The 136,456-nt window shown below is 39.9% G+C and overlaps 2 protein-coding genes and 1 non-coding gene across 5 annotated transcripts; 1 reads left to right on the top strand and 2 right to left on the bottom strand.

Annotated features, from left to right (window-relative positions):
• Positions 1-38,677: 38,677 nt before the first annotated feature.
• Positions 38,678-38,748, bottom strand: TRNAE-UUC (transfer RNA glutamic acid (anticodon UUC)). Its single transcript has one exon. It is a non-coding gene; the product is annotated as a tRNA-Glu (tRNA).
• Positions 38,749-79,374: 40,626 nt separating this feature from the next.
• Positions 79,375-99,079, bottom strand: TRA2B (transformer 2 beta homolog). Of its 3 annotated transcripts, none has more exons than XM_061413539.1 (9): positions 98,871-99,079; positions 87,470-87,603; positions 86,254-86,416; positions 84,742-84,930; positions 82,746-82,861; positions 82,356-82,439; positions 81,087-81,146; positions 80,238-80,311; positions 79,375-79,784 (listed from the first exon to the last, which is right to left on the bottom strand). In XM_061413539.1, the coding sequence occupies exons 1-9, from the start codon at positions 98,904-98,906 to the stop codon at positions 79,774-79,776; spliced, it is 867 nt and encodes a 288-aa protein (XP_061269523.1). In that variant the 5' UTR covers positions 98,907-99,079; the 3' UTR covers positions 79,375-79,773. The 3 variants fall into 3 exon arrangements, with proteins under 3 accessions (XP_061269523.1, XP_061269531.1, XP_061269540.1); XM_061413547.1 differs by lacking the exon at positions 98,871-99,079 and adding an exon at positions 92,467-92,742; XM_061413556.1 differs by lacking the exon at positions 87,470-87,603.
• Positions 99,080-112,254: 13,175 nt separating this feature from the next.
• Positions 112,255-133,637, top strand: LOC133245864 (nmrA-like family domain-containing protein 1). The gene is given in 5 exon segments (XM_061413525.1): positions 112,255-113,518; positions 117,901-118,139; positions 120,116-120,365; positions 128,469-128,659; positions 132,827-133,637. Coding segments are annotated over 5 exon segments (900 nt in total). The 5' UTR covers positions 112,255-113,478; the 3' UTR covers positions 133,007-133,637.
• The last annotated feature ends 2,819 nt before the right edge of the window (positions 133,638-136,456 follow it).

The following is a 136,456-nucleotide window of genomic DNA, read 5'->3' as shown; positions in this document are numbered from 1 at the left end:
ACATCTTCTTTATCCATTCTTCTGTTGATGGACATTTAAGTTCCTTATGTGTCCTGGCTACTGCGAATAGTACTGCTGTGAACATAGGGATGCATGAATCTTTCTGGGTTATGGTTTTCTCCAGATATGTGCCCAAGAGTGGGATTGCTGGATTATATGGTAATTCTATTTTGAGTTTATTTGGGCACCTCCATACTGTTCTCCATAGTGGTTGTACCAATATAGATTTAATTTTTTTTCTACCAAATACACAAAAAATAAGGGGAGAATGGAGATAGGGGAAGTGTCAAAAATACAGGTTATCCCCAAACTAGAGTTGTTAATTAGCTGCTTTGCCCAAATAAAGTATTAATCACATGACTTTCAAATAAACCTAAGCAGAATTTCTCGAAATCCAGCATTATTGGTATTTTCTGGTAATGTTGATAGAGAAGGCACAATAGAGAACTGCCTAGTACACAGTAAGTAAAACTGGTGAGTCCTTTTGTTCAAAGCCAGAGAAATTACCCCTGGTTCTTCAGCATTTCTAAAAGAGGAAGGAGGAAGCATGGCTGAAAACATTACTGTATTGTCCAACTGAATAATCCTCAGAGAAGTTCTGTGTATTTATGAAATTGCTGTAGTCACCACCATATAGAACATGATGCCATTTGCCTCAGCAATTTACTTTAAGATCAGTACCACATCTGGCCATTGGTTTTTGAGATTTTCTTTTCTAAATCTTAAAAAACCAGTGACCACTGATATTAGAATGGGTAGGATAAATTCTAGTTTTAATGGGAGATAGCTATTTTTATATACCTCAGGCACTTCTTTTTTTTTTTTTTTTAATTCACCTATATAATCTTTTCTCTGTTTTAGACAAATTGGATATATACCCTCCTGGATAATTAAAAAAAAAAAAATTACCCTCCTGGGACTTCCCTGGTGGACCAATAATAACTGTACTGCGAATGCAAGGGGCATGGGTTTGATCCCTGATTGAAAAACTAAGATTCCCACATGCCAGAGAGTGCTACCAAAAGAGTAAAAAAAATCACCCTCCTTTATGTGAAAGACGTCTTTAGCAAGATCAGAAGTGGTCTTTGGAAGCAGCTGATTTGATTAGCTAATTACTGTCAAAAAGAACAGCTACATAAGTACCACACCAAAACAAAAATTGTTGTTTTTGTCAGAAGTTTGCCATTATTCAGATGGACAGTTTTAAATAACATACATGCAGTCGCTAGGAGTTGGACATGACTGAGCGACTTCATTTTCACTTTTCACTTTCATGCATTGGAGAAGGAAATGGCAACCTATTCCAGTGTTCTTGCCTGGAGAATCCCAGGGATGGGGGAGCCTGGTGGGCTGCCATCTATGGGATCGCACAGAGTTGGACACAACTGAAGTGACTTAGCAGCAGCAGCTGCTTATAAGAATTTTTTTATGTTTGTTGCTATTTTTAAAAGAATGATTAACAGCTATTAGCAGCCTTCACCAGGTCAGTGAAATAAACAAATAGCTAATTCCTGCCACACTCTCTAAGGTAATTTGTCCAGGACTCATGCTGGATTCAAGTGACTGAATGTGACAGGCAGGGCATCAAGGAGCATCTTTTCACTGTGCTCCAGCCCGAGGAGGGGGATTTTTGTGCATTTCTGTAAAATACCAATTTTGCTTTGGTTCAGTAAAGTAACTGTACTTTGTGGCTTAGTTTGAATTGTTTCTTAAAAGACTAGTTTATAAAATCTTATTGCTATCATATATATTATTTATCTTAACAGCATAACTTTTTTCTGTGATAAGACATCCTCAAGTTAATCATGGAAGTCAGTGGGAAATATGATTCAGTTTTAAAATTAGCATTATGCCCAATTCTATATAAGCTTTTCATCTGGTCTGACAATCTCTTCTGAAAGAAGGGAAGAGGGTGAGGTTGAGGGGGTAGTTACTGTATCTGTGAGGTTAATGATACTATTCACTTTAACAGTTCTCTGACGTTCTGAATCCAGCAGTAAAGAATTCTGAATTGTCCAACTCAGTTATTCCTAAAAACTATTGCCAAAAACAAAAGGTGCAATGAATGGTGACCAAGATGCTGCTTTTGATGAGTGACGAAAGCAAGTTTTCAGAAGTAAGTTATTAACTTATATCAGAAACAAAAGAATAGCCACCATTACAGGGTAAACATTAATTTGATGTGGAAAAGGCATAGCTTTAGAAATAGAAAACCTGGAGTCTAGTCCTCACCTCTTCTTCATTTTAATGAATTTGGGGCAATTCACTTAATCTCTGATTCTCAATTACATGCTGAAGGCAGAATGTTGAATCTAATCACCTTGTAAGGGTGTCTTTCAGCAGTAAGATCTATTAGCAGAATTCTTGAGAAAGTAGCTGTCTTTGTTTCAGGAAATACCATCATAAGCCCCTAGGGTATAAGGGCTGGCTAGGGCTCAGGCAACCAAAAAGAACCAAAAGTCTACACTTACAGAAGCAGGAAATTAATTTTTCTTGGTGGCTGAGTTGGGAAGAAGGTGCTCCTTTATCGGTTGGAGTTGTGAGAAGAAGAGGGGGTTAGGAGATGGATGGAGTAAGGGCCCTGCATGGGATAAAAGCCAGTGAGAAACTTCCAGTAGGGAATGATCAAAAGGACAGTTATGAACCAGGAAGCCTAAAATGTCGTTTTAAGTGCTTTGTGGCATAATGAGCAATGTGACCCTTCCTTGAGAACCCCACATCTTAGCAAACTTGAACACACTAATGATTTGTGTGAGTGCGGGCTTGTTGAAAGCAGAGTAAGGAACCATATAGACACATTGGGAAACAGAAATGGTCTCGGAAAAGCCAGAGCTGGGAGGCAGAAAGGCCCTCCAAAACACATACCCTCATGGTTCAGCAGAAGGCTTGGTAGAACTATAGCCCTGTGCTAGGCACAGTGGGGCTCAAGCCCATCTGATCTAGAAACAACGGGGTAGCAGAGCCCCCCACTTTGGGGTCTCCCTAGTGATAGGGAGGCTTTGTACACTACCCTCTGAGTTCCACTGCTAGTTTATCGTCAGTGTTTTCACCCTCTTAAAGTCTCATTGGATCACCTCTTTGTGTCTCCAGTATTTAGTTAGAACACAGGCATTTTGTCCTAATATTTTCCCCATCAATACGTTTCTTAAACCCTGTTATATTATTCTTATGTTACTTTCTAGCTTGAACTCATTTCATCATTTTGTTTCTTTTCCTCTCTTTCTTAGAAATGAATTGGCAGAAATTCTGGTTTATTTCCTATTCCTCTCTTCTATTTGTCATTTGATTTTTCTTTACCTGAATATCTTTGAAGATCATTTGCAAGCCTTCCTTAGCTTTGCAGATGGGTTTCTATAAGTGCTATTCTATAGGACATCAACTTTAGCATGTTGATCTAATTTTCATTAAAATTAGATCATCTTTCATATCCAAAAATTTTATTGCTTCCTCCAGCTTCACTTTTTAAAAGAAATTTATTTTTAAGTGTTCCACATTTGTTCTGTGACACTTCCACATTCTCACTCTAAGTGAAAACAATCACTTTGGAGTTTCATCTAAAAGCATTAACTCCTAAAGACTATGCTAGTGCGAGAATAAATTAGTATAACCTTTCTGTCAAGCAGTTTGGCAATGTACCACTTGTCAAGAGCCTTCAAAATGTTTATACCCTTTGCTTCAGGGATCATATTTCTAGGAATCTTTCCACTGGAAATAATCATAAATGTGGTCAAAGATTTATGCATGTTTATTGCAACATTCTTTATTTGAGATAGTGACAGATGGAAAACAACCTGAATGCCCAGCAAAAGGGAAATAGAAACACCCATATGATAAAAATTATGCAGCAATTTAAAAATTATGCTTTTCCTTGAACTGGCAGTCAGTTTCAAACATTTGGATAACCACTCTGAGTGTCCATGATTTCCAAGATGGAAAGCCAGAATGGCTTGAGGCCCTTTAGAAATTTAACTCTCTCCATTGCCTGTGAAAATCAGCCCATTCTGAATGAGGAAGATTTCTACCCAGAATCCCAGCTCCAAGGGCTTGGTCTTTGAAAGCCTGGGGGCCTTCAGAATCCATGTTTTTACTAATGTTTCCATGTGTTTTTTTTTTTTTTTGGCTCTCCTGGGTCTTCGTTGCTTTGCGTGGGCTTTCTCTAGTTGTGGTAAAAGGGGCTACTCTATTGTGATGTGCAGGCTTCTCATTGAGGTGGCTTCTCTTATGGAGCATGGGCTGTTGGTGCACAGGCTCAGTAGTGTGGCTCTCGGGTTCTAGACTGTGGGCTCAGTAGCTGTGGCATACTGGCTTTATTGCTCCCCTGTGTGTGGGATCTTCCAGAGAGATGGAACCTGTGTCCCCTGCATTAGTAGGCAGATTCCTGTTGACTGTGCCACCAGGGGGTCCTCAATGTGATCCTGACATGAGCAGTCTAAGACACCTCCTCTTCTGCCACCATAAGGGCCTGAACTCTGAAAGGGATTGAGGAGGAGAAGAGAAAGAATTGTTCTTTCAAAAAAACTTTATGATCTGGCAAAACATTTTTGAAGTAGAATTTTTTTAAACATTGTTATTCCAAATTTGTGGGGAAAATTAGTATATACTTAGAAAAAAACACACCAAAATATTTATAGAGTTTAAATCTGGGTGATGGAATTGTGGATAATTTGTGGGGAATCATGATTCAGAGAGATGAGGTCATTTTCTCAGGTTCTCATAGCCAGTAAAGTGCTGGGGTAAAGATTCAAACCCAAGTCTACTTGCCGTGAAGTCTACTCTAATAGCTGATTACTGCTACTTAGATTGGAAAACCATGTGTAAAAAAGCACACATACAAATATGGTACCCTAAGTGTGGTGGATTCAATTATTTGTCCCAATTATTCACTGTCCTGTAGGAGTATTTTACATTTACACTCTTGCTGTATGGCCTTATGATGGATAGAATGTATTCTGCACACCTTGATTTTGGGCTTAAACATGTGACTTGCTTTGGCCAATGGATTGATGGTGAAGACCTTGAAAAGGAAGGCTTAAAATGTGCCAGTACAATTGGGCCTTTCTCATATGCTCCAGTCTGTTGCTTTGTGAATAGTATGTTTCAGGTAAGCTGTGGTCCAAGGAGAATGAGAAAGAGTAGACAAACACAGTAGACAAATAGTAGAACCAACCTTTCCTTAAAGCTTTGCTTTTTCACTGTGTGTCTTCAGTTAATCTGAAGACACACAGTGAAAAATAAATGATTATGGTTTTAGGTTGTTGGATTGTGGACTTTTATTATTTTATGTAGAATTATTATGGCTGATGGATATGAAATATGCAGATGTTTGTATTAAGTCACAAAGCTGAATCCCTTGATATGTCAGTTTAAGTCCAAATTTGGTTATGTAAATATACGGTCTACAGGCTCTCACCATCTGGGAAAAGGGTATAACAAGACCTTTTATTTAATGCAAACTCCATCATCATTTGATATGAGAACTAGTCTCTAATAAGGAGGGAGAAGTTCATATAGAAATGCATGACATTCTGAGGAAAAAATGAACACAAACCCCAAACTTCTCAAGTCTAGGATTGGGAAAAGCAATCAATATGAGCCAGGACAGAGTAGGAATGAGCAAGGTGGAAAAGAGAAGAAATAGAATTCAGAAGGAAATTCTTTTCTTTTGGAACATATAAACACATTCTGCATGTCACAAGGCCACAGCAAAGGTATGGATATAAAGGGTAGAAGGTTCTAGGCTCAACAACCTTTGAGGTCAGAGCTGGAAGGCTCTGAGACTGAGTCACTGTGGACACCTTGTATGAGCCTTAGAGAACTACAGCTTAGTCTGTGAACTGTAGCTGTGGAGTCCAGCCACTGATCCCACATTTATGCCCGCCCCACTTAAAAAAAAAAAAATAAGATCATACTTCTTTTAGTCAATTGTGTTTTTAGTATATAGTGAACTATTTTTCAAATCACTAAATTTGTTGTCGTTCTTCAGTCGCTATGTCACGTCCAGCTCTTTACGATCCCATGGACTACAGCCTGCCAGGCTCCTCTGTCCATCAGATTTCCCAAGCAACAATACCGGAGTGGGTTGCCTTGTCCTCCTACAGGGGATCTTCCCAGATCAAGGATCGAACCCACGTCTCCTGAATTGGCAGGTGGATTCTTTACCACTGAGCCACCTGGGAAGCTCCAAATCACTAACTGTTATTCTATGAGTTAGTTCTTAATAGGTATAAAATATTCTTTTATGACACAGCATCCTACGGTGTACTTAGGATAAGAATTAAGACAGATAGAAATACCATCTCCCATAGTCTGTCCTCTACAATTAAAAAAAAATGTTAACACTATTTCTTTTTTAAAATATGAATTTTTATTTAAAGCAAACAGATGCTAAATGAAATTTCCAGAAAGTAAATTTATTGTAGGAGAGAAAAATCAAAGAAAATAAACTTATTTCCATCAAAGCAATGAAATAAATAAAAAAGTTAAAGAAGACTCTCTATTAATAAGAAATATTTATGAACAAAAAATATGAAGCATGAAAATTTTACACATTGTTTATGTCAATCCTGAAAATTATCCTAAGCTTATGATTCAAAATAAGAATAGTTAATATATATACAATGGAATATTATTGAGCCATAAAAAACAATGAGTAAGTTTTGGTTAGGTAGATGAACCTAGAACTTGTTATACAGAATGAAGTAAGTCAAAAAGAAAGACAAATATTGTATATTAATGCATATATATGGACTCTAGGGGGCTTCCCTTGTAGCTCAGCTGGTAAAGAATCCGCCTGCAATGCGGGAGACCTGGGTTTGGTCCCTGGGTTGGGAAGATCCCCTGGAGAAGGGAAAGGCTACCTACTCCAGTATTCTGGCCTGCAGAATTCCGTGGACTATAGTCCATAAGGTCGCAAAGAGTCGGACACAACTGAGCGAACTTCGCTTCACTTCATGGAATCTAGAAAAATGGTACTGATGAACCTATTTGTAGGGCAACAATAGAGATGCAGACATAGAGAACAGACTTGTGGACCCAGTGGGGAAAGGGGAGGAAGGGACAATTTTGGAGAGTAGTTGAAACATATATTACTGTATGTGAAATAGATAGCCAGTGGGAATTTGCTGTATGATGCAGAGAACTCAACACGGTGCTCTGTGACAACCTAGAGGGGTGGGATGGGGTGGGGAGTGGGAGGGAGGTTCAAGAGGGAGCAGACATGTATACCTGTGGCTGATTCATGTTGATGTATTGCAGAAGACAACACAACATTGTAAAGCAATTATTCTCCAATAAAAAAAGAATGGTCCATAAGTGTGTGGCTGAGTAACTCCTAACAGACTCAGTCTTCCACAGATCACTATAAACTGGACAAAATACAAAAGCACAATGATTTTGGAGACGAGTCAACACTCAGGGAAAAGGAACATCAGGATAAGTTATCCATTTTCAAAGCTTTTTGCCGTAAGAGAAGCTACAGTCAGCACCGCATGGGGTAACTAAAACAAAGAGAACATTTGCTGTCTTTCTAGTCTAAAGCACCACAGGATGAAGCTTAAGGAAATCCCAGGTGCTGCAGAGGCGGGAGTGGAATCTCAGGAAAGGGAGAGTCACAGAGGGAGTACTCTTAATTCTGTGTATAAACTCTGGCCAAATCTCTGGTTGACTCCTGAACCACATGCATATGCATTGGACAGACTTGAGCTCAGAACAAAAGAAAAAGAATTGAATTGACATTTGAGCGACCATTCAAGAGATAGAGTTTACAGTTCAAATTCAATCAAATTAGCTGCTGGCTAAAATACACACGCATACATTCTCTTTCTCTCTCAAAATACAACAAAATCCAGAAACTTTACAACGTAAAATTTGCAAAGTTCAGGATACAGTCTGAAGATTCATTCTCAAGAGAAAAGGCAATCAACAGAGACCAATGGTGAGAAGACTCAGATGTTGAAATAAGCATGTGTGTGTGTGTGTGTGTGCTTAGTCGCCCAGTTGTGTCTGACTCTTTGCACCCCCATGGACTGTAGCCCTCCAGGCTCCTTTGTCCATGGAGTTTCTCCAGGCAAGAATATTGGAATGGGTTGTCATGCCCTCCTCCAGGGGATCTTCCCAACCCAGAGGGCGAACCCAGGTCTCCCACATTATGGGCAGATTCTTTACCCACTGAGCCACCAGGGAAGCACAAGAAAACTGAAGAGGGTAGCCTAGCCTTTCCCCAGGGGAATTTCCTGACTTAGAAATCGAACTGGGGTCTCCTGCATTGCAGGCAGATTCTTTACCAGCTGAGCTACCAAGGAAGCCCTGAAATTAGCACTGTTGTTGATAAGTCACTCAATTGTGTCCGACTCTTTGCGGCCCCATGGACTGCAGCACGCCAGGCTTCCCCGTCCTTCACCATCTCCCGGGACTTGCTCAAACTCTTGTCGATGAGTCAGTGATGCCAACCAACCATCTCGTCCTCTGTCATCCCCTTCTCCTCCTGCTTTCAGTCTTTCCCAGCATCAGGGTCTTTTCCAGTGAGTCAACTCTTCTTAACAGGTGGCCAAAGGATTGGAGCTTCAGCTTCAGCATCAGTCCTTCTAATGAATATTCAGCTTAAAAAGTATTCAAATACCTAGAAGAAAAGGAGAAACAGAGAAACATCAAATTGAAAGAATTAACAAAATGTAGATCCCTCCTTGGTTTCCCTTTGCCATGATACCTCCATGGCCTAGATGTGCCAACTTGGCTAGATTAATTTTTCCAGCCCACTGTGTGTACTGTGTGCTAAGTCACTTTAGTCGTGTCCAACTCTTTGCAACTTCATGGGCTGTAGCCCGCCAGGCTCTTCTGTCCAAGGGATTCTCCAGGCAAGAATACTAGACTGGGTTGCCATGACCTTCTCCAGGGGGTCTTCCCGAACCAGGGATTGAATCTATGTCTCATACGTCTCCTGCATTGGCAGGCAAGATCTTTACCACTAGAACCACCTGAGAAGCCCTCTCCAGCCCACTAGCATTCTCCATATTTAGTTTTCTCCTCCTTCCTCCCTGGAGAAGGAAATGGCAACCCACTCCAGTACTCTTGGCTGGAAAATCCCATGGACAGAGGATCTTGGTAGGCTACAACCCATGGGGTCGCAAAGAGTTGGACATGACTGAGCGACGACTTCACTTTCCTTCCTCCTGGCTCCCTCTCTTGCTGTCTCCCTCTCTTCTCATCTGCCAGGGACACCTTTCCCAGAGTCCTTCACCAGGCTAAGTCCTAATTTTTCAGGTCTCAGCAAGGTGACACTTCCTTCAGAAAGCCTTTCTGGGCCAAGTTCTCCCTCCTGTGTGTTGGTCCCTTGCACCACAAACATCCTTTATTAATTCACTTACCTAGCTTCTCTGAAATTTCTGGTCCAGTACTTCTATTTCCCGAGGCTGAACTCCATGGGGGCAGGGGCATGACCTATTTTACTTACTGTTCTATCCATGGCCTGGCTTAGTGCCCACCATAGAGTAAATGCTCAGTAAATATTTAGCAAGTGACTGAAAGAGTGACTATAGGAATGAGTAGAGAAGGAAGATACTGATTTTTCTGCTGGGGAAAGAGTCCTTATACTGGAGAGATGCGGTCACAAAAAAATAGGAACAAGGGGAGCTGAGGGAACAAACCCATCAGAAGCACTTAAGCAGTGCATGCTGGCATGAAGAAGACCAAGGTGTATTATTGAATGGAAGAAGCACAAGACGGTGTGGGGAGGATGCTGCCCTTAGTGTCGTGTTAGCATAGTGTCCTTCTTGAAGGAAGTACAAGAAGTTTGCAACAGTGACTTTCGTTGTGGAGGAAGGAAAATCTTTTCAGTTTATACAATGTTCATGTGTTGCTCATAAAATAAAAAAACAAAAATAGATTATGGCATGAAGACTTTGTATGTAGTACTAGCCACATTTGGAAAAAATAAAAAAGAATCTACATGCTTCTGTTGGAATTCTCCAGAGAAACAGAACTGAGTGGGGAGAAAGGGAGAGGGAGAGTGTGTGTGTATGTATGTAGAGATTTATTATAAGGAATTGGCTCATGCAATTATGGAAGCTGACAAGTCCCCAAATCTGCAGAGTGAGTTGGCAAGCTGGAGGCCCAGGAAAAGCTGAAGTTTCAGTTGGAGTCTGAAGGCAGGAAAAAGGCAATGTCTTAGTTCAAAGGCAGTCAGGCAGATGGAATTCACTCTTACTTAGAGTAGGGTCTGTTTTTTTTATCCTATTCAGGTCTTCAGCAGATTGGATGAGGCCCACCCACATTAGAGAGGACAATCTGTTTTTGTCAGTTGATCAGTTGATATATTAATCACATTTAAGTGCATTAAGACTCAAAATAATGTTTGAGCAAATATCTGGGCACCCCATGGCCCTGTGAAGCTGACACATAAAATTAACCACCGCAATGTCCTACAATAGGTAATGGAGTATAATGCAAGAATTAAAGTGTCAATTTTGAAGGCTAGTGAATGAGAGTATGGTAGGAAGCTAAGTGGAAGAATAAGGCAAAGAATACTAGATTGTACTTAAAACTGCAACTGTAATGTGCACACGTATTAAAATAGCAAACAGGAAGAAACAAAAGTAGCTTTTGTACTCTGGTGAGATTATGGGAAACTGTTTCCCTTAAATTTTTCCTTTAATTTTTTAGTAATTGTTAAAATTCAGGAAACCAGAAATCCTAGGTGTAGCAGTTTACAGGAGAATAGAGTAGTAATAAGAAACAGTGCCTGACACATTGTCGGTACTCAGTAACGAATGAATGAATAATAGTGACCATTGTCTTCAGTTTGGTTCCCCAGAAGTAGTTCATGAGACAAGGATTTGAGTGCCAAGTAGTTTACTTGGGAAGTAATCACTGGAAGGGTATAGAGAAGTGCGGCTGAGAAGGGAAAGAAACCAGTACCAGATGCTTTGATGAGAAGGTACCACTGACAACAGCCAAGCCACAATCCACTGGGGACCTCTAGGAGAATATGTAAAATAGGCTTCAGTTTGTTTAGAGAGCAAGAAAGAAGTTTTAATACATCAGCTTACATTGATCATTGGTTGAAAGGCCTGCATCTAGGGGCATGAACTTCTTGGCATTTCCAGCCTGCCCCAAGCAGGAGTTGCAAGAGAAAGAACCCAGGTAGAGAGTCACAGGTGCTTGCCGTTGATTGAATGGGAACAATTAGTACTAAGGGCACTCAGGTGCAGCAACTGCAAAGTTGGCTATTATTGAATACTTAGTATAATTTGGCAGAGAAGGCAATGGCACACCACTCCAGTACTCTTGCCTGGAGAATCGCATGGACGAAGGAGCCTGGTGGGCCACAGTCCATGGGGTCGCGAAGAGTGGGACACAACTGAGTGACTTCATTTTCACTTTTCACTTCCATGCATTGGAGAAGGAAATGGCAACCCCCTCCAGTGTTTTTGCCTGGAGAATCCCAAGGACGGGGGAGCCTGGTGGACTGCCGTCTATGGGGTTACACAGAGTCAGACACGACTGAAGTGACTTAGCAGCAGCAGCAGTATAATTCGGGCACTTAGGGAACATTTTCTCTAATCTTCACAACAATTTTACATGGGGATTATTATTAGTTCCATGTTTCAGGTGAAGAAACAAGGTCAGAGAGATTGTGGCTTAAAATCATGCAGGCCTTTATGCTCTTGAATCTGGGGAGGGCTTGTGAGTTCTTTAGTCACAGAGTCTGACAGAAGTGAGACTGTGTAACTTCTAAGGCTAGGTCATGAAACTGACAGAGGTCATTCTAGAATGCTCACTCTCAAGGCACCCTCTCTCAGAGCCCAGTCACTCACTGTGAGGATTCCATGCTACATGGAGAGGCCACAAATGATCACTCTAGCTGACAGACCCCACAGAGCCCAGACTCAAGTCATGCACTGGCACCAGATATACCAGTGCAGAAACCCACAGAAGATCCATCTCCCAACCATACGAGTCTCTGCTCACTGAGGCCCCAGGCCTTGTGGAGCAGAGACAAGCCATCTCTGCTGGGCTGCCTCTGGATTCCTGACCCACAGAATCCATAAGCAATAGTAAAATGATAGCAGTTTCATACAGCAATTGAATAATAATAACAATACCTATCCACACCTTTTCAAAAATCTCTTTGGCAGGTGTTTAAATTAAAAAAAAAAAAAGGTAGGATTTTATGAGCTACAAATAGAAAAGGAGAAATAACTTTTAGAGACCCAATGAGAAGAATGACTTTAAGACCTGTCCCTGAGATGCTGAATAAGAAGAAATCTAACAGACCTGAATTGTTGGCTATTCATGTTGACTTTTCTCTTTGAAGGAAGAAAACCATGTCATGATCTACAAAATCACCCACACTCAAGAGTTTCCATCTTATCCCTAAACTGTAAAGATCACTGTAAGAGCAGTGGCCATCAAAGACCACATACTGGAGAAGAAAGGCAGAGATGTAGAGACACAAGAGTTAACTGAATTTAAACATTAAGAAGTGGAGTGAGGGGACTTTAATATTGTAAATATAACCCAGCCTAGGGCAGTGTTTTTCAAATCGCAGGCCACAGTCCATTAGTAGGTCATGAAATCAAGTTAGTGACTCTCAACCAGTTTTTTTTTTTTTTAATGAAATAGAGTATGCTGCTGCTGCTGCTAAGTCGCTCCAGTCGTGTCCGACTCTGTGTGACCCCATAGACGGCAGCCCACCAGGCTTCCCCGCCCCTGGGACTCTCCAGGCAAGAACACTGGAGGGGGTTGCCATTTCCTTCTCCAATGCATGAAAGTGAAAAGTGAAAGTGAAATCACTCAGTCGGGTCCGACTCTTAGCGATCCCATGGACTGCAGCCTACCAGGCTCCTCCACCCATGGGACCTTCCAGGCAAGAGTACTGGAGTGGGGTGTCATTGCCTTCTCCGTATAATGAGAAAATGCCAGAGTTCCTCATAAGGGGGCTTAGCAAAAAATATGCTTACTGTACCAGTCTTCTGCCCAATTTCAATGAGTGGGCATAGAGAGAGGGGTGTGATAATGTGCTTTTTTGTTCCATGCTATATGATGGTCAATTTGACTGTCATCATAAAGGGAAGATTATCATATAGTTGCAGGTAAAGTTGAAGCAAAGTTTAGTGTAGTTTTATTTATACTGTTGGCAAAATTGTTGATACTTCCTAGTGAATTTTAGATAAAAATTTTGTCTTTTTCAGAAACATTTCAATGCAACATATTTTATTCATGATAATTGTAAAATTTTAACTGAACTTGTATAAAATGCTTTAAAATTGATTATTTAATAGTTTAAAAAAAGATGAAATGGAAAATACAGAGGCAAGTTCAGACATAATGCTAGGTATAATGGTTAATGGATCAGAATTATTTGGACTAATTTTTCCATAGCTTATCCACATCATCAAAGTTGGAGGCTTGGAGTTGGTGAGAGACCTACAGGGGTTCCCTTGAGACATAGACATGGGTTCCAGCTTGTTTTTGCTCTTCCTAATTGTCAGCCTCCCCAACTTCAGGCCCAGCACCAGATGCAGGGGCAATAGACTTACACAGAGTGCTTAACCAGCCCTTCCAGTTCTGTCCAGTCCAAGTCCTATCACAAGTCCCTTATATCACACAATGTGGTTTTGATTTCCTGACTGTACCCTAACAGATACCCCTCCCTTATTTCTTTTCTGTTCTTTTCTCCCCTAGCAGTTCAGTTATCCTACAGAGTTTTCCACAGTCAGGATTTTGGATTTTGTTCCTTGGGATCCTTAGTGGTGTTTGCCATGTTTCTCTGTCCCCTTTGGAAGCAAAAAAGTGTTGGTCACTCAGTCGTGTCTGACTCTTTGTGACCCTAGGGACTGTAGCCCTCTAGGCTCCTCTGTCCATGGAATTCTCCAGGCAATAATATTAAGAGTGGGTAACCCTTCCCTTCTCCAGGCGATCTTCTTGACCCAGGGATCAAATGCTTTATTTCCCATAAGCTAGTTGTTAGATCAGAAGGTCTGATCAGATTAAGGTTCTTTTTTTTTTTTAAAGGGAGAGTCAAGATGTAAATATCAGTTGTATATTCTATCAGAAGGTATATAATATCTGGTTATCTCTCTTCATGCAATGTTAGCAGTCATTGATCAACATCAAGATCTATTATATTGTTGTTTGCAAAATAGCAATATTTTATCAATCTTACTTATTAGCTGGAGTATATCCATAAATAAATTTGTTGACTATTTATTTACACTGAGGTACAATTTTTATAGGAAATGGAGGGATAAATGGTTTTCTGTTTTTCCCCTTTTATTTACCAGATTTTAAAATGGCATGGTTCCCTAGCATCGTCCAAAGGTGACCAACTAGTTTTGTTTTGTTTTTTAAGGATTATTATGAACTCATGAACATATTTGAGGAATTTCAAATAATTGCACATACTATTCTCCTGGACATTTTTGAGCAGTTGGAAAACTTGAGACAGTGGTGCCTTTGATGGCTTTCTAATTTCCTGACATGTTTTGAGCTCAATTTGCATATTTCCTGTTCCAGATGTAGAATCAATCATTTCTCCAAAAAGTTCTGGTTTCTTAAGTGCAAAATGGGTTTTGGATATCACAGTCTGGGTAGGGTGCTCACTGATGCTTGATTGGGACTTTTTTTTTTTTTAATTAGTTGTTTTTAGGCCTTGATCTTATGGCATTTGAGTTCTCAGTTCCTTGAGCAGGGGTCAAACCTGTGCCCCCTGCACTGGGAGCACAGAGTCGTAACCACTGGTTAATTAGTTAGTGTTAGTCATTCGGTTGTGTCCAACTCTTTGTGACGCCATGGACTATAGCCCTCCAGGTTCCTCTATCCAAGGGACTTCCCAGGCAAGAATACTGGAGTGGGTAGCCATTTCCTTCTCCAGGGGATCTTCCCAACCAGGGATCAAACCCAGGCACCCTGCATTTCAGGCAGATTCTTTACCATTTGAGCCACCAGGAAAGCCCCTTATACACTGGACTACCAGGGAAGTCTTTATTGGGTCCTGTTTTAGGTGGGCTTTTCCAATGGATATAGCTCGGAGGTACTTTTTTTTGTCTGCACTACCAGGGAATTCCTTAGCACTGTTTTTTTTTTTTTTTTTTTTTAATGATAAAATATATCATGAGTTCATAGTGATATTTCTAATTCAAATTTAGGACTACAGGAGTTTTATATAATCTCAACTACCTTAATCTATTTCTCCTTTTTTTCTCACATTGAAAAACCAACATAATCACTTCTTTACTTTACCCCACAACTTTACCCCACACACTACTGTCTTAGAATAACAGTACTGACACTAACACAAACATTATGATTACTGAAAACAGTTTGAGATTTTTTTCTTTTTTCTCTTTTCTTTTTGTCCTAAGGGTATAGCCCACTAAGAATATACACTCAAATTTTATCATCTTAAACTCATTTGAAATAATTCATATTTGTGTGGTTGTACCACCAGCTCAATATACAGTTAGGTTTATGTATTTCATTTTGCTTTTGACTTTTAGGGTTTGCTTTTTGAAATTACGTATTTTCTAATTATGTAAAATGTATACATGATCTCACAGTCACATGTATCAAACAAGATATTCAGAAGAGTTTAGCTTCTATCCCTGTTTCCTCTGTCCTTCCCTTCCCTCTAGAATACCATGCACCCTTTTTTTTTTTTTAATTTTATTTTAGGAGAAGGAAATGGCAACCCACTCCAGTATTCTTGCCTGGAGAATCCCATAGACAGAGGAGCCTGGCAGGCTACAGTCCATGGGGTCGCAAGAGTCGGACACGACTTAGTGCACTGTCTCACCCCAGAGATCCTGCCATATACCACAAAACCAAACATCCCCAATGACCTTGGCCCCACTGTTCCAATCACTCCAGGTGGGAATTCAGCACATGTCCACAGAGGTCACAGACAACATACATACGGTTCTGTTATGTCCCATATATTACCCTTTCATGTCCCAAGGAAGACATTTTCTTAGAGATTTTCATTTAGTGTATCTTTAAAAAAATCTTGTGTTAAACTTGCTCATCTTTTTCTTGGGTAAGGACAACCCAGAAATGGCCCTTTTGTGTCTGTGATGTTGCCATTCACAGCTTTCTTGATAGGCCTAGTACAATCTTGAGAACAGGGTTGCTGTATGCTGAATGTCAGACGGTAGCTCTTAGCTTTGCCTATCTTAGGTAGTTACGCTGTGCATTTTTTATTGGTGTACCATGTTTGATTTGTCCCTAATACCTTTGAAGTTTTTCTGAGAAATGAATAATGCAACATGAACTTATTAAAATACATTTTAAGCCTTTTAAAAAAATAAATAAATAAATTTTATTTTATTTAACTTTACAATATTGTATTTGTTTTTCCATATATCAAAATGAATCTGCCACAGGTATACATGTGTTCCCCATCCTGAACCCTCCTCCCTCCTCCCTTCCCATACCATCCCTCTGGGTCGTCCCAGTGCACCAGCCCCAAGCATCCAGTATCGCCATGCACACTTTTAGAAAACTTTTTATTTTATATTGGAGTAGAGTTGATTCACAATGTTATGATAGTTTTAGGGGTATAGCAAAGTGATCTAATTATACATATACACATATGTATTCTTTTTAAAATTCTCTTCCCATCTAGGTTGTTACAGATTATCGAGCACAGTTCCCTATGCTGTAGAGTAGGTCCTTGTTGGTTATCCATTTTAAATATAGCAATGTATACAGGTCAGTCTCAAACTCCAAAACTATCTCTTCCCCCTGGTAACCATAAGTTAGTTCTCTAAAGTCTGTAAGTCTTTCTGTTTCATAAATAAGTTCACTTGTATCATTTCTTTTTAGATTCCAAATTCTCTTTCTCTGTCTTACTTCACTCAGTATGACAATCTCTAGGTCCATCTGTGTTGCTGCAGATGGCATTATTTCATCCTTTTTAATGGCTGAGTAATATTCCATTGTATATGTGTAGCACATCTTATTTATCCATTCCTCTATTGTATACATTTAGACATAGACATGCAACCCATGTCTATGTCTATGGGTTGCATGTCTATGTCTAAATGTTGTGTGTTGGCTATTGTAAGCAGACATGCAGACTATTTTTTATTGCTTTTTTGCTTACTAATATGTCTTGGTTGTTACTCTGTAGCAGTATGTAAATACAGTCCTCTTTTTTTTTTTTTTTGTACATTTGCATGGTGTTCCATTATATGTATATACTCTAGATAATCCCACCAGTTCCCTCTTAATGGATATCTGGGTTATCTCTAAGTTTTTTGTTGTTGTTGTTATTATAAGTAATTAAATAACTAACTTTTAAAATACTCCCTAGCTTGTTGGTTGTCATCAGGGAAAGTACTGAACAGATTATACAAACCTATAAATGAGATTTACATTTTTCAAGTCCTACTCTTTCCCAATTTTTGTTTTCATATTATTTATTTGGCACATCTCTATATTTTATGTATTACATTAATAACATTATTATTTTAATATTATTACTGGTACTAATAATTAGTATTAGTAATTAATAATCATTAGCAAATAATATTAATGGTTAATATTGGGTTATTAATGATTAATACATCAATATGTTGTATATTAATAACAATTTATATAAACTTTGTTATACTTTTTTCTTTATCATCCATAGCAAGAATATGTGAAAATTTTCTTTCTTGCATATATTTGTCCTAGGTCACAGTGTAAAAATGTATTTCTTACTGTGGTGATGGGGTTGCTCAGTCACTAAGTCATGTCCGATTCTTTGCAACCCCATGGACTGCAGCTTGCTCATCTGTCCTTTACTATCTGTCAGAGTTTGCTCAGATCATGTCCATTGAGTCAGTGATGCCATCTAACCATCTCATCCTCTGTCACTCCCTTCTCCTTTTGCCTTCAATCTTTCCCAGCAACAGGATCTTTTCCAATGAGTCAGCTCTTCGTGTCAGTGACCAAAGTATCAGAACTTCTTCAGCAACAGTCCTTCCAATGAATATTCAGGGTTGATTTCCTCTAGGATTGACTGGTTTGATCTCCTTGCAGTCCAAGGGACTCTCAAGAGTCTTCTCCAGCACCACAATTTGAAAACATCAGTTCTTCAGCACTCAGCCTTCTTTATGGTCCAGCACTCACACTCATATATGACTACTGGACTATATGGACCTTTGTCTACAAAGTGATGTCTCTGCTTTTTAATACACTGTCTAGGTTACTCATAGCTTTCCTTCCAGTGAGCAAATGTCTTTTAATTTCATAGCTGCAGTCACCATCTGTGATGATTTTGGAACCCAAGAAAATAAAATCTGTCACTGCTTCCATTTTTTCTTCTTTTTGACATGAAGTGATGGGACTGGATGACATGTTCTTAGTTTTTTGAATGTTGAGTTTTAAGCTAGCTTTTTTACTCTCCTCTTTCACCATCATCAAGAGGCTCTTTAGTTCCTCTTCATTTTCTGCCATTAAGATGGTATCATCTTCATATCTGAGGTTGTTGATATTTCTCCCAGCAATCTTGATTCCAGCTTGTTATTCATCCAGCCGGGCATTTGACATGATGTACTCTGTATATAAATTAAATAAGCAGGATAACAGTATACAGCCTTGTCATACTCCTTCCCCAATTTTTAACCAGTCCACTGTTGCATGTCTGGTTCTAACTATTGCCTCTTGACCTACATACAGGTTTCTCAGGAGACAGGTAAGGTGGTCTGGTATTCCCTTCTCTAAGAATTTTCCACAGTTTGTTGTGATTGACACAGTCAAAGACTTTAGCATAGTCAGTGAAGCAGAAGTAGATGTCTTTTTAGAATTCCTTTGCTTTCTCCTTGATCCAATGAATGTTGACAATTTGATCTCTGAATCAGTCAAAAGGCACATAATCAAAAGAGGATGGAATATCCATAAGTATGAAGTATTGATAATTGAGGATTTTTTAAAAAAGAAAGTCTCAGCCCTAGCTTTTCTGAAGCTAGAGATGCCAACCTTACTACTGTAAGAGATCTTGTCCTCTGTTCTGGCTCCAGGCCGGGTATGCTGATATCAGCCCTTCCAGGTTCATGCCCTTCTCCCCGCCTTGGGCTCTGATAGCCTAGCAGTTACACCTTCTTAACATGATTGTTCTTGTCACCCATGTCATCTTGTCATCTGGGTAGCTAATGAAATAGAGAAAGGCCTGTCCCACAAGGTTTAAAACCTTTTGAAGGGACTGGTAAGACCCCACAGCCTCACACCTTTGCTTCTGATGGTAACAACTCTTTATTAAACCATTCACTCCTACCCTTTAAAATGTTCTCTGAGAGATGTTCTCCACTAGCTATCATCGAATCTTTTTTTTTGCCCTTCACAGCCAAATGTTATTATCTCCAGCTCTTCATGCTCCATGCATTTGACAGCCTATTGCAATTGCTTGTGCTTCTACCATTCCGCCCAAATGAACACTTGCCATGGTCACCAAAGACTTAATAGCTGGCAGATCCTATGTTGCTTTCCCATTGTCATCCAACTTGAATGCTTTCTGCAGCATTTGGCATTATTAATTTTAAATTTTTATTTATGTTTATTTTACCTACGTTCTTAAAAAAGTTTTTTCTTCTGGTTTTATTGAGCTATAATTGACATATAGCACTGTATAAGTTTAAGTGATACAGCATAATGATTTGACTTACATCATGAAATGATTATCACAATAAGTTTAGTGAACATCCATCATCTCATATAGAAACAAAAATGTAAAAATATATGGTGAGGTGTTACTATAGGATTTTTGCTTCAGACTTAACATACTCTAGGTCCTACCTGCTAGTATAAGGAGCATGAGAGATAGGCAGAAGACCTGTCAACCTAAAGTAGGAACCAAACCCAACTGAGTCCAGACTAGATCAGTCAACTCCCAGCCACAGAAAAAAAGAAAAAATAAGTTTTTTCCTTGTAATGAGAATGCTTAGGATTTACTCTCTTAAATTCATACATAACATACAGCAGTGTTCCTTATATTCATCATGCTGTAAAATATATCCCAAGTACTTAAACTGGAAATTTGTATCTTTTGACCACCTTCATCCAAATCCCCCTCCCCTTACAACTCACCTCCAGTAACCAAAAATCTGATCTCTTTTTTTGAGTTTGTTAGTTCTTGAAGTATAATGGACCTACAACAGTATGTTAGTTTCTGTTACACAACATTGATTCAGCATTTCTGTACATTTAAAAATGATCGTCTTGGTAAGTCTAGTTATGATATGTCACCATACAAAGATTTGCATAGTTATTAATTATATTCCTCACACTATACTTAGTACTGGAGTGGGTTGCCATTTCCTTCTCCAGAGGATCTTCCCGACTTGGGGATCAAACCCAGGTCTCCTGCATTGTAGGCAGACGCTTTAGCCACAAGGGAAGCCCTCTCTCTCTCTCTCTCTCTCTCTATATATATATATATATATATATATATATATATGCTTATTTTAAGATAGTGATTTCTTCTTTTTTAAGATACTGATCTCTTAAGTGCACACAAATTTTAACAACCTTGCAGTTTTACTCCTTGCCCATATTTACTGTTGTTGACATCATAGTTTACATCTTTTTGTTTTGTTTATCCCTTAACTACTTATTGCAAATATAAATGATTGTACTACTTTTTAAAAAAGATGGGTGCTTTTATTCATACCTTTCCTCCAGTCTACTTACTGGATTATTATTCACCTTTTTTAAAAATGGAAGTATAGTTGATTTACAATGTTTTGGTAGTTTCAGGTGTACAGCAAAGTGATTTATATATATATATATATATATATATATTCTTTCTCAGGTTCTTTTTCAATATAGGTTATTATAAAATATTGTGTATAAGTCCCTGTATGCATTAGGTCCTTGTTATTTATCTATTTTATATATAGCAGTGTATATATATTACTCCCAAATTCCTAGTTTACCCCTCCTCCCTGATGTTACTACTTTTGTCTTTTAATCTTCCTACTAGCTTTGTGTTCTTGTTTAGTTGCTAAGTCATGTCTGACTCTTTGCAACCCCATGGACGGCAGCATGCCAGGTTTCCCTGTCCTTCACCATCTCCCAGAGTTTGCTCAAACTCATGTCCATTGACTCAGTGATGCCTTCCAACCATCTCATCCTCTGTCATCCCCTTCTCCTCCTGCTTTCAATCTTTCTCAGCATCAGGGTCTTTTCCAGTGAGTCAGCTCTTCGCATCAGGTGGCCAAAGTATTGGAGCCTCAGCTTCAACGTTAGTCCTTCCAGTGAATATTCAGGGTTGATTTCCTTTATATCTAGCTCATTTACTGCCTTTACAGTATATTTGCCTTAACTAATAAGATTTTTCACTGGTTCTACCTAAGTTTCTTTTTGTAATTTTCCTGTTTCTAGTTGTGGCATTTTCTTTTTCACTGAGAGCAATCCTTTTACTATTTCTTGTAAAATAGGTTTGTTGGTGCTGAACCCTTTTGCTTGTCTGCAAAACTTTGAATCTCTCCATCAAATCTGAATGAAAGTCTTGCTGGATTGTGTATTCTCGGTTGTAGGTTTCTCCTTTTTGTCTCTGGCCTGCAGAGTTTCTGCTGAGAAGTCAATTTATAGCCTTCTGGGCATTCCCTTGGATGTAAGTTTTTGCTTTTCATTTGCTGTTTTTTGATATTCTTTCTTTTGCCATTTTAATGACAATGTGTCTTGGTGTGGTCCTCTTTGAACTGATCTTGTTTGGGACGCTCTGTGCTTCTTGGACTAGGATGTCTGTTTCCTTTCCCAGGATAGGAAAGTTTTAGCTGTTATGTCTTCAAATATGTTCTCTGCCTGTTTCTTACTCTTCCCCTTCTAAGTCCCCTATAATGCAAATGTTAACTTGATGTTGTCTCTTAAACTGTTCTCACTTCTTTTTATTGTTTTTTTCTTTCTCCCTAAAGTAAGCCCCACTGACCTTCAAAGCCAAGCATTTTGGGGATTCATCCTCTCAGTCCTAGACCCCTGTGTTAAGGAGCCTAATGTGTGGCTCAGACCCCTTGCTCCTTGGGGAAAACTTCTGCAATTGTAATTATCCTCCCATTTGTGAGTTGCCTACCCAGGGGTATAGGTCTTGATTATAGCAGAACTCCATCCCTCCTACCCATTTTGTTGTGCTTCCTTCTTTATATCTTTAGTTGCAGATCTTTTCTTCTAGTCTGATTTTTCCCATCAATAGTTGCGGTGTGTTGCTGTTTTTAGTCCCTCAGTCGTGTCCAACTCTTTGCGACCTCATGAACTGTAGCCCACCAGGCTCATCTGTCCATGAAATTTTCCAGGCAAGAATACTGGAATGGGTTGCCATTCCCTTCTCCATGGGAAGGTCCCAACCCAGGGATCGAACCTGGATTGCCTGCATTGCAGGCAGATTCTTTACTGGCTGAGCCACCAGGGAAGTGTCAAAACCTTTGAAATGTTTTTAGTCACTCAGTCATGTCTGACTCAGAGCAGGAGTTAATCTGTAAATAGGTGTAATTTTGCTGTGCCTATGGGAGGACGATCTTCCCACTCCACCATCTTGGCCACCTCTTGGCATTGTTAACCACCCCTCATCTTTGAACCTCTCTCTTGCATTGGCTCCCATAACATTCTCCTTTTCTCTGGCAACTCTTCTGTAGTCTCTGATCTCCATTTAATATACCTTATTGGATTTTCCATTCAAATTACCATAGGAATTTATGCTCATTATGCATGTGTGCTAAGTCATTTGAGTTGTATCTGACTCTTTGCTACCCTAGGGATTGTACCTTACCAGGCTTCTCTGTCCATGGGATTATCCAGGCAAGAATACTGGAATGGGTTACCATTCCGTTCTCCAAGGGATCATCTCAATCCAGGAATTGAACCTGCTTCTCTCATGTCTCCTGCAGTGCGGGTGGGTTCTTTACCATTAGTGTGCCACCTGGGAAGCCCATATGCTCATGAAACCACTCAATTAATATAGAAGTGTACAAACAAAAAGCCAACTATAATATTTTCTGTATTTAGAGCTAATATAGGATACTAAAACTACAAAAACTTGTAATGTTTTTAAATTTAAAGATTGATCTGTAAATGGCAATAAACAAATACTCTGGACAGAAAACAAAAAAAGATTGATCTATGTTGAAATAAGTAAGCCCTAATTCTATGACCCAAATGAAACTGTGTCTATATTGCAAAGAAGACTGAAGGCAATGAAACCAATTAAGAGATCTGTTACTTTATATCAAGGTAAGCAATGTAAAGAAATAGAGGAAAACAATAGAATGGGAAAGACTAGAGATCTCTTCAAGAAAATTAGAGATACCAAGGCAACATTTCATGCAAAGATGGGCACAATAAAGGACAGAAACAGTATGGACCTAACAGAAGCAGAAGATATTAAGAAGAGCTGGCAAGAATATACAGAAGAACTATACGAAAAAGATCTTCATGACCCAGATAACCACAATGGTGTGATCACTCACCTAAAGCCAGACATCCTGGTTTGTGAAGTCACGTGGGCCTTAGAAAGCATCACTACGAACAAAACTAGTGGAGGTGATGGAATTCCAGCTGAGCTATTTTGAACCCTAAAAGATGATACTATTAAAGCATTGCACTCAATATGCCAACAAATTTGGAAAACTCAGCAGTGGTCACAGGACTGGAAAAGGTCAGTTTTCATTCCAATCCCAAAGAAAGACCATGCCAAAGAATGTTCAAACTACTGCACAATTACACTCATCTCACATGCTAGCAAAGTAATGCTCAAAATTCTCCAAGCCAGGCTTGAACAGTATGTGAACCGAGAACTTCCAGATGTTCAAGCTGGATTTAGAAAAGGCAGAGGAACCAGAGATCAAATTGCCAACATCCTCTGGATCATTGAAAAAGCAAGAGAATTCTATAAAAACATCTACTTCTGCTTCATTGACTACACTAAAGCCTTTGACTGTGTGGATCACAACAAACTGTGGAAAATTCTGAAAGAGATGGGAATACCAGACCACCTGACCTGCCTCCTGAGAAATCTATATGCAGGTCAAGAAACAACAGTTACAACCGAACATGGAACAACGGACTGGTTCCAAATCGGGAAAGGAGTATGTCAAGGCTGTGTGTTGTCACCTTGCTTATTTAACTTAATGCAGAGTACATCATATGAAATGCCAGGCTGGATGAAGCACAAGCTGGAATCGAGTTTTTGCAGGGAGAATTACCAATAACCTCAGATACGGAGATGACACCACCCTTATGGCAGAAAGTGAGGAGGATCCAAAGAGCCTCTTGATGAAAGTGAAAGAGGAGAGTGAAAAAGCTGGTTTAAAGCTCAACATTCAAAGAACTAAGGTCGTGGCATCTGGTCTCATCACTTCATGGCAAATAGATGGGGAAATAATGGAAACAGTGACAGACTTTATTTTCTTGGGCTCCAAAATCACTGCAGATTGTGACTGCAGCCATGAAATTGAAAGACACTTGCTCCCTGGAAGAAAAGCTATGACCAACCTAGACAGCATATTAAAAAGCAGAGACATTACTTTGCTGACAAGTTCTGTCTAGTCAAAGGTATGGTTTTTCCAGTAGTCATGTATGGATGGGAGAGTTGGACCATAAAGAAAGCTGAGCACCGAAGAATTGATGCTTTTGAACTGTGGTGTTGGAGAAGACTCTTGAGAGTCCCTTGGACTGCAAGGAGATCCAACCAGTCCATCCAAAAGGCAATCAGTCCTGAGTATTCATTGGAAGGACTGATGCTGAAGCTGAAGCTCCAATACTTTGGCCACCTGATGCAAAGAGCTGACTCAATGGAAGAGACCCTGATGCTGGGAAAGATTGAAAGCAGGAGAAGTGGATGCCAGAGGATGAGATGGTTGGATGGCATCACCGAGTCAATGGACATGAGTTTGAGCAAGCTCTGGAAGATGGTGAAGGAGAGGGAAGCCTGGTGTGCTGCCGTCCATGGGGTCATAAAGAGTTGGACACAACTGAGTGACTGAACTAAACTGAATTGACCCAGGTAAGAGGGGATAATGGTTTGCACAGGGGATTGGCAGCAGAACTGATAAAACAGACCCATTCAGTGGATATTTAGAAGATAACGTCATATAGCTGAATGACTGATGGGACAGGCGGGTGAGGGAGAGAAGGAATCAACGATGTCCTCCAGGTTTCTGGGTGAAACATGAGGGAGGATGATGGTGACACAAACTGAACCAGAATGTGGGAGGAAAAGCCAATTTGGGGAAGAAATTAGTATTTCAGTTTGAGCACGTCGAGTTTTAAATGCCAGGGAGACATCCAGGAATATATGTCCTGTGATCACATGGACCTGGAATAGGGGATACAGAGAAGGGATTTATCTGCTTATTATGACAATGGGAGCTCTGGTCACACACACCAGAAAGAGTGTACAGTGTCAAGAAAGAGTGTACAGTGAGAAGGGAAAATGGCCCCAGATAGAACCCCAAGGGGCCTCGCACATATGAGTGAACAGAAGCAGAATCCTGATGGAGCATCCATCATTGCTCCCTCTTGTCACTATCTGTTAATTTCCATCCCAGCTGCCTGGTTCTGACTGTTTATAATGAACTAGAATGACTGTGCTAAGTGTTGAAGATAGTAAGACAAACTAATTATCATTAAAATGTTTTTCCCCTGCAGACCAGCAGAGGAAAATGAAATGTCAGTAAACAAATGCATGCTTAGGTAGAGTTCTGAAACTTGGCCTGTAGGGTGTATTGATCATGCCTTTTTCTTTGTCGTATTTCTGGCTGTTTGACATTAGGGTCTTGTTGACCCTGGTGAGACTGCTCTTTCCAGGGCTAGTCAGGTTCCTAGAGATAAGAAAGGGCTTGAGGCAGTAGACCAGGTCCCATGGCTGTCTGCCAGCTTGTGCCCCCTACAAGGAACCAGGTATTAGAATTTGCATCACAAGGAATGTAGGGTCTAACTCATGTAATACTTGGAGCCACCGTTTAGGGTCAGTGGAGTTGCTTTCTGAGTGTGGAGAGGAGGTGGTATTTTCAATGGCTGGGCAGAGAAGGAACTGGAACAAATTAGGAGCAGACATGCTCAGAGGAACAGTAGGCATCTGAAAGTTTATGTGATTTCGTATCATGGGGTGAAGGGCTGGAATCCAGGAAGTAATCCTGTAGGCAATCTAGGATTTCTGACTTATTTATAGTGCAGTCCTTGAGGTCCTCCAGGAACTAAGGCCACATGGTTAGGTTTCTTTCCATTCCAACTCCCAGCAAGAAGCAAAAAGTGTGTAGTGGGCTGAGGCTGACCCCCATTCCCCACCACACCCACACACAGAGGCTGCAGGGGTCACCCAAGACTGCTACTTGGCAGGCAGAACCACTAAACAGGTAGGAACCAAAGTAGTTCCTACACCCAGTGTCCCTTATCCCCCTCACCATCCACCAAGAAACCAAAAACGTAATTTCTTACATTTCTCCAGAAATCTTCTTATATTTCTACAAACAGCCAAATCTTCAGAGGAAAAAAAAACACAAAACCCAGCCATCTAGAAGAACCTCCAGTTAGCTGTCTGGCAGGGGTAGATGGACCATTTGCAAGAAGAGTATCTCTAGCTACACTTCCATTGCCACCAGTCATACATAAGATGCTGACAGCTGACTCCCTACCTATCCTTGCTGGCAGGAAATCCTGACTGGTCCTAAGAATTTCGCCAGATTCTTCTCCCAATTAGGTCCTCATTCTTTGTAAGGGAATCTAAGGTGGATTATGGATGTGGTTTTCCTGAATCCAAAAAAAAAAAGAAAGAAAGGGAGAGAGCAAATAAAATGGATCTCACAGTGAAAACTACTTATGAAAAAGAACTGTTTATATTTTTTAACATATGGAAGGATAAGCCATAACATGTTTTGAAAGGTTATCTGTAGAAGGAGGGAGGAATAGAGTGGAGAGGAGAGGAGTAGAAGGTAGTGTTTGTAGATATGATTTAGCAACTGTGTAAGTATTTTACATAATTATAAAACAGAATTCAGATTTAAAAACAATCTCTTAAAAATTGAAAGAAAAGTAAAACAAATGAACCTAACTGTAAATCAAGTAGTGGGGAAGACACACAGAGGGGACCTATTTCTAGCAAGTTTAAAACAGTGATCTGATTGCTTATACCAGTGAGATATACCCTTAGGGCAAAAAGAACTGCTTAAAGAGATTTAAACTGTTTATGGCAATCATATTGTTGGTAGTAGTGTTGGTACTGTCATTCTGAGACTCTTGGATGTCTATTGTGGGGTGAAGAAAATGAGTAATTATGTGATATTCTAGTATCATTCCCAGTGTTGCTGAGAACTGGGATTTTTAGCATGGGAAAAAGAAAATACAGATTAAGATCAAATTTAAGTATAAATCCTGAATTTGAATTGGAAATATCACTAAACATTCACAGTGAATTTATCTTAGAAAAAGAAATATGTTCTGGGGAGTTCTGGAGCAGTCAAATAGTTAGGATTTCACACTTTTACTGCTGAGGATGCCGGTTTAATCCCTGTAGGGGAACCAGGATCCCACAAGTTGCAGGGAGTGGCCAAAAAAAAAGAGCATTTTCTATTTCAAAGGCCTAAAAACAATGACCAAGAAGTAAAAATGAGCAGATTGTGATTTACCCAGATTGTGATTTAAAAAAATTATTTCCAAATAGAAAATAATAGTTATCAAAGACAGCTAAGGTCTTGTCAAAAGGGCTTAGAAATCAAGGTAAGGGGCCTCCCACTGACCAAAGATGTGGTAATTTGGACATCCCATCAGTATGTTTCTCAACCCCAGTTCAGGATAATACTAAAAATTAATTAGTCACCATGGGAAGATTTAAGTGCACAGTTTATTATTTTGAGAACTGCTAAATAAAGGGAAACACTTACTATTTTCATTGTTTTTCCTTTATGAACTATACCACTGGGTAGCCAAGTAATACAGAAAATGTCCAGCTAGTGAATGAAAAAGGCATGCTAGAGTTTGGATATCACCAACTGGAAGTCTTAATGAATTAATGGAGGACTTCCCTGGTGGTGAAGTGGCTAAGAATCTGCCTTCCAATGCAGGGGACACCAGTTCAATCCCTGGCTGGGGAACTAAAATCCCACATGCTGCTAGCATCAAAAATGGAGGCATGCAGACATCTTATGCTTCCTAATGGAAGATCACAATACCACCCATGAAGTTGTCATGCCGAAGAAATTTAACTTGAACATGATCAGGGCTCTACATCCAATTACTAACTTACAGGGGAAAGAGAAAAAAAATTCAGAGGCTAGAGAAACATGTTCAGTGGCACCATGGGAATAAGTCCGCAAAATACAGATAGTGGACAAATGAGTGATTTCCTTTCTCTTTTTTTTTGGCCCTGCTGCAGAACTTGAGGGATCTTGGTCCCCCGACCAGGGACCCAACCCATGCCCCCTGCCGTGAAAGTGTGCAATCATACACAGTGGACCGTCAGGGAAGTTCCTAGCCATTCTCCTTTTTAAAATACATATTTATTTTTATTTTTGCTTGCAGTTGGTCTTCGTTGCTGAGGTCCGGCTTTCTCTAGTCCTGGAGAGCAAGGTCTACTCTTCATTGCAGTGCATGGGTTTCTCATTGCAATGGCTTCTCTTGTTATGGTGCACGGGCTTCAGTAGTTGGAGCTCAGGAATCGAAAGTTGTGGCAAATGGGCTTAGTTGCTTCGCCCATGTGGAATCTTCCTGGACCAGGGTTTTAACCTGCACTGGCAGGTGGATTCTTATCCATTGTGCCACAAGGGAAATCCCCCAGCCATTTTCTTAATTAAAATTCCAAGAGAAAAAAGAAATAGAGGAAGAACTCCTAGGGTAAAAGAAAATTAAGAGATAAATCAACAAAACACAAATAGATCTCTCTGTCTTTTTTTTTTTTTTTTTAATGATTTGTTTGACTCCTCCGGGTCTTAGGTACAGCATTCAGGATCTTTGTTGAGGCATGTGGGACCTAGTTCCCTGGCCAGGGATTGAACCCAAGTCCCCTGATTTGGAATCACGGAGTCCCAGCCACTGGATCATCAGGAAAGTTCCATATAGGTCTTTTTTTGATCATCACTTCAGTTTAATTCAGTCAATCAGTCGTGTCCGACTCTTTGTGATCTCATGGACTGCAGCACACCAGGCTTCCCTGTCCTTCACCATCTTCTGGAGCTTGCTCAAACTCATGTTCATTGAGTCAGTGATGCCATCCAACCATCTCATCCTCTGGCATCCACTTCTCCTGCTTTCAATCTTTCCCAGCATCAGGGTCTCTTCCATTGAGTCAGCTCTTTGCATCAGGTGGCCAAAGTATTGGAGCTTCAGCTTCAGCATCAGTCCTTCCAATGAGTATTCAGGACTGGTTTCCTTTAGGATGGACTGGTTGGATCTCCTTGCAGTCCAAGGGACTCTCAACAGTCTTCTCCAACATTACAGTTCGAAAGCATCAATTCTTCAGTGTTCAGCATTCTTTATGGTCCAACTCTCACATCCATACATGACTACTGGAAAAACCATACCTTTGACTAGATGGACCTTTGTTGGCAAAGTAATGTTTCTGCTTTTAATATGCTGTCTAGGTTGGTCATCGGAGAAGGCAATGGCAAGCCACTCCTCCAAGGAGCAAGCGTCTTTTAATTTCATGGCTGCAGTCACAATCTGCAGTGATTTTGGAGCCCAAGAAAATAAAGTCTGTCACTGTTTCCATTATTTCCCCATCTATTTGCCATGAAGTGATGAGACCGGATGCCACGACCTTAGTTCTTTGAATGCTGAATTTTATTTTATTTTATTTATTTATTTTTTTTTAATTTTAAAAATAAAACAGATATACACATGCTCCCCATCCTGAACCCTCCTCCCTCCTTTTCACTCTCCTCTTTCACTTTCATCAAGAGGCTCTTTGGATTCTCCTCATTTTCTGCCATAAGGGTGGTGTCATCTGCATATCTGATATTATTGATATTTCTCCCTGCAAAAACTTGATTCTAGCTTGTGCTTCATCCAGCCTGGCATTTCATATGATGTACTCTGCATTAAGTTAAATAAGCAAGGTGACAACACACAGCCTTGACATACTCCTTTCCCGATTTGGAACCAGTCCGTGGTTCCATGTTCGGTTGTAACTGTTGTTTCTTGACCTGCATATAGATTTCTCAGGAGGCAGGTCAGGTGGTCTGGTATTCCCATCTCTTTCAGAATTTTCCACAGTTTGTTGTGATCCACACAGTCAAAGGCTTTAGTGTAGTCAATGAAGCAGAAGTAGATGTTTTTATAGAATTCTCTTGCTTTTTCAATGATCCAGAGGATGTTGGCAATTTGATCTCTGGTTCCTCTGCCTTTTCTAAATCCAGCTTGAACATCTGGAAGTTCTCGGTTCACATACTGTTCAAGCCTGGCTTGGAGAATTTTGAGCATTACTTTGCTAGCATGTGAGATGAGTGTAATTGTGCAGTAGTTTGAACATTCTTTGGCATGGTCTTTCTTTGGGATTGGAATGAAAACTGACCTTTTCCAGTCCTGTGACCACTGCTGAGTTTTCCAAATTTGTTGGCATATTGAGTGCAATGCTTTAACAGCATCATCTTTTAGGGTTCGAAATAGCTCAGCTGGAATTCCATCACCTCTACTAGCTTTGTTCTTAGTGATGCTTCCTAAGGCCCACATGACTTCACACACCAGGATGTCTGGCTCTAGGTGAGTGATCACACCATTGTGGTTATCTGGGTCTTGAAGATCTTTTTTGTATAGTTCTTCTGTGTATTCTTGCCACCTCTTAATATCTTCTGCTTCTGTTAGGTTCATACCGTTTCTATCCTTATTGTGCCCATCTTTGCATGAAATGTGCCTTGGTATCTCTAATTTTCTTGAAGAGATCTCTAGTCTTTCCCATTCTATTGTTTTCCTCCATTTGTTTGCATTGATCACTTCAGAAGCCTTCTCTATTCTTGCTATTCTTTGGAACTCTGCATTCAAATGGATATATCTTTACTTTTCTCTTTTGCCTTTTGCTTCTCTTCTTTTGTCAGGTATTCGTAAGACCTCCTCAGACAACCATTTTGCCTTTTTGCACTTCTTCTTCTTAGGAATGATTTTAATCACCACCTCCTGTACAATGTTACAGACCTCCATCTGCAGTTCTTCAGGCAGTCACTCTATCAGATCTAATCCCTTGAATCTATTTGTCACTTCCACTGTATAATCGCAAGGGATTTAATTTAGATCATACATGAATGGTCTAGTGGTTTTCTCTACTTTCTTCAATTTAAGTCTGAGTTTTGCAATAAGGAGTTCATGATCTGAGCCATGGTCAGCTCCTTGTCTTTTTTTTGCTGACTGTATAGAGCTTCTCCATCTTCAGCTGCAAAGAATATAATCAGTTTGATTTCAATATTGACCATCTGGTGATATCCATGTTTAGAGTTGTGTTATTGGAAGAGGGTGTTTGCTATGACCAGTGCATTCTCTTGGCAAAACTCTGGTAGACTTTGCCCTGCTTCATTTTGTACTCCAAGGACAAACTTGCCTGTTACTCCAGGTATCTCTTGACTTCCTACTTTTGCATTTCAGTCCCCTGTGGTAATAAGGACATCTTTTTTTGGTCTTAGTTCTAGAAGGTCTTGTAAGTCTTCATAGAACCATTCAACTTCAGTTTCTTCAGCATTATTGGTTGGTGCATAGGCTTGGATTACTGTGATATTGAATAGTTTGCCTTGGAAACAAACAGAGATCATTCTGTCATTTTTGAGATTGCACCCAAGTACTGCATTTCAGACTCTTGTTGATTATGAGGGCTACTCCATTTCTTCTAAGGGATTCTTGCCCACAGTAGTAGATACAATGGTAATCTGATTTAAATTCGCCCATTTAGTTCACTGACTCCTAAATTGTTGATGTTTTCTCTTGCCATCTCCTGTTTAACCACTTCCAATTTACCTTGATTCATGGACCTAACATTCCAGGTTCCTATGCAATAATTGTTCTTCACAGCATCAGGCATTTTTGATCATGGTTGAAGCAAATTCTAAAGTATACACATACACAAGACATAACATTTGAGATGACTGCAAATGAACACTGATTGAATATTTGATAGAATTAAGGAATTATTGTTTATATTCCTAGCTATTTTGCTTTTTACTTTAAAAACACATAGCATTGTTCACAGCCTGAATGGGAGGGGGTTTGGGGGAGAATAGATACATGTATATGTATGGCTGAGTCCCCTCCCTATTCACCTGAAACTGTCACAACATTATTAACCAACTATGTTGTTGCTGTTGCTTAGTAACTTAATTGTGTCCAACTCTTTTGTGACCTCATGGATTGTAGCCCTCCAGGTTCCTTCATATCTGAAATTTTCCAGGCTAAGATACTGGAGAGCATTCCCTTTTCCTTCTCCAGGGAATCTTCTTCACCCAGGGATTGAACCTGTACCTTCTGCATTGTAGGCAGATTCTTTACCACTGAGCCACCAGAGAAGCCCTAATTGACTATTAGTTCAGTTCAGTTGCTCAGTCATGTCTGACTCTTTGTGACCCCATGGACTGCAGTACGCCAGGCTTCCCTGTCTATCACCAACTCCTGGAGCTTGCTCAAATTCATGTCCATCAAGTCGGTGATGCCATCCAACCATGTCCAATACAAAATAAGAAGTTTAAGAAAAAAAAAACATAGTATAGTTTAAAAATATTTTAAAACAAATCCTCAAAATTTAGTAACGTATACTAAATAGTTATAAATGTTTTGGATTTTCTTTAAAATAATATGTGAAAAGAGCAAGTACCTGGAAGAACAGATGACATAAGCATGGCTGTGCCTGCGTGCTGCCGCTTCAGTCAGACTGTTTGTGACGCTATGGACCCTAGCCTGCCAGACTCCTCTGTCCACGATTCTCCAGGCAAGAATACTGGAATGAATTACATGTCCTCCTCCAGGGAACTGAACCTGCATCTCTTGCAAAAATTATTTCACTTGCACATAATACAGGGTTCATTTTCTACTTGGTAAGGACATTTTTCTAAGTAAAATAAAACCATTAGCATACCTAACAAAATTAAAAATAATTTAAGGAAGCAAGATATAAAAAGTACAAATCACAAAGAGTAAGTTTTTTATTTTCTTAATATTTAAGATTTTAAAAATTCTGCTTAACAAAGATCATCACAAAAAAGGGAAAAAAATAGACTGAAAAAAAGATAAACACATAATAGACAAAGATTAAAGAACCACAACAAATCAATAAGAAAAAGGCAAACAATCCAATAGGAAAATGGTCAAGGAATAACATAACTTACAGAGGAGGAAATTTAACGTACCATCAGACATACAAGAAATTGTTCACTTCCCCGCTAATCAAGAACAAGCAAATTAAAACTAAATGAGATACCATTTTATATCTTCCGTATAGACAAAATTTAATTTGATAACACCATATGTTGAGAAAGATATAGACAAATGAGAATTCTCAGATACTGCTAGTGGGAGTGTAAATCAGTTGTTGAAGAGAAATTTAAGATATATCTACCAAAGCTGACCAACCTCAGATACGCAGATATACCACTTTAATGGCAGAAAGCAAAGAGAAACTAAAGAGCCTCTTGATGAAGGTGAAAGAGGGGAGTGAAAAAGCTAGCTTAAAACTCAGCATTCAGAAAACTAAGATCATGTCATCTGGTCCCATCAATGCATGGCAAATAGTTTGGGAAAAAGTAGAAATTTCATTTTCTTGGGCTCCAAAATCACTGCAGGTGGTGACTGCAGCCACAAAATTAAAAGACACTTGCTCCTTGGAAAAAAAGCTATGACAACTCTAGACAGAGTTCAGGAGTTGGTGGTAGACAGGGAAGCCTGGCATGTTTCAGTCCACGGCGTTGCAAAGAATTGGATACAACTGAGTGACTGAACTCAACTGAACAGAGACAACATATTAAAAAGCAGAGACAGCACTTTGCTGACAAAAGTCCTTTTAGTCAAAGCTATGGTTTTTCCAGTAGTTATGTATGGACATGAGAGTTGGACCATAAAAAAGGCTGAGTGCCGAAGAATTGATGCTTTTGAACTGTGGTGCTGGAGAAGACTCTTAAGAGTACCTTGAACAGCAAGGAGGTCAAACCAGTCAATCCTAAAGGAAATCAACCCTGAATATTCATTGGAAGGACTGATGCTGAAGCTGAAGCTCCAATACTTTGGCCACCTGAAACGAAGAACTGACTCACCGGAAAAGACCCTGGTGCTGGGAAAGATTGAGGGCAGGAAGAGAAGTGAGTGACAGAGGATGAGATGGTTGGATGGCATCACTGACTCAACTGACATGAGTTTGAGCAAGCTCCAGGAGATGGTGAAGGACAGGGAAGCCTGGTGTGCTGCAGACCGTAGGACTGCAAAGAGTCAGACGTGACTTAGTGACTGAACAACAACAACCAAAGCTGAAAATTAGTACATATTCCATGGCCTAGTAATTCCCCCTCTAGGTGTATATGTGTTTGTCTCTCAGTCATGTCCAACTCTTTGTGACCCCCATGGACTGTAACCCGGGAGCCTCCTCTTTCCATGGGATTTGCCAGGCAAGATTACTGGAGTGGGTTGCTATTTCCTTCTCCAGGGGATTCTCCCAACCCATGGATCAAACCCCAGTCTCCCACATTGCAGGCAGATTCTTTACCATATGAGCCACCAGGAAAGCCCATAAAAACCTTGTATATTTGCGTAAAGAAAGATGTATAAGAGTGGTTTTCAACACTTTTTACAATAGAAAAAAAAATAGGAACAACCTCAAAGTCCAAAATAGGAGGATAGATAAATAAATTGTTCTTTCTTCATATAATGACTTCCTTGGTGGCTCAAATGGTAAAGAATCCTCCGGCAATGCAGGAGACCTGGGTTCAATCCCTGGATTGGAAAGATCCCCTGGCAAAGGATTTGGCAACCAACTCCAGTATTCTTGCCTGGAAGACCCCCATGGACAGAGGAGCCTGGTAGGCTACAGTCCATGGGGTGGCAAAGAGTTGCACATGACTGAGTGACTAAGCACAGCACATATCAATTCAGTTCAGTTAAGTTGTTCAGTCATGTCTGACTCTTTGCGACCCCATGAATTACAGCACGCCAGGCCTCCCTGTCCATCACCAACTACCAGAATTCACTCAAACTCATGTCCATCGAGTCGGTGAAGCCATCTAGCCATCTCATCCTCTGTCATCCCCTTCTCCTCCTGCCCCCAGTCCCTCCCAGCATCAGAGTCTTTTCCAATGAGTCAACTCTTCACATGAGGTGGCCAAAGTATTGGAGTTTCAGCTTTAGCATCATTGCTTCCAAAGAACACCCAGGACTGATCTCCTTTAGAATGGACTAGTTGGATCTCCTTGCAGTCCAAGGGACTCTCAAGAGTCTTCTCCAACACCACAGTTCAAAAGCATCAATTCTTTGGGGTTCAGCTTTCTTCACAGTCCAACTCTCACATCCATACATGACCACTGGAAAAACCAAAAGCCTTACCCAGACAGACCTTTTTTGGCAAAGTAATGTCTCTGCTTTTCAATATGCTATCTAGGTTGGTCATAACTTTCCTTCCAAGGAGTAAGCATCTTTTAATTTCATGGCTGCAATCACCATCTGCAGTGATTTTGGAGCCCCAAAAAATAAAGTCTGACACTGTTTCCACATCTATTTCCCATGAAGTGATGGGACCAGATGCCATGATCTTCGTTTTCTGAATGTTGAGCTTTAAGCCAAGTTTTTCACTCTCCTCTTTCAGTTCCATCAAGAGGCTTTTTAGTTCCTCTTCATTTTCTGCCATGAGGGTGGTATCATCTGCATATCTGAGGTTATTGATATTTCTCCCGGCAGTCTTGATTCCAGCTTGTGCTTCTTCCAGCCCCGCATTTCTCATGATGTACTCTGCATATAAGTTCAATAAGCAGGTTGACAATATACAGCCTTGACGTACTCCTTTTCCTATTTGGAACTAGTATGTTGTTCCATGTCCAGTTCCAACTGTTGCTTCCTGACCGGCATACAGGTTTCTCAAGAGGCAGGTCCGGTGATCTGCTATTCACATCTCTTTCAGAATTTTCCACAGTTTATTGTGATCCACACAGTCAAAGGCTTTGGCATAGTCAATAAAGCAGAAGTAGATGTTTTTCTGGAACTCTCTTCCTTTTCCCATGATCCAGCAGATGTTGGCAATTTGATCTCTGGTTCCTCTGCCTTTTCTCAAACCAGCTTGAACTTCTGGAAGTTCACGCTTCACATATTGCTGAAGCCTGGCTTGGAGAATTTTGAGCATTACTTTACTAGCGTGTGAGATGAGTGTAATTGTGCAGTAGTTTGAGCATTCTTTGGCATTGCCTTTCTTTGGGATTGGAATGAAAACTGACCTTTTCCAGTCCTGTGGCCACTGCTGAGTTTTCCAAATTTGCTGGCATATTGAGTGCAGTACTTTCACAGCATCATCTTTCAGGATTTGAAAGAGCTCAACTGGAATTCCATCAGCTCCGCTAGCTTTGTTCGTACTGATGCTTTCTAAGGCCCACTTGACTTCACATTCCAGGATATCTGGCTCTAGGTGAGTGATCACACCATCGTGATTATCTGGGTCGTGAAGATCTTTTTTGTACAGTTCTTCTGTGTATTCTTGCCACCTCTTCTTAATATGTTCTGTTTCTGTTAGGTCCATATTACTTCTGTCCTTTATCGAGCCCAGCTTTGCATGAAATATACTCTTGGTATCTCTAATTTTCTTGAAGAGATCTCTAGTCTTTCCCATTCTGTTCTTTTCCTCTATTTCTTTGCATTGATCGCTGAGGAAGGCTTTGTTATCTCTCCTTGCTATTTTTTGGAACTCTGCATTCAGATGCTTATATCTTTCCTTTTCTCCTTTGGTTTTCTCTTCTCTTCTCTTCTCTTCACAGCTATTTGTAAGGCCCCCTCCTCCAACAGCCATTTTGCTTTTTTGCATTTCTTTTCCATGGGTATGGTCTTGATCCCTGTCTCCTGTACAATGTCACGAACCTCCGTCCATAGTTCATCAGGCACTCTATCTATCAGATCTAGTCCCTTTATTTCTCACTTCCACTGTATAATCATAAGGGATTTGATTTAGGTCATACCTGAATGGTCTAGTGGTTTTCCCTACTTTCTTCAATTTAAGTCTGAATTTGGCAATAAGGGATTCATGATCTGAGCCACAGTCAGCTCCTGGTCTTGTTTTTGCTGACTGTATAGAGCTTCTCCATCTTTGGCTGCAAAGAACATATAATGGAACACAAAATTGCATTTACAATATGAATCAATTCAGAAAACATGCTGCATTAAAACACAAAATACAAGAGAAAATATTAAGTATCACATTATTTATATAAAGTTTGTGAAATGTATGCATTTTTTGTGAATACATATACATGTGAAATAATAGTATATAGATATGCGTAGAAATGGTGAATGCCAACTTCAGGATACCATTTACCTCTGTAGGAAAAGAAGTGAATAAAAGGGGCTTCAAATGCATATGTCATATTTTATTTTGTTTAAAGAACTAAGATTAAAACCTAAAAATCTAAAAGATTAAGAGGTAACCAGGCACACAAATGTTTATTATAGTTTTCTGTATACTTTCTCCCTGCTTGAAATGTTGCTAAAAAGAAAAAATAATAAATTTTGGAGATGGGAAAGTAGACCCAGTAAGGATCGTGGCTCTGAAGTCAAAGAGGCTAGTAGCTAGAAAAGGAAGAAGGGCCAAACTCCTAATGGAGCCACAAGTTTTGAAATGCTGGCAGGTTAAAGGCCAAGCCATGCCTTTTCATTTTTTATTATCCCCCTCCAGCTTGACAAATAATACTTGGCAAATAAGTAAGCATTCTATGACTTTTGCTGAATGGATGAATGGAGTTGACAGCCCAGAACTGCTTCCAAAGTAAGAGTTGGCATCCATAAGATATATAGTTGAACATTCCTTTTTAACAAGGTGGCTCAGAATTTCCTGAATAGATTACTCTGGGGACAATTGCTTCCCTCTCTAAAAAGCCATATCCTCTGACTAAATGGGGATTTCTGCCATGGTAGCTAGCACTGATTACAATTCAGCATCCTTTCTTGATTAAAACCCTAACATAATTAGATATCTAGATTTTTTTTTAAACAGTTTTATTGAAGTTTAATTTACAGCCTTAGAATTCAACTATTATAAAGGTATAATTCTATGATTTTTAATAAATTGAGTTGTACAACTATCATCACACTCCAGTTTTAGAATATTTCTATTATACCAAAAAATAACCTCATAGTGATCTGCAGTTAATCTCTCCTCCCACCCCTAGCCTCAGGCTACCACTGATTTTCCATCTGTTTCTATAAATTTGCCACTTCTGGACATTTCATTTAAATGGAATCCTATCATACCTAGTGTTTATATCTAGCTTAGCATAATGTTTTTGAGGTTCATCTATGTTGAAGCATGTTTCAGAATTATGTTTCTTTTTTACCAAATATTATTTGATTGTATGGATATTTGCTTATCCATTTATCATGTGATGAACATTTAGGTGGTTACCAGCTTTTGGCTAGTATGAAAAATGCTCCTGTGATAATTTGTATACATGGTTTTTTCATGTGAGTAGGAGTTTTCATTTCTCTCTTTTTTTAAACACTGATTCTGTTTTCTTTTCTTTTTTCTTTTTTTTTTTTTGGCCATGCCATGCAGCTTGTGAGATCTTAGTTCCCCTACTAGGGTTTGAACCTAGGGCCATGGCAGTGAAAGTGCCAAGTCCTAACCACTGGACCACCAGAAAGTTCCCTGTTTTCATTTCTTTGGGTAGATTCTTAGGAGTGGAATGCCTGAGTTGTATGGCAAATTTATCTTTTTAAGAAACTGTTCAACTGTTTTCCAAAGTAGCTGTTACCATTTTACTTTCCTTACAGCAATGTACAAAGGTTCTAGTTTTTCCACTTCCTTACTAACATTTGATATTCTCTGTCTTCATAATTATAACCATTCTAGTGGGTGTGAAGTAGTATCTCATTGTGGTTTTAATTTGCATTTCCCTGATGACTCATGGTGTTGAATGTATTTTCATGTGCCTGTTAGCATTTAACATGCCTTTTTTGGAGATTTTTTATTCAAGTCTTTTGCTCATTTTTAAAATTGAGTGTATTTTTATATTGAGAAGTAAGAACTCTTTATATATTCTAGGTAGAAGTCATTTATCAAATATATGATTTGCAAATATTTTCTCCCATTCCATAGCTTGTTGTTTTTCATTTTCTTAGTGATATTTTTAACTATCAACAGAGTATGTTTCTCTATTATTTAGGTTTTCTTTTTTATTAACATTTTGTAATCATTGTTATTAATTTTTATTTAATCTCATTATAGTCAGAAAGGGCTTCCCTTGGTGGCTCAGCTGGTAAAGAATCACCCTGCAATGCAGGAGACCTGGGTTCAATCCCTGGGTTGGGAAGATCCCCTGGAGATGGGAACAGCTACCCACTCTAGTATTCTGGCCTGGAGAATTCCATGGACTATATAGTTCAGTTCAGTTCAGTTGCTCAGTCGTGTCCGACTCTTTGTGACCCCATGGACTGCAGCACACCGGGCTCCCTGTCCACCACCAACTCCCAGAGTTTACTCAAACCCATGTCCATTGAGTCAGTGATGCCATCCAACCACCTCATCCTCTGTTGTCTCCTTCTCCTCCTGCCTTCAATCTTTTCCAGCATCGGGATCTTTTCCAATGAGTCAGCTCTTCACATCAGGTGGCCAAAGTATTGGAGTTTCAGCTTCAGCATCAGTCCTTCCAATGAATATTCAGGACTGATTTCCTTTAAGATGGATTGGTTGGATCTCCTTGCAGTCCAAGGGACTCTCAAGAGTCTTCTCCAACACCACAGTTCAAAAGGATCAATTCTTCGGCGCTCACCTTTCTTTATAGTCCAACTCTCACATCTATACATGGTTATTGGAAAAATCATAGCCTTGACTAGATGGACCTTTGTTGGCAAAGTAATGTTTCTGCTTTTTAATATGCTGTCTAGGTTGGTCATAACTTTTCTTCCAAGAAGCAAGCATCTTTTAATTTCATGGCTGCAATCACCATCTGCAGTGATTTTGGAGCCTAAAAAAATAAAGTTTGCCATGAAGTGATGAGACCGGATGCCATGATCTTAGTTCTTTGAATGTTGAGCTTTAAGCCAGCTTTTTCACTTTCCTCTTTCACTTTCATCAAGAGGCTCTTTAGCTCTTCACTTTCTGCAATAAGGGTGGTGTCATCTGTATATCTGAGGTTATTGATATTTCTCCTGGAAATCTTGATTCCAGCTTGTGTTTCATCCAGCCCAGCATTTCTCATGATGTACTCTGCATATAAGTTAAATAAGCAGGGTGACAATATACAGCCTTGACATTCTCCTTTTCCTATTTGGAACAGTCTGTTGTTCCATGTCCAGTTCTAATTGTTGCTTCCTCACCTCCATACAGATTTCTCAAGAGGTAGGTCAGGTGGTCTGGTATTCCCATCTCTTTCAGAATTTTTCACAGTTTGTTGTGATCCATACAGTCAAAGGCTTTGGCATTGTCAATAAAACAGAAATAGATGTTTTTCTGGAACTCTCTTAATTTTTTGATCATCCAATGGACGTTTGCAATTTGATCTCTGGTTCTGCCTTTTCTAAAACCAGCTTGAACACCTGGAAGTTCATGGTTCACGTACTGTTGAAGCCTTAGATAATTTTGAGCATTACTTTACTAGCGTGTGAGTTAAGTGCTATTGTGGGTAGTTTGAACATTCTTTGGCATTGCCTTTCTTTGGGATTGGAATGAAAACTGACCTTTTCCAGTTCTGTCACCACTGCTGAGTTTTCCAAATTTGTTGGCATATTGAGTGCCGTACTTTCACAGCATCAACTTTTAGGATTTGAAATAGCTCAACTGGAATTCCATCAGCTCCACTAGCTTTGTTCGTAGTGATGCTTCCTAAGGCCCACGTGACTTCACATTCCAGGCTGTCTAGCTCTAGGTGAGTGATCACATCAATGTGGTTATCTGGGTCATGAAGATCTTTTGTATAGTTCTTCTGTGTATTTCTGCTACCTCTTCTTAATTTCTGCTTCTGTTAGGTCCATACCATTTCTATCCTTTATTGAGCCCATCTCTGCATGAAATGTTCCCTTGGTATCTCTAATTTTCTTGAAGAGATCTCTAGTCTTTCTCGTTCTATTGTTTTCCTCTGTTTCTTTTCACTGATCACTGAGGAAGGCTTTCTTATCTCTCCTTGCTATTCTTTGGAACTCTGCATTCAAATGGATATAGCTTTCCTTTTCTCCTTTGCTCTGTATAGTTCGTGGACTATATAGTCTCCTTTGGACTCCTTTGGACTGTATAGTCCATGGGTTGCAAAGAGTTGGACACAACTGATTGCTTCTCACTCATGCACTCACTCATAGTCAGAAAACATCTTCTGTATGATTTCAGTCCTTTGGAAATCATGGTATTTGATGGTCTTCGTTAAGTTATGTATTCTTGCCAGTTTTCTATTTGTTCTACTGGTTACTTAGAGGAAAATGCTGAAGGCTTCAACTCTACCTGTGGATTTGCCCAAATCTTCTTTCAATTCCATCAATTATAACTTCTTTTATTTTGAAACTCTATTTTTAAGTACATACCACCTTTAGGATTGATTTGTCTTCTTAGTGTATTGACTCTTTTATTATTATATAAAAAAACCCTTATTCCTAGTCAAGTTTCCTTGCTTTGAAATCTATTTTGTTGGCTATTGATAAAGCTTCTCCAGCTTTCTTTTGACTATATTGGCATCATAAATCTTATTTCCATCTTTTACTTTTTACCTACCCACATCATTTTACTTAAAGTAAGTTTCTTACAGACAGTATATAGTTACATTTTGTTATTTTATTCAATCTGACAATTCTGTCTTTTAATGACTGCTTAGACTATTTACATATAGTATAATTATTGATATATTCAATTTTAGGTCTGCAGTTTTACTACTAATTTTCTTTTTGTGCCCACTTTTGTCCTGTTTTATCTCTCCTACCTTTTCTTTTTTTATTGTATTTTTTTAGGATTCCACTTTAATTAAATTCATTGGATGTTTGGTTACATTTCTTTATAGTCTTTTAGTAGTTATTCTAGGGATTAACATAACATATCCCTAATTTTTCACAATATTCTTAGAATTAATATTTACTACTTCAAGTAGACTGGAGAAACCTTACCATCATATACATCTCTACCCTTCCCACTTTATGATGTAGTTGTATATAATGCATTTACATGCACTGAAAACCCCACTCAACAATACTGTAATTTTTGCTTCCAACTATCATGTGTACTTTAACAAAGTTAAGGGGAGAAATGGAGAAGGCAATGGCGCCCCACTCCAGTACTCTTGCCTGGAAAATCCCATGGACGGAGGAGCCTAATAGGCTGCAGTCCATGGGGTCAAGAGTCGGACACAGCTGAGCGACTTCACTTTCACTTTTGACTTTCATGCATTGGAGAAGGAAATGGGAACCCACTCCAGCGTTCTTGCCTGGAGAATCCCAGGGACGGGGGAGCCTGGTGGGCTGCCGTCTATGGGGCCGCACAGAGTCAGACACTACTGAAGCGACTTAGCAGCAGCAGCAGCAGCAAGGGGAGAAAATACTCTACCAAGTTTATCCAGATTTACCATGTCTATCATTCTTTCTCCATTCCTGAAATTTCAAATTTTCATCTAGTATCATCTTCCTTACACCTAAAGAATGTCCTTTAGTATTTCTTTTCTTTCTTTTTAGCTCTACCTGTTTATTGCTACCAATCCATCTCCCTCCACCCCCACTCATGCCTGCAGGCTCAGCTGTGTAACCCCCATGGACTGCATCCCACCAGGCTCTTCTGTCCGTGGACTTTTCCAGGCAAGAATCCTGGAGCAGGTTGCCATTTTCTCCTCCTCCTTTAGCATTTCTTTTCAAGAAAGTCTGATGGCAGCAAATTTCAATTTTCTTTCACTAGTGAATTTCACCATTATTCCTAAAGGAAATTTCTATTGGATAAAGAATTTTAGATTGATAGTTCTTTCCTTTCAGCACAGTAAAATCTTTGTTTCAGCAACTTCTGGCCTCCATAGCTTTTGATAAGAAATCTGAAGTAATTCAAATCATTGTTTTCCTATATGTAATTCATTGTGGTTTTTTTTTTTTAAGAATTATTATTATTTTTTGACTGCACTGAGTCTTTGTTGCTGTGTGTGGGATTTCTCTTTCAGGAGGGAGGGCCTGTATGCTCATGGCCGATTCTTGTTGGTTTATGGCACGGGCCATCAAAAAAATCTGTTATAGTAAAAGTCATTTAATTTTAAAATTTCCTCGTAATAACTGCTTTAGCTGAATACTACAAATTTTACATGATGTATCATCATTATCAAGTTTGAAGTTTTCTATTCATTATAATTTTTATTTTGATCCATGTTAATTAAACATGTTGTTTAATTTCCAAATACTTGGAAATCTTCCAGATGCTTTTTGTTTGATTCTATTTTAGTTAAATTATAGTCAAGGAACATAGTCTATATCATTACTACTTTTTATTTATTTGTACCTTTCTTTATTTATTGTGCCTTATTCTATGGCTCATTTGTGATGAATGAGTGGTCCATGTGCACGTGGAAAGAATGTATTCTGCAGTTGTTCAATGCAGTGTTCTATAAATGTGAAAAGATTGAGTTTGTTGACAGTATTGTTCAAATATCTTATTTTTGCTGATTTTCTATTTGTTTTGTTCATTCTTGAGAGAGGAATGTTAATCTCCAAATATAATTAAGAAACTTAATTTTTTCTTTTGGTTCTACCGGTATTTTTGTATGTGTATGTTGAAGCTGTTATTAATTGCACACACATTGTGATTATATGTCTTCTTGATGAAGTGACCTTTTTTTAAAATTAACTTAATTTTGGCTGCGCTGGGTCTTCACTGCTGTGCACTAGCTTTCTTTAGTTGTGGTGAGCAGGAGCTACCCTTCTTTGTGGTGTGCAGGCTTCTCACTGCAGCGTACGGGCTTCTCACCGTGGTCACTCCTCTTGTTGTGGAGCGCAGGCTCTAGGTGCACGGGATTCAGGAGCTGCAGCATGCGGGCTCAGTACTTGTAACTCACAGGCTCCAGAGCGTGGGCTCAGGAGATGTGGCACGTGGGCTTAGTTGGTCTGTGGCAAGTGGAATCTTCCTGGACCAGGGGTTGAACCTGTGTCCCCTGCATTGGCAGGCAGATTCTTATCAACTGTGCCACCAGGGAAGTCTACTGATACTATTACCATTATAAAATACAACTTTTATCTCTGGTAATCTCCCCCTGAAGTCTATTGTTTGATATTAACATAGATATTTCAGTTTTCATAAGAATAAAGAATCCGCCTGCCAATTAGGAGATGCAAGGGAAACAGTTTCCATCCCTAGGTTGGGAAGATCCCCTGGAGTAGGAAGTGGCAACTGGTTCCAGTATTCTTGCCTGGAAAAATTCATGAATTAGGGAGCTTGGAGGGCTACAGCTCCTGGGGTCACAAAGAGTCAGACATGACTGAGCAGCTAGCTCTAGATAACTATATAACTAAATTTTCATAAGATTAGTCTTTGCATGGGATATATGTTTCTGTCATACTTTTAATCTCTCTGGGTCATTTATTTAATGGGAATCTCTTAGATGGCATAAGTTTGTTCTTGCTTTTTAAACTCTAGTTTGACAACCTCTGTTATTTAATTAGAATATTTTATCATTTACATTTAATGTAAGTTTAGCTATGGCTTGTTTTAAACCCATCATCTTGCTATGTTTTCTATTTCTTCTTTATGTTCTTTGTTTTTGTCCTCCTCCATCCTTGCCTTTTCTGGATTATTATTTATTAGTGTTTTCCAGTATTCAACTGTATCTCTATTATTTGATTATTAGCTATACATATTCTTTATCTTCTATTGTTAATGGTTCCTCTAGAATGTAGTGTTCATCTTTGACTCATTATACTCTACCTTCAAATAATACAAATTCACATATAATTTAAAAAATTGTAATAGTTTATTTTCACTCCCCTCTATCCTTTCTGCTCCTGTTCACATCCATTTTACGTCTACATGCATCATAAACCCTGCAGTACATTGTTATTTTGTTTCTTCAAACAACTATTTTTTAAAAAATTAAAAAATAAGGAAAATAGTCTTTTACATTTACTCATATATTTACCATTTCTAGTACTCTTTATTTTTTAGACCTTTAGTCCTTTAGTATAAGGACTACCACCTGACATCATTTCTTTCGGCCTCAGTTCAGTTCAGTCGCTCAGTCGTGTCCGACTCTTTGCGACCCCATGAATCACAGCACGCCAGGCCTCCCTGTCCATCACTAACTACTGGAGTTCACTCAAACTCATGTCCATCGAGTTGGTGATGCCATCCAACCATCTCATCCTCTGTTGTCCCCTTCTCCTCCTGCCCCCAGTCCCTCCCAGCATCAGAGTCTTTTCCAAGGAGTCAACGCTTTGCATGAGGTGGCCAGAGTATTGGAGTTTCAGCTTTAGCATCATTGCTTCCAGTCAACACCTAGAACTGATCTCCTTTAGAATGGACTGGTTGGATCTCCTTGCAGTCCAAGGGACTCTCAAGAGTCTTCTCCAACACCACAGTTCAAAAGCATCAATTCTTTGGGGTTCAGCTTTCTTCACAGTCCAACTCTCACATCCATACATGACCACTGGAAAAACCAAAAGCCTTGACTAGATGGAGCTTTGTGGGCAAAGTAATGTCTCTGCTTTTCAATATGCTATCTAGGTTGGTCATAACTTTCCTACCAAGGAGCAAGCGTCTTTTAATTTCATGGCTGCAATCACCATCTGCAGTGATTTTGGAGCCCAGAAAAATAAAGTCTGACACTGTTTCCACTGTTTCCCCATCTATTTCCCATGAAGTGATGGGACCAGATGCCATGATCTTCGTGTTCTGAATGTTGAGCTTTAAGCCAAGTTTTTCACTCTCCTCTTTCAGTTCCATCAAGAGGCTTTTTAGTTCCTCTTCATTTTCTGCCATAAGGGTGGTATCATCTGCATATCTGAGGTTATTGATATTTCTCCCGGCAATCTTGATTACAGCTTGTGCTTCTTCCAGCCCAGCGTTTCTCATGATGTACTCTGCATATAAGTTAAATAAGCAGGGTGACAATATATAGCCTTGACGTACTCCTTTCCTATTTGGAACCAGTCTGTTGTTCCATGTCTAGTTCTAACTGTTGCTTCCTGACCGGCATATAGGTTTCTCAAGAGGCAGGTCAGGTGGTCTGGTATTCCCATCTCTTTCAGAGTTTTCCACAGTTTGTTGTGATCCACACAGTCAAAGGCTTTGGCATAGTCAATAAAGCAGAAGTAGATGTTTTTCTGGAACTCTCTTCCTTTTCCCATGATCCAGCAGATGTTGGCAATTTGATCTCTGGTTCCTCTGCCTTTTCTAAAACCAGCTTGAACATCAGGAAGTTCACGGTTCACATATTGCTGAAGCCTGGCTTGGAGAACTTTGAGCATTACTTTACTAGCGTGTGAGATGAGTGCAATTATGCAGTAGTTTGAGCATTCTTTGGCATTGCCTTTCTTTAGGATTGGAATGAAAACTGACCTTTTCCAGTCCTGTGGCCACTGCTGAGTTTTCCAAATTTGTTGGCATATTGAGTGCAGCACTTTCACAGCATCATCTTTCAGGATTTGAAAGAGCTCAACTGGAATTCCATCACCTCCACTGGCTTTGTTCGTAGTGATGCTTTCTAAGGCCACTTGACTTCACATTCCAGGATGTCAGGCTCTAGGTGAGTGATCACACTATCGTGATTATCTGGGTCGTGAAGATCTTTTTTGTACAGTTCTTCTGTGTATTCCTTTCACCTCTTCTTAATATCTTCTGCTTCTGTTAGGTCCATACCATTTCTGTCCTTTATCGAGCCCATCTTTGCATGAAATGTTCCCTTGGTATCTCTAATTTTCTTGAAGAGATCTCTAGTCTTTCCCATTCTGTTGTTTTCCTCTATTTATTTGCACTGATCACTGAGGAAGGCTTTCTTATCTCTCCTTGCTATTCTTTGGAACTCTGCATTCAGATGCATATATCTTTCCTTTTCTCCTTTGCTTTTCACTTCCCTTGTTTTCACAGCTATTTGTAAGGCCTCCCCAGACAGCCATTTTGCTTTTTTGCATTCCTTTTCCATGGGGATGGTCTTGATCCCTGTCTCCTCTGACCATAGTTCATCAGGCACTCTATCAGATACTTTCTTTTGCCATGTCTTCAGGTTCACTGCTCTTTCTTCTCTGTATCCCTGTCTGCTGTTAAATCTGTGCTAAGTGTAAGGTTGCTTCAGTGATGCCTGACTCTTTGTGACCTTATGGACTGTAGCCCACCAGGCTCCTATGTCCATGGGATTCTCCAGGCAAGAATACTGGAGTGGATTGCTATGCCCTCCTCCAGGGGGATCTTCCCCACCCAGGGATGGAACCTGCATCGTTTAGGTCTTCTGCATTAGCAGGTGGGGTCTTCACCACTAGTGCCACTTGGGGAAGCCCACTGTTAAACGTACCCAGTAAAATTTTTAATTCATATAATTTGTTTCTGGATCCCAGGGTTTTTATTTGATCCTGTATGCAGTTTCCATTTTTTTAATTGAGATTTCCTAATTTCGCTTTGTTTGTTGATCTGTTTCTTAATCTAGTTGACACGTTATAATAGTTTAATAAATATAATACAACAGTTCATAATACTGTTTTAAATTCCTTTAAAACAATGTTGATATAACATTCCTTTAAATGATGTTGATATAACATCATTTCCATCATTTGGGGGTATATTTCTATTGATTCATTTTTCTTTGGGTTATAGATCATACTTTCCTTCTCCTTTCACATATCTATCAATTTTTTATTATATGATGGACACTATGATGCATTTTTGGGTGCCTAGATTTTTTTTTCAACTTCTATGAAAGAGTTTCAGATTTTTCTCCATTCTGTCATGGAGTTAATTTGCTTGGGAATTAGCTTATTGCTTTGAGACTTACTTTATGCTTTGTAGCATGAGCCTAGAGAAACTTTTATTCTAGGGCTAGATTACTCCTTCTCCAAAGATGAAATCTTTCTGAAACCTCTATCAAGGCATCATTTTTTGTAAAGTGTTTTAACTCTGATCTCCCCTGGTGGTTCAGATGGTAAATAATCTGCCTACAATGCAGGAGACCCAAGTTCTATCCCTGAGTCAGGAAGAGACCCTGGAGAAGGGAATGGCTTATTCTTGCCTGGAGAGTTCAATCTTAGTTTACATTTGGACTTCACCTATGGCTCAGATGGTAAAGAATCTGCCTGTAATACAGGAGACCCAGGGTTGTCTCCGGATTGTCCCTGGGTTGGGACAATCCCCTCGAGAAGGGCATGGTAACCCACTCCAGTATTGTTGCCTGGAGAATCCCATGACCAGAGGAGTCTGTAACAAAGAATCAAACATGACTGAGTGGCTAACATTTCACTTCAAAGGTGAATATCTTCTAGTCCTGGATGAGTTCAGTAATTACTTAGCTTACAGTTAACTGATATCTCTTGATTCCCTGATGACTGTTCTCTGCCTGTCCTCTTGGAGTCTTGTCCTGTGCGTGCATAGTTTAGTATTGGGCCAAAGACTCAAGAGAGTCCTGTGCAGATTTCTAGAGAAGCTTTTGGCTTCACTCCTTTATTTTTGGTACTTTACCCCATACATTCCAGATAACTAAGTATTTCTGAGCTCTGATTTCTGTCCTGTTAAGTCAGGGAGACAGCTGTGCTCTTTTTAGACTACCGTTCCTTACACCACAGTCCAGAAATTAACTCCAGATAGAAAGAGAGACCACATGGGGCTCACCTTAATATTTTTCCTTCTCTCTAGCAATATCACAGTCTTGTATTTCCTGTTATGCAATATCTGAAAACAGTTATTTCATGTATTTTTCAGTTTTTTAGTTGTTTACAGAAGGGGACTGGTTGAATATCAGTTCCTGTCATAAATCCTTGAAATATAATAAACATAATATGTAGAAACATTAATCTTTGGCTCTCAGTTGATTTTATATTTTAATTTTGAGAGGTAATAGAAATGTTTTGCAATGATTTGTATACCAAAAAATGGTAAATTTTATTGTGTGTACATTATACCTCAATAAAATTCATAAAAAAGACAAAACAAAGACTTTTGAGTTAAAGTTATATTAGTAAATATTCCAGGCACACAAAAATAAATAGAGAATTATATAGGAAATGCCCCTATGGCTATCATTCTGATTATAAAATAAGACAGTACAAATACTAGAAATTCCCTCTTTATCCTTTTCTCCCCTGCAAGGTTAATCACTATCTTGAACATTGTGTTTATTATCCTAATAAGGCTTGTTTTTATCATTTTGCTTCATATACATATATGTAAATATGGGTTTCCCTGCTGGCTCAGTGGTAAAGAATCTGCCTGCCAATGCAGGAGACCTGAGTTTGGTCCCTGGGTTGGGAAGATCCCCTGGAGACGGAAATGACTACCCACTCCAGTGTTCTTGCCTGGGAAATCCCATGGAGAGAGGAGGTTGGCAGACTACAGTCCGTGGGGTCACAAAAAGTGTCAGACACAACTTAGTGACTAAACAACAGCATATATGTGTGTGTGTGTGTGTGTGTGTGTGTATACACACATATATATATAATTTTACTTTGCATCTTAACAAATATGTTATTGTTTTCACTACTTTTAAACTTGACTAAGTTTCATCCATCTAGCTGTTTTTAAATGATGTGATACTATATAGGCAAACCCACAGACATAATTATATTTATATAACATCTAGCCTTGGGCCTGTACAGAAATGCACAAAGTTTACCAGAATCTACATTTGAACTAACTACCCTTCCCTCAGGAGAGAAAGCCAAGAAGATCACTGTCATTTATTCCTCTGTCCAGGGGGGAAAAATTAGTGAACACTCGCTCTTGGCAAGTAGCATGAAAGGCAATTTGCAAGGCTGGCCTTTTTCCAACAGCTGTAGTAAAGCCTCATGTGTCGAGGGGAGATGAGAGTTTGGCCGCTCCCATTGCCCTGAGTCAGCAGGCCTACTGGTGCCTGGTGTCAGCATTTTCTGGGCAGAGAGTGGCTGCTGGACACTCTCCTGCTTTCTGCTGGACGGAAGTGAGTGTTTCAAGAAAACTGATTCTAGTGTTCAAATCCAGGCTGGACCATTACCTCTGTGAATATTATTAATTCCTTAATGATGGTCATAAATACCTGTGATTCCTTCCCACGTGACTCCTTTTTATGAGGTTCAGCCCACATCCTTTGAGGCACAGGTATAAATGGCATCTCTTTCCTTGTACCAGACCCCATTCCCCAATTCAAAATGATGGCTGCTGCTTTTGGCATTTATCTGTGCCTCTCTTATTGTTTTCTACATGTGCTATATTTATTTCAGTATCTGTTTTGTTTCCTCTATGAAAGTCACCAACCTGCATATGCCAATTTCTCTTTATATCCGTCCATTTGCCTCTGACTCTTACTCTCACTCTCGGTGCTGAGTGAAAATTTTAACACAACTGTTTATTGAATGAATGACTTCAACAGATACTAATTTTTTATTGCACCTTTAAAACTACAGAAATACACAGAAGCACTCTGTATACAACCACATATTTGTATTCTCTAGTTTAATCTATAATCCCACACTTTTGGCTCAAGTAATTCCCCCAAAATAAGTCAATTCCTGCAATCACTAGCAACACCACAGCTCATAAACACAGCCAGATTTTCCAGAATGAGTTTTATTTTCTCATAACCTTTGCTTATTCTAAGTAGAGTTTCAGTTTCTTTCTCATTATTCTTTTGAGCTATAACAACTCCCTCCTCTGTCCATTCCTTGATTTCCCAACAGGTCAGTTTTGATCACTAGTGAAAGAAAGAAAGTGAAGTTGCTCAGTCGTGTCTGACTCTTTGCGACCATGGACTGCAGCCTACCAGGCTCCTCTGTCCATGGGATTTTCCAGGCAAGAGTACTGGAGTGGGCTGCCATTTCCTTCTCCAGTCACTAGTAGAGTGGTTAAATTTCCTGAAATGCCACACGCTGAGCCAGAAGTTCTAAACAGAAACAAGAGGGACATCAAACAGAAGAGCCTGTTTTCAAAGTTCCCAGACGACATGAAATTCAGAAGCACTAACTTCTTTGAAGGTTAAGGAAAAGTTCAATCAGAAAAAGTGATGAAAAGCATGTCTGCATTAGCACACAACCACACACACACATAATCACACTTTTTTGCACATTTATTTTTCTTTTTACTTAAAGCCAAGGATAATAAATTTCTGAATCATGCATGAAATCATTTCCTTCAGTTGGAATGTGTGGAATTCCCATTAATAAATAAATAAGGAAGTAACATAATTAATTTATTTATAATTTTTACTTTATAAAATATTTCTTGTCAAAATCATTTTAAAATCACATAAAACTAAAATACTTATAAATAAAAACTCAGGAGTGTCTCCCTCTCTTCCTCTCCTAGTTCTTTTCCTCAGAGACAACCACCAACACCCCTTCTGATTTTTATTCAAATATTTCTTCTAGTTTCTACCTCTATTCTAAATATTAAACTTTTATTTTTATTTTCTAATTTCTCAGTTTCAGACATTATCCTTTTTTTTTTTTTTGTATGGAAGTTGAAAACTTAGCACGTTTACTTATGCACATGCCCCTTTATTTCCTCCGTATCCTCTCTGTGTAGGTATATCACAGATTTCAGTGCATTAATTTGCAGTGTTTGTCTTACTGTCAGTATTATGTCGGTATTGTTCACTTCTGAGTCAAGTACTGTTTTATGAATGAGTTTATTTACTGTCCTAACTTATGGGATGTAAAATTGACAAATAAGTGTTGTATGTATTTAAGATGTACAATAAGATGCTTTGATATATGTATTCATTTTGAAATGATTACCACAATCAAGCTAGTTAACATACCAATCATCTCATATAGTTACCTTTATTTATTTATTTTTCGTGGGAGCACCTGAGATCTATTTGTTGCTGTTCAGTCGCTAAGTCATGTCTGACTCTTTGCAACCCCATGGACTGCAGCATGCCAGGCTTCCCAGTCCTTCACCATCTCCCAGAGTTTGCTCAAACTCTTGTCCATTGAGTCGGTGATGCCTTCCAACCATCTCATCCTCTGTCGCCCCTTTCTCCTCCTGCCCTCAATCTTTCCCAGCATCAGGGTCTTTTCAAATGAGTTGGATTTTCACATCAGGTGGCCAAAGTATTGTAGCTTCAGCATCAGTCCTTCCAGTGAATATCCAGGACTGATTTCCTTTATGATTAACTAGTTTGATCTCCTTGCAGTCCAAGGGACTCCCAAGTATCTTCTCCAGCACCACAATTTGAAAACATCAGTTCTTTGATGCTCAACCTTCTTTGTGGTTCAACTCTCACATCTGTACATGACTACTGGAAAAACCATAGCTTTGACTATATGAACATTTGTTGGTAAAGTGATGTCTCTGCTTTTTAATACATTTTCTGGGTTTGTCATAGCTTTTCTTCCAAGGAGCAAGCATCTTTTAGTTAGCTTGGTACAAAAGTAATTGTGGTTTTGGACCCTAAATTTTAAATCCTTATAAGTAGGCTCAAACACATCTTTATTTTTTTTCTTTTCTTTTTATTTATTTATTTATTTTACTTTACAATATTGTATTGGTTTTGCCATACATCAACATGCATCCGCTATGGGTGTACACATGTTTCCCATCCTGAATCCCCTCCCACCTGCCTCCCAATACCATCCCTCTGGGTCATCCCAGTGCACCAGCCCCAAGCTTCCTGTATCCTGCATCACCTGGACTGACGATTCGTTTCTTATAGGATATTATACATATTTTAATGCCATTCTCCCAAATCATCCCCCCCACCCTCTCCCACAGGGTCCTAAAGACTTTTCTATACATCTGTCAAACACATCTTTATTAAGCAAAATAGGAACCATTACAATCAATAGATTTTTGCCCATGAGAAATGTTTATTTATTCCTCTACCATAAAAATCCTTGCTTTGGGATTCAGTATACTCTTAGAAAGTATTTTCTGCATCCTGCTGGTTGTGGAAGCATTTTCCCTGCAAAAAGTTGTTGAGATGCTTAAAGAAGTGGTAGTCAATCAGTGAGAGGTGGGATGGATGAATAGGGCAGATAAGACAAAACTTCATACCTCAATTCCTTCAACTCTGGAAGCTTTGGTTGTACAAGGTGTGAGAAGAATTGAGTCCCTTCTGGTGACCAGTGCCAGCTGTAGGTGTTGCAGTTTTCAGTGCATCTCATTGATTTGCTGAGCATACTTCTCAGATGAAATAGTTTTGCCAAGATTCAGAAAGTTGTAGTGGGTCAGACGGGTAGCAGACTACCAAATAGTGACTATGATCTTTTTCTGGTGCAAGTTTGGCTTTGGGAAGTGCTTTCGAGCTTCTTCTTGGTCCAACCACTGTGCTGGTATTGCTGGTTGTTGTGTAAAATCCACTTTTCATTGCATATCACAATCCAATCAAGAAATGATTTGTTGTTGTTGCATAGAATAAGACGAGACTTCAAAACAATTTTTTTTGATTTGTGGTCAGCTCATGAGGCACCCACTTATCGAGCTTTTTCACCTTTCCAATTTTCCTCAAGTGCCTAATGAACGTAGAATGGTCAGCGCTGAGTTCTTCGGCAGTTTCTCGTGTAGTTGTCAGAGGATCAGCTTCGATGATTGCTCTCCACTGGTCATTTGTCACCTTCTGATGGCTAGCCACTAAGCTACTCATATACAAGGCTCTCATCTGCTTTGCAAAACTTCTTGAAGCACCAGTGCACTGTACGTTTATTAGCAGTTCCTGGGCCTAATGTGTTGTTGATGTTGCAAATTGTCCCTGCTGCTTTACAACCCATTTTAAATTTGAATATGAAAATCACTCCAACTTACTTTTTGGCTTACATCATTTCCCTAGTCTAAAATAAATTTAAAATAAACAGCAAAAAACATAAAGTGAGAAATGGGAATTAAAATGATATATAACATAACCACATTTATTTAAGAATGTATTCCAGTATCAAACGGCAAATTTCAACAATGCAAAAACTGCTATTACATTTGCACAAAACTCATACTCTCTTAGCAAATTTCAAGTATTTGGTACATTTTTAGCAGTAGTTACCATGCTGTACATTAGGTCTCCAGAACTCGTTCATCTTATGTTTGAAAGTTTATACCCTTTGAGCAACATCTCCCCTTTCTCCCCATCCCTCACCCACTTGTAATCACCACTTTATTCTCTGTTACCATGTTATTGTAAGTTGAGCATTTTAAGATTTCATGTATAAGTGATGCCATACAGTGTTTGTCTTCCTGTGTCTAGTTTATTTCACTTATCATAGTGTGCCCTGGGCTTACCCACGTTGTTACAAATGGCAGGATTTCTTCTTTATGGGTGGATAATATTCCATTATACACACACACACATATACATGCATATTACATTATATTTATTCATTCATTTATTAATGGACACTTGGATTGTTTCCAATCTTGGCTACTGTGAATAATGCTTCAATGAACATGGGTGTGAAGATATCTCCTTTAGATGGTGATTTTATGTCCTTTTAATAAATACCCAGGAGTAGGATTTGCTGGATCATAATTTTTTTGAGGAACCTCTACACTGTTTTCCATAGTGACTGTACCAATTTACATTCTCATCAATGGTGGATAGGGTTCCCTGTTCTCCACATGCTCACTGATACATGTTACCTCTTGACTTTTTGATATAATAGCCATCTTAACAGATGCGATATCTTATTATGATTTTGATTTTCATTTTCCTGATGTTTAGAGATATTGAGCACCTTTTCATGAACCTTTTTGCTATTTGTATTCTTCTTTGAAGAAATGTCTGTTCAAGTCCTCTGCCCATTTTTAAATCAGGTTATTTTTCTATTAATTTGTATGAATTCCTTATATATTTTGGACATTAATACCTTATGGAATATATAACTTGCAAGTATTCTCTCTTAGTCTGTAGTCTGCCTTTTCACTTTTTTATTGTGTCTTTTGCTGTGCACAAGCTTTTTGCCTAGATATAGTCCTGCTTGTTGATTTTTGCTGTTGTTACCCAAGCTTTTGTTGTCAAATCCAAAAAGATCACTGCCAAGACCAATATTAAGGAGCTTCTTCCCTATGTTTTATTTTGGGAGTTTTATAATATCAGGTATTATGTTTATGTCTTTACTCCATTTTGAGTTAATTTTTGTGAGTAGTGTTAGACTGGGGTCCAATTTTTCTGCATATAGTCATCCAACTTACCTAGCACCACTAGTTGAAGAGGCTATTCTTTCCCCATTGAGTGTTCTTGGCTCCCTTATCAAATATTAATTGTTCATATACGCAGGGACTTATTTCTGTTTATTCTGTCATTGGTCTATGTTTTTATATTTATGCCAGTATCATATTGTTTTAATTACTACAGCTTTGTACTATGCAGGGGCTTTCCCTGGTGGCTCAGTGGTAAAGAATCTGCCTGCAGCGCAGGGGATGCAGGTTCGATTCCTGGGTCAGGAAGATCCCCTGAAGAAGGAAATGGCAGCTCACTCCAGTATTCTTGCCTGGAGAATCCCATGGACAGAGGAGCCTGGGGGGGCTACCATCCACAGGGTCTCACAGTCAGACACGACTGAAGCAACTGAGCACACAGAGGGTCTCTGACTTATGATTTTTCAAGTTTATAACAGTGCAAAAGCAATACTCATTCAGTAAAAACCATACTTCACATTTTGAATTTTTGTATTTTCCAAGGCTAGCATTACGCAGTTCAATACTTTCTCATAGTGCCAGGTATCAGTAAGCCACAGCTCCTATTCATCCATACAGTCTTGAGGGTAAACAAATGATACATTTGCAACCATTCTGTATTCATACAACCATTTTGTTTTTCACTTTCAGTATAGTATATAATAAATTACATGAGGTGTTCAGCACTTTATTATAAAATAGACTTTGTGTTTGATGATTTTGTCCAACTATAGGCTAATGTGGGTTTCTCTGGTGACTCAGACAGTAAAGAATCTGCCCACAATGAGGGAGACCTGGGTTGAATCCCTGGGTCGGGAAGATCCCCTGGAAAAGAGAATGGCTACACACTCCAGTATTCTTGCCTGGAGAATCCCATGGACAGAGGAGCCTGGCGGGCTTCACTCTATAGGGTTTCAAAGAGTTGGACACAACTGAGTGACTAACACACACACAGGCTGGTTAAGTGTTCTGAGCATGTTTAAAGTAGGCTAGGCAAAGCTGTGACGTTCAGTAGGTTAGATGTATTAAATGCATTTTTGACTTACGATATTTTCTACTTACAGTGGGTTTATTGGAATGTGACTCATCATAAGTTGAGGAAGATCTGTAGTTTAAAACCAGAAACGGATGCATCTGGTTTCATTCTTCTTCTTCATGATTGCTTTGACTATATTCAGGGTCTTTTATGATCCCATAAAAATCTTAGGGTCATTTTCTTCTATTTTTGTTAAAGATGCCATTGGAATTTTCATAGAGATTGTGTTGAATCTGCAGTCCACTTTGGGTAGTTTGGACATTTTTACAATATTCTTCTCATCCATAAACATGATATCTTGCCATTTGTTTATGTCTTCTTCAATTTTTTTATAAAAGTCTTGTAATTTTAATTGTACAGATCTCTCACTTCCTTGGTTAAATTTATTCCTAAGTATATGATTATTATTATCTTTGAAGCTATTGTTAATGAGATGGTTTCCTTTATTTCTTTTTCAGATAGTTTGTTTTTAGTGTATGGAAGCACAACAGATTTTTGTATGTTGATTTTACACCTTCAAGTCTATTGCATTTATTGATTGGTTCCAATAGGTTTTTGGTTGAGTCTTTAGGATTTTTTAACATAAAGTTATGTCACTGCAAATAATGGCAATTTTACTTTATTGTCTCCAATGTGTATGCTGTTTATTTCTTTTTAGTGCCTATTTACTTTGGCTGTGGCTTTCAGTACGGTGTTGAATAAGAGTGCTGGGAATGAGGGATCTTAGAGCAGAAGCTTTCAGTTTTTCACCATTCAGTGTAATGTTAGCTGTGGATTTGTCATATATGGCCTTTATTGTGTGGAGATATATTCCTTTCAAACCCAGTTTGTTGAGACTTTTTATTATGAAAGGCTTTTTCTGTATCTGTTGAGATGATACTGTGATTTTTATCTTTCATTCTATTTAATATAATGAATCACATTCATTGACTTGAGTATGTTGTACCATACTTGTTGTTTTTGGTTGTTTTTTTTTCATACCTATTGTTGAGTCTCTCAGTCCACGTCTGACTCTTTGTAGCCCCATGGACGGTAGCCCGCCAGGCACCTCTGTCCATGAAATTTTTTAAGAGAGAATACTGATGTGGGTTGCCATTTCCCTCTCAACAGGATCTTCCCGGCACAGGGATCGAGCCTGTGTTTCTTATATCTCCTGCACTGGCAGGCAGAATGCTTACCACCAGTGCCACCTGGTATCAAGATAAATCCCAGTAGTCATGGTGTATAATCCTTTAAATGTATTATTGAATTTGATTTGCTAATATTTTGTTCAGAATTTTTTTTTTGCAGTTTTTTTTTAAATTTATTTAACTGAAGGCTAATTACTTTACAGTATTGTGGTGGTTTTTACCATACATTGAATTTTTGAATCTATGATCATCAGGGAGAGTGGCCTACAGTTTTCTTTTTATCTAATGTCCTTTTCTGGCTTTGGTGTTAGGATGATGCTTATCTCAAACTGACTTTGTCAATGTTCCCTCCTCTTCAGCTTTTTTGAAGAGTTTCAGAAGGATTGGCATTAATGCTTCTTTAAATATCTGGTAGAATTCACCAGTGAAGCCACCGATCCTGGGCTTTTCTTTGATTACTGATTCAGTCTCCTTATCCTTTCTACTTATGGTTTGTTCAGGTTTTCTTTCTTCATGATTCAGTCTTGTAGATTGAATGTTTCTAGAAATTTATGGATTTCTTCTAGGTTATCTAGAAATTTATCCATTTCTTCTAGGCTATTATGAGCAATTATATGCTCATAATATTTTATGAAATTATGCTCATAAAATTTTATGATTCTTTGTATTTCCATGGTATGAGTTCTTAAATATCTCCTCTTTCATTTTTGATATTATTTGTGTCTTCTCTCTTTTTTTCTTAGGTAGTCTAGCTAAAGACTTGCAAATTTTGTGTATCTTTTCAAGGTGCCATCCTCTCTTAGTTTGTTGATATTTTCTATTGGTTTTGTAGTCCATATTTATTTTTGCTCTGATCATTCTTTCTGCTCACTTTGAATTTTGTTCTTCCTTTTCTAGTCCATGAGATTAAAATTGCTTCTTTAATTTGAGATCTCTCTCTTTTTAAAAAAAATATAGGAGTTAATTACTCTAAAGTTTCCTTTTAGAACTACTTATACTGCATTCCAGAAGTTTAGGTATATTGTTTCCCTTTTCATTTGTTTCAATATTTTTAAAAATCCCCTTTTGATTTCTTATTAAATCCATTCATTGTTCAGGAGTGTACTAATTTTTACATATTTTCAAAAGTTTGTTTTGTTTCTGTTATTTATTTCTAGTTTCAGATATAATATTTCACATTGTGGTTGGAAAAATTACTTGATATAATTTCCAGTCTTCTTAAATTTGTTCAGATTTGTATGTGTCTTAACATATTATATATATATATATATAAATATATATATATATATATATATATGATATACTGGAGAATGTTCTGTGTGCAATTTAGAATATGTATTCCAGTGCTGTTGCATGTATGTCTATTATGTTCATTTGGCCTAAAGTTCAAGTCCAATTTTTCCATATTGATTTTCTGTCTGGATAATATATCTATTGTTGAAAGTGGGTTATTGACCTCCCTTTTATTGTATTGCTATTTTTTCCTTCAGATCTGTTAATACTCGCTTTGTATATTTAGATGCATTAATGTTGTTGCTGTTGTTCACTCACTCAGTCATGTCTGACTCTTCGTGACTCCATGGACTATAGCAAACTGAGCTTCCCTGTCCTTCACTGTCTCCTGGAGTTTGTTCAAACTCATGACCATTGAGTCGATGAGGCCATCCAAGCATCTCATCCTCTGTCGTCCCCTTCTCCTCCTGCCTTGAATCTTTCCCAGCATCAGGGTCTTTTTCAGTGAGTCAGCTCTCTGCATCAGGTGGCCAAAGTATTGGAGCTTCAGCTTCAATATCAGTCCTTCCAATGAATATTCAGGACCGATTTCCTTTAGGATGGACAGGTTTGATCTCCTAGCAGTCCAAGGGACTCTCACGAGTCTTCTCCAGCACTGCAGTTCAAAATTATCAATTCTTCAGCACTCAGCCTTCTTTATGGTACAACTCTCACATCCATACATGACTACTGGAAAAACCACATCTTTGACCATATGGACCCTTGTCGGCAAAGTGATGTCTCTTCTTTTTAATACACTGTCTTGGTTTGTGATAGCTTTTCTTCCAAGGAGCAAGTGTCTTTTAATTTCATGGCTGCAGTCACCATCCACAGTGATTTTGGAGCCCAAGAAAATAAAGTCTATCACTGTTTCCATTTTTCCCCACGTATTTGCCATGAGGTGGCTCAGACAGTGAAGAATCCACCTGCAATGGGGGAGAACTGGGTTTGATCCCTGGGTTTGGACGATCCCCTGGAGGAGGGCATGGCAACCCACTCTGGTATTCTTGCCTGGAATCCCTATGAACAGAGGAGCCTGGCGGGCTACAGTCCATGGGGTCACAAAGAGTAGAACACTACTGAGCAACTAAGCACAACACAGCACAGCAATGGGACCAGATGCCATGATGCCAGTTTTTTGAATGTTGAGTTTTAAGCCAGCTTTTTCCACTCTCCTCCTTTACCTTCATCAAGAGGCTCTTTTGTTCCTCTTCACTTTCTGCCATTAGGATCGTGTCATCTGCATATCTGAGGTTATTGATATTTCTCCTGGCAATCTTGATTCCAGTTTGTGATTCATCCAGCCTGGTATTTCATATGGTGTACTTTCCATAAAGTTAAATAAGCAGGGTAACAATATACAGCCTTGAGGTACTCCCTTCCCAATTTTAAACCAGTTCATTGTTCCATGTCTAGTTTTAACAGTTGCTTCTTTATTGCCTACTGGTTTCTCAGGAGGCAGGTCAAGTGGTCTGGTATTCCTGTCTCCAAGAATTTTCCACAGTTTGTTGCGTATTGTTGTGTGCACTTATTTACATTGTTATACCCACTTGATGAGTTCAGTGAATGGCTTTTTTTAGTCAGTTCAGTTCAGTTCAGTTGCTCAGTTGTTGTCTGACTCTTTGTGACCCCATGAACTGCAGAATGCCAGGCCTCCCTGTCCATCACCAACTCCCAGAGTTTACTCAAACTCATGTCTATTGAGTCAGTGATGCCATCCAACCATCTCATCCTCTATCCTCACCCTTTTCCTCCCACCTTCAATCATTCCCGGCATCAGGATCTTTTCAAATAAGTCAGTTCTTCACATCAGGTGGCCAAAGTATTGGAGTTTCAGCTTCAAATCAGTCCTTCCAATGAATTTTCAGGACTAATTTCCTTTAGGATGGACTGGTTGGATCTCCTTGCAGTCCAAGGGACTCTCCAGAGTCTTCTCCAACACCACAGTTCAAAAGCATCAATTCTTCAGCACTCAGCTTTCTTTATGGTCCAACTCTCCCACCCATACATGACTACTGGAAAAACCATACCTTTGACTAGATGGACCTTTGTTGGCAAAGTAATGTCTCTGCCTTTTAATATGCTATCTAGGCTGGTCATAGTGTTTTTTCCAAGGAGCAAGCATCTTTTAATTTCATGGCTGCAGTCACTATCTGCAGTGATTTTGGAGCCCAAGAAAATAAAGTCTGTCACTGTTTCCATTGTTTCCCCATCCGTTTGCCATGAGGTAATGGGACTGGATGCCATGATCTTAGTTATCTAAATGTTGAGTTTTAAGCCAGCTTTTTCATTCTCTTCTGTCACTTTCATCAACAGGCTCTTTAGTTCTTCACTTTCTGCCATAAGGGTGGTGTCATCTGCATATCTGAGGTTATTGATATTTCTCCTGGCAATTTTGATTCCAGCTTGTGCTTCATCCAGCCCAGCATTTCTCATGATGTACTCTGCATATAAGGTAAATAAGCAGGGTGATGATATACAGCCTTGACGTACTCCTTTCCTGATTTGGAACCAGTCTGTTTTTCCATGTCCAGTTCTAACTGTTGTTTCCTGACCTGCATACAGATTTCTCAGGGGCAGGTCAGGTGGTCTGGTATTCCCATCTCTTTCAGAGTTTTCCACAGTTTGTTGTGATCCACACAGTCACACTTTGGCAAGTCAATAAAGCAGTCATTGAAAAAGCAAGAGAGTTCCAGAAAAACATCTATGTCTGCTTTATGGCTTTTTTATCTACCACAAATTTTTATCCTGGAGTTGAAAATCTTTTCATTTTTTAAGTTTTTCATAGGCATATACCTAACTTACCCCAATTACTTTGAAAAGTAACAAGTCATCTCTCAATTATTTTTCTGAATGCAAGAACTGCAATTCCATTTCTTTTTTAGAAACCTCCCTCCAATGTGGACATGGCATCTCTAGCCTGGAGACACGGCTATCATCCTGGGCTTCCCTTTGCTGTTTTTCTGCTTGGAATCCTCAGCCCCTTAGATCCCATTCCTATCTCTTTACTGGGTTATGCCTTAATTTTTCCAAAGCCTATTTTCTAAGAGACTCCTTAAAAGTCATGTAAGGAAAATTTTCTTTAAAGAGAATCTTTATATGTCTGAAAATATCTTTATTCAATCCTCATACTTAAATTTGAATGAGAGTAAGATTTTATGTTGAAAATAATTTTCCTCAGAATTTAAAAGTATTTATCCACCGTTTTCTAGCATCCAGTGTTGTGTGGAAAGGTTCCATGTTGTTCTGATTCTGTTATCTGTTTCTTTGCATGGTACGTGTGTTCTGTCTCATCTCCTCCTTTGTTTCTCTCCTTCCCTCTTCTTCTGCTCCACGCCACCCTTTTAGGATATATATATATATATATATATATATATATATATTTTTTTTTTTTTTAAGTTTCCTGATGCAATGTTTCTGTGCTTGGGTACTGACTAGGCTTTTTCAATATGGAGACTTTTCCTTTAGCTTTGGGAAATTTCTTTGTATTTTAGATAATTTTCTTCCCTCCATATTCTCTGATCTCGCCTTTTAAAACTTCTGTTATTCCCAATATCCTAAAATGCTCTTCTATTTTTCTCTTATCATCAATAATTTCTACCTCTTTGGTTTTTGTGTTCTATTATACTTTCTAGAGGTTTTCCTTAACATTACCTTTGAACCTTCTATTCCACCCATCATGTTTTTAATTTTGAAGAGCTCTATCTTGTCTGATTGTTCATGGTTTTAGATGTAATATTCTTAGTTCATAGATGCAATAATTATATTATTACTCTGATGCTGTTAGTGATCATTTTAAAATATTTTTCTTCTGTTCCCTGTATGGTCTATCTTTTATACAAATCCCCCCACTTTAGCTTTTTTCCCCCAGACATTCCTAATGGCAGATGAAAACCAGGTAAACTTTTCTGGTCACAGTTGTGTCTTAATTAAAGACAAATCATTATTTAAGAATCTATAATCATAGAATGGAAACCGTAGGGAACACATTTTGCCATGACAGAAGAACTTTTGTTTTACCAAGGATCCACCAAGGGTCCCTCAAACAGGCTGCTTCATTTCCCATATCCCCCATCATGATTTTAAACTTTATTTATTAAAAAAATTTTTAAAGTTTACATGAATTTTAAAAGTTATTTTCCATTTATAGTTACTATTTCCCCGTGTATGCAGTGTAATATTGAGCCTGTATCATGTCTAATAGATTGTATTGCCCACTGTCTTAACCCTTCATACCCCACCCCCACCCGAGTTTAGCTTTATAATTGAGGTTTAACTCACTTACTGAAATGTATATAGGATTCAGTTATACAGATGACAGGAGAGGGCAATGGCACCCCACTCCAGTTCTCTCACCAGGAGAATCCCATGGATGGAGGAGCCTGGTAGGCTGCAGTCCATGGGGTCGCAACGAGTCGGACACGACTGAGCGTCTTCACTTTCACTTTTCACTTTCAGCATTGGAGAAGGAAATGGCAACCCACTCCAGTGTTCTTGCCTGGAGAATCCCAGGGATGTGGGAGCCTGGCGGGCTGCCGTCTACGGGGTCGCACAGAGTTGGATACGACTTCTCTGACTTAGCAGCAGCAGCAGCATACAGATTACAAATTTTACATATCATTTCATTCATGTAACCACACTCAGATCAAGATACAGAATATTCCAATAAGACAAAAAGCTCTCTCATTTCCCTTCCCAGACAATACAACCCCTAAGAAATAATCACTCTAAATGATTTCTATCAACAACAGTTTGTTTTACTTGTTCATGAACTTTCTATCGCTGGATTCATGTCTCTTCCATGTCTGATTTATTTCATTCAGTCATACAATGTGTGTGAAATTCATTCATTAAACCAAATATAGCAGTTGTTAATTATTTTTATGGCTATATAGTACCATATTATATAAGTATATCATGACTTATTTATTCATTTCTTATTGACCTTTTGAATTGTTTCCAGTTTATATCATTATGAATAAAGCTATTATAAAAATTATAATAGATGTGGAGTACATATTTAGGAGTGAAATGTAGATTATAGAGTTTATGAAGGTTTAGCTTTAAAATATATTTTCAAATCATTTTTCAAAGTGGCTATATCAATTTATACTCCTGCCAGCAATGTATGAAAGTTCCATTTGATCTGCAGCCTCATCAACACTTGTTATTGTCAATTTAAAATTTTTAGTCATTCTAGTGGGTATGTAGCAATATTTCATTGCAGTTTTTTAAAATTATTTTTTATTGAAGGATAATTGCTTTACAGAATTTTGCTGTTTTCTCTCAAACCTCAACATGAATCAGCCACAGGTATACATACATACTCATTGCAGTTTTAATTTGCATTCCCTTGCTAAGCTTATTGTGCATGCTCAGTTGCTTCAGTTGTGTCCAACTCTTTGCAACCCCATGGACTAGAAGCCCTCCAGGCTGCTCTGTTCATGGGGATCCTCCAGGCAAGAATACTGGAGTGGGTTACCATTTCCTTCTGCAGGGGATCTTCCTGACCCAGTGAGGACTGAACCCTCGTCTCTTATGTCTCCTCATTGGCAGACATGTTCTTACCACTAGTGCTACCTGGAAGCTAAGCTTATTAGCTATTTGCATATCCTTTTTGTGCATGAAACCCTGTTTAACACTTTGCTCACTTTTAGAAAATTTGGTTATGTATTTTTTCTCTTTTGAGTAACAAATTACCTCAAGACATACTGGTTGAATCCACCAATAAACATATATTATCTCAGTCTCTATGAGTCAGAAATTCTGCTTATAGTGGTGGTTCTGGCTTGGAATTTTTCATGAAGCTAGCCTCAAGAGGTTAACTGGGGCTGTAGTCATCTGCAGGCTTGAGTATAGTTGGAGGATGCGTTTCCAAGATGGTGTACAAGGCTGACAAGTTAGTAGCAGCTGTTGGCCGGAAGCTGTAGTTCCTTGCCACGTGGATCCTTCATGGGATGTTTTGACTTTCTTCACAGCCATGTTGCTGGCCTTGCCCAAAGCGAGTAGCTGAAGAGAGAGCAGGGCAGAAGCGTCTATGTCTTTTTGATCCAGCTTTCAAAGTAATAGTTTGTCTTTCCGTAACACTGTTCATTGCATAAATCAGTCTAGTTCAATATGGGAGGACACTAATTAATTGAGGGTGTAAATACCAGGAAGCAGTGGCCCCTGGAGCCACTTGGGGGATCTAACTTGTACAGGTATCTATCCTTTTATACATATTCTGACCAGAAATCCTGTGAAATATGAAAACTCTGTCAGAGTGACTTGAATTTTCACTCTCTTAATACTGCTTTTTGATGACTAGAAGTTCTTAACAGCTTTATTAAAATCAATCCATCTAAAATGTACAATTCAATACCTTTAGCACATTCACAAAGTTATGTAATCATCACCACAGTCAGTGTTAGAATATTTTCATCATCCTTAAAGGAAATCCCACACCTATCACTAGTCACTACTCATTCCTTCTGCAAACTCCCAGCCCTAGAAAGCCACCAATCTACCTTCTCTGGATATAAATTGCCTGTTCTACAAATTTCATATGAATTAAATCCTATTCTATTTTTGGATTCACTTCTTTCATTTAGCAAAATGTACTGAAGGATTATTAATGTTATAGTGTGTGATAGTACCAGATTCCTTTTAATCTATTATAAGGATATATCATATTTTATTTACTCATTCAACAGTTGGAGGGTCATTTCAGATACTTCTACTTGATATTATAAATAATGCTACTATGAATATCCATGTATAAATTTTTGTATGAACATGTTTTAAGTTATCTCGGATAAATACCTAGGAGTGGAATTGCTGCGATGTTTAACTCTATGTTTAACTTTAAAAAGTCTGTATTCTTTCAGAGCAGTTTTATGTTCACAGTAAAATTGAGACGAACATACACAGATTTCGCATGTACCTCCTGTCCCCACACACGCATAGGCTCTCCTGTTGTTAACATTCCCCAGCAAAGTGATGCATTTGTTACAATTAATGAATTTACATTGCCATATCATATCACTCAAGGTCCATAGTTTATATCACAGTTTACTCTTGGTACTGTATTGATACTTTCTAAGGATTTTGAAAAACGTATGATGATGTGCATTTATTATTGTAGTATCATATAGAGTACTTTCATTGCCCTAAAACTCCTCTGTGCGTAGCCTATTCATCCTTGTCCTTTGCCCACAACCCCTGGGAACTACTATATTTTACTATCTTCATAGTTTTGCCTTTTCCAGAGTATCATATAGTTAGAATCATACAGTATATAGCCTTTTCAAATTGGCTTCTTTCACTTAGTAATATGCATTTAGGCTTGCTCCATGACTTCTCATGACTTGGTAACTCTTTAGTGGTAAACAGTATTGGGCTTCCTCAGTGGCTCAGCAATGCAAGAGATGCGGGTTCAATCATGGGTTGGGAAGATCCCCTAGCAACCCACTCCCGTATTCGTGCCTATAAAATCCCATGAACAGAGGGGTCTGGAGGGCTACAGTGGGGTCGTGAAAGATTTGGGTGTGACTTAGCAACTAAACAATATTACATCGCGTGGACGGACCAGTTTGTTTATCTATTCATCCACTGAAGGATATCTTGGTTGCTTCCCAGAGTGGGAAATCATGAACAAAACTGCCATAAACAAGGATTTGTGTGGACCTAAGTTTTCAACTTCATTAGATAAATATCAAGGAGTGTGATTGCTGGATTATATAAGAGTATGTTTAGTTTAGTATGATGCCTGGCATGCTGCAGTCCATGGGGTTGCAAAGAGTCAGACACAACTGAGCAACTGAACTGATGTTTAGTTTTCTAAAAAGCTGCCAAACGGTCTTCCAAAGAGGCTGTACATTTTGCATTCTTACCAGCAGTTCCTATTGTTTTACATTCTCACCAGCATCTGATGTTATTGGTGTTTTGGATTTTAGTCATTCTAACAGATGTGTAGTGGCATCTTGTTTTAATTTGCATTCCCTGGTGACATATGATATGAGCATCTTTTCATTTGTTTATTTACCTTGTGTCTATTTTCCTTTTGGCAAGGCTGTCAAAGTCTTTGGCCCATTTTTTCACTGAGTTGTTCATTTTCTTATTGCTGAGTTTTAAGAGTTCTTATATGTTTTAGATAAATCCTTTATGCCTTTTACTGGAGAACGGAACGGCAAACCAAATAGGAAACCAAATAGGGAAAGGAGTACGTCAAGGCTGTATATTGTCACCCTGCTTATTTAACTTATATGCAGAGTACATCATGAGAAACACGGGGCTGGAAGAAGCACAAGCTGGAATCAAGACTGCCGGGAGAAATATCAGTAACCTCAGATATGCAGATGACACCACCCTTATGGCAGAAAGTGAAAAGGAACTAAAAAGCCTCTTGATGGAAGTGAAAGAGGAGAGTGAAAAAGTTGGCTTAGTCCAGGTTTGATGCACGATACTGGATGCTTGGGGCTAGTGCACTGGGACGACCCAGAGGGATGGTATGGGGAGGGAGGAGGGAGGAGGGTTCAGGATGGGGAACACATGTATACCTGTGGTGGATTCATTTTGATATTTGGCAAAACTAATACAATTATGTAAAGTTTAAAAATAAAATAAAATTCAAAAGAAAAAAAAAAAGTTGGCTTAAAGCTCAACATTCAGAAAACTAAGATCATGGCATCTGGTCCCATCACTTCATGGGAAATAGATGGGGAAACAGTGGAAACAGTGTCAGACTTTATTTTTGGGGGCTCCAAAATCACTGCAGATGGTGATTGCAGCCATGAAATTAAAAGACACTTACTCCTTGGAAGGAAAGTTATGACCAACCTAGATAGCATATTGAAAAGCAGAGACATTACTTTGCCAACAAAGGTCCGTCTAGTCAAAGGTATGGTTTTTCCAGTGGTCATGTATGGATGTGAGAGTTGGACTGTGAAGAAAGCTGAATGCCAAAGAATTGATGCTTTTGAACTATGGTGTTGGAGAAGACTCTTGAGAGTCCCTTGGACTGCAAGATGATCCAACCAGTCCATTCTAAAGGAAATCAGTCCTGGGTGTTGATTGGAAGGACTGATGCTAAAGCTGAAACTCCAGTACTTTGGCCACCTCATGTGAAGAATTGGCTCATTGGAAAAGACTCTGGTTTGCCATTCCATTCTCCAATGGACCACATTCTGTCAGACCTCTCCACCATGACCCACCCGTCCTGGGTGTCCCCACGGCATGGCTTAGTTTCATTGAGTTAGACAAGGCTGTGGTCTGTGTGATTAGATTGACTAGTTTTCTGTGATTATGGTTTCAGTGTGATGTTGGAGAAGACTCTTGAGAGTCCCTTGGACTGCAAGGAGATCCAACGAATCCATTCTAAAGGAGATCAGTCCTGGGTGTTCTTTGGAAGGAATGATGCTAAAGCTGAAACTCCAGTACTCTGGCCATCTCATGCGAAGAGTTGACTCATTGGAAAAGACTCTGACACTGGGAGGGATTGGGGGCAGGAGGAGTAGGGGATGACAGAGGATGAGATGGCTGGATGGCATCACCGACTCAATGGACGTGAGTTTGAGCGAACTCCGGGAGTTGGTGATGGACAGGGAGGCCTGGTGTGCTGCAATTCATGGGGTCGCAAAGAGTCGGACATGACTGAGCAACTGAACTGAACTGAACTTATGCCTTTTGCAAATATTTTCTCTCAAGGTGTGGCTTGTGTTCTCATTCTCTTGACATTATCTTTCACAAAGCAGTTTTAAATTTTAAAAGAGTCCAGATTATTGATATCTTTCATGGATTATTTCTTTACTGTTATATCTAAAGAGTGACTGCCATATCCAAGGTCATCTAAATTTTCCACTATGCTACCTTCTAGAAGTTTTATAGCTTTGTATTTTACATTTAGGTGCATGATCCATTGAGTTAATTTTTGTAAAAGGTGTAATATCCATGTCTACATTTTTTTTTTTTGCATGTTAATGTCCAGTTGTTTCAGCACTATTTGTTGAAAAGCCTGTCTTTTCTCCGTTGTATTACCTTTGCTCCTTTGCTGAAAATCAGTTGACTGTATTTATTGACAGTATTTATATTTATATTGGTCTGTTTTCTGGATTCTCTATTCTATTTTGTTGATCTCTGTCTATTCTTTCTCTAATACGACAGTGTATTACTATAGCTTTTAGTAAGTCTTGAAGCCACATGGTATCAGTCCCTCAAAATTATTCTTTTCCTTTTGTGTTGTGTTGATCATTGTGTTAATCATTCTGGGTCTTTTTCCTCTCCATATAAAGTTTAGAATCACTTTGTCAATGTCCACAGGATAGCTTACTGGGATTTTGATTGGAATTGCATTGAATCTATAGATCAGTTTTGAAAGAAATTACATCTTGACAATATTGAATCTCCTTTTCCATGAACATGGGACACCTCTTCACTCATTTTTTCTTGGGTTTGGTTCATCAGAGTTTTGTAGTTTTCCTCATATAGTTCTTACACATATTTTTTTAGATTTTACTTAATTATTTCAGTTTTTGGGGGTATGTAAATAGCATTGTTTTTTAATGTAAAATCCCACTTGTTAATTGCTGGTATATAGGAATGTGTTGGCCTTTGTATCCTGCAACCTTGCTGTAATTGCTTATTAGTTCCAGGAGAGTTTTTTTGGTCAATTCTTTCAGATTTTCTACATAGAAAATCATACCATCTGTGAATAAAAAGTTTCATTCCTTCCTTTTCAATCTGTATACTTTTAATTTCCTTTTCTTCTGTGATTGCCCTAGCTAGGACTCTGAGTGTGATATTGAAAAGGAGTGGTGGGAGGAGACATCCTTGTCTTAAGCTTGGTGGGGAAGTTTCTAGTTTCTCTAGTAAAGTATTAGCTATAACTTATTTTATGGATTTTTTAAAAATCAAACTGAAGAAGTTCCCTTCTATTTTTAGTTGGGAGTTTATCATGGATAAATGTTCGATTTTATCAAATGCCTTTTCTGAATGTATTGATATGATCACATGATTTTTTTTTCTCATATACCCTGTCAATGTAATGGGTTATATTAATTGATTTTTGAATTCTGAACCATTGTTGCTTAACTGGGATAAATCTCACATTGTCATGGTGTATAGTTCTTTTTTACATTGTTGGATTTGATTTACTAATATTTTGTTGAAGATTTTTGCATGTGTTTTCATGAGAGATATTGGTCTGTAGTTTCCTTGTATTTGGTTGAGAACTGGATATGGAACAATAGACTGGTTCCAAATTGGGAAGGGAGTACATCCAGGCTGTATATTGTCACCCTGCTTATTTTACTTATATGCAGAGTACATCTGGCAACATGCCAGGTGGGATGAAGCACAAGCTGGAATCAAGATTGCCGGGAGAAATATCAACCTCAGATATGAAGATGATACCACCCTAATGTCAGAAAGTGAAGAGGAACTAAAGTCTCTGGATAAAGGTTAAAGAGGAGAGTGAAAAAGCTGGCTTAAAACTCAGCATTCAAAGAACTAAGATCATGGCATCTACATGCATCACTTCATGGTAAAGATGGGGGAAAAATGGAAACCATGGCAGACTCTTTTTCCTTGGGCTCCAAAATCACTGCAAACAGTGACTACAGCCACAAAATTAAAAGATGCCTACTCCTTGGAAGAAAAGCTATGACACCCCTAGACAGCATATTAAAAAGCAGAGACATCACTTTGCCGACAAAGGTCCGTCTAGTCAAAACTAAGGTTTTTCCAGTAGTTGTGTATGGATAGGAGAGTTGGACCATAAAGAAGACTGAGTACAGGAGAACTGATGCTTTTGAACTGTGGTGTTGGAGAAGACTCTTGAGAGTCCCTTGGACAGCAAGATCAAACCAATCAATCCTAAAGGAAATCAACTCTGAATATTCATTGGAAGGACTGATGCTGAAGCTGAAGCTCCAATACTTTGGCCATCTGATGTGAAGAGCCAACTCATTGGAAAAGACCCTGATGTTTGGAAAGATTGAAAGCAGGAGGAGAAGGTGAAGAAGAAGATGACAGAGGATGAGATGGTTGAATAGCATCACGGACTCAATGGACATGAGTTCTAGCAAACTCCTGCAGATAGTGAAGGATAGGGAAGCCTGGCATGCTGCAGTCCATGGGGTCTCAAAAGAATCAGACATGTCTTAGGGAATGAACAACAACATTAGGGTAATGCTGTTGTAGAATAAGTTAGGCAGTATTGCTTTTGCTTGTCTTCTGAAAAAGACTAAAGAGAATTGATATAATCTCTTCCCTCAACGTTTGGTAGAATTCATCAGTGAATTCATCTGAGTCTGGTGCTGTTTTGGAAGATTATTCATTAGCAATTCAAATGCTTTAATAAGTATAGGCCTATTCAAATTGTCTATTTTTTCTTCTGTGGGTTTTGGCAGATTGTGTCTTTTAGAAATTGGTCCATTGCATCTAGGTTATCAAATGTGTGAGGATAGAGTTGTTCATAGTATTCCTTAATTATCCTTTTTAATGCCCATGGGTCTGAGATGATGTTCCTTTTTTTCATTTATGATATTACTGATTTGTGTGCCTTCTTTTTTAGTTTGCCTTGCTAGAGATTTATCAATTTTACTGACCTTTTCAAAGAACAAGCTTTTTGTTCTTTATTTCCTGTTTTCAATTGGTTTCTTCTCTAATTTTTTTTTTTTTTCTGCTTACTTTGGATTTAATTTGCTCTCCTTTTTCTAATTTCCTAAGGTGGAAGCTTAGTGGATTGATTTTAGACCTTTCTTCTTTTCAAAAAATTTTGGCTGCACCACACAGCATATGGGATCTTAATTCTCTGACCAGGGATTGAACCCATGCCCCCTGCACCGGAAGTGCAGAGTCCTAACCACTGGACCACTAGGGAAGTCCTGTGACCTTTCTTCTTTTCCAATATTGGCACTCTATGCTATACATTTGCCTCTAAGCACTGTTTTCACAGCATCTCACAATTTTTATTTGAAAATATTTTAGAAACTCTCTTTGAGATTTTCTCAATGACTGTGTGTTATTTAGAAGTGTACTGTTTAATCTTCATTTGGAGATTTTTTCCAGTTGTCCTTCTGTCAATGACTTCTAGTTTAATTCTATTTTGACCTGAGAGGAGGCATTGAAGAGTTTCTATTTTTTATTTTTAAAAAATTATTTAATTGGAGGATAATTCAGTTCAGTTCAGTTCAGTCACTCTGTTGTGTCTGACTAGCTTTCCTGTCCATCACCAACTCCCGGAGCTTGCTCAAACTCATGTCCATCGAGTTGGTGATGCTATCCAACCATCTCATCCTCTGCCGTCCCCTTCTCCTCCTGCCTTCAATCTTTCCCAGCATCAAGGTCTTTTCCAATGAGTCAGTTTTTCAAGTCAGGTTGCCAAAGTATTGGAGCTTCAGCATCAGTCCTTCCAATGAATATTCATTCATAGAGGATAATTGCTTTACAATATTGTGTTGGTTCCTGCTATGTATCAACACGAATCAGCCAAAGGTATACATATGTACCCTCCCTCTTGAACTTTTCCACCTCCCACTGCTCTAGGTTTTCACAGAGCACCTGATTTGAGCTCTGTGTATCATACAGCAAATTTCTGCTGGCTATTATTGATTTCTAGTTTAATTCCATTTTGATCTGAGAGCAGGCCTTGGATGGTTTCTGTTTTTTAAAATTTTACTTTTTTAAAAATTTCCTGGTGGCTCAGACGGTAAACAATCTGCCTATAGTGCAGGAGACTTGGGTTTAAGATCCCCTGGAGGTCATGGCAACCCACTCCAGTATTCTTGCCTGGAGAACCCCCATGGATGGAGGAGTCTGGTTGGCTACAGTCCACGGGGTGGCAAAGAATCGGACTCTAAAATTAGTTTTAATTTATGGCCCAGAATGTATCTTTATAGCTGAACTTGAGAAAAATGTATATTCCGATGTTGGTATGAATCAATCTATAGATGTCCATTATAGCCAGTTGACTGTTGGTGCTGTAAGTTCAGTTGTCCTTACTGATTTTCTGCCTGCTGGATTTTGTTCATTTCTGAAAGGGGAGTTGAAGTCTCTATCCAAACTAGTGGATTTATGTTTCTTCTTTCATTAAGTTTGTGCTACACGTATTTCGATGCTCTGTTGTTAGGTGCAAATTCTTGTCTTCTTGAAGAACTGACCCCTTTATCATTATGCATTGCCTCTTTTTAAGCCTGGTAATTTCCCTTGCTCTGAAGTCTGCTCTGTCTGAAATTATTTAAGAGTACTCCTGCTGTCTTTCCATTAGTATTAGCATGGTATATCTTTTTGTATTTGATTGTGCTGGATCTTAGATGTGGCACACAGGATCATGGAATGTTAGATCTTCACTGTGGCATGTGGACTCTTTGGTGGCAACTTGTGGGATCCAGTTCCCTCACCAGGGACTGAACCTGGGCCCCCCACATTGGGAGCTCGGAGGCCTAGCCACTAAACCACCAGGGAAGGCCCCATCCATTTAATCTATATATGGGTTTAGGGTAGACAATAGTATTTGGGTTGTTTTATGATCCACTTTGACATTTTCTGTCTTTCAATGTGTGTATTCGTACCACTGGGCTTCCCTGGTGGCTCAGGGATAAAGAATCCACCTGCAGTGCAGAAGTCACAGAAGATACGGCATGTGGGATTATAGAATTGGTCTCTGGGTGGGGAGGATCCCCTGGAGGAGGGCACAATAACCCACTCCAGTATTCTTGCCTGGAGAATCTCAAGGACAGAGGAGCCTGGTGGGCCACAGTCCATTTGGTCGCAAAGAGACACAACTGATATAGTTCGATTAATACCTTCCATATTTGTTACTATTTTTTATGTGTTATACTTGTTCTTTGTTCCTATTTTTGTTCTTTTTGTGGCTTTGATATTTTTTGTATTTGCATTTTCTTTCCTTTCTTAGCGTATCAGTTGTACTTCTTTTAAAGTTATCCTTGTTTGCATTATACATTTACAACAAATCTAAGTCCACTTGAAAATAACACTACTGCTTCACCAGTACTGTGAGCACTTTTTCAATAAAGTGATTCTAATCCCTAGCACCGCTTATCATTCCATTTTTATAAGCATACGTAAATATGATATATATAAGCATACATAATCACAGTTAATCAAATAGTACTATTGCTATTATTTTCAACAAAATGTTATGTTCACTCAGTAAAAAAAAAAAAAATTACCTTTCCTTAATCCTTTGATGCTTTTCCTTTATGTAGATCGGAGTTTCTATTTTCTTTTTCTCTCTGGAGTTCGTCTTGCTAGGCAGGTGTACTAACAACAAATTCGCTCTGATAGTCTTTACTGTTCACTTTTCCAAGATAATTGCATGAGGCAGAGAATTCTAAGTTGGAGCGGGGGCGGGGGGGGGGGGGTCCTCTCAACATTTTAAATGTTACACCACTCTCTTCTTGCTTTCATGGTTTCTGAGAAGTCAGATTAATTCTTACCTGTGCTCCTTTACAGGAAGATGTATTTTTCCTCTGGCTTCTTTCTGAATTTTTAATCTTCAGTTATCTGTGCTTTGAAAATGACATGCCTTGGTGTGGTTGGGGGCATTTACCATTTGTTGTTGAGTTTCTTGGATCTGTGGTCTGGCATCCAGCCTGTTCTAACCAGAGTATCATAAACTGGGTGGCTTATAAACAGAAATTTCTCACAATTCTGGAGGTTGGGAAATTCAAGATGGAGACACTGGCAGACTCAGGGTCTGATGAGGATCTACTTCCTGATTCATAGTCATCTTTTCACTGTGTGCTTACATGGTGCAGAGAGCAAGGGAGCTCTCTGGTGTCCATTTTATAGGACTCATCCCATTTATGAAGGCCCCATTATCATGACCTAATTACCTCCCAAAGGCCTAACACTCCAAGTAACATGACATCAGGGATTAAGCTTCAGTTTACTGAAGGCACACAAACATTGTCACAGGAGTCTGTTAACAGACATTAACATGGGGGATATTCTGTCATTACTGTTTCAAATATTTCTTGTTCTCTTCTCCATTTAGTACTGCCATGATACATGAGCCATACCTTTTGCAATTATCGCATTTTTTTTTAGTTTGGCAGTTTCTATGAATTCCTTAAGCTCAGTGATTATTTCCTCAGCAATGTCCTGTTATTAAGACTGGTAAGGGAATTCTTTATTTCTAATGTTTTTTATTTCTAGCATTTTTTTGATTTCTTAGAATTTCCATGTCTCTGCTTGCACTGCCCATCTGTTCCTGCATGCTGTTTACTTTACCCATCACAGTTCTCTGCATGCTAATCACAGTTAAATTCCCAGTCTTAATTCCAGCATCCCTGCCATATCCCTGTCTGGTTCTAATGCTTACTCTCTTCAATTTTGCTTTTAATATGCCCTTTTTTCCCCCCTTGGTGTTAGTTGGACATAATGCACTCAGAAATTGCTGTTAAGCCTTTAGTAAAGTGTACATCTGGTATGGGTAAGGTCTATACTCTTTATTATTGGTATCTTTTTGTGCTTGTGCCTCTGCCTGTAACTTTATAAGTGCTTCTGGGCATCATCCTCCCCCCTCAACTCCTTCCCTTTAGGTGGGACAGGATGGCTAGTGAGCTAGAGTTGAGCATTTACCTGTTCCTGGTCAGTGAGGCTCTGATAAAATCCCAGCAGGCTCTAACTGGGGCCAGATCTTAAGAGGTACAGTTCTGATGGAATCTCATGGTGGTTCCTTTTTCTCTCCCTCTGACAGCAAAAAAGGACTTCTCAACATTCACTGAAAAATTAGTTGAGCTGGCAAAGCTCACAGAACTATGAGAATTTCCTTATGGCCATAGTACTATTTTTGTTTTTTTTCCCCCCCCCCCGATTTCTACTTGTAGGTTTCTGCTCCAGAATGTTGAGATTTGCCTGTCTCCAGTTTGGGGGACAGCAGTTTGCCCCATGACCTTAACTCTCTTATGAATCTAAAAACAGCTGTTGACTTTTTGTTAACTTTGTATTTATTGTTAGGATGGAAAGGTGACCTCCAAGCTCCTATGTGCTGAACTAAAAAACAGAAATCATTTGATAACCTTTAAATCCAAATAGCACATTTAGACTGAAGCACAGTGTTTTTTTTTTTTTAAACAATTATCAGATAATTCTTATGTTACCTAAAGGGACAATCTCCTGCAGGGAGAGAATCTTATGAACTTGGTGACTTCTAGTTTTAAAAACTATATATCCATTGTATTGAAAAAGTAAATCAACCTGAACATAAATGGCTTTACTTTAGGAAATTTAAAATATTTTTTAATAAAGAATTTTAAGGTGCTGACATTTTAAAGCAAGCTTTAAATTGTATCGTGATTACAAAAGTCAAGCAGGCAATAAACCAAATAAAAATTAGGGGAATTGGTCCCAAGTCTGAGAAGTAACATAATAGGTACTTAGTTCCAAGTTTTGTCTTCATCTTACCTCCTCCTTTTTCCTTTCTTCACAATGAGCTTATTGTTGGAGCTTCTATTCCAATTTACTAAAGCTGAGGAAGCTCCTGCTTCTAGTATGAAAAGAAAAACTGGGAGATGCAGATGGAGAGACCCAGTGGGTTGTGCAGTTACATACTGAAGGTCTTTGCGGTCACTAAGAAGTTTGGATTTATATCTAAATACAAGAATCAATGAAGGATTTTAAAGCAAAGGGATTATATGATCTCATTTACCTCTTAAAACATTCACTTTCACTGCATAAGTGAAGAATGTATTAGGAATATGAATTGCAACTACAAAGATGGCTACCAATTAGGCATCACAAACGACAAGCAGTGTTTGTCAAGACTTTTGATTGTAAACAAAAAATGCCAGATGACAAGCAGAGAATTTGGGGGGGGGGGGTCCGTTTTTAAGAACATTTGAAGTTTGTAGACTACAGGAGTTAAGAACTGAGCTATGAAGGAAGTTTAACAGCCAAAGCCACACTAGGAAGTCAGTTCAGTGAGGTCATCACCACTGTCAAACCCTGGACACCACAGCCTATCCCACTGCTGTCAACACTAGTCAAATTATCTCAGCTAGACAGCACCACCTCTCCACTCCTCAGGTCCACCCCTGCACCCATTTCACATATGGCTGCCATCTTTAAGGCCCTCCTTATCACCTACCCACTCTAATTTGCTACTGACCCTGCTTCCTGGGGTTAAGTGTTACTGATTAAAGTGTTGTGCAAGCACTTTTTGCTGAAATACTCTCAATGCAAAGGATGGCTAAAGAAGTATTTGGGATTTAGGCCGTCTATGTTATGTCCCTTAGTTGCTAAAGTGTCCAATTCTTTTGCAACCCCGCAGACTGGGGCCTGCTAGGCTCCTCTGTCCATAGGATTTCCCAGGCAAGAATACTGGAGTGGGTTGTCACTTCCTTCTCCAGGGGATCTTCCCAACCCAGGGACTGAAACTGCCTTGAGAGATTCTTTACCACTGAGCCACCAGGGGAAGCCTCAATATTCAATGGAAGGACTGATGCTGATCCTAGTACTTGGACCACCTGATGCCAAGAACCAGCTCATTGGAAAAGACCTTGTTGATGGTAAAGACTAAAGACAAAAGGACACAGGCGCTCAACGGACATGAATTTGAACACATTCCATAGTTAGTGGAGGACAGAGAAGTCTGGATTGCTGCAGCCCACCAGGTCTAGGTCTCAGTTGGATACAACTCAGCAACTGAACAAGGTTAGCTGGGCTCTGCCTCTCAGCAGGACTGTTTGCAGAATACCCTGCTGCCACTGGGATATACTCCCAGCATGTCTGTGTGCTGGGAAGCTGAGAAAGTGACACACATACCAATATGGCAAATTGCTTTTGCCTATGAGACGTTAATACAAAAGCTTAAAACGTACTTGATTTAACTTGTGTTTCCACATCATAGTGGGAGGAACGTGTTCTGGTCTGTCTACTTCAAGGAGGCTGAGCCATGTGAAACAGATCCACAAATCTGCAGTGTGAAGCAAACCTGTCTTTGCAGTCCATCAGTCAACCTCAGCTGTCCTATGAGAGCCTAGCTGAGAACAGCAGCAAAGTCCTTGTAGTATACCTGAGTTTTAATAATTATGCAAGCAATAGCTTTTCAGATACACTTGGAAAGTATTCTGAGGAGCTCCAAAGGGGACAAAAGGCTGGCAATTAAGTGCAAAAGTTTTAATTGTAGGAACAAAACTTACATGTTTTAAATAGTTTAAGTCTTAAAGAAATGTGTCTGTACCAAATTCTGTGACTATCTGGCTTCTATGTGCTGTCTTCAAAATTCATATGCTTATATAGTTTTATGGCTTTTACAAAAACACTTTTTGCAAACAAGATGACCACCATGATACACTTTTTTAGTGTACTACTTGCTATCCCAGAACAAGACTCTCACCACTCTTCAGCCCATCTCACCCTAGCACCTAACATTCTATTACCAACATTTTTCATCTGGTTACCCAGATTAAATGACATCGTCATTAACAGCACAGACTACAGATTGAGACTGGTCAAGTTCAGATCCTGGCACTGGTATTTTAATTGCTGTTTGACCTATGGTAAATTACTACATCATTATGATTGATGCAGCCTCGGCATACTGTGCTTAGTCGCTTCAGTCGTGTCTAGACTCTTTGCTACCCCATGGACTGTAGTCTTCCAAGCTCCTCTGTACATGGGATTCTCCAGGCAAGAATACTGGAGTGGGTTGCCATGCCCTTCAAGTAATAATAGAAGGGTCAGCAGGCTAACAAACTTATTTACCTGCCTAGAATTGACCATGAAAATATCCTAGAAAAAATGTTCATTTCAGGCACCTTCAGGGCAAGTGTGGAGAATATTTTAATACAATACCATCCCCAAGTGGAGATGTTCATTCCAAGACCTGGTTACTTACTTTAAATGTATTTTCCAGGAGTACAAAATTTACCTATTTAAAACAATTTTAACAACAGAAAGAATACATTTCAGTCCAAGGAATACTGTATAAGGTACTAAAAACTATAAAAGAACTCTTATGTAGCAAAGTTAAAACAAAATCTCTATAAACTGAGTTTTACCAGCCTTTTTTAGTCTTTTCATTTGCGTTTATTTAAACACAGTTCTCAAAACATTTGAGTGAAATTGGGCCTCCTTTGGTAAGCAAAGGACCTGAAAGTAATATTTAAAAAATGAACAGGCAAAGTCTTCAGATCATCCACAACACAGGTGTAGTGTTCCCTTCTTTTTTCTCAAAACTCTGAAGCACCCAGTTTTTCCATATAGTCTTAAAAGCTAGAAGAACAAGAGTACATTTGTGGTGGAATGTATTGTCACTTGCTGATAACTAATTGAAATACCATTATCCCCTTCTAACAGCTTTAAGAAATAGCCTTTTTAAGGCATACATTGTGTAACTCATCTTATTCCCTGCTATATATAATACAGATTACATAAAGGCTGACAAATTCACATTTATATAAGCATTAAGCATTTGCTGTATTGAAAGATCTTTAGTTTTTAACACTAGCAGTATAGAGTTACAGAGCATAATTTTTATCACTTAATTGCAGGTATATTAAGTATGGTATGTTTCATGGACTCGAGGAGAACGGGCATTTTTGTCTTTAATTTACTACTGACAATCTAATCTGAATAGTTCTGCTAAGCATTGATATGTTAGAAAGAAAAGTAAAAACCAAACTTTATTGTTGCTTTTTGCCATTTGGTAGCATTTTACACACAGGCTTCGATCTTCAGAATACCCTGGATTCAGTAGAAAAACCATTTAAATGAAGTTCTGTACAATAGAAACTTCTCAGCAGTCAAAATTTTAGACTGTAAAAAAATACATGCAAAACATACTTTTCTGAAAACACTTAACTTTGAACAAAGCACCGAACTACACAAATGCAGAATGAAAACAGCATTTCAACTCCACCAAAAGTAGTCATCATAAAAGGTGTAAAAGTCACCTAACTTCACTAGGCACTGTTCACTTTTTAAACAGGAGACAATAAAAAATATTGTCCACAAACAATATCCCAACTCTAGGGCAGGTTTCAGAAAGTCTTCAACTTCATGCTTTAATAGCGACCTAGAAAAAAAGGAAATAAATACACTTCAATACTCAAGTGCATACATTTAACGTTGAGAATTTTAAACTTTTCTGTTATCAGGAAATTCCTATGTACCAGATTCTCTTGTGAAAACCTTCACATAGTGCAGAACCAATGTTAAACAGAAATAGCGGAATTTAGCTAACTCAATCTGAAAGCTAAGGTTTTAAGTCACTCAAAAATGTTTCTAAGCTGTAAAAAAAATTTTAAGAATTCCTTAAAAAAAAAAAAAAAAGCTACAAATGGTGACAAAATACACATGTACTATTTTAACAAGAGTTAAGATCCAAGGGTTGTTTTCATATACTTCCTTGAACCCTACAGAAAAATTGAGGAAATACTAATTCAATCAACCCATTATCTGCTGTTGTTTCCGTAAGTCATAGCAAGTCACACTATTATAACAAAATTATATCAAAATAAAAACTTACGAGGTGAGTATGATCGAGATCTGGAACGTGATCTGTATCCTCCACGACTATAGTACGGAGAAGGTGACCGTCTTCTGTAAACAAGTATCAAGACCACCTAAGACTCCATAGATCACAGATTAAAGTGACTGATCCCTTTATCAGTTTCCAAAACTAAAAGACCCTCAGCTGACCTTCAAAAACACTGTAGTAAGGTCTGTTTAGTCCTGAGAATGAAGCACATTATCAGGCCCAGTACCAAAAACCCCTATCAAAGAGGTTGAATCTGATCATCTGCTAGTTAACATTATACCTAACAAATTTAAACTGGGTTAGAGAAGAAAATGATCATTACCACTAATTTTAACCACACCCTATGAATGAACACCCCAAATTTCATTCATAGTGATTTAGTTTTGTGTTAAGATAAACTTGAATAATTACTTGCTTATTCTGAAATGCTTCTAATAAGCTAATGAAACCATTAGGGATAAATAAGATTAAAATATTATGGATTCTTCATTTATGCCATAATCTCATATTAAGGTATAAAATGGCACCACTGAGTGATAACAAGTACAAGCCCAATCTCTATGAACATAAATTAAGCCATGTACATTGTCATTTGACTTCAGTTACAGTATTTTTATAAACTTCTCATTTATAAATTTTATGAATGCCATTTATAATTTATCAAAATATGAATAACAAATATCTTTATGTGAGCCATTCTACTATTGTACAGATTTAAATCTTTTCCTGGCCAGTGCAAAACTTTTCTGTCATCAGGAAATTCCTATATACCAGATTCTCTTGTAAAAACCTTCACATAGTGCAGAAGCAATGTTAAACAGAAATCTTTTCCTGTACCTGTATATCTGATCCCTGTCTTGAGCAGCTCTCCATCCTCCCCCTCCTCCTCCTCCACCCCTGTGAAGGCAGAAAACAAACATTTTGAGTTTTAAAAATGCACAATTCATGCAATAAAATTAAAACAGAAGTGAAAGCTAGTTTCCTTTAAGCAATAAAGAGTTGCTTTTGCCACCCCTTTACAAACTGACATAGAGCTCTCCCTGGTGGTTAAAATGAGTATCATATTAAGTACTCTTAAGACTAATCTTTGCATCCTCCACAAATCAATCCCCTACATGTCAGTACAGAAATGCCACTTAAGAAAGTTTGTCCGTGCTAAATGTCAGGACTGTCAACTTTCTAAAAATTACAAAATAGTGTGCAAAAAAAGACAACAGCTCACTACCACACCAAAATAGGGTATCAAGGATTAACTGTTATGGTCAATATTTACTACACAATTTACATTTTGACTAACAATACAAGATCTAAATTACCTGCTGTTGCTTAAATAGAGAACTTTACTTCATTTTTACTTTCCAAAGTATTCCTAGTATCGTAAGCATTTCCCTATCAACCCCTGAAAAATGTTCAATATTGTTAATAATAAACCTCTTACCATTGTTATAGCAAATTAATCCTTAAATAATTTCTTTAGATTTTTCCAAGAATCAATTTGCCCTGCCCTTCAACACAATTCCTCAGCTACCAAAAATTGCTTTATAAAGCAATGATATTCAAAATCAGTTCATGAAACTCACTTTAAAAAAACAAAAAGGGGGGAGGGAGAGCCTGGAGTATGGTCTATAATTTTATTGTCCCATTGGTTTACTACTTGGTGCTTTAAAAATACACATACCAAAAACCAAAGTATAACCATAAAATCCAGAGACTTCCCTGGTGGTCTACTGGTTTAATACTCCACTGTAGGGGGCACAGGTTTGGTTCCTAGTTGGGCAATTTAAGATCCACATGCTGTGAGTTGCCCCCCAGAGGAGTGCATGGCAACCTACTCCAGTATTCCTTCCTGGAGAATCCCAAGGACAGAGAAGCCTGGTGGGCTACAGTCCATAGGGTTGCAAAGAGTTGGAAACAACTAAAGCATCTTAGCACTCATGCTTTGAGTTGCGGCCAAAAAAAAATCCAGTTTAATCTCTGGATCTCCAATTTATTAAAGATAAATACCTTTATCAAAGGCTAAAACAGTGCTGCTTTATGTTGCAACTGAACCAGAAGCGCTTATTTGTCTTTCAACAACTTAAAAACTTTGTATTTTGGTTAACATACCTGTACGATCTGCTATAATAGTCCCGATCATCATAGCCTCGATCATATCCTCTGTCATAGTAATCTCGACGGCGTGAGCTGCCACTGTGAATAAGATTTATACAAACTTGGTTTTACCTACATTAATATTTACTAATTCCCAGAGTGGGAAAACTGGTCTGATGAGAATCATTTAATTACCCAGGAATGTCAAATATATGGCATTTCTTTATGATAAAAGTAGGAAGTGATTAATCTATTACATGTCATCACAATTTATGGTACCAACCGAATGTTTCTACTAAATATATTTATATTGAATTTAAGTTTTAGTCAGCTGGAAATGCCAAAAGCCTCCCTGTGCCCTAAAGTGAACTGTCAGTATTTTAACAACCTTGAAAACAAACTTACTAGGTAGGTCTCCCCATGTAAATTCCTGGTGTTGGAGTATGTGGTCTTTTCGTTATGGAGAAGTCAACTCTGATCCTACGTCCATCAAGCTCCATTCCATTGGCACGCTCTTTTGCCTTCAAAAGATATGAGTTGTTATATACATCATGAACAAAGCCCCAAATTAACTATTATCTATATATAAAACCCAACTAGATGTTTCAGTTAGGCCTGAGCATTATATCTGACAGCTTATTAATAAGTTTTTCTGCCTATCAAATCTTTACTTACAAAAGCTAGCCTAGAAAAGCTCATTAAAAAAAAAAAGCCACCCGTGAGCACCAACTTAAGCCATGAACTATTTGAAATTACTGTACCAACTAGATTTGACAGTACCTATAAGTCTATAAAATAGTACACAGTTGGCAAACTATGACCCACAAGCTAAGAATTTAAACAGGTGTGGGTGTCAAAGTAGTATTTCATCAGAAATGAAATTCAAAATTAAGTGACCATGTTTTACTGAAACAAAGCCCCCCATTAATTTGCATTTTATATGGCTTTTACATTACAATGGTAGGGTTGAAAAGCCATCACTGAGCTCTTATGGCTCCCAAAGCCCAAAATAGTTACTGTCTAATCCTTTACACAAATTTGAGGACCCCTGCTATGGAAGCAAAGAGCTGGGATGAAAGCTTGAATTACATATAGTTTCAAACATTAAAATGAAAATATACTGTACTGAAGAAAAAAAATACCCCATCCCAAAGACATAGCAGTTTATTCACAATTTAAACAAATACCTCTCTATCTAAATAGAATTTAGATTTCTAATTCCAATTATGCTATTTTCTAGTTTGATTGTTTTAGGCCTCAAGGCAGTTTCTGGCATTACTGATTTAGATACAAAATATACTATCTTTCAGAAAGGGAACTGTGGTTCTGTAGGACACACACACACAAAGTAGAAAAACAAAGAAGCCGATTCCGTAAGTAACCTTGGACAAATGTTATTAACATTTTTGACATCAATTATTACCAAAATGAAGTTGAATGACATAGCATTCCTTAAATCTCTTAAATTATAACCACTTGCATTCAGCTTTTAATTCTTCCTTTAGTAGATGGGCTTACTCTATTCATTTAATTTTATTTAGAGCTCAAAATTATTAATCTCAATATTAACCTCAGATGGCTTGTCATTAAGTTTCTCAAGATTCTCCCCTCCTTATTACTGTCCTCGGAGATGACTTTAGCAATCACCCCCATGTATCTGAAGTTCAAATTTCTTAAATGGGCCAGGAGTCACACATCGAATTTTTACTTTAGCCTCTGTAAAAAAAATTTTAGGGAGGTCCCTCGAGGTCCAATGTTTAGGACTTGGTGCTTTCACTGCCGTGGCCCAGGTTCAATCCCTGGTTGGGAAACTAAGATCCCATAAGCCTCAAGGCCAAAAAAAGTTACTTCCTATGTTCTACCTCAACATCCAAAACATAAAATCACTTGCCAGTATACAGTATATAATCAAAACCAGTTCCTTTATCCTGAGTCATAGCTTTATCACTTCTTAATGTTTTCATTTTAGAAAGTAATCTGATGTAAACACTCATTAAATATTCCAAACTGGACTATTAATATTCTTCTATTTTAGAAATATCTGTATCTAGGCACACATCTAAAAACAGTTGACTATGTTTGAATTTACTTCAAATAAAATGGTGGAAGAGACTGAGTTGGAATTTAGAACCAAACTGTCACTTTGCTGTTATGCTACAAATCTTTGAAATTTCCACATTAAAAGATATGCTACTCACTTCAATATTCTGGCCTGGAGAATTCCATGGACTGCACAGTCCATGGGATTGCAAAGAGTCTGACACGACTGATGGAATTACTAAAGCAAAAGTCATCCAAGGAAGAATAGTTAAAGACTCTGAGCGTGTGTGTAAAAGTGAAAGCATGTGTATATACCTTTTTTTTTTTTTTTTAACACAAAGGTACAAGACTTTTTACTTACTTCCTTGGCATCATCTACATTTTCAAAGTATACAAAGGCAAATCCTCTTGAACGTCTAGATTGCTGGTCATATACAATAGATACATCAGCAATTGGGCCATATTTAGAGAACACTTCTCTTAGATCTCTTTCTGTAGTGTACAAGCTCAATCCAAATACTCCAAGACAACAGTTGGGATCAGGATTTGCCTAGAAATAGAAAAATAGATTAAAAAAAAAAACTTTTAAAAAGCATCACATATCAACTCCCCCCGCCAAACTGTCACTAATATGAAAAGATAACAATGAAATAAAACAGCATTTTAAAAGTAATGTTACATCAGCATCACAAGCATGTATGCAGAGAACTATGTCTCTATAAGCTGGGGCAAGAGGAGAGGTAAAACTTCATAATGGTGATTTAAGATATACCATTCACACAATAGGAGGCTCTAAACTGCCAAAGAGATACAGAAGTACATTCAGCTTGATTTCTATAGAAAAATCATAAGTGTTCAAATATACATACAAATGAAACTACAGATGTGTACCAAACTTTTTTAAAACAGATATTAAGCAGCGTCAACTATTATAATAAATAATGTTTATATTATTATATTATTTATAAAAAATAATAATAAATGTTGCTGACATCCCAGTTGCCATGAGTTTGCTTAAAGGTTTCACTACTTCGCACATACATTTTATAGTTAAATTCCACCCCACTTTCAAAAACATACACTCCCTATAGGTCTACTTGTATATTTTTCAATAAAAACCACAAAAGAAACACACTAAATGCCATCTCATTTGTAACTTCTCATGGAAGACATGGAGAAGGCAATGGCACTCCACTCCAGTACTCTTGCCTGGAAAATCCCATGGACGGAGCAGCCTGGTAGGCTGCAGTCCACACGCTAAGAGTCAGACACGACTGAGCGAGTTCACTTTCACTTTCCTGCATTGGAGAAGGAAATGGCAACCCACTCCAGTGTTCTTGCCTGGAGAAGCCCAGGGACGGGGGAGCCTGGTGGGCTGCCGTCTATGGGGTTGAAGAGAGTCTGACACGACTGAAGTGACTTAGCAGCAGCATGGAAGACAAGCAAAGCTTTAAAACTGGAAAGAAACTTGCTTAAAACTAAATGGGAAAATCATAGCTTATTTTAAAGCATATTAAACCCAGAAAACTCAAACAATAGTATGGAACATAGATATATGATCTAACTATATTAACCGTATTGCACAGAGAATTTTTTATTTGATGTGCTGTTAGTGTGACAGTATCTTAAATTTTTGTGATCAACAGCTCAAATGTAGACCATATATGGGAGATAATCGTTTAAAAAGAAAAAAATCTCCAAACACTGAAAAGGCTCTAGAGAGGAATCATGCTAAAGCTCCAGCATCAAAAGTTATCAGTTTTAAATTATTACAGAACAGAACACCAAAAACAGAGGGGAATATACTATACATCAATTATAAAGTGGCTTCATACAGTGTCCACTACTTCAGAAGTAATTGTTTTCACCTTACCCGATTCCCAACATGACGCCGGCGGGTAGACATGGGAGAATGACTGTGGCTATGCCGTCTTCGATAATCTCTGCTGTAAGATCTGCTACGAGATCTTCTATGGGACCGGGACCGAGATCGTGACCTTGTATAATGCCTCCGAGAACTTCTTCTGGATCTAGACCTGAAAGACAAGGGCTTCAAGGTTATGACTGAATAGCTGACGGCAGGATATGGTTTTTAATTCTTTCAAAACGTTATTCTAAAGTTAAGCTTCAAAAGGTAAAACACACAATCCAGGTATATAGTGGGATCAATACTTTTCTTTTGTATATTGTCATTTCTGTGCTAGGAAGAGTTCCAAAACCATCAGTAACTAAAGGTCCCTTCCATCATATCTTAAATAATTAAAGAGATTAAACAACACAGTATCTATTAAAAATCACAAAACATGCAACATTTCATACTAGCCTGATTTGTGTCCACCTTTACCCTTCACAATACCATCCTTCATTTTTAAGCTTCTTGCATTATGCCCATAATTGACTTATGATAACATCACCATTACAAGCAGTATTCTCCAGCAGTTTTAAAATCAACCAGTTGCTCTTAACTACAGTGATCATATGAACTGTCATCTAATCCAGGAAGAATACAGTGTGAGAGAGAAAAGGGGCACTGTTAATTATGCCTGACAGTAGGCATCAAGCTGGGGCTGACCTGGGCAAACCAGGATATATAGCCTACACTTGAACATTAAAAAAAAAAAAAAAAAAGTGCTGTGTTAAGGTTTTTTGTTTTATAGTACATTTGTCATACTAGACTACACCTATTTATCAAGAATTGCAGTTTCTAAAAGCCAATGCTCTGTAGTCTTTTTTTGCCATACTAACTAATAAGCAGTTCACATAAACTCAGTGAATCCTCACAACAATTCTGAAGAACTGGTACTATTGCTAATTCATCTTTTATAGATAAGGAAAGATTGAAAAGGTTAAGTAATCTGCCCAAGCCAGAAAAAAACAGAGAGGTAAGATATGAACCCTAACACCAAAAGCCCAGGCTCTTAGCCACTTAGTCTTTTGTCTCCCAGAACTTAACAATTAAGTTCATTTCTCGTACCAATATTAAATAAGCCAACAAATGATCTAACCCTCTCTATCTTCCTAGTTTACAAAAGCACACACCAGTTTGAAAGCTAAGAGTAACAAGAAAATCCCAAGACAGTCTTTCTTACCTAGATTCAGATCTGGACCTGGACTTTGATCTGGAACGCCTGGAATCTTCCTTGGAGCGAGACCTTGCAGGGGTATGCCTTGCAGATTTCCCAGATCCATGAGCACTTCCACTTCTGGAAGCAGAACGGGATTCCTACACGTAGATGTCAAAAGTTTAATTTGTATACTTTCTGGGCAACTTTAAAAACAAATAAGTTGTGGTGAGATAAATGGTGAGGGAAAGCAATCCCCTTCCAAGATAAGAAAACATAGTAAGGGCAGGAACTGAATATACCTGGTATAATAGTTACGTTGCTCCAATTGACATAAGCCAATTAACTTGAACTTCCACCTTTCTTGGGGAGCAGGGATAAGAGTTAACTGACCCCACTCTCTTCAGAAATGGGTGCCCAAGCCAAGCAGTTAAGGGAACTGCCCAAGGATTGTTTTGGGAATGTTACTCCGTAAAGACTAGGGTGAGAAAGAACCTTATTAACTATGACACCTATACCTCATACCTATTATTTCAGTCAAACTGCCATCAATTAAAAAAAAAAAAAAAAAAAAACCTATGAAATTTGTAAAATTTACTTTATTTTCAACTTTTATTTATTGCTGAGTGGAGAAAAAAGACAAGGACAGTACTGTTTCAAGTCACAGAGGAAGAACAGAAACCTAGAGAGCAAGGACCAGCTTGAAGGAGACTAGATCTGTCGACCCTGTCCATCCAACTATGTAGGAAGCCCTTACGGATCTCAAAGCAACCAGATGAAGCTACAGTCGAAAGGCAGTGAATGAACTGCAGAGGTAAGAATTAAGAGGGTACCAGAGATTTTCCTCAGCTAACTGTAGATGAGCCAGGGCCAATCGATGGGAAACTGGGAATAAGCAGTTAGAAAAGTTATATACAGAAAGGACATATTAAAACTGCAACAATTTAGATCACAGGCTCCTAATCTACTTTCAGGAAGGGAAGTTCAGGAACTGTATGTAAAAAACAGAATCTAGATACATACTTTATACCTAAGCTTTTCCCTATCATAGCTGTGACTAGCTGGTAGGTAGGTTGTACAAAAACAAAGTCTCTAAAAGGAACTAGGGAAGAAATGGCCAAACAGGATAACTAGTTTGGTGAACCAAAGACATATAATTAGAGAAAAAAGCTAAAGGAACGTTCTGCCAAGGCACCAAAATAGAAATAGTGGAAAAGATAACAATTAACTCAGTCTGACAGCTAACCAAGGTATCATCAAACAAGACAACATTTCAGGTTATCCACCTTCATCTAACTTAAAGGCATTAATTAATCTCATGAATCTTCCTGCCCAACACAGAATTAAAATGGCTTGACTCAAAAGGAATCAACATTACAGGTAAGTTGCTGTAGGGGTAACAATCAATGTTGAAGTAGCATAAAACTTTATCACAAGAGACCGCCCTGTGTGGCAGACTTGCAGAATAAAACACTTTATCTTAAAAGGATAAAGGTAGAAAATTCATCTAAATCACAGCCCAAAACATTTTTGAATACGTTCTGTGACTTAAGAGAACAGTGGAGAAAATTTGGAAGATCTTTCCTATGATGCTTAAGGACAAAACTTACATGCAACACAGAAGAAACAAGGCTTAAAGTTTAGAAAAAGAGTAACTCAGTGGGCAAAATGAATTCTGGTCTCTATACCCCAAATGACTCTAAATTTCAAAGTCACACAAAACGGTGTGAAGTGGCATGAAACATGGCTATGAAACATGGCTACTCTCCCTTCCTGCCATGAGTTAATAAAGAGTCAAAGTAAAAGATGACACCCCTATTTATTAGTGAAAATAGCTACTTTTATCATCGAGGAATGTTTAAGAGAGGCACTACGGCTTTGAGGACCCCAACTAACAATCCTTTGACTTCCTCTGGCAAATACTCTGGACATTCAAAAGCACAATCCTCCTCTCCTGGGATAAAGAGGTTCTCAAATTGGGGATGCAGTTTCTGCAATCATTCAACAGGCAAAAGCTAATCTAGAAGATAAGGTAGAAAGAGGGACTCTAACACCTTTGTTTATTCCAATGCTACAAAGATGACTTCATGGAAAGATTATGACCTTTAGTGGAAACAAAAGAAAGCAATCTGCTCTAGCAGGGAGACGATATGGGTGCCTCACAATAAGAGTTAAAAGATTACCGATAAAATAACTATAGTTAACAAAAATCAGTTCATCTGAAAAAAAGAGTAGAAAGTCAAGATCCTCTTTTAAGCCTCTTGCTTCAGTAAAACAGAAAAGCCTTATTCTAAGCTGAGGTGCTTTACCAATCTGTTCACCAAGAAGGAAAAGAAAGTCGTTATAGCCTCAGAATAAACTTTAATGAGGTTTCTAGCAGATCAAGGGTCAAAAATAACAGTATTTGTGAAATTATAAGACTTTTCACTAAACCTCTAAAACTAATTGGCTATATGCAGATGTATTTTATGAACAATCATTTCTCAGACCAGGAATAGGAGAAACCACTGGAACACTAAGTCTTCTTCTGTACTGACACTTGTTAGGCTAACACAGAAACACTGTCTCTACCTCCTACCTTTCATATCAGAGGTAGTCTTAAAATTAAATAAACCCTTTTGCAATTATGTTGGCTATTAACTGGTTTGGAAATATATGCAAGGTTATTTACCTTGTCTAGAAGGCCAAATCTAAAAGCATAAAGTTAGCTTTAAACCTTGGTCCATGGTTAAATCCATAAAATCAGCTAGAAAAGCCCCTAAACACAAAAAATTCAAAGACCACTTTCAGGGCTCACAAAACTCTTCAGAGCTAACACATTAAAACCCTACCAATACCTCAAGGAAAAGGATCACAAATGTAAAGTGAGCATGAACAACACAACCAAAAATTCCCTGAAAACCACACAGGGAATCAAGTTCTTACAAACTGAATCTTAGTCATGTACTAATCAATAGGGAACACATCAGGGAGAAACAAACTCAGCCTTCCAACAAAATACTAGCCAGTATCTCCCTATTCTGAGAATGACAGAATCTTAAAAAAACTTTTTGAAAGAGATGAAAGAAGTAGGAATAACCATCCAATTTCTAGGTTTCTCACATATTTTAAAAACTAGATGCAATAGAGTAGACCTTCAACAAAGGCTCTTACAGATATGTAGTAAACCTACCGAGCATTTAAATACAGATCCCCAACCAGAGCTTATTTTATTAGGTCTGGAGTTGGGCATCTGCATTTCTTAAAAAACACCATACATATTTGTGATGCTTATTGAAGTCTCACTGACTTAATTTCAAGTTTTATGCTTCTTACTTATCTGGTTTTTTCAACAGTCATTTTCCTGAAACCTTGTTTCCTGTCACCTTCTCTGCCACCTCCCCACCCTGTCATTTATTAGCCGTCCTGAGGGCATGTACCTTACGCTTGCCCCAGGACAAGAAGTCTGTTTCCCCCTACTACCCAGGCCGGAGGTGGAGAGGCATTCTCAGACTCCAAGATGCTTTGGCCAAAGGGGGGCAAAAACCTGAATGGATGAGATGGTCCACTAGCATCAGTGTTTACTTTCACTTTACACCTTTCCAAACAAACTCCAAACTGCTTCTTCCCCTTACATGACTAACATACTTTCTCTTTCAGACCCCAAGGACTTTTCAGGTCTCCTGATAAAAGAATCAATGAGCTTGAATAAAAATTTAACATCCATTCACATCCGTTGCCTCAGCCTAATCTGTAAGTAATTCAGAATGCAAAACTAACACTACCAATTTAATGTTATTAGTTTATACGTGGCAAGTTCTACAAATTATCAGGGCAAATGATGGAAACTATAAATGGGTGTAATCATCTGCTTGCAAGATAAAGAATTGAAAAAGCACAAATTTGACACAAGTAGGCCCTGAAGTATCAGAAAATGAATCCAAGTAATTTAAGACACTGCCCCAAGAGTTGTGAGGTTCAAAAACTCTCAAAGTTTAGGCTATCTTAATTTCAGGGAGAAGTGATAGCCTTAGTTTTCCCGACAGAGTAGAAGCTATCTGTTGGTTGCCTACTACTGGGTGTTATTTTGACACATGAACTTTCCCCATTCAACTGAAAGTAACAACACTGCACCAATCATTTGACTCTTCTGTTCAATTAAAACAAGCATACAGAAAGAGAAATGACAGAACTTTTAGGTCTATTTTTCCAGCAAGTGGTAGGAGTAGAGAACCAGAAGCAAAGCTACTTTATGATCTGTTATCTCTCACACCATTTTAACAGTTAAGTTGTTAATAGCAGAAAATAAGAAAAGGGAATAAGGCACTTACTGTTACTGCCACTGTGGAGTTAGGTATCCTGTTCACTTATATGACCTATCTCATTCTAAGGGAAGCCCCTACAACTTTTTAGCAGTAACCCAGTCATTCAGCTGGAATAAGAATTAGAGAATTAAGAATCATCTTGTGAATTTAGCACACATGCATCTTAAAGTTAGGGCCTAAATGGTCATAGTTTTCCACTATTGCCATCTAAAAAGAAATTAATTTTTTCATAAATGCCAAAAGGAAGGATCCTGTCCAATGGATTTTGGGGGTTCGGTTCTATAACCATCCTGATAACATTCTTTAGGAAAACTTTGACAAACTTACAACATTCTACTTATACTGATCTGTACTGAAGGATAGGGGTCAGTACATTGAGTCCAGAGAGGGTGGCCTAGACCACCTACTTCAATTCTGGAAGTACTCACGCCCCAGGACCAGCAATGTCAGAGATGAAAAATCCAGGAGACAACATGAAGCCGGCTGTTACCCAAATCCAAATCGGAGAGCTCATTCCTGCCTCCTATTTGACTACAAACGGTTGTTTTTTTAAAAGTTGCATTTCAATCAGTTGACTAAGAAGTTAAAATTAGAATTACCTAATTTAAACGTTTCCCCTGGAAGGCACTTCTTTACCCTGTATATATTTCTTCTATTAAACAAATAATGCATGCATGTTTAGCAAAATATACAGGGACACATAAACAGACTAGTAATTACTTAGCGTAGTGCTTTCTGATTCCAGATTACTTCTTATCTTAACTTCATTTTTATTTCTTTTCTTCATTCTTCCGTTTCAAATTCTGACTTCTTTCATCTTCCCCACTTCACACAAATTGCTCAATATTCTACAAGTGGGACTTCTGGTCTGATAATTAGCATGCATTCTTTCTTTTATTTTTTCAAATTTCAGCTTCACTTATTCCTGAGCTTCAAATACTCATTTATAAAACTTGTCAAATGACGACTTCCGCATTTTCCTTCTTCAACATTAACCTTAATAGAAAAAGAACAGGATGAAGAATATTTTAAAACTCCAGGATAAAAGCCAGTGCCAAAACTGAAACTAGAAAAAAAAAATCCCTTTTGCTTTGGATTTTTTAGAAAAACTAAAATATGCAGCTCAAAAATCTGAAACTAGTTTCCTGCTGGTTCTAAAATATAGTCAATCTCATTTGTCTACTCCATGTAGATTTATCACGCTTAAGCTGAAATGTGAAGTGCGCAACTGAACATTTACTGTTCATCTAACATTAAGAACTACAATTACATTTCACACTTCTTACTTATTGTATTCATCAATAGAAAGTATGTTAAGTGTCAAAAGCACATCTCTAGTCAAAAAATGACACATTAATACAAAAGTGCAAGAAAGGAAAAGCACGGACAATTCATTTGCACAATGATGACAAGGCTCAGGGTTGAAGAGGTCTACAAATTGTGACTAAGGTCAAGATATGTATTTAATGTCACATTTTTTAACGGAAAAAGTAGCCTGTAGAAAAACAATGTCAGGGAATTTGAAAATTTGGACTAATGTTTAACCCACCTCTAGAAAGCTGCCCTAGTGAGATTTTATAATATGAATGGCCCAACTTACTAACTTAAAACTAAAGCATAAAAAGACCAAATCAAGTCAACCAACTACTGTATGCAAGGAGCTGTGATGGAAGCAGAGCAAACCTGAACCCAACTGCGGTGTTTTCAAAGAATTTTTGGTAAATCCAGCCCCCCAATGATTATTAAAATATTCTGCAGTCCAAAGGAGCAACCCTACTTTTAAAGGTGGCAATGCTGTGGATAAAACTGCAGCTCACCTCCTGAAATTATTAAAAAGACTCAATATCACTTAAAAGATCAATAAGTTGAAGTGTCTATTGAACATCCTAAACAAAATACTGCTCTACTAAAACATCCTAGTTTTCTTGTACTTCTCACTTTATGATCCTTCACTGTCAATTTCCTCTCCTAGTTTTTTCCTGAAAATAAAACTTTCCTTAGGAAAAGAAAAAAAAAAAAAGAGAAGTCCTTTATACCTATCTGATCACAAAGACAATCATGCATGGCTATGATGGAAGTGTTATGATGTCTCTTCTAAGAGAGTAAGCATAATCTTCAGTCTAGTTTTTCAAAGTCAATTATTGCTTATTTAATCCAGGGAAAAAATTTTTTTAAAGCTTTTTACTTAAGGGAGTCAGAGTAATTGTTTTCTCTTAATATCCATCACTAAAATGTAATGGGAAATGCTTACTGGCAGCACAACTGTAATCGTGGAATCAGAATGCCCAAGCAGGTTCCCTTTAAGGCCTCCTAAACTTTAAATATATATACAGGGCTTAGGTTCAGAAAATGCTGAATAGAGGCCAAAGCTCTAGATATGACAATTTTTCAATATGAATGCCTTCCTGCTGATATTTCACTACCCCTTCCCAATCTTCTTTATATTTGAAGAACAAAATAAGCTGCTAGATAATATAAGCATTAGATTTCTTCAAACTCAGCTAAGTTGCGGTGGCCACTCAATAAAACCAGAAGACCAACTACTGGGCTAATGTTAAACACATATTAAGAGGTCCTACTTAGAAATAAGCGGAAATTTGTCTCACCACCAACACAATTTTTGTTAAAACCATTCTAGTGGTTATAACTGGAATTTATACAACATTAATAAGTGCAAACTCATTAGGTTGACTAGACAGTATTTTAATAACTGGGACGGGCTAAGGAAAACTCACTGATTATGCTATAAAAATCAATGCTCATATCAACATTAAGGACTATTTTCTTTCTGCAGCTAAACTTTCCAGAAGTTTGGATAGAAAAATCCTCAAAGACTGAGAAAATGTTCTGAAAATATTATCATGACAAGCCTAAATCAGCTCTAACCCCATGCTTTTAAAAGATCCTTTGCAAAAACAGTAGGCTCTGAATTTACATTCATAAACATTTAGTACTTTTCAGCAGAAATGCCAAGTATGTTTTATTACTACTTTTTAAGTCTATTATCTCAGCACAAAAATCATTGCCCCCCCCAAAAAGGGTCCTCATCCATGCTATCATATTTAGCAATTGCATTGATAAAAATCAGAATATAACCTCCAAAACCCAATTCAAAGCAAAGATTTTTGAGAATTTGAAGACTAATTTTCTGTAATGAAGAATTCCTCCCCCGCTTAAAAACAAAACTAAATGACAATCCTAATTCTGTTCTGTGTGACCTACACCCCTCAAAAAAGCAAAACACTTAAAATTACCCAACTTCAACCACCACCTCATCACTGTCTTTTATGAGGAAATAAAGCAATTATGTGTTAAAAAAAAAAAGATAAATATAACACACATGCTAAGGCTCAAAAGATATACACAGCTGTAGCCCTATCCTCTTGGGCGAAATGTAAAACAATGTAAAAAAAACTATGAAAGTACTAATATTTATCATTTAGGTTTGGGATTTTATTGGAGATAAAGAATGGAAAAGGCTGTTCAAAGCAAATTCCATTTAACATTATCTCTCATCATCTGATTTCCTGTTCAATCTCTACAAAACCAGTACTTACCTTGCAACCACTTGTATTTTCAGTTTGAAGGTGCCACCTTCTAATTCTGGACCATATCCACAATATTAAATCATTCTTAAAACCACCAAAAATATTCTTCAACTTGGTTTCAAGAGACTTGTTGCCTTACCAGACTCAAACTGAAACAAAACTATTTCCTCCCACCCAACATTAATTCTTTATTTAAGGAACTTGGTGCAATGGCTACAACCCTTTGGGAAGAAAAAGGCTGAGATGTTTCAGTTTTGAAAATTACTAAAAATTCAAAAAGACAACCCAAGATTAAGCAGAAGAGGAGAAACTGCAGAGTATGAAAGGCAGTTTGATGGGATGGTATACAAATGCCATTCATCTCTACAAAGAAGACTAAAGGTAATATACCTACATTGTAAACCCATTTCTTTCGCAAAAATGAGCAATTCTCGACCAGAGTATGTATCATAATCTTGACAGCAAGACAAATTTAAAAGACTTGGTCTTTAAGTATTTACAATACTCACAATTTTTTACAATTCCAATATTTTACAATTTTTTACAATTTACAATATTTACAATACTGTTTCCTCACTTAATTACTGGTTTCTGTAGGTAAAGACCCAATTGTAGGAAAAAAAAGAAGTTACAGTTATCAGGGTAGAGCATCAAACCAGTGCCAAGGCCAAACTTCACCACACCCTAAACTGTGAACACAATCAGGCCATAGGATTTATCACTTCCTTCCCCATTACCATACATCTCTACACTTGGCTACAGGACCCTATCATGTTCTTATTCTCCCAAATCTTGACAACAGATCTAAGACCACCTCTTCCTTCCAAAGGTGCTAGCCAACTTCTCTGCAAAAAAATATGAGAAATTTTAGGGAATTATTGGAAAAAACTTGAATTCGAATGAGTGATATCTTACTTTAACGTGGGTTTGGCCAGATCAGGGAAGTGAGCTCTAACCAGAAACATTTTAAGTCTAATCAAGACATGAAAAATCCCAATACCGATAAAAGATATAGCAGTAACCGAAAGTGTTCAACAAACCACAAAAATTCAGGAATGCACCCTAGCTGCACGTTTAAAACAAAGGAACACATAAAAAAAATCACATCTCTGTCAATATTCACCCAATAAGTAAACACACTATAAACAACCAAACTGAAGCTGATTTATTGCTCTCACCTCCTCTACTCCGGTCTGGTTATGACTAAGAGAGGAGGAAAAAAAAAATTTCTACAGTGGCGGCAGGGCCACGAGGAGGTGGTGGTGATGAGTGACCTCAGCTGATAGATTTTAATATTACATTATCACTAGATGATTAGATTAGTAGGTGTTAGTGATTTACACTAATAATTTGTAAGGTCTGAAAACTTAAGTGTTATGTTAGTCACTCAATCATGTCCGACTCTGCAACGCCATGGATCGTAGCCTGCCAGACTCCTCTGTCCATGGTGGGTTGCCATTCCCTTCTTTAGGGGATCTTTCCAATCCAGGGATCGAACCGGGTCTCCCGCATGGCAGACAGCTTAAGAGTGGAATGAAAGTAATTTTTCAGGCTCTTGATAAGCTATTCATAGCATCCAAGTACAAGATCACTACCCTGCAGGCAATAGTTTTCCCGCTATTTTCAGGCACTTTCAAAAGAAGTTTTCAGCCAATCAGCCCTGACTGGTCTACCTAATGCTTTTTGTGGCACTGTATTTAAACTACTTCATTGAGCTTTATGGTTTTGCCAAGCATTCTTTGGGAGTCCCAAAGTGTTCCCAAAGTGTTTGTTTTAGGTCTAGTCTAACCACTTCAGGTTCCAATAAACCAACTAGAAAGCAATCTACAGACAAAACAAAGGCCAAAGAAAACAATGTGAAAGTACTCCACATCGTCTTAGTTCAGAGATCTCTTCCAAGTCAAGGCGCTTAAGACAGAACATCAATCTGTAACATGTACATTTATTATTTTCTCTTCCTCCGTAAGTTTGTTGAATAACCCTACGTAACAAGATTGTGAGGTAACTAGGATGTATATCCTACTAACAGAAAAAAAATACCAATTCAAAAGCTTGGTTAGTGGGACGATAATGTCTCTTGAGCTGTCACAAACCAGGACCCAATCCCTGCAATTGTTTCCTCTCACGAACTTCCACACAAGTAACTTACTCAGGTTTATTTAACTGAGAGCTCCTCCACTAAAACCAGCTATTTTTTCTTCTCAAAATGCACCCAATAATTGTTTTAATAGCTGAATACTGAAATTATCACTTGTCTTCCAGTCCAAATACCGACACCTAGTTTCCAGTTATTTTCAACTGGCGGAAACCATAACCCCCAGTTTTTAACAACTTGGGAGCTTGATCCAAGCTTTCTCACCAAAGAGCTTAAAACGATAATCACACACATACTGCTGACTGGAAATTAATCGTCTTTCGAATAAAAAAGCCAGTATTCATCTGCATAGGTAAAGGCGAGGACTGACTGGTTCAAACCAAATTAATCAGATTTGGCCCCAAAGTTACACAATAAATTAAGATTCCAAGAGCTAAGATCTTTCCTTTCAAAAACGCCCTAATGAAATCACCTAGAATTTGTTTCTCAAGTTTGCAAAAATATTCGAAGAGACTGACATTTCTGCGTCTTAGTACTCACGGACCCGCGACCAAGCTTTATATTATGCTTTTTCTAAGCCCGGGAACTTTACTTCTGCAGTTTATCCAGTCCTCACCAAACTCCACATTTTGGGGTGGAAACTCTAAAAAGCGCACAAACACAATTCGTGGTTCATAAAATAGGTATGGCTCAAAACAAAGGAAAACAACGGCGCCAAAAATTGTTGCCCGCCAATTTCTCCTTCATCATCCCGTGGAAAAAAGACCTACTCGATCTGCAAGAAAACCTCAGCGACCTCGTGATCTACTTGGTTACCGGTAACTATTTGCGGTTTAACAGCCTTTTTGGCATCCAAGAAAAGCACGCCATTTAGGCCGAACACAAAGCTCGCGCACAATCCCCTCTAACGGGCCCAGAACTTAAGTCTACGTCAGACTAGTTTGCCATCTTTAAAGAAGCCAAGAACACCTTAGATTCACATCTTTTCGGGGTCCAAAATGATCCTGTCTTAACCTAAATGCTGAGCATAAACCCTGAAGAACATCGCTCTTTGCGCCCCCTGTTCGCCGCCCGCGGCCTGGAAACTGTCGCGCGGCGCCTCCGCCATTTTGTGCCTCTGGCAGCGCGCCCAGCCCGCCAGCCCAAGATGGCTGCGGCGAGGCTTCGCAGGAGAGCAACGGCGAAACCAGATACCGCTCCCCTCCCCCACCACCGAGGGGACGCAGCGGCCATTTTTAATCTTTCCCTCCCGATAACGGAAAAAACCGCCGTTTCGAGTACCGGGCAACCTAAACCCGTCGGCGGCCTCCTTCTTGGATAAGGACAATACTACCAGGGCTTCTTAACCTGACCCGCATCCCTCCCGGTCTCAGACTTCGGAGCCAAAATCGCCCCAGTCTCCCGGCCCGAGGCCGATGGGCCTGGAAAGAGATCCAAGAAGCTGGGACCACACAGCCGCCCCCTGCACCACCGATACCTACCCGCTCTCCGTAGTTCTGCTCGCCGCTGTCGCTCATGACTTCCACTGCTGTCGCCGCTCGATGTGCTTCAATCAAAGTTGCCAACCTCTCGCGCCTTCAGTGTAGAGGCTCCGCCGCAGCCTCGCACCACACACCAGTTCCCGAGCCGCTGAGAGCCGAAACGCTCCGCGCCGCCTCCGCTTGGGCTCTAAGGCTCCCGGACGTGACGCGGCGCTCTTTAACCCGGCCCCACCCCCTCCCAGAGGGCGCGCTTTCTTGGCTCCGCCCCTCGGCGTTAGGCCTTCGCTTTCCAGCTGTGGCGCGTCCCGAGCCGGATGTGACGTAAGCCCCACCCCTCGCGCCGCGCTAAACCCATCTCGAGTCTCTTTGAGGCGGGAAAGTGAGCACAGAGGATCGCTTCTGTGGTGGGCGCCGCGGGGGTTAGTGATGTCACCCTCCACGCCTGACTCCCTTCTGTAAACTGTCGTGGAAGGTGGGGAATGGAGAGAAGAGATACCCACCTTTTCTCCCATCCTTCTTGCTTCCGCTTTGTTCATTCTTTGTGTCTTTATTTGGTTGCAGAGGGCACATATTCGTATACAGGGTTCTGTGCATAACTTTGGTTTTTTGTAGCTTCAGTTGTGGATCATTCCTACCTGAAATCCATTCATGTGAGCATCTGTCAAATAGCAAATCACGTTACCAGATCCTGATGCACTGAAATAAGCACGATCCGTAACCCGAGGAAGTTAGTGGTCTAGTAAGGGAGAACTGTTAAACATATATTTAAAAACTGATTTGGTTAGACGTACAACTGTAGTGGTGTCTCTGAGTAAATATTAATTATGCCATCACTCAACAGCATGATAAAGAGCTCAAACTTGGAAGTTCAGACATCTCTCTGTGCCTGCTGTTTCCCTTAAAAAATATGTGTCTGTGTGTGTGTGTGGTACCCGGCTGGTGAGGTACTCTGATACATATAAAGGGTCATATGATTTTTTAAAACAGTTTTCTTGAGATATAATTCACATACCATGCAATACTCTTATTTAAAATGTACAATTCAAGTCGTTTTTGTATTTGCAGAGTTGTGCAACCTTCGCAGTTTTAGGACCAATTCATCACTCCCCCAAAAGAAACCTGTCATTAATAGTTACGTTTCCTCTTCTCTCCAGCTCACCCCCACCGATTCTCCTAGTTCTAAGGAATCTAAAATCTACTTTGTCTGTAGTTTTTCATATTCTGAATATTTCCTATAAATGGAATCACATATGTAATATGGAGTCTTTTGTGACTGGCTTCTTTAACAAAGTTTTCAAGATTCATCCATGCTGTAGCATGCATCAGTTATTTCATTCCTTTTTATTGCTGAATAATATTCCATTGTATAAATGAATCACATTTTAATCATCCATTCATCAGTTGGTAGACTTTTGGGTGATTTTCACCTTTTAGCTATTATGAATAATGCTAATATGAACATTATGATACAAGTTTTTGTGTGAACATGTTTTCAGTTCTTTGGGGAATATACCTACAAATGTAATTGCTGGGTCATGAAGGTAATGCTGTTTAACTTTTTAAGGAACTGCCATTTAGTTACAGATACCCTAGTGGATGTGAAGTGGTATGCTATTGTGGTTTTGATTTGCCTATTCCTAAGAATAACGTTGAGCATCTTTTCATATGTTTATTGGCCATTTGTAGATTTTCTTTGGGAAAATGTTCAGGTAATTTGCCCACCATTTCTTTTTATCATTGAGTTGTAAGAACTGGCAATTTGATTCTTGCTTGATTTAAAATAGGCATCTGGAACAGCATTAGAACTTAAGGTACCTGAGATCCAGAGATTTCGTGATGACTCAAGGTAACAATTGTCCTCTCTTTTTACATGCTCTTCAGAGTCAACTTCATTGCTTTCATAGCTTAAGTCAGGGACCTATATGATTATGGTTTCCAAATCTATATTTACTTCAACACTCACCCCCCCACACACACACAGTTCCATGTTTAAATTCTAGGTGCTTACTGGAATATTTACCTAGATATTTCAGAGGCTTTTAAAAATTAGCATAAGCAGTTTAATAATATGCCCTAGAAACATCTCTGCTAAAACTTTCTTCTCTCTTTCCCTCATTTAATTAGTTACCACTTCTCATTAATTCTACTTTTCATATATTTTTAAAATTTATCTTTTTTTTCCTCCATTACTCTTGCCACCATTTGTCAGGGCTTCATCAACTCACTTTGATGAAGTGCAAATTATCTTAGACACTTTAGTGGAGTTTTTACCTTTTGTGGAGTTTTTACCTCTTTAAACACTATATTTCAAGTTCTAATAAGAAAACCGTGTTATAAAAAATTCAAAAATACTACCTTAGAAATCTTACCTTATCATTTCAAAGTTAAAATGATACGGCGTGTACCTGAGAAAACAACTCTAGTACACTTTTTCCCAATAATTGTGCTTGGATGATCCCTTGTGCTTTTGTGTATTTAATGATTTCTACTCACTGTATCAGGGAGGCTCCTGGTGGCTCAGCCGTAAATAATCCACCAGCAATGCAGGAGACTTGAGAGACATGGGTTTGATCCCTGGATCAGGAAGATCTACAGGTGGAAATGGCAACCCTCTCCAGTATCCTTACCTGGGAAATTTCATGGACAGAGGAGCTTGGCTGACTACAGTCCATTGGGTTGCAAAGAGTCAGACATAACTGAGCACCACACCAAATCATTGTAGCAGCTAGACTGTACTGTTTCTAAACTTTTTTCTATTCTCCCTAGGATGAAGAAATTAAATTTATTTACTCCTTTTTAACACCTGCATACCTTTCTGTGTGATGTAACTTAAAAATTTAAGTCAGGAGTAAAATGTTAATAGTAAAATCTATGTAAGTCAACAATATGGGTGTTCATTGTACAGTCCTCTCCACTCTTTGAATATTTTCATAATAAACTCTTGAGAGAAAAAAAAAATGTAAGTCAGGCCATGGTATCACATGCTTTGAAACCTTCAATGGCTTCTCATAACTTTTAGAAGTCCAAAAACCTTAATATAATCTGCAAGTCTCTGCATGATTTGTTCCTTACCTGCCACTGTTCTTGTTTTCTATGCAGTAGGCACACAGCTTCTCATGCTCCATGTATCATCAAAGCTGTACCTTTGAATGAACTGTTTCCTCTTCCTGGGGCATTTAACAACTACCTTCCTCCCAACATACATCTAAACCTGGGCTCCAACTCAGATCTCTGGTCTTGTCTTGCTTTAGAATAGATTAGATACCTTGTTTATATACTCTTATAAGCACCCCTCATATCATTCATAATAATTGTAACTGAGCAATAGTACTTACGGACTTCCCTGGTGGTCCAGTGCTAAGACTCCAAGCTTCCACTGCAGGGGGCACAGGTATGATCTCTGGTTGGGGAGTTAAGACTCTGCATGCTATGCGGCACAGACCCCCAAACCAAATAATAATAATAATAATTATATAATTATTTAATTATTTTTGTGATTTTGGCTTTTATGTCTGTCTTCCCCACTTTAGCTGTAGTACCAGCGCCTGGCACATAGTGACCCTTGTAACATTTGTTGAGTAAATGAAAGAAAGCAAAGTATGAATTTAAAATTTATTGAGTGAACTCCGGGAGTTGGCGATGGACAGGGAGGCCTGGCATGCTGCAATTCATGGGGTCGCAAAGAGTCAGACAGGACTGAGCGACTGAACTGAACTGAACTGAACTGAGTAGGCAACAACATGCCTTTATAGGTTCCTGAGAAGGGAACTGACTTGCTGAAAGCAGGAAAGATTGTCCTCGCAAAGACATGGACATCAGGCTGGAAGGTTTATTTATCAGTTCATGTCTGTATCTTCAGCACCTTGCATAGTGCCAGGCTGTTGAATGAGTGGCCTTGTGGAACATGGTCCCTGTACTATGTTCCATATAACCATGAGATGAGGAGGACTGGACCCTCATGACAACAAGAATGAAGAGTAAACAGTGGGTGAGAAGACTCTGAAAGGGTGGGCCTGACTGGTCTTGATGATGAGAATATGAGGATACAGTGAAAAAAGATAGTAAAAAATGACCATAAAAAGTTTATGCCTTGTTAGGGGAGATATATCGGAGAAGGCAATGGTACCCCACTCTAGTACTCTTGCCTGGAAAATCCCAGCAACAGGGGAGCCTGGTGGGCTGCCGTCTATGGGGTCACACAGAGTCGGACACGACTGAAGCAACTTAGCAGCAGCAGCAGGGGAGATATATAGGGGCTTCCCTGGTGGCTCAGTGGTAAAAAATCTTTTTGCCAATGCAGGAGACACAGGTTTGATCCCTGGGTTGGGAAGATCCCCTGGAGAAGGAAAAAGCAACCTGTTCCAATATTCTTGCCTGGGAAATCCCCTGGACAGAGGAGACTGGTAGGCTACAGTTCATGGCATTGGGCAAAAGAGTCAGACATGATTTGGTGACTGAACAACAACAGGGGATACATAAATATATACACACACACACACACACATACACAGAGACACACGTACATGAGTAAATAATGTTCCCACTTGGTGTACTCTCTAAATGAGGCTTATTCTACCACTTATGGGAAAGATTGAAGGCAGCAGGAGAAGGGACAGAGGATGAGTTGGTTGGATGGCATCACCAACTCAATGGACATGAGTTTGAGTAAGCTCCAGGAGTTGGTGATGGACAGAGAAGCCTGGCAAAGAGTTGGACACAACTGAGCGACTGAACTGAACTACAGGAAAATCAGAGGCTGGCCCCAAATTTAATTATTGTATCTCTTTATAGAACTGAGGCCCTCTCCCCCAATGTATTTTTATATTAAACTTTCTCTATTCATATTACTTGGAGTAGGAAATGGTAACCTACTCCAGTATTCTTGCCTGGAAAATTCCATGGACAGAAGAACATGGCAGTCTACTCTCCATGGGGTTGCAAAGAGTTGGACATGACTGTGAAACTGAGCATGCACTTACTGTGTGATTGGACTCTAACTGGTTCAGATTTGGACTCTGAACTGGTTCAGAATTGTTCTCAGGAGGGGTCTCCCAAGATACTACAGAGATGTGAAAGTGAAGGAAAGAGAATAACTAGACCAACTTCTGGGTTCTGGCTTGGGTGACCAGGTGAAAGGACAATGGTACCATGAACTAAGGGGAAATGAGGGAAGGTGGGGCAGAATGATGACTTCAATTTAGGACATCCAAATGAAAGTGTCTAGTGAGTACTGGTTATAACAGTCTGGGGCTTAGGGAAGATCTGAGTGGAATATACATCCTGAACTAGAATTACCCAGTATAGAGATGGTCAGGAAAACCTTTCATTGAATAAACAAGATGCTCAAAGGAGTGATGTCCTCGTGTAACAGAAAACAACAAACCTGAGTCCATATTGAGTTTATTCTCTTAGTTCTAACCTTTGTGCTCTGTTGCTTTTGCTTTGTCATGCTGGCTCATGCGTCCCTTTCTCAAGGCTCTGCCTCCCAGGCTTTACCTTTAGAACGGTTAACACTTCATTCACATAAAGATAAAAAGTTGTAGATCATTCATACAGAGATAAAAAGCTGTAGAACAGAAAATAACATTTGTCCTTTTGGAGGTGTGCGGGAACATAGTGACAGGACCTACATGGACAGCTACAAGATCAAAGCATTGTCACATGCTGTCTGGAGTCTGGTGGGCACCAGGAAGTCTGTGACAACCAGTCACACCCCCTTCCCTTTTAGTATCAGTTCAGTTCAGTTCAGTTGCTCAGTAGTGCCTGACTCTTTGTGACCCCGTGGACCGCAGCACGCTAGGCTTCCCTGTCCATCACCAACTCCCAGAGCTTGTTCAAACTCACATCCATCAAGTTGGTGATGCCAACTCATCCAACCATCTCATCCTCTGTCATCCCTTTCTCCTCCTGCCTTCAATCTTTCCCAGCATCAGGGTCTTTTTAATAAGTCAGCACTTCCCATCAGGTGGCCAAAGTATTGGAGCTTCAGCTTCAGCATCAGTCCTTCCAATGAATATTCAGGACTCAGCTTTCTTTATGGTCCAACTCTCACATCCATATATGACTACTAGAAAAACCATAACTTTAACTATACAGACCTTTGTCAGCAAAGTACTGTCTCTGCTTTCTAATATGCTGTCTATGTTGGTCATAGCTTTTCTTCCAAGGAGCATGTGTCTTTTAATTTCATGGCTGCAGAACAGTTCTATGAAGATCTACAAGATCTTCTAGAACTAATACAAAAAAAAAAAAGATGTCCCTTTTCATATAAAAGAAGCCTAAATTCTGATTTGGGTAAGATGATTCTTTGGGATACTAGTCTGCCATCTTCTCGGTCTGCTGGATTTCTGAATAAAGTTGCTATTTCTTGCCTCAACACTTTGTTTCTCGATTTATTGGCCTGTCATGCATTGATCAGTATGAGCTTGGACTCAGTAACATTCAGAGAACCAATAGCAGATAAAGTGACTGAATGGACATGAGTTTGAGCAAGCTCCAGGAGATGGTGAAGGACAGGGAAGCCTGGTGTGCTGCAGCCCATGGGGTCACAAAGAGTCGGACAGGACTGAGCAACTGAACAACAGCAACACAGTGGCTGAACACTTGTTCATCGCTTGGAAACATGAGCGTGGAAATCAAAAGGTGGCGACTTAGTTAAGGCTGATTTTCATGAACCAGCTTAGAGCTGAAAGAAAATTAGGAAAACAGTTAGTTAATAATGATGGCTATGGCTGCATAATGTAAATAATTGTGGTGAAACAGCCAATCATTTTGGAGTATCGTGAACACTAAAGAAAAGCTCAGCCTATAAAAAAATTATTAAATTAGGCATCTTTTCTAGCTACCTAGAGAAAACTGGGAAAGGGATAAAAGTAGCAAAAATTAGAATACCAGATGACAAAATTTAGCAATCAGACATTTAGCATATAAAGAAAATATTTGCCTTAGAATTATTATTACATTACTAATGTAGTCTGGGAATAAAAATATTCAAACAAGAACTGTACAATGTAGAAGGTGAAAGTCCTTTTTCCTATTCTTTTTTTTTTCCATCTCACTCCTCAGAGGTAACCTCAGTTAGAAATTTAATGTCTGAACCTTTAGACCTTTGATAGGTAGACAAATTTATTAATATCATGCTATACATATTCTTTTATTTTAATATACTATCCTACAGGTTGGCTTTTTTCGCTTAGCAATCTAAAATGCACTAAATTCCATATTAGTACATATACATTTAGTTCATATTTTAAAGCTAGTTACATGGTATTCCACTGTAAGTATGTGCCATGATTTATTTTATTATTCCCTTTTTATACAGATGAGAAGCAGCAGCTATTTAAAGAGAAGTAGAAACCGTGTCCCTGGGAGGGTCAGGCGAGGGCACAAATGCATTAAAATGAGGACAGTTGGTCAGTCTCCAGGAGCCTAGTGACCAGACCACGAGATCCCCTGAGCACAGCTAAGTTTTGGAGGGAGCTAGTGGTGCTAAGAGCAGGGGCTAGACCACCTGGGGTTGAACTCTGTTTCCACCATTACTGAGAGCCCTTAGGCAAATTTAACCTCTGTGCCTCATTTGCCTTGTCTGTAAATTAGAAATTACGAGAACACCTACTTCACAGGCTTTAAGATTCCTTGAGTTAGTAAATATAAAACATTTAGGATAATTGTCTAGCCCATAATAAGTTAGCAATTATTATGTAGGTCGTAATAGGGTGTTGAATGTTATGTAAATACAGTGGAAAGCCATTGAAATGTTTTCAGTAGGGGAAAGAGTTGACTCAGTTTTTATTTTTATATGATCACATTCTCCATTGGATGAAGAATGGGTTGGAGGGAGGTGAAAACTAGACTACTCACTTATGAAGCTATTGCATTGGTCCAGGAGAGACCATTGCTATACAGTGGTGACAAAGGAGACAGAGAGACATGAACAGATCTTAGATCTATTTTGAAGACAGAATTGAATGGACTTGTAGAAGGGTGAGGGGATGGAGACATCAAGAAGCTCTCAAAAAAGGCTGTGGTGTGCCAGACTGGGGAAGCCTGAAAGGGAAAGAGTTAAAAACTGGGAGAGGATTAGGGTTTGATTTTGAACTCAGTAAGTTGGAGATGTTATGAAACATGGAAGTAGATGTTGTCAAGTAGGCAGTTCCATCTACAAATACAAAATTAGATATATGTTAAAATCTCATAATGCATCTAGGCTTCATTAATCTTATTTGTTGTCAATCATGAATTTATATTCAACAAGTAGTTATTAAGCAACAAATTATGCATTGAATGCTAACATATTTTATTGGCAATGGAACATTTTAATTGGATTCTTTCCTCTAACTAGAAAAGCGCTGCATCTTGCATGTGCACTGTTGGTTGTATAATATTCTACCATATGGCTATACATAATTTAATCATTTTCTGTGTTTTTTCTAATTTTTTGACATTTGAAATAATACTTCAATGAATATTTTTTGTTCATAAATCTACATCTGAGCTTTTAAAATAATTTTTGAGGGGGTTTAGAATAGGTTTGTAGAAACAATTCTTTGTCAACAAACATGATCTTTTTTAGGATTCTTTTTTTAGTAGTAAAATATTGTCTATATTTATTATACTGTGTACTAGATAGATCTCTTTTTTAGGACTTTTGAAACATACTATCAACTTAGTTTCCAAAAAAGTATTAATTTACACTCTTGGTCACAATCTATGAATGTTCACCACACCATGGGGATCAAAATTAAAAACTCTGCTAATCTAATGTAAAGTGAAGTGAAGTGAAGTCACTTAGTCATGTCCGACTCTTTGCGACCCCATGGACTGTAGCCTACCAGGCTCCTCAGTCTGTGGGATTTTCCAGGCTAGAGTACTGGAGTGGGGTGCCATTGCCTTCTCCAGAGGATCTTCCCCACCCAGGGATCAAACCCGGGCTTCCCACAGTGTAGGCAGACCCTTTACCGTCTGAGCCAGGTGAATCTAATATAAAAGGTGAATCTAATATAAAAGGTTAGTTGTTTAATTTACATTTCTTTAACAACCAGTGATAGGATTATCTCTGCTAATCTCCTATTGCTCTTCCACTGACAGAAGGTGTGGTTCTCCTTACCTGCAGTCTTCTCATTATCCCTTTCACCTGGTTTGTGTTTAGTCGCTCAGTCCTGTCTGACTCTTTGTGACCCCATGTACTGTAGCCTGCCAGGCCCCTCTGTCCATATGGTACTTCAGCAAGAATACTGCAGTGGGTTGCCATTTCCTCCTCCAGGGGATCTCCCCATCCCAGGGGTCCAATCCTATCTACTCTGTCTCCTGCATTGCAGGCAGATTCTTTACCCACTGAGCCGTTGGGGAAGTCCCAGTGGTTTATTTGACCCAATTCTTCACCTTTCATCTCCAGTGACACTCCTTCAGTCCTGACTGCACTCCTCCCTACCTCTCAGCTCAGTTCAGTCGCTCAGTCGTGTCGGACTCTTTGTGATCCTGTGAACCGCAGCATGCCAGGCCTCCCTGTCCATCACCAACTCCTGGTGTCCACCCAAACCCATGTCCATTGAGTCGGTGATGCCATCCAACCATCTCATCCTCTGTCGTCCTCTTCTCCTCCGGCCCTCAATCTGTCCCAGCATCAGGGTCTTTACAAATGAGTCAGCTCTTCACGTCAGGTGGCCAAAATATTGGAGCTTCAGCTTCAACATCAGTCCCTCCAGTGAACACCCAGGACTGATCTCCTTGCAGTCCAAGGGACTCTCAAGAGTCTTCTCCAACACCACGGTCAAAAGCATCACTTCTTCTGTGCTCAGCTTTCTTTATAGTCCTCATAGACCCATGTTCTTCTCCTTCAGAGAACATATTTCTAATTATGTGTTTATTAGCATAAGTGTTTGATTAATGCTCATTTCTCCCTAAATCCAAAGCTTCAAGAAAATGCAGGAATATTTTGTTCATCATTGAATCCTCACTCCAGAAACAGTTATGGAATGAATAAATAGACAAAAAAATGAATAGGAAGTGGGAAGAGAGAGACACTATAATTGGCTAGCCTAGGTTACATGCCTATGCTGGGAGGCAGGTCTATTACCGAGAAAAGAAGCAGTGGCACAAAAATGGTCAATGGGAAATTATTATGAGCTGGGCAGCTATCCCAGTTTGTATCGACCACAAGACATTCTAAATTTTTATGTAGTCAGAGCTGCAGATTTTCTTTGTTAGGAATTTCTTTATCACATATGGACTGAAAAAGTCCTCATCCTGAGTGAAATTAATGTACCTTTACATTTTCCTCTAGGTGTTTTCTTTTTATTGTTTCCTTTAAACATTTGCTAGTAGCTGGACAGGTGTCACTGTGAAAATGTATAAGAAGACACAGAAAACAAAGTGTGTCGTACAGGAAGACATTTCTGAACTGGACAGATGTGAAAGAAAGGAAAACTTTCTTTGTCTTCTGATACACATTACATCAGACTTTCTTTGAGGGGTGCTGTGTGTCTCTGGAGAAAGTTAGTTCCCTAAACAAGGGTTAGAACCAGAACCCTCTGCTTGGAAGCACAGAGTCCTAACCACTGGAGCACCAGAGAATTTTCTGATATGATTTTCTTTTTCTGGTTTGCTAGGGTAAAATGGAATATCTTAATATTGTCCTCATCAGCATATTTATAGGGCCAGCATCATTAAAAGAAGACTCAAAGAGTCGGACTCAAGTAAGCAACTAACATACACACACATACACACATATACACACAAAGGATGGACTGAGTTTTCTGATATGGATTGAAAGACATCTGTAGGTTGCCTTGGGTAGTATGGCCATTTTAACTTTATTAATTCTTCCAATTTGAGAACGTGCACTTTCTTTTCATTTCTTTGAATCATCTTCAGTTTCCTGTATTAAATGTTTAGTAGTTCTCAGCATAAAAGTCTTTCACCTCCTTGATCAGGTTTATTCCTAAAGTATTTTTTTATGCAATTTAAAAAGGGATTTTATTTTTGTTTTTACATTTCCTTTCTGATATTTTATTGTTAGTGTAAAGAAATGCAACCCATTTCTGTATATTGATCTTGTATGCTGCTACCTTGCTGAATGACTGAGTTTTTTAAGTGTAATACAAATCTTCTCAGACCACATCAGCATGCCAAAGTGAGAAGCTGAATGAGTGATTACAAAACAGTATTTGATGCTCAACCAGCTAAATTTCCCGAATCCTCTCCCCATGCCCAGCCAGCCCTAATTCCTCCTGATAATCCAAGAATTTTTCTAAGGAGGTGTCCTCACTTGCTTCCTCTTTATGGCATTTCTCTACCACCCCTAGTCAGGACCATGGGAGCTGGGGCCTCTGACTTAGACTGCATAGCTTATCTTTCAGTTTTTTTTTAATTTATTTTTTATTTTATTTTGGGCCCCAAGACATGCAGGATCTTAGTTCCCCGAACTGTGCCCCCAGCAATGTAAGTGTGGAGTCTTAACTACTGAACCACCTGGGAAGACTAAGTAGTTTAATTTCATGTAATCCTCACCACGTCTATAAGAGGGAGATATTACAATCACTGCCCACCCCCCCATTTTATAAATGAAGAAACTGAAGTTTAGGGAAATTTTACAGTGTCCAAGAGGTAGGATTGGGATGGTCATACTCTAAAGCTTTGGTCATGTGTTGCACAGCTTTCTAGTTGTGTATTTACTGGGTTGAGTTAATTACACTTGGAAGTAAGAAGCAGACATAGGCAAGGGAGTGCACAGCTGAATGTTGAGAGCAGAGTCCTGCCCATTCTCTCATTCTTGTGGCTGGGCAGACCAAAAAAGCAAACTCTTCCTATCAAGGGGACCCTAAATAAATGTTGAGACATAAGCTTAGGATGCCTTCAAATTACAAAGAAAACGGCATCACTGACTTCTGTTTGAACACCTAGTCTCTTAATGGGTTGCTACTTGCCCTGGTAGGGATTAGCTTAGTTAAAAAGCTAACTTTTTTCCCGCACAGGACGAGATGGTTGGATGGCATCACCGACTCAATGGACTTGAGTTTGAGCAAGTTCTGGGAGATGGTGAAGGACATGGAAGCCTGGCGTGCTGCAGTCCATGGGGTCACAGAGAGTCCGACATGACTGAGCGACTGAAAAACAATGTAGTGGTCATTTAGATTGTCTCCAGGTGTTTTTTAAATACAAAAAATGCCATGGATTATTTATATTCCTTGAATTATATATTGAAAAATATATTGATTATATTCCTTGAATATAAATCTTTGTAATGGCACTGAGAACTCTCCATATGGCTAGGGTAAAACTATATGTAGTGTAGGATAGCAGAGGTATCATATATCTTTCTTGTGACATGAAATGGAAAGATGTGAATGATCAACTCTTCCAGTCTGAAGCAACTCCAGAATTTACCTCTCTGTTTCCTTGTGAGTTATACTATACAGGAGGGTGGGTGGGAGAACTGCTTCCTCTCACAAGGATGAACAGGCAGGAGTAGGTGATAGGAGCAGGAGGGTGGAGGGAAAGGCAAGGGGCAGATGGGCTGCAGGCAAGGGGCAGGTTACTCCCTGTTTTGGTTCCATCTTCACAGCCTTTTGGCAGAGGGCTCCAGGTAATCCTGTGCTATCTGCTGTTTTCAGCTCCTCTTCATTTGTGATGCAGAGTTTGTGCCCTACAGCTTTCCCAGTGACCTAACTCTACCAATTATTCTTTCATTCATTCAACAAATATTTAACCTGCACCTGCCATGTGCCAGATATAGTTGTAGGCACTGGAGATATATGCAAGTGAATAGAACAAAAACAGCCTAGCTCTGGGGAGCAGGGAGCAGAAATAAACATATGAGCAAATAAACATGCCTGTAACATGTCAGGTCATAAATGTTATCAAGAAAAATAGAGTATGGGGGGAAGGAGAGAGCCACCTTTAATCCACAAATGTGTTCAAGTCTTTCCTACTGAAATAAAACTTTATTGTACCTTATAACCACAGTCCACTCTTTTTTTTTCTTTTTCCCCACAGTCCACTCTTACTTCCTTTATAGCAAGTTTCCTTAAAGGCGACATCTACATTTGCATTTGTCATTTCCTCAGGTCCCAGTTTCTCAACCAGCTGCAGCCCCAAACCCAAAGATCCAGTTCTGAGCTCATTTCCCCCTGAGCCCCACTACTGTTCCTCCACTGCCAACCCCTGCAGTTGGCAGAGCCATTTTTAGTCCTTTCTTACTTTCCCTTCCCCCATCCAATCAATCATAAAGGCCTTCTTACTTTACTTGCTGAATGTCTTTCTCTTCACCCCCATTGTCACTGCCTCTGTTGGCTTGCTAGGGTTGCTGCACCAAAGTACCACAAAGTGGGTTGATCAAACTACAGAACTTTATTATCTCATGGTTCTGGAGGCTGGAAATCCAGATTTTGGTAGGTCTGATTCCTTCTGTAGGCTGTGAGGGAAGGATCTACTCCAGATCTCTCTCTTAGGCATGTGGATGGCCACCTGAACGTTCACATGGCTTCTCCTTGTATTTTCACATTGTCTTCCTTCTGTGTTCAAATTTCCCACTTTCTCTTGATTGATTGATTGGCCATGTTGTACAGCGTGTGGGATCTTAGTTTCCTGACCAGGGATGGAACCCACACTCTTTGCAGTGGAAGCACACTCTTAACCACTGGACCACCAGAGAAATCTCCAAAATTCCCCTTTTTATAAGTAGATCAGTCATATTGGATTAGGCACATTCTAATGATCCCACTTTACCTTGACTGGACCTCTGTATATACTCTCTCTCCAAATAAGATCACATCCTGAGGTGTTGGGAGGTAGGACTTCAACCCAGGAATCTTGGAGGGGCACACTTTTACCCCAAACAGCGCCTCCATTCAAGCTTTTGTCACTTCTCAACTGTATCATTTCTTATTTGTCTCCTTAGGGGAGACCCTGCTTCCAGCAGCATCTTCTTTCAATCCATCCTCCTCTCTGCTGCCAGAGGATCACCTAAACCTGCGGTGGCTGCCAGGATAAATCCACAAACCGGCCCTCTGTCCTCTGCCTTCTGCCATCCTTCCCAGTCTTACTTCCCACCACTCAAGTAGCATTTTTGCAGCCATCTGGAGCCCTTCGTCATGATTACCCTGCCTGTGAGCTTGACTGTGTGTGGCTCCTCCTGCCTGGGATGGTCTCTCTTCCTACTCTCACTAACTGAACGCTTCATGGGGTCTTCAGGCCAGCTCCAGCGACATCTTTCCTCAGAAGCCTTCCTTAACACCCCCATTCTGGGTTTTGTGTTTTCCCTCCAGGACCTACGTTCCCTCTGCATTTCTCTCTGCTTTTCTTTTACTTACTAGTCTGTCTCCCTTACCAGAGCCTCTATTTCAGTGCCTAGTATACCAAAAGTACTCACTACACATTTGCTGAACACATGAATAAGTGAATAAATGAAACCTCCTTTAGAAAATTGCAGTGTCAGAGTGAGTTAGTTAGGTGGTGATAACAAAAGTTTTTACAAGGCAGGGACAAAGTCAGCGGTGGGTGTGGTAATCAGAAAGGTTTAAAATTCTCACACGCGACAGAAACTCCATTTCAGCTGCTGTCGCGGTTCGGAGGAAAGTACTGCTACTGCATTGATTCTTTGTTTGGTAACATGACCAGCAAGAAAATAATTGCAGTGTTTGGAGCAACAGGTAAAAAACTTCTTACTTTAAAAGTGTGTGCTGACTTGGCTTACTTTCTTGTTTTCCTGTTTTTAATTTCAGAGCCTGCAAGCATAAACTGAACAAAGAGCCCTTTGGAGAAAATTGAGAAAAGTCTATCATTTGCTTGCATTTCTGATGTGGTAAAGGGGCAGGGTGATTTGACTTGATTTGTTCAGAAATGATCTCAGAGGCACAAGGACATCTGACATAGTGTCTTATTCTTGATCATGGGCTGATTTGTTGGTGTAAGTCTCATTTCAGCACAAGTTATCCGCTACAGACTTTTCTCCACTCGCTTCCTGACAAACACAAGGAGCAAATGTGAGAAGGCCATGGGCATGCAGAAGATAACTGCGTCCTGACCAGTACTGGAAGGACTCTGAAAGGACGGAGTGGGTGGGGATTAGGAGAACGCATGCCCGGACTTCTCTCATGCACAGCTGCCTGAGCCCTGAAACTGGCATTTCTGCTTCCACTCTGCCTCCCTCACAATCTGTTCTCCAACAGCTAGACCTATCTTTGCCAATCTTTCCAATCAGCTCACTCTCCGTCTGTCAGTTCTCATTCCTGCCTTTTGATGATCTATTTGAAACTTCAGATCATGGCAGGTCTCGGCTGAAAACCCCGTAACAGCGCCCCCTACATCACTCAAGTGAAACGAAAGCCTGACTATTGGCCTGCAAGACCCTTCTCGCACTTCCTCCTTTGCCATTCTCCCTCTGCCACTCTGCCTGTTCCTCACACTCCCAACTTAAGGCCTTTGCACTGGCTGCTCCCTCAGCCTAGAATAATCTTCCTTCCTTCGTCACCCACGATGTTTTCTCTCTCATGTCTTCCAAGCCCTCTCCATAACCGCTCTCCAGACTTTCCTTTTTTAATATGGCAACTTCACTCCACCCTGCCACCGTCTGACTCCCCTTCCTGCTTGATTTCTTCCTTTACCATCTTCTCTCCATACTAGGATAGAAGCTCTATGAGGACAGGGGTTTTGTCTGAAGGGAGGCAAGTGCTAAAGTGGGGAGAAAAGAGAAGTAAATTATCAAGAAACCAACAGCCATGGGCTTCCCAGGTGGCTCAGTGGTAAAGAATCTGCCTGTCAATGCAGGAGACACCAACCAGTTCAACCCCTGGTTTAGGAAGATCCCACATGCTGCAGAGCAACTAAGTCGGTTTGCCGCAGCTGCTGAAGCCTGTACCCTCTAGAGCCCGTCTTCCGCAACAACAGAGGCCGCCAAAATGAGAAGCCCTCATACTGCAACTAGAAAGTAGCTCCCACTAGCCTGGACTGGAGAAAGCCCATACAGCAGGGAAGACCCAGCACAGAAGCTGCCCACATTGCCCCCAAAACAACTCCAAGAGCCAGGTATGACACTGACTTTAAAAGGAAAAAAAAGGCAATCAGATGAGGGGATGATTGTATATCGTATTAGGGCAATAGTGAAGTTGTTGGTTTTTCCTGAAAGAGATGAGAAATCACTGAAGGGTTTTGAGCAGAGTTGTGACATGATAAGACTTGGTGCTAAAGTTTCATATTGGCTTCTGTTTGGTGAAGAAGCTGTAGGGGGCAAGGGCTGAAGCAGGGAGACTTATGAGGCTGTTGCCCTAAACCAGGCATGATTGACAGTGGCTTAGACTAAGGAGTGGTCATATCCCAATATGTTTTACGGAGCATTGACTTGGTTCCCTGATGGGTCAGATATCAGAGGTGAAGAATGACTCCTAAATGTTCTGGCTTGAGCAACTGAAAGAATAAAGTTGTGATTCACTGAAATGGGGAGGACCTGGAGGCAGCAGGTCAAGACAAGTCAGGAGCCCTGTTTCAGTCTCTTTAAACTTGAGTTGCTGCCTAGGCATTCAGAGTAGAAGGATGGTAAGAGCCTTGGGAGTGGCTCCTAAAGGAATCAGGTTAGAGGTGTTAAAGTTGAAGAAAGATGACTTGCAGTTGGCTGAGGAGGTGTGCTGATTGCTTTACCGCCCAGTTTTAATCCTTTGTTCAATAACCTTGGATTTCTGGGTGTGTGTTTGGGAATTTGGGAAAGGGTTACTAGTTTGGCAGATAAAAATACAAGATGCCTAATTAAATGTGATAGGGAAAGTGTTAACCGTTACTTGTGGATGCGTTTGCATGTCAAACTCTTGAGCATCATCTCCAGTGTCTGCCATTAAAATGTTGCTCTCTTCATGGACTCACCTGCAAGGGAGCACAGCCAATATGGCTGAATTTGTCCCCTGGTTAGAGTCTTAATGAGACATCAAAGTGGGTGTGATTAGGAGAGCCAGTCCTGGTTTTGGTTCAACTCCTTTTATTTTTTCATACTTGTCCATATCGCTTGCTTCTCCATTTTATGTGGGTCCAGGCAAAGACTGTCCATCTGAAAGCTGAGAATGCAGAGCACAGAGGTTTCATTATTTGTACTTCCTTCATTCACTGATTCTTTCATTCAGTAAACAGATATTGAAAGCTTGCAGTGTTCCAGGAACTAATCTCAAAACATGATTGGCAAACGGGGATAAAGAGTAAACAATTTGTCTCCAAGGTGAACTTTAAGTTACAGTACAGTCATAAGGAAATAATTACAACAGTCAGTGTTTTGAGTTGCACCGTGTCCCTCCCCAAGTTTGTATGTTGAAACCCTAATCCCTAGTACTTCTGAATGTGACAGTATTTGCACATATACAATGTGTTATTGTATTGTTAAAGAGGTCATTTAAAGAGGTGGTTCAGTTAAAGTGAGGCCATAAGAGTGGGCCACAGTCCAATCTGACCGCTGTTCTCTTGAGAAGAAGGAAGTTTGACACAGAGACACGAGGGGCTCAAGTGCGCACGGGAAAGCCCACGTGAAGACACAGTGAGCAGCCTCTCTTTTCACAATCCGAGGAGAGAGGCTTCAGGCGAAATCAAGCCAGCCGAGGACACCTTGTTCATGGACTTCTGGCCTCCAGGGGTGTGAAAAATATGGGTTGGTTAAACCCCCATTCTGTAGAATCTGGTTATGGCAGTTCTAGCAAACTAATAAGGTCAACAGATTTTTTTAAATTGATTTTTAATTTTTATAGATGCAGCATTTCAGAAATAGTGTTCTCAATGTAATATCTTCTCCAATCTCTGAGGATATTAATTCTTTAAAAATGTTCTTCTGTTCCCTGCCTTTTTTTATCTTTTCTTTTTTATCGGTTTGTTTATTTTCGTTTTACCTTTCATGCTGGAGGCTTTCCTCGAACATCTGATGAACTTTGGCTATCCATTCCTATTCAGTACAAGAGCACAAAACTGGCTAAGGATCCAAAGGTAAAGTCCACTGAACCGCAGGCTGACAGGACTATCAATAATCTATCAGTTGGGGTACCCCCAAAAAGAAGTGCCACACTCTCTCAGAGAAGTTGAGAAAATTTAGTAAAGATGGGAAAGAACAGAAAGACCAAGTAAGCAACACAAAAGGACCAAAGGATAAGAGAGATGACCAAACCCTGGGAAGAGCAGCAGTGTGAAGGGGTCACCTCTGCTCCAACCCTTGGGTCCCCTGTAGATGCTCTCCTCTGGCCAGACCCAGACTGAAGGCAAAAGAGTCCACTGATGGAGTCCATACAGGGCAGCCTCTCAGGGAGCTAGGCAGGAGAGAGAACGGAAGATGGTTTTTGAACCACACACACAAAATTCAGGACAGATATGGGACCAGTTTGATGGAGGATCCCAAATATCAGTGAATGTGCAGAGTATGTGGCACCCCCCCATAGGACATTCAGTAAATATTTGTAAAGTGGGTTAATCAGGTGAGTGATGATCATATCATGAACAGTCTTAAACATCATAAAAAGAAACTTCTGCATTTTCAACTTAAAAAAAAAAATAATAGAATAGGAACTTCTTTTGAAAGTAAAACTCTATGAAGAACCTAAAAAATGAAACCTATGACCGGTTAAGGCTTCTCTTGTGGCTCAGATGGTAAAGAATCTACCTGCAATGTGGGAGACCCAGGTTTGATCCCCAGGTTGGGAAAATCACCTGGAGAAGGGAATGGCACCCATTCCAGTATTCTTGCCTGCAAAATTCCATGGACAGAGGAGCCTGACCAGTTAAAAGTAGAATTGCTCAGTGGACTCTGGGGTGGAGGCTCTGGTCCCCTGCTCCCCTGGCCTCCCTGTTGCCTCTGGGCTCCCCCATTCTTTCTCTCCTCCATGGCTTCTGCTAAGCTACCTCTGAGAACGCTGTGAGAAACCTAATTTGAAAACCGCTCTTGCAAGCCATGGGACTGCCTCCTGAAGTAGTTAGAGCAGCAGTTTTACTCTGAGTAATTGGATTCCTTAATCAGCTTCTTTTAGTGAACATTCTTCCTGATCCTTTCTGTATTTTTTCTTCTCCAATTCTGCAGGAGCTCAGGGCAGCTCTGTGGCCAGGGCCATGTTGGAGGGCAAAAAGTATGTGGTGAGAGCGCTGACCCGAGATGTGACCCAACCAAAGGCGCAGGTGCTCCGGGACCTTGGGGCCGAGGTGGTTAAAGGGGACCTGAATGACAAAGCATCGGTGGAGGCTGCCTTGAAAGGAGCCTATGGGGCCTTCCTGGTAACCAACACCTGGGACCATTTCAGCAAAGAGAAAGAAGTGTGTCAGGTGGGACCCACGTTCAAGCCCTTTCTTTTTTCCTGCCTGGCCATGCTCCCCTCCCTGGAAGGGGGTGGGCCTCACCCCATCACTTCCCTCTGGCATTTATGAAATCCATGTACTTCAGGTGGATTATTAGGTGACTGTAAAATCAGTGTCATGTGACATCTGTCCAGAGGTGACCTTGGAGATCTGAGAGTGGTCGTGTAGTGAAGCCAGCTTTTAGAGCCTCTGATTCTTACCGTTTGTTGTCGATGGCATGTGAGGGTTGGCAGCAAGGACATCCCATGAATTAAGGTTACTCTGAGAGTGAAATGGGAAGAACAAAATGGAAGGACTATGTTTAGACTTCCGGCATAGAATTTGGAAATGAATTAGCAATGGGTACATAAGAAAAGAAGTAAGCAAACAAGCAAATGAGCCACAAGGATGAACTCCAGGGAAAATGAAAATTTGTAGAAAAGGTGAATGTGACCATAAAATATCGCGTGGGTCTGCTTCACCCATGTTAGCACTGATGAATGATGTAGCCCCAAATATGATATTCTGAGGATGAAAAAAAGGCAGTTGTGTATGTATGTGATGGTTATGGTGGTGGTGGGCTGTATGTGTGAGAATACTGTTGTGCTGTTGTTAAGATATGTCCAACTCTTTGCGACCCAATGGACTGTAGCCCACCAGGCTCCTTTATCCAGAGGATTTCCCAGGCAAGGATACTGGAGTGGGTTGCTGTTTCCTTCTCCAGGGGGTCTTCCCTGACCCAAAGATCAAACTCGCTTCTCCTGCTGCATCTCCTGCATTGCTGGTGGATACTTTACCACTGAGCCACCAGGGAAGCCCATGTGAGAGAGACAGAGAGAGGGGGAGAGAGCGCTGATGATGAGGCTCATCTGTTATAGTAGAAATTTAGTAGATGATTCCTTAAACTGAGAAAAATCGAGAATTAGCAGTATAAACATGTTATTTAGAAATAAAAAGCAGCTAAAAGAGATGAAAATGAGCACGTAGAATATCGGGAATGAGCCCATAGAATTTCTGGAAAGTAGTTATCACCATGGGGGTACAGCGAACTTTTCTGTCATTAAAAGATCTACTTATAGTAGTATTATAAGATCCCTTCCCCTATGCCAGTACTCTTTGCAAATTATACATAAGTTTAAATAGAAAATATGAAGATTAGATTTTTAAAATGTAATGGATGGGGTCAGACTTTTTCAGAAATGGTAAAATTCAAAAAAATTAAGAGCAGGATTGAACCATTTTAGGAATGTCTGTTAATTACGTCACTTACAGCTTGTCTTTAAGTGATAAATTTAGGAAGGGCTTATTTTAGGAACTCTGAGTTCTAATTCTGATATTCACTCACTGTGGAATGTAGGGGTACAAGTCATTTCTCTGTCTCACTTTCTCAACCTAAGCCAGATTAGTTATGTCTTCTCTGTCTGGTATGGGGTTTTGTGAGGAAAAGAAGGAAAAAAGAGAAAGGGAAAGGAAGGATGAAGGAGCTTTGAAAAAAATGGAACTAAAACTACAAAAAAGAAAATATATGTACATCCATGCATGCTTGTATGTGTGTGTGTGTTTATAAAAACCAATTATATACATATATATCTCCCTCCATTTTGCCCTCAGTATCCAAATGGTGAACAGATATACTCTATCATCAGAAAACATCACACACTGCTTTCTCAGGTATCCCTGAGCTTCTTATATACATATAATGTGGTAGTGGGTCACAGAGCTACTGAGCCCAGAGGCAGGGGCCGGATTCCTTACTGTTTGCACCAGAAGATGGGTTCAGCATTTTGACACAATGGAGCCTCTGCTCCTGGATCCTGGTGGCCTCTCCTATGATCTGAGGCTGGGAAAATCCCCTCCAAGAAGCACAGTAAGAGAAAGGGGGGTGGGTAGAGGACCCAGAACCAGCCCCCCAGTCTGCATGCAAATTCAACCTTCTCTATAAGGCATCTACCTTTGTCCCTCAGGGCAAGGTGGTGGCTGATGTTGCCAAGAGCCAGGGTCTGAAGCACGTGGTGTACAGCGGCCTGGAGAACGTCAAGCGCCTGACAAACAGCAAGCTGGAGGTGCTGCACTTTGACGGGAAGGGAGAGGTGGAGGAGTATTTCTGGTCCATTGGCATTCCCATGACCAGCGTCTGAGTGGCAGCTTACTTTGAAAACTTTCTTGGCCCATTGAAACCGGTGAAGGCCTCTGATGGAGATTACTACACCCTGGGTACGTGGAGGGTTGGAATGAAACTACCCTGACACCAGCTTTCCTGCTGCTCAGCCTCCTATTCCCCTCCTTCCTCTCTCCGCATGCCATCCGAGTGCCTGCTGTGTGGTTGGCTCTGGGTGAAGTGCTGACAGGGGCCCAGCATTGTCCTAGATTTCCCGGGAAGCTGGATCTTGGGCTGGAAACACCAAGGATTACACTTCCTGTCTCATCCAGCTGACGCTCCTCATATAAGCAGTGAGCCATGTGGCCTCAGGCCTCAGTTTCCTCATGTCTAATAGGAAAGTTGGACAAGATGACTTTCCCTTCTAGCTCATCTCTCTGCCCTTCTGTGGCCACAGGGAACACATTCTTCTCTTGACCTGGATCTCAGGGTCAGAATCCTGAGAGGGTCCATGGCCACCCTGAATGCACCCGAGCTTGTCTGATCTCAAGCTAAGCAGGGTTGGGCTGGTTAGTACTTGGATGGGAGAATCCTGAGAGGGACACTGACTCCCTGGGAACGGGTTTCCAGCCCTGCCTGCAGAGTCTGGTTCCATAAGTCTGGTCTGGGGCCTGCAAGACTATAGTTCTAACCAGGACTCCTGGTAATTCCAATGCTGCCAGTCCACTGGCCAGCACTCCCCTGCCCTTTGGGGACATTTTCTTTGCCCATAGTCCAGGGTGGCTCTGTAGAATGGAGGGAGTGTGAGAGAATCAGTGACTGCAAGTCAGTCTTTCTTCCCTGCCGCATAATTAAGACTTACCAGGGACATAACTCGTGTCAAAGTAGATCTGAGCCTGGAGTGCCTGCCACATGTCACAGATGACTTGGGTAATAGTTCAGCAGGTGACCAGATAAGTATGTAAATGTGATACATCTCTTCACCCCACTTCCCTTCTTCCTATGCCTCTACCAGATTTCAGAAGCCTGCACATGTGACATTTCCCAGGTTCTAAGCTAGGATATTATAATCTATGAATTAGATTGGCCCTAGGTGAAGAGGTGATGCTTTAAACTTCTGCTGGTATCCAGTCCCATTTGAGTTGCCTACATTTGTAAAAGGAAATGGCAACCCACTCCAGTGCTCTTGCCTGGAGAATCCCATGGATGGAGGAGCCTGGTGGGCTACAGTCCATGCGGTTGCAAAGAATAGGACACGACAGCGACTTCACTTTCACTTTCTTTCATGTTTGTAAAACCCGGCCTCAGGTATCCCTGAGCCTCATCCTCTTCCTTCCGTCAAGCGCCGCCCCCTCCATAGGGAATAGCTCCCTGCCACCACCCCGCCCCACACACACACACCATGCTATACTATGCTAAGTCACTTCAGTCGTGTCCGACTCTGTTCGACCCCATAGACAGCAGCCCACCAGGCTCCCCCGTCCCTGGGATTCTCCAGGCAAGAACACTGGAGTGGGTTGCCATTTCCTTCTCCAACGCATGAAAGTGAAAAGTGAAAGTGAAGTTGCTCAGTCATGTCCGACTCCTAGCGACCCCATGGACTGCAGCCTAACAGGCTCCACCGTCCATGGGATTTTCCAGGCAAGAGTACTGGAGTGGGGTGCCATTGCCTTCTCCTACACACACACCATAGTGAATATCTAACATTTACTGAGGACTTACTGGGTGTTTGGTGTCTGTTTCACAGATGGGGAAACTGAGGCACAGATAGATTAACTTTGCCAAGATCAATAGTAAGGTAGAACCAGAACTTGAACTCTGGTAATCTGACTCCAGAACCATACTCTTTTAATGGAAAAAAAAATTTTTTTTTTTGGTCTCACCATCAGGCAAGTGGGATCTTAGTTCCCCAACCAGGGATTGAAATTGTGCCCCCTGAGGTGGAAGTGCAGAGTCTTAACCACTGGACCACCAGAGAATTCCAGAATCATATTCTTTTTTTTTTGCAGTCAATAAGAAATTTACTTGTTTTAAAAAAATCCAAATGCCGGCATTGTCCAGAAAAATTTAACAGGTTTATATATAATTGTTATAAAGTTGAACTGCTGAGACTTGTTCACTGAAACATTCTGACATTCGTTAATGCTTTATGTCCTGCATTTATATTAAAAATTTGCACACAAATGAAAATGGAAAAACTGCCAATACCTCATTTCTGTCCCCTATTTTTCCATTTGCAATCATATACTTAGGTACCTTTTGACCCCATGGAAAAAAAATATCTAACGTTCAGAACTACCAGTAGCAGGAAGAAGATAATTTTTTTTTAAAGACTGAAATGTTTACCATCTTAGTGGATTCTTAAGCACGTTCTCCACATATGCGGCATGCTAGCTGGATGTCTTATGGCATAATTGTTACACGTTTGGCATAGCACACAGGTTGGTGTCTTCAAAAAGGCCAACAAGATAGGCCTCATTTGCCTTCTGCAAAGCACCAATAACTGCACTCTGGAAGCGCAGATCTGTTTTGAAGTCCTGAGCAATTTCCCACACCAGATGCTGGAAGGGGAATTTGCGAATCAGAAGTTCAGTGGACTTCCGATAACGTCTAATTTCACGGAGTGCCACAGTACCAGGCCTGTAAAGATGAGGTTTCTTCACTCCTCCAGTAGAGGGCGCATTCTTGCGAGCAGCTTTTGTAGTGAGTTGCTTCCTCTTGTGCTTTACCGCTGGTTGATCTGCCTACATACGAGCCAAGGTATAGAGACCTCCTTACTTAACCCTTTCTCCTTTGGCTGGAGCTAAGCGAGCTAGAGGCGACGCTGGCCGGCTGCGAACAGAATTCCAGAACCACTGTCCCTTAGCATCTTTTAAACTCAGCCCAAGAACTTCAATCTTCAAATAAAAGCAAACCTCAGAGTCAGAATAGACTTGATTCTGAATGCCTCAAAAACAGAGACTGCCTTTTTACAATTATAAGATGTAATTTATTTATAATATAATTTATTTATATTTATAAATTTATATATGTTATAATTTATGCAGAGGAATGAGCAGACATTTTGCCTACCCAGATATCAGGTAGGAGATTAATTTTGCTGAAAAAAGACAAACTGTGACATTTAGTTCCTGGCTGCTAAACCTTAAGTCACTTTTACACTGGACTGGACTTCAGAGACCTTGACTCTTGTCCTGGCCTGTTGTTTTCTAACTGTAAGGCACTGGGTAAGTCAATAGACTTAGATTCTTCAGTTTAAAAACCAGCAGTGCTGGGGCTAGATCACGTCCACATTGGGTTCCAGCCTCAGGAGTGTGGGCTTCTGGGAATCTGTGAGAGGCAGTGCCCACCCGTAGGAAGGGCACAGAATTCGGAGTGATGGATGAGGGCTTGAGTTCTGCTGCTTGCTGGCTGAGTAACCTCAGGCAACTCCCTGATATTGCTATGTTTCAAGGTTGTTTTGAGGATTAAACCAGCCAATATGTTTGCTAACTGATTCATTCAATAAATATTTGAAGGCCTCCAACGTGCCAGTCACTTACTTCACTTTACTGGGGATTCAGTAATAAACCACTCAAAGCAGACAAAGCTCTGCCCTCATTAACGGAGAAGGCAATGGCAGCCCACTCCAATACTCTTGCCTGGCAAATCCCATGGACCGAGGAGTCTGGTAGGCTGCAGTCCATTGGGTTGTGAAGAGTCAGACACGACCGAGCGACTTCACTTTCACTTTTCACTTTCATATATTGGAGAAGGAAATGGCAACCCACTCCAGTGTTCTTGTCTGGAGAATCCCAGGGACAGCGGAGCCTGGTGGGCTGCCGTCTATGGGGTCGCACAGAGTCGGACACGACTGAAGCGACTTATCAGCCCTCATTAAGCTCATATTCTGGTCGAGGAGGTAGACAGCAGAGAAGCATAATAGAGAAGTAAAATGTATTATATGTTAGAAAGCGATAAGTGCTCTAAAAAAATAAGGCTGAGTAAAGTGTATGTGGAGTGTTAGCAGTAAGCGTGGTGTGTGAAATTTAAATTAGGGGATTGGTGGGCTTCTTTGAGAAGGTGACATCTGAGCAACTTCTGATAGAGGTAACTAACTGACTTTGTGAATATTCAGGGGAAGACATTTTCAGGCAGACAGAACAGCCAGTGTGGTTGGATCGGAGCAGGTTGGGGGCTTGGGGAGAGGGGAGTAGGAGGTGAGGCCAGAGGTAGTAGAGGGTCTGGTCCTGTAAGCCATGGGTTTTCTCCTGAGAGACACAGAGAACCATTGGAGGGGTCTGGGCAGATATGACATGAGCTAACTTTAGTTTTTACAGAATCACTCTGACTTTTGTGTTGAAAAGAGACTGTGGAAGGGCAAGAGTGGAATTGGAAATAAGGGGCCCAACTTTGCAATAATCCAAGTCAGAGACGGTGGTGGCTTTGTTGTTCAGTCGCTGAGTTGTGTCTGACTCTTTGCAACCCCATAGACTACAGCACACCAAGCTTCCCTGTCCTTTGCTATCTCCCAGAGTTTGCTCAGATTCATGTGCATTGAATTGTTGATGCCATCTAACCATTTCATCCTCTGCCGCCCTCTTCTCCTGCCCTCAATCCTCCCCGACATCAGCGTCTTTTACGAGTTAGCTCTTCTCAGATGGTGGCTTAGACTAGGGTAATGCCAGTGAGGATGGTGAGAAGTCTTCAAATTCTAGACACTATGAATACGACTACAAAAAAAAAAAAAAAAAAGGATCTGGGGTGGGAGACAAATGTCAAGGTTGAATCTAAGATTTTTAACTTCAGAAACTGGAATCATAGAGTTGCCATTAACTGAGAAGGAAGTCTGTAGCAGAAGCAGGTTGTCCAGGAATTCATTTTGGGGCACAGTGAGTTTCTAATGTCTTTTAAACATTAAAATGTAAAATGTCATTAAACATTTAAGTAAGGATATTGAGTAGGACATGGGACAAATGCATCTGGAGCTGAACAGAGATATTGGGGTTTTTACACACAGAAGATGCTTCAGTTCAGTTCAGTTGCTCAGTCGTGTCTGACTCTTTGTGACCCCATGAATTGCAGTACGCCAGGCCTTCCTGTCCATCACCATCTCCCGGAGTTCACTCAAAATAACATCCATCGAGTTATCTCATCCTCTGTCACCACCTTTTCCTCCTGCCCCCAATCCCTCCCAGCATCAGAGTCTTTTCCAATGAGTCAACTCTTTGCATGAGGTGGCCAAAGTACTGGAGTTTCAGCTTTAGCATCATTCCTTCCAAAGAACACCCAGGGCTGATCTCCTTTAGAATGGACTGGTTGGATCTCCTTGCAGTCCAAGGGACTCTCAAGAGTCTTCTCCAACACCACAGGTCAAAAGCATCAAATCTTTGGCACTCAGCTTTCTTCACAGTCCAACTTTCGCATCCATACATGACCACAGGAAAAACCATAGCCTTGACTAGATGGACCTTTGTTGGCAAAGTAATGTCTCTGCTTTTCAATACGCTATCTAGGTTGGTCATAACTTTCCTTCCAAGGAGTAAGTGTCTTCTAATTTCATGGCTGCAATCACCATCTGCAGTGATTTTGGAGCCCCCCAAAATAAAGTCTGACACTGTTTCCCCATCTATTTCCCATGAAGTGATGGGACCAGATGCCATGATCTTCGTTTTCTGAATGTTGAGCTTTAAGCCAACTTTTTCACTCTGCTCTTTCACTCTCATCAAGAGGCTTTTTAGTTCCTCTTCACTTTCTGCCATAAGGGTGGTGTCATCTGAATATCTGAAGTTATTGATATTTCTCCCAGCAATCTTGATTCCAGCTTGTGCTTCTTCCAGCCCAGCATTTCTCATGATGTACTCTGCATATAAATTAAATAAGCAGGGTGACAATGTACAGCCTTGACGTACTCCTTTTCCTATTTGGAACCAGTCTGTTGTTTCATGTCCAGTTCTAACTGTTGCTTCCTGACCTGCATATAGGTTTCTCAAGAGGCAGGTCAGGTGGTCTGGTATTCCCATCTCTTTCAGAATTTTCCACAGTTTATTGTGATCCACATAGTCAAAGGCTTTGGCATAGTCAGTAAAGCAGAAGTAGATCTTTTTCTGGAACTCTCTTGCTTTTTCCATGATCCAGCAGATGTTGGCAATTTGATCTCTGTTCCTCTGCCTTTTCTAAAACCAGTTTGAACATCTGGAAGTTTACGCTTCACGTGTTGCTGAAGCCTGGCTTGGAGAATTTTGAGCATTACTTTACTAGCGTGTGAGATGAGTGCAATTGTGTGGTAGTTTGAGCATTCTTTGGCATTGCCTTTCTTTGGGATTGGAATGAAAACTGACCTTTTCCAGTCCTGTGGCCACTGTTGAGTTTTCCAAATTTGCTGACATATTGAGTGCAGCACTTTCACAGCATCTACTTTCAGGATTTGAAATAGCTCAACTGGAATTCCATCACCTCCGCTAGCTTTGTTCGTAGTGATGCTTTCTAAGGCCCACTTGACTTCACATTCCAGGATATCTGGCTCTAGGTGAGTGATCACACCATCGTGATTATCTTGGTCGTGAAGATCTTTTTTGTACAGTTCTTCTGTGTATTCTTGCCACCTCTTCTTAATATCTTCTGCTTCTGTTAGGTCCATACCATTTCTGTCCTTTATCAAGCCCATCTTTGCGTGAAATGTTCCCTTGGTATCTCTAATGTTCTTGAAGAGATCTCTAGTCTTTCCCATTCTGTTGTTTTCCTCTATTTCTTTGCATTGATGGCTGAGGAAGGCTTTCTTATCTCTTCTTGCTATTCTTTGGAACTCTGCATTCAGATGCTTATATCTTTCCTTTTCTCCTTTGCTTTTCGCTTCTCTTCTTTTCACAGCTATTTGTAAGGCCTCTCCAGACAGCCATTTTGCTTTTTTGCATTTCTTTTCCATGGGATGGTCTTGATCCCTGTCTCCTGTATAATGTCATGAACCTCCGTCCATAGTTCATCAGGCACTCTATCTCTCAGATCTAGTCCCTTAAATCTATTTCTCACTTCCACTGTATAATCATAAGGGATTTGATTTAGGTCATACCTGAATGGTTTAGTAGTTTTCCCTACTTTCTTCAATTTAAGTCTGAATTTGGCAATAAGGGATTCATGATCTGAGCCACAGTCAGCTCCTGATCTTGTTTTTGCTGACTGTATAGAGCTTCTCCATCTTTGGCTGCAAAGAATATAATCAATCTGATTTAGGTGTTGACCATCTGATGGTGATGGCCATGTATAGAGTCTTCTCTTGTGTTGTTGGATGAGGGTGTTTGCTATGACCAGTGCGTTCTGTTGGCAAAATTCTATCAGCCTTTGCCTTGCTTCATTCTGTATTCCAAGGCCAAATTTGCCTGTTACTCCAGGTGTTTCTTGACTTCCTACTTTTGCATTCCAGTCCTCTATAATGAAAAGCACATCTTTTTCGGGTGTTAGTTCTAAAAGGTCTTGGAGGTCTTCAAAGAACCGTTCAACTTCAGCTTCTTCAGCGTTACTGGTTGGGGCATAGACTTGGATTACTGTGATATTGAATGGTTTGCCTTGGAAACGAACAGAGATCATTCTGTCGTTTTTGAGATTGCATCCAAGTACTGCGTTTTGGACTCTTTTGTTGACCATGATGGCTACTCCATTTCTTCTAAGGGATTCCTGCCCGCAGTAGTAGATGTACTGGTCATCTGAGTTAAATTCACCCATTCCTTCTTTACTAAGAAGATGCCTGCTGCTGCTGCTGCTAAGTCACTTCAGTCATGTCTGACTCTGTGTGACCCCATAGACCGCAGCCACCAGGCTCCCCCATCCCTGGGATTCTCCAGGCATGAACACTGGAGTGGGTTGCCATTTTCTTCTCCAATGCATGAAAGTGAAAAATGAAAGTGAAGTTGCTCAGTCGTGTCCGACTCTTAGCGACCCCATGGACTGCAGCCTACCAGGCGCCTCCATCCATGGGATTTTCCAGGCAAAGTACTGGAGTGGGGGTGCCATTGCCTTCTCCAAGAAGATACCTAGTAAATGGTAGTTCTTTTTTTTTTTTTAATCAATACCCAGGTATTATGATATTTTCTCAAACAAACCTTATAATTGCATAGATGGTAGCGACTCAGTGTTACATGGTGTTCCCATACCTTTTGTTTAACTGGTTGATTAAATCAGATTGATGGGACCTACCAAGGATGTGACATAATTAGCTATTTTTATCTTTTTATTTTTTAAACTAGCACTGCCAATGGGGGATGTACCAATGGATGGTATCTCGGTTGCTGATATTGGAGCTGTCGTCTGCAGCATCTTTAATTCTCCAGAGGAGTTTGTGGGCAAGGCCGTGGGTCTCAGTGCAGAAGCGTTGACCATACAGCAGTATGCTGATGTTCTGTCCAAGGGTTTGGGGAAAGAAGTCTGAGATGCAAAGGTGAGTTTTTAAGAAACATAAACATGATCACAGGAGGTCACATCCCAGTAACTTATAAATTCTGGGAGACTTTTCACAGATTTGAGCAGGGTTGATCTGAGGCTATCGGAAGAAATTGGAGAGGATTCCTGTTCCATGAATCTGTCTTCATCTGTTGGTGCATCTGAATCCTACCCTTAAGACATTATTGCTTTGGCTTCAGATTAATCAGCTTATTAAAATACAATTCCTTTTGGGTGGAAAGAACTTAGACTCTGAAGACCAAGGTACAACGTTCTCATATACACCATCCTATCCCTCCCCTCCGAGGGACTCATTGCTGATCAGGCCAGTGTGCCAGAGTTAGCCATCATCAGGCAAGGCACTTAGCCTCTCTGAGTTGTGGCCTCCTCATTCACAAAGTGGATGAGAGTATCTACCTGCGGCGTTTTGTGAAAATTAGGGTATGTTCAGGGAGCTTAGGCTAGTGTTTGGCATATAACAAGCATATCTCAAGGACCTGTTATATACCTGGTGCTACCTTTGAGGACGTCACAGCAGAGTTGGGGTGAAAATCTCACACATGTGACGTCACAGTGATCAGACAAGAGCAGAACGCTGTGGTGCTTGATTGTGTTGCCCACACTCTCTGCTCTACGGGCGGTCAGAGAGGGTAGGAGAAGGCTTCACGGAAGGAGTAGCTTCGAGGTGGTCCTTGAGTCTGGGCAAGACTGCGTATGGGTGAAGGGAGCGATAGAGCTGGCCTGACAAGTTCTAGAATCAACAGGAATGAACCGGAGGCAGTCCGGGGAAGTGAGCAAGTCCTGGTTCTGCCCTTATCCCTCTGGGGACTCTTGGGAAGTTACTTAACTTCATGGTTGTGTGTGCGTGTTCAGTCATGTCTGACTCTTTGCGACCCCCTGGCCTGTAGCTCACCAGGTTCCTCTGTCCATGGAATTCCCCAGGCAAGAATATTGGAGTGGGTTGCCTTTCCCTTCTCCAGGGGATTTTCCTGTCTCAGGGATGGAACCCATGTCTCCTGAGTCTCCTGCATTGGCAGGCAGATTCTTTACCACTGAGCCACCTGGGAAGCAGACTTAACCTCTCCAGACTCCCTTAGTTCATATGTTAAAGAAGATTATTACACCTGCCATAGGCTTGTTTCGAGGATGTGGTGAGACCCATGTGGGAAAGGCTAGCATTGGGTCTGGCATTTAGTAAGCCCTCGATAACGAACTGGGTTGGAATGGCCTGGGCTTGAGTGTGGCCACGATAGACCTTTTATGGAGAAGTGAGGGCAATGGTTCATCCTGAGTGCTTCCAGCCATTTCTCCAAGCAGCTGTTGTCCGAGGATGGAGAGAGAACAGTGTTTCTGAGAAGGAAGTGTGCATCTGTGTGTGCCTGGCCTGCACACTGTCGCATCTGAAAGGAGGACCCTACCTTCCCTCAGGCTGGCAGGCATCAACTAACACGGCCCTTTGCCTCTCCTGGCTGCTGTTCTCCCATCTGTGAAAGGAGAGTGTAGTCTGGATGGTTTCTCAGGTTCTGCCCAGCACTGACATTTCTCCAGAGCAGAGAGAGTCCCTTCCTTTTTACAGAGTTCGAGTCTGCTTTTGCAAATTAGGATTGATTGGAACACACCCACACTTTCGTTTGTGTATTGCCTCTGGCTGGTTTCAGGATACATTGGTAGATCTGAGCAGTTGTGACAGAGACCATATGGCCTAAAAGCCTTAAATATTTATACCTAGCCCTTCAAGAGTAAGTTTGGTGAATCTGCTCTAGAATGTTTCCTAGAGTTAGGGGCAGAGGGTTGGTTTTCATTTTCATCGCATCTCTTGGGTCAGTGAATCTTGAGAGGCTGTCTAGACTCCCATTTCACCTGTTCAGGTACTGGCCCTGTGAGGAGGCCGACAGATATTTTGGGGAGAAAACTATTGTAGGTATCAATCCAGCTATAAAACCACATTTGGGGATCTTACTGAAAACCACTCAAATTTCATGGAGAAAATGTTACTCCCAAGCCCAAGAAGTCATCACTCATTCAAAAGATGTACTTATGAGAACATCTGCAAAGTCATCTATCCCTGGGTGCAAATTTACTATTTAGTGACTGACCCCTCTCCTAGTACTTTGCATTTGGGTCTTGTATTCATTTTGTCTGTGGGGTCTGAACTCTATAAAGAAGAAGGGGCTGCTGCTGCTAAGTCGCTTCAGTCGTGTCCGACTCTGTGTGACCCCATAGATGGCAGCCCACCAGGCTCCCCCGTCCCTGGGATTCTCCAGGCAATAACACTGGAGTGGGTTGCCATTTCCTTCTCCAGTTCTTAGAAACTACTTTGACTTAAAGCCACTGGTGCTGGTCTGGAGTAGAAAAAGGCTTACAGGCTGCGGTACTGTGGGGAAGGATGCATGTGGCCACAAGGTGGCGCTCCAGCCCTGGCAGTCTGACTTTCCCTGTCTGTTCAGAAGGTCGCTGTTTGCTTAATTACTTCAGTGACTACCCCCTCACCCCCGACCCCACTCCTGAACTCCCCAGAATAAACTCCCATCAGAAACTCTGATCTGGCTGAAACTGCCTGTCTAACTCCAAAAGGGACAGTGTTCTCTCAGAAAAGTGAGACACAACAGAGCAAATCTCTTTTCTTCAAAAACCTGCAGAAAAGAATCCCTTATTTTCCTGAGGAATATTAGTTACCAAAGTTACAGGATGAGAGAGTAACTCAAGGAGACAGACATTTTAGAAGTCATCTTCCATGCTTCTTTGATGGTGTTCTATTTTCAAATTCACTAAAATTTAAAAATGTTTTCTGATTTCAAAAATGATAAATGCTTATGGCAGAAAATACAGAAATTTATTTTAAAAAAGAATATAAAAGTCACATTGTTTAATCTATCAGAGATAGTAACTGTTAAGATTTGTACATTTTCTTCTAGTCTTTTCCCAATATATATGTAATAAAATTAAAACAACATGCCAAGTACCGTTTTGTATCTGGCTTTTTCACTTGACATTAAATTATGAGCATATATTTCTATTCAACTTTTTAAAAAATATTGACTGCATAATATTTCTAGTGTAGATGTACCATAGTTACCATAGTTTATTTTACCATTCCTCTATTTTTTGGATATGCAGATTGTTCTTGATTTTTCATTATTATAAATGGCATGACAGTCATTGTTTTATATGAGTTTGCACCTGTCACATTATTCTAAGGCCAGATGGAGGTTAGAGTTTTCGGAGCAAGGTTAGAGTTTATTGCTGGAGGCTAAAGACTGATTATATTGGATCCAATAGTTAGAAATGTTCTTAATGGGAATCCCATGGTGATCCAGTGGTTAGGGCTCTGAGCTTCTCCTGAAGGGGGCAAGATTTTGATCCCTGGTCAGGGAACTAAGATTCTACATACCATGTATCATGGTCAAAAAAAAACAGAAGAAGAAGAAAGAAAGAAGGAAAGAAATGGTCTTAGTTGATGCAGATGGCGTCACTATAGATCCACTTAGTGTCAGAAGGGTTTTGCAGAGGGTGACAGAGGGTGACTCAGTGGGTGTGTGATGGGCAGTGTTTGTTGGGCCTGGCCCTGGCAGAGGCTGCATGGTTGAAGTTCAGATGCTTGTTTCCAATCAGGAGGGAAGGATGGAGAGTCTAGTGCCTTGATGCTTCATGGAGGGCTTGATGGGTTGAAGATCTCCAAGGAATGCTGAGGAATCCCAGGAGGAAATGTATATGAAAACTAGTCAGATAAAGGGGCTATACACCCATGGTACCTTATCCCAAGTGCTTGTGGCCAGAAACAATTCAGCTTTCAGAATCTTTCAGCTTTTAGATGGGTTATGTCTGTATCACCATCAGGGGCTGGGGCAGGACCCTATAACCAAACATAGGAATATCTCTGCAGAGAAAGACAGGGCAATTTCCACTAAACAGGATGAAGACTATAAATAACTTCTCATAAGTTTAGATAAGGTTTTGCCTCCAAATTGGTTCAGGAAAGTCAGTATGTTGCCAAATTGCCCATGAAAAAAATTTCAGTGTTTCTTGGGTCTTGGGATTAGGCAAAAGAATTTGGATTTGTATCATCATGAAAGTGAACAAGTTCTTCTCCAACTGCTTTAAATGAGAGCTATAACATTTCCTGTTGTTTCTTTTCTTTCCTTCTTTTTTAACTTGTTCTTAAAAGATCACCCCAGAGGCTTACAAGAAGCTGGAATTTCCTGGAGCAAAGGAAATGGCCAACATGTGTCGGTTCTGTCAAATGAAGCCAGACCGTGACATCCAGCTCACCCACCGACTGAATCCCAAAGTCAAAAGCTTCAGCCAGTTCATCTCAGAGAACCAGGCAGCCTTGAAGAGCTCCTAAGAGCTCTTCTCAGGCCTCTGAGAACGCAGTGTTCTTCCTCCCAGATCCTGATCTTCTCTAGAGCACTAAATCTATGTTTATAGAACAGATAGCTTAGAATACAGTTGTTGTACCCTGAAGGCTTCCCTGGGTTGGGTGTGGGGCGGGGGCCGGGGCGGGCGGTAGGACGCTGCAGAGCTGATTGACGCAGTAATTGACCCACAAGTAACGTTCCAGCTGCTAATAAAGGTAGCACACTTGTCAGGCTAAGTGAGAAGCTCCCAGCCTGCCACCCTTTGTAGTTCTCTCTTCCCAACCAACAGCCACGTTGCCTTGAAGTCTCCGGCCTGAGCAACTTGGAGCTCCTTCCCTCTCACAAATCAGTGGGGATGGGGGGACCCTCAGCTTTCTCCTTCATAAGTGACCTTGAGGCCTGTTTCTGGAACTCTCCTAGACAACTCCAGTTTTTTCAAGCGCGTTGTCACTTCTCTGTGAGGTTTTAAGTGATTTTAATTTTCTTAAAAATCTTTGTAGAGGGTTTTCTGGGGAACTCGGTGTTCAGTGAACAAGTGTTGGAAATGGAAATTCAGTTTTGCTTCAAGGTTGGAAGCTCATCTCTGATTCAGTCATTAAATCAGCTGTTGAATCATCACTCAGTTACTCGTCTTTTCACTCACCCACCCCTCATTTATCCATCCCACAGCTTTCTTTTCAGCACCAGCACCAATGGTACATTTGTAGGCCTTGCTCCCCTCCTGTTTTCTTATTGGAGTGGTCCATTCTCCAAAGGCTGCCATGGCCCCTTTTCAGTTTGTGGTTGGGTTTGTGTCATGCCAGGGCAAGAGGGGGGCTATGTCACTACTTAGTGACAAGTGAAGCCCAGAGCCTGTGCAGTGGGTAAAGTCCAGGAGCTTGAGACCATGTCTGGCAAAAGGTAGTAAAGTGGAAAAAGAAGGTGATGGAAGTGCCCCCAGGGTGTCCTTTTCTATTGCTAGCTTAGCATTTTTCTTTTTTTTTAGCTTAGCATTTTTCTATCTCATATTGTAATTGTCTTGCTTACTAGCCTTCCTCTTGGCTGTGAGAGACGTGGACTCCTTTTTACCCCAGCACCTGGCACATGGTAGGTGATCAATAAATGTTGATTGACTAAATGTGTGCATAACGTTAACTGATCATACCATTACAAGGAAAGGGAAATAAATAGGTGCATGGGTTGGAGAGTGGTGAGAACCAGCAATTGAAACTTAAAGTGCAAGAGGCTGTCCACGTCCGGGAGAGGGCTTGACCCCTACTACTCTGGGGCAGGTAGCGGATGGGGCCGAGCAAGGACAGGGTGATGGTGCCTGTGTGAAAGGGCACAGTGGCCTGGGACCTGGCTCAGAAGAGGATGCTCAGCAATGCCAGACGCCAGCCTTTCTGTCTCTTAAGGCATCCAGTGGTGTTTGTTGAAAATGATGGAGGTTATTGCAGACAAATTTTGATTCTTAAGGGGAAATCAGTCAACTTGAGGACCATGCTCCTTTCTGAAGGGCACTCTCCTTATTCCCCAAGTGAACAACTCGATTTGGCCTAAGCTATCAACCCTGAGAAACGGGTATGGATAAATTTCTAAAACAGGAAAAGAAAAACAAAGCCCTAAACTAAAAATAGGTGGCTTATTACTCATCTAGTGGGCCAGGCAGGAAGAATGGCCACTGCTTCCTAAATAAACCTCAGCATCCCCTAGGTGGAAGTGTCTGTAGGCCAGCGGGTCCCCTGGGCTCCGTGTGTTCACTGGGGTGGCAGGCTGGTTCTTTTAGCCTTTGGTACAAGGCTAGGGTAACTCTGGGCCAGCCACACGCTTGTTCCTGGAAAGCCCAAGAAACCCATTCTGGGTTTAAAATATTTATTTATTTATTTGGCTGTACCAAGTATTAGCTGCAGCACATAGGACCTTGGATCTTTTTTGCAGCCTGTGGGATCTTTAGTTGCAACATGCAAGCTCTGAGTTGCAGCACGTGGGATTTAGTGCCATGACCAATGACAGAACCGGGTCCCCTGCGTTGGGAGTGTGGAGTTTTAGCCACTGGACCACCACAGAAGTCCCCCTTTGTGGATTTAGAAGCAAACTTTACAGTGGCTGATCTGAAATGAGTCTGCCTTTTAGAGATCTTGTTTGCATCTCCATCTCACACAATTAATAAAGGGAAAGAGCTGTTGACGTTGGCCTAAAACATTTTGACACTTGTGGACAGTAGATGAGGGGCTCTACTACCACCCCTGCCCCTTTCCTGCTATGATCTCCAAGCCTACGGAGAGAAAAGCTTCCCTTCCAAGTTTCTCAGAGAAGAGACTTGGGGACCCACAAGAGGCACAGCAGGTGGAAATGAGCTATGCACCTTAGGAAATGCAACCACCCTCTGTGGTCCAGGGAATGGGGTGGGTAGGGGTGAGGGTGGAGGTGCAGGAACAGAAGGGGTGCAGGGGGCGGTATCTCTCTGTGATTCTATAAATGTTCCTAGAAACGTTGGCTATAAAGTCACACAATGCTGGGTTTGACTTCTGTCTGTGCCACTGACTAGTTGTGTGGATTTGGCTTCAGTTTCCCCATCCTCACAGGCGCTGCTGGGCTCCGGCTACAAGATTAAAAGTGGAAAAAGCACTTTGGATAGTCTTTGGCAGATAGTCAGTGCTCACTAATTATTATTGAGAAAAATTCCTGCCCTCATCCCCTTTGGGCTTCCCTGGTGGCTCAGATGGTAAGGAATCTGCCTGCAATGAGGGAGATCCAGGTTTGATCCCTGGGTCTGGAAGATGCCCTGGGGAAGGGAATGGCAACCTACTCCAGCATTCTTTTTTTTTTTTTTTAATTTTTCTTTTTTTTTTTTTACAGTACTAATTTTTTTTAAAATTTTATTTTATTTTTAAACTTTACAATATTGTATTGGTTTTGCCAAATATTGAAATGAATCCGCCACAGGTATACATGTGTTCCCCATCCTGAACCCTCCCCCTCCTCCCTCCCCATACCATCCCTCTGGGTCATCCCAGTGCACCAGCCCCAAGCATCCAGTATTGTGCATCGAACCTGGACTGGCAACTCATTTCATATATGATATTATACGTATTTCAATGCCATTCTCCCAAATCATCCCACCCTCTCCCTCTCCCACAGAGTCCAAAGACTGTTCTATACATCAGTGTCTCTTTTGCTGTCTCGTATACAGGGTTATTGTTACCATCTTTCTAAATTCCATATATATGCGTTAGTATACTGTATTGGTGTTTTTCTTTCTGGCTTACTTCACTCTGTATAATAGGCTCCAGTTTCATCCACCTCATTAGAACTGACTCAAATGTATTCTTTTTAATGGCTGAGTAATACTCCATTGTGTATCTGTACCACAGCTTTCTTATCCATTCATCTGCTGATGGACATCTAGGTTGCTTCCATGTCCTGGCTATTATAAACAGTGCTGCGATGAACATTGG

The sequence above is a fragment of the Bos javanicus genome, chromosome 1, assembly GCF_032452875.1.
Source record: "Bos javanicus breed banteng chromosome 1, ARS-OSU_banteng_1.0, whole genome shotgun sequence".
Lineage (NCBI taxonomy): Eukaryota > Metazoa > Chordata > Mammalia > Artiodactyla > Bovidae > Bos > Bos javanicus.
Note: the sequence above shows the minus strand (reverse complement) of the source record. Positions and strands in the feature narration are given on the sequence as shown.

What these genes read in the sequence shown, in the direction of transcription:
- TRA2B (XM_061413539.1), bottom strand. Translation starts at nt 98,906, where the DNA reads ATGAGCGACAGCGGCGAGCAGAACTACGGAGAGCGG. An exon ending in GGCGTCATGTTGGGAATCGG is followed by an intron (nt 84,931 to 86,253) that starts GTAAGGTGAAAA and finishes TTCTATTTCTAG; the next exon opens with GCAAATCCTGATCCCAACTG. An exon ending in TATTATAGCAGATCGTACAG is followed by an intron (nt 81,147 to 82,355) that starts GTATGTTAACCA and finishes CTGCCTTCACAG; the next exon opens with GGGTGGAGGAGGAGGAGGGG.